The sequence below is a fragment of the Leptodactylus fuscus genome, chromosome 2 (genome assembly GCF_031893055.1).
Source record: "Leptodactylus fuscus isolate aLepFus1 chromosome 2, aLepFus1.hap2, whole genome shotgun sequence".
Classification (NCBI taxonomy): domain Eukaryota; kingdom Metazoa; phylum Chordata; class Amphibia; order Anura; family Leptodactylidae; genus Leptodactylus; species Leptodactylus fuscus.
Window position 1 is genome coordinate 155,959,775 of NC_134266.1, and position 144,179 is coordinate 156,103,953.

At 41.4% G+C, this 144,179-nt stretch overlaps 1 protein-coding gene across 1 annotated transcript; it reads left to right on the plus strand.

Moving 5' to 3' along the window:
• Positions 1 to 21,068: 21,068 nt before the first annotated feature.
• On the plus strand, positions 21,069 to 109,983 carry ZZEF1 (zinc finger ZZ-type and EF-hand domain containing 1). The gene is made up of 55 exons (XM_075264845.1): positions 21,069 to 21,523; positions 29,561 to 29,705; positions 30,909 to 31,103; positions 33,254 to 33,425; positions 34,680 to 34,879; positions 35,908 to 36,118; positions 41,511 to 41,627; positions 41,720 to 41,898; positions 42,684 to 42,782; positions 43,001 to 43,092; positions 46,323 to 46,468; positions 47,136 to 47,247; positions 48,769 to 48,984; positions 49,479 to 49,573; positions 50,536 to 50,678; positions 51,619 to 51,752; positions 51,929 to 51,999; positions 53,408 to 53,522; positions 53,705 to 53,864; positions 55,542 to 55,663; positions 55,742 to 55,864; positions 56,518 to 56,687; positions 57,067 to 57,148; positions 58,109 to 58,310; positions 58,441 to 58,586; positions 61,067 to 61,307; positions 65,728 to 65,807; positions 66,942 to 67,026; positions 68,331 to 68,814; positions 69,155 to 69,319; positions 70,699 to 70,818; positions 72,425 to 72,586; positions 76,106 to 76,235; positions 76,357 to 76,495; positions 76,577 to 76,742; positions 77,614 to 77,876; positions 78,116 to 78,279; positions 78,378 to 78,516; positions 78,640 to 78,770; positions 79,070 to 79,347; positions 80,766 to 80,940; positions 81,801 to 81,933; positions 82,729 to 82,925; positions 92,660 to 92,779; positions 95,573 to 95,752; positions 96,859 to 96,959; positions 97,179 to 97,314; positions 97,706 to 98,065; positions 102,882 to 103,025; positions 103,430 to 103,598; positions 104,096 to 104,194; positions 104,551 to 104,716; positions 105,990 to 106,140; positions 106,636 to 106,707; positions 107,393 to 109,983. The coding sequence occupies exons 1-55, from the start codon at positions 21,143 to 21,145 to the stop codon at positions 107,465 to 107,467; spliced, it is 8,853 nt and encodes a 2,950-aa protein (XP_075120946.1). The 5' UTR covers positions 21,069 to 21,142; the 3' UTR covers positions 107,468 to 109,983.
• Positions 109,984 to 144,179: the final 34,196 nt, after the last annotated feature.

Consider the following 144,179-nt stretch of genomic DNA (forward strand, 5'->3'; position numbering starts at 1 on the left):
CATATGGGAGTTAGTATAGCAAGCTCTGCATAAGGACAAGTGTAAAAAATACTGTGGATGCTGGAAAACAGTGAAGTAAATGACATCAGATCATGAAGGATAGTACATATCGTGTTCTTATCGTGGTATGTACTATCCCTCATGATCTGACTTCATTTACTTCACTGTTTTCCAGCATCCACAGTATTTTTTACACTTGTCCTTATGCAGAGCTTGCTATACTAACTCCCATATGAAAGCTGTCACTATGACTTCACTACATATAAACACTCACTTATGTTGATTTCTCTGCTAAAGGCTATCATTTATCACCATACTTTATTGCTGGACTACATTTTTGTCATATATTTACACATTTTTTCAACTACCACGTATGTTCTTTGACAGGTAGCATTGGTCCCCTTATATGTATATGTTTATGTCTTTTGTATTGTGTTGTATCAATGTTTTTTAATATTTTCAAATAAATCATTCTCAGCTACTGCAGGGTCACATATCAAATGGTTGTGATGTCACTGCCTGAGAAGAGGAACTGGAGCTCAATATCATATACCTGGACTTAATAAGTTATATAGGTGAGGTAGCATTCATCTTAAAGGGGTTGTCCAGGACTAGGATAGTAAGCTTCACTTCCTCTTCTCAGGCAATGACATCACGTCTGTTGGTCATACGACAATGCTGCAGCTGAGCTCTATTCATTTGAATGGGACTGAGCTATAGCAGTAGTGTGTGCAATTTTGTGGTGGTTTTAGATGCGCGTTCACATGACAAGTTATTTATTGATGCTACTCCACGTATATTTATGCTTATAATGACTGTTTTAATTCATTGAAGATTTGCGTTACCTGTGTATGTATTCTAAGCGGCTGTTCACACAAGGCATTGCATGCCGAGGACACTCGGTATTTGTTCACACCATGCGTCATGTACTCATGTCATTGTACGTATATCCATGCTGTTCTGTTTTACCGAAATCAAGCAGTAAGTGCATGCAATATAGTGGAGGATACTAAGTGCCTGTTCACATGATGCATCACTCACTGATACTGACTGTATGGTTATGCTTATAGTGACTGGTTTATATGACTGAAATTTCAGCTGTCTGCACATGCAACTTAATAGGAATGTTAGATGTCTGTTCACATTTTAAAGTGGTTAACCAGGTATATGATACTGAGCCCCACTTCCTCTTCTCGGGAATTGACATCATGTCCTTTGGTCACATGGCCAAGCTGCAGCTCAGTCCCATTCAAATGAATGTGGCTTAGCTGCTGCAGGGTCACGTATCAAATGGTTATGATGTCACTGCCTGAGAAGAGGAACTGGAGCTCAATATCATATACCTGGACTTAATAAGTTATATAGGTGAGGTAGCATTCATCTTAAAGGGGTTGTCCAGGACTAGGATAGTGATCTTCACTTCCTCTTCTCAGGCAATTACATCACGTCTGTTGGTCATATGACAATGCTGCAGCTGAGCTCTATTCATTTGAATGGGACTGAGCTATATCAGGAGTGTGATGTCACTTCCTGAAAAGATGAAGTGGAGCTCACTATCATAGGCCTGGACATCCCCTTCAAGGTGCATGTTACCCCACCCATATAACTTATTAAGACAAATAAGTGTCTAAAAGGGGTTGTCCAGGACTAGGATACTGATCTCCACTTCCTCTTCTTAGGCAGTGGTATCATATCTGTTGGTCACATAACCATGCTACTGCTGAGCCCTACTCATTTGAATGGGACTGAGCTGCAGCATAGATATGATGTCACTTTCTGAGAAGAGGAAGTGAAGCTCAATATCATAGGCCTAGAAACCCCTTTATGTTGGAAACTTTAGCCCCTCCCCCTGGTCCAACCACAAATCAACTGACAACACCTTTACACACCCAGGAATGCCCACCAACTATGCCCCCTTGTGTCTGATCATGCCCGTCTCCTGGGTGGATTGGCAACTATAGTTTAAACAACCCTCTTGTTAACTTCATGTTCACTTACAAGCCTCCTATGAGTGTACGGCCCTTTAAATCAGTCATAGTCTCAGTCATGACCCACCAGACACATCATGTGACCTCTGGTATCCAGTTAGTGCTGTCCAGGTATGTGACAGGCGAATAGTAATTTGAGGAGCAGAACATCCACAATATATCACTACAACACCTCACCATGTCTGTAGCCTAACAGCTCCACAATCTCCTCCATGTCTCCTCTATGGATGCTTTGCTTTTTTTTATTTCTAATAGTAAACTTTATTGACAAAATGACAATATCATCTAGTAACAGTTGTCAGGGTTTTTTTGTTAAAGGGATTCTACCACTAAAACACATTTTTTTCTAGTTACCACGTCGGAATAGCCTTTAAAAAGGCTATTCGTCTCTTACCTGTGGAAGTGCTCTCCGCCGCGCTGTTCGTTCAAAATACCGGTTTGTACCGGTATGCTAATTAGTTCTCTCGCAGTGATGGGGGCGTCCCCATTGCAGCTCGAAAACCGACCGCAGCGCCGCCTCTCTGGTCTTCGGTGTCCTCCCCTTGCTTCTTCAGCGTACTGTCGGACGCCTGCGCAGTACGCTCCGTTCGGCAAAGATTGCCGAACGTACTGCACATGCGCAAAATTGCGGTCCCAGCCATAGTGCGGGCACCGCACTTTCGCGCATGCGCAGTACGTTCGGCAATCTTCGCCGAACAGAGAGCATACTGCGCAGGCGTCCGACAGACGCTGAAGAGGCAAGGGGAGGACACCGAAGACCAGAGAGGCGGCGCTGCGGTCAGTTTTCGAGCTGCAATGGGGACGCCCCCATCACTGCGAGAGAACTAATTAGCATACCGGTACAAACCGGTATTTTGAACGAACGGCGCGGCGGAGAGCACTTCCACAGGTAAGAGACGAATAGCCTTTTTAAAGGCTATTCCGACGTGGTAACTAGAAAAAAAAGTGTTTTAGTGGTAGAATCCCTTTAACTTTTATTTAAAATATCACTTACACACAGTAATATTATGTATGTAAATAAAACCCACAGTTGTTTGATAATAGGTAACAATACTGCTTAATGAATGAGAAGAGTCACATAAAGATTTGCCTGTATGTATATGTGGCTGTGTGTGTGTGTGTGTGTGTACATGTGTGCATTTGTGTGTATTTGTATATGTGTCTCTATGTATAATTGTGTATATGTATATATCTGTGTGTATAGGTGTATCTGCTTTCCATAGGAGAGAGCATAAACTGTTGATCACTGCAGTCAGAAACCCCCCCCCCAATGCTAAAAAAGGGGGTTGTTTCACTCCCATCGAGCATATACATGAGTCCCCCTTTGACAACAATAACAAAGGATTATGTCCCGCCCTTCCTATTTCCGGTCGAAGATCTCTTTCCGGTTTTGAGAGTTTGCCATGTCTAGCAGGGGTATAGGCATACTGTTTCGTGGTTACGACGAGCCTGCTGCAGAACCTCATTTTCTGAATGCTATACAGTATATATATTCATTTGCCGAATGCTATATATATGTATAGCATTCGGCAAATGAACACTGATTCTGCAGCAGGCACGTCCTTGCCACGGGCAGGCAAGAGTTTTTCTCATTGGAATGAATAGTCCGATGTTAGACTCCGCCTCCTCAGACGAGCCTCTGGCAGAACCAGCGTTGATTGGCCAAATCACTGGCCACTGGCCAATCAACGCTGGTCTATTCATTTCAATGAGAAAAAGTCAACTGGTAACAGCATATTTACCTGCTCGTAGCAAGGACGAGCCTGCTACACAATCAGCCTTCATTTGCCGAATGCTATACACTGTATAGCATTCAGAAAATGAGGTTCTGTAGCAGGCTCGTCGTAACTCGAGGACCATACATACCCAGCCCTGGTTAAATCACTAAGAAACCGGAAATTTTCTTGCCGCCCTTCCTTTGCGCATGCGTCAACCGGATGTTCGCAGGGGGACTCATGTATAGCATTACATGCAGACTCACCCGCACTCCATTCATTTCAGTAGGAATTCTGGAAATACAGCACTTAGCTATCACCAGCACTCTTTTTTGAAATGACTGTAGTAGGGAATGTGTCTGCCTTCACTGTTATTCTCGATGGATTTAACCCCCTTGTTCTAAAAACGGACTAGGTAGCTGCTATGGGGCATGTGTTTGACACATGGCACAGGCCACCTTCTCCAGCTTCCCAACAGAATGAAATTGTTTTCCAGTAGCCACCAGGAGAGGGAGCTCACGGCACAGAAATTTTACACTTTCTATAGAGCTCTATGACAGCTGTATTAAATCCTATGGACTGAGCTCCCTCTAGTGGTGGCTTCAGGTATACAGTGCTTTTTTCAGTGATGAAGTGAATTTTCCAAGCTAAAAATGGTGTTTTGGTACAAGGAGGGAGGACAGCGTTGTGGTACATGGAGGGAGGACAGTGGTGTAGTATATGGAGGGAGCACTATGGTGTGGTACAGAGAGGGAAGACAGTGGTGTAATACATGGAATGAGGACTGTGGTGTCGTACATGTTGGGAGGACAGCGGTGTGGTACATGGAAGGAGGACAGTGATATAGTAGAAAGAGAAAAGTGAGTAGTGTGGTACAAGGAGGGAAGGCAGTGGTGTGGTACATGGAAGGAGGACAGCGATTTGGTTCATGGAGGGAGGACTATGGTGTGGTACATGGAAAGAAGAAAGTGGTGTGGTACACAGAGGGAGGATAGCGATGTGGTACATGGAGGGGGGGCAGCGGTGTGGTACATGGAGGGAGGACAGTGGTGTAGTACATGGAGGTAGGATAATGCGCATGGAGAGTAAAATAGTGCCATACCTTTGATCAAGCTAATACTCCCTTATAGTACAAAAATGTCCTTACCTCCAGGTTTTGAGGACACAGATACAGTTAAAAATGACATTTGTCTGGTTATGTGGAGTTGTAGGTCAAAAGACTGGCGGTTCCAATCCCCATGGGCCCATCTGCATTAACAGTTTAGTATTGTCAATGTAACAGAGTGCTTCTCTGTATAATCCCCAGGTTTTGATATCAAAATAAGATGGTTCCACTAATATTATTAACAGAGATATAAATAGAGAATTTCTATTGCCATGTTTTAATTGTCTTCTTATTTTTCCTATTATTTTCCCCTTTAACAGAGGACAGCGGCGTCCGGCCAACCTGCTCTAGAAGTGCAATCTCCGGCAACATCAGAGACAGATTGATATTCCACCGTATACTCGGGCAAGGAAGTTTTGGAAAAGTCGTTCTGGCTGAGGATGCTTCGAACCAACACATGTATGCTGTGAAGATCATCAGCAAAAGATCCCTCCTGTCTTCTAGCAACGAGGAGGATTTGTGGGTTGAACATAGAGTCCTACGGCTGGCAGCTGGGAGCCCCTTCCTCATCCATCCGGCCTTTGCATTTCAGACGAAGATGCTTATTCTACTAGGCCTGGAGTATATGAGCTGCGGAGACTTCGATCAACTCCTGCAGCTGAAGGGGCGGCTTGACATCCCCAGTGCAAGATTCTACGCTGCCGAGCTCGTCTGTGGAATCCAATTTCTACATCACAAAGGCGTCATCCACAGAGACCTCAAGCCCGAGAACATCTTGGTGGCTGAGTCGGGCCACATAAAGATCACGGATTTCGGTCTCGCATTGGAGAACATGTTTGAAGACTGCACAGCCACCGAACTTGCTGGAACTGAAGGCTTCATCGCTCCCGAGATGCTCGCAGAGGAGAAATATGGCGCCGGAGTGGACTGGTATTCATTTGGCATCATCCTAAATATGATGCTTACCAGTGAGTGTACGTACCATCCCACACAGTACACCTCAATGCCCTCCGGCGCTGAAGACATCATTACACAGGTCAGTATGCCACCACTGTATTATGGAAAAATATTATCACACTGGTCATCATACCATCATTGTATTAATAATGAGATTGTATTTTTTGTGTGTGTGCAAGATATTTGTAGATATTCTTAATATTATTTCTCATTTTCAGCTCCTCCTGAAAGATCCTGCAAGGCGCTTAGGAGTGAATGGCAACATCCGAAGCCATCAGTTCTTCGAGGATATTCATTGGGCCTCTGTGGAAGCGCTCCGGATGTCCCCACCATACATCCCAGAGCCAACAGTACCTCGTGGCGACGCCAAAAGCTTCAACTTGGCCAAAATGGAGAAAGCAGAGGCTAAGAAAAGACGAATACCAGCAAAAGATCAAGCCAAATTCAGAGGATTCTCATTCATCACCTGATGAATCCTCTGCAAGACACCGGCTCTAGTGTCACCAGAGCAAATTTCCCCTGAGCTCCTGGCAGAAGACGGACAGACAGACCGAAGACAGGAATCTTCTTCAAAAATACCGAAGACTGGCACTGGACTGAAGAGAATCATCTTCAAGGAAGAGGACACAGCTAAGGAAGACACCACTGGACATCGCTAATGGACCCAGCTAGTAGAAGACCTGCACAGCTGACGGTGGTAAGTAGGAGCAGTAGTAGGACCTGTCTAATCATGGGCATGTGTACTACACCGGTAAGTGGATTTCCTCAAATTTATGATAGCGCCTTATGATGCTGTCATGAGTTGGAAGAAGTCAGATGATCACATGCCTATGGTATTTTTAATACTGTATACAGAGTTATACTCTCTATACAGTCATTAAAGAAAAAATCTTGCCGGTATTAGGATTTCCTCTTGTCCATTACAGAACTGTCATGGGTGAGAGGAAAAGGTGCGAGTTGGCCGGCTATTAAGGGGTGGAGGAGGCCGGATTTTTTTTTTTTTTTTTACTGACATTTAATTCTTGGCGGTGCAGTAACAGCAAAACCCCAGCCAGGAATTAATGGGTGTCATACTTACACGAAAGTGACTGGTCACTGGTGCCCAGGAACTGGATTTGGCTATAATTGCATCTGGTTACAGTGTCACCACCCAATAGAATCACACTAAGGCTGAGGCACCACATTGCAAAAATGCAGCTTTTTTGTTGCAGATTTAGCTGCGTTTTTTTTTTTCCGTCAAAGCCAAGAATGGCTACAAAAGGAATCCTACTAATATTATAAATGTGAAAGTTTGTGTGTTTGGATGTTTGGATGTTTGTGAGTTTGGATGTTTGCTCCTCAATCACGCTAAAACGCCTGGACGGATTTGCATGCAATTTTCCACAAACATAGTTTTCCCTTAGGATTGAGTCACAGGCTACTTTTTGTGCCATTAAACAACATGGCTTCCTAGCAGGAGACTCACAAAAGCAGGACTCCTAGCCCCAGCTATAGACTCACACACACTGCCTGGCATTTCCTGCCTTAACCTGCCTGCACACTCCTTACTGTCACCTCAGGAGTAGCTCTCACTCTACTCACTCACATTTACATATAGCTTTCCACTATATAACACATCACATTGTCTGTATCACGACATACACAATACAACACATCACATTGTAATTACATGTATCTCCTATCACTGCTATATACAGCGCCTGATACATATATACTCCTGTACACAGGCTGCATATACTATATAATTACATGTATCTCCTATCACTGCTATATACAGTGCCTGATACATATATACTCCTGTACACAGGCTGTATATACTATATAATTACATGTATCTCCTATCACTGCTATATACAGTGCCTGATACATATATACTCCTGTACACAGGCTGTATATACTATATAATTACATGTATCTCCTATCACTGCTATATACAGAGCCTGATACATATATACTCCTGTACACAGGCTGTATATACTATATAATTACATGTATCTCCTATCACTGCTATATACAGAGCCTGATACATATATACTCCTGTACACAGGCTGTATATATTATATATTACATGTATTACCAATCACTGCTATATACAGTACCTGATACATATATACTCCTGTACACAGGCTGTATATACTATATAATTACATGTATTACCTATCACTGCTATATACAGTACCTGATACATATATACTCCTGTACACAGGCTGTATAACACATCACATTGTCTGTATCACAACATACACAATATAACACATCAAATCACGTTTGCTAGCCCACCAAACTTTTTAAAGCACTTTTACAGTTTCACACGTCTGTGTCCGCCCAATACTCAAATCACCGCAGACGAAGTCGCGGGTAAAAGCTAGTGGTAAATATATAGGAAGTTTCTTATATGTCTCCCTTCTGATCAATCCACTCCTGTCTTCGGCTGGAAAAACACAGCAAAATCTGCAACGAAAAAAGCTGTTTCTGCAATGTGGGTCTTTAGCCTAAGGCTGAGGCCCCCACATTGTGGAAACACAGCTTTTTTTGTTGCGTTTTTCTGAGCTTAAGTTAGGAGTACATTGAGCAGAAGGTAGACGTATAAGAAGCTTCCTATATATTTCCCATTCCTTCTGTAGCCATTTTTAGCTTTCGTTGAAATAAACCTCATCAAAATAAATTGACAGGGCCACAAATACAGACAGATATAGGGTATGTATAGGACAGATATAGGACCTGCTCCATAATTTTCAGCTCTTCAATTTGGCCCAGATACACAACCACAAAAAAATGGCTGTATATATGGGTCAATTGAAATGTATAGGTCTGTACTTTTATCCACAGTTGTGGATAAAAATCGTGGTCATGTGCATTACAGGTTAGCAACTCCATGTGCCTCATATTAATAGCAGTTAACCCCATCATGTCCCTCACATTAACCCATGTGCTTTACATATGGGATACTGATATGTGAGACATATGGAAGCAATAATTAAGTAAATATTTTAATAGGTCGTTTATTAGTACCTCCATATGTCTCACATATCAGTAACACTTATGTGAGCCACACAGGGATTAATGTGAGGGACATGATGGAGTTAATTGCTATTAATGTGAGACATATGGAGTTACTAAAACTAAATTAATAACCCCAAATGCCTGACATTAATAAGAATAGTTAGTAACCCCAGCATGTACCTGTTGTTGTTTTTACCATTGTTTCCGTAGGAATAATTGACATGCTCCAATTTACAAAAACAAGGCGGTTTCTGTCCGCATCAGATATATTTATTCTACAGGGGGCCCCGGGCCTAAAGTTATTTCTCTCCAATTTTACAAAAGTTACATTCATAACAAGGATATATTGTTTCTCACTGTATTGTACTCTGTAACAGTGGTGACAGCTGAATACACTTGTGGAAGTGGTAGGCTCCCTTTAATGAATAACACCAGTTGAACGCTTAGGGTATGTTAACATAGCAAAAACCAAATTCCGTCGCGTGAATTCTGCACGGCTAGCCACGACGGGATGCCGATGCCTTGCACCAGCATTCAGTCGCAGCATTCCGCTCATGATTAGGCCCGCTAGCGGAAACAAAACGCTAGCAGGGAAAAAACAATGTCCCATTCAAATGAATGGGAGCCTTTTTTTGCAGGTGGATTTTGAGTCGGATTCCACGTAAAATCTGCCTGCAAAAAACTCCGTGTGAAGAAGCCCTTTTGGTGCATTCACACGGAGGAAAATGGTGCTGAATTTGGTGTGGAATCCCCATCAGATTCAGCGCTGAAAAAAAAAGCCTCCCATTGACTTCAATGGGTTCCCTTTTCTGCTAGGAACCCATTGAAATCAATAGGAGGCTTTTTTTCAGCGCTGAATCTGACCCAAATTCCACACCAAATTCAGCACCATTTCCCTCCATGTGAATGTACCCTTACTGTACAGGGCATTTACCTGAAAAATTGTTATCACAAAGTCAGGTTCTGGTATAAATCTCACTACTCATTCATACTACAGAAAAGAGGTTAACTAAGTACACTGGGTCCTGTATTAAAGTGTTCAGAGCAAAACCTCATGTAAACGTCTTTGTGGAACTTACTAGTTCTCACCTCTGAAAGTCACATGCCATTTTACTAATTCGCAGGGGCGACTTTCGTCATTAGGGATTTGTATAGGATATGAGTCATATTTTTAAGTGTGAGTACAACTCCGAGCTTGGCACCTAAGCATTTGCAGTGTCTGAAATGTTGTACAGTCCATTCAATTCTCAGAAGCAGAATAAGAAAAGCAATATTATATGTCACTGCATATGATGACATAATGTATCGAAGAGTTTTACAAATCATCAAAAATTGTGACCATATAAAAGCTCATCAGTCAAATGGTTTTACACAATGCATAGTTTGCTGGTACATTATTTTTTTCTAGAAGAGGATAGGGAGCCTCATAACACTGATCATGTTAGTATTGTAAGTGTACAGTATAATGTTACTGGAATACCTTGCAGAGCATTTTTGTATGGATAGTTTCTTGTTGGTCTTCCAGTACGCAACGTGAAGCTGCTCCATCTCTATCTTCGGTATAATGCTTGTTATAATGCTTGATCTCAAATAAACAATAGATTGATTAGTAAGACATGAAACAACTTATCAGGATGCCCGTACACACTATGGCAGTATGTGGTTACCACTAATCCCATATACCAGAGCAGTCTGACAGTTCACAGCAATCACATGCAGTCGGGTTTACCAGTGTATCCAGTGTATACTTTCACTGTAGTTTGTTTCTCTTCTGTTGTCATTTTTCTGATATTGGCATATTATATAATTTAGGTAGTCTCCTTTATTATAAGTGCAACAATGGTTTACTTTGATTCCACAGTAACCTCATTATCCCCTACTTGCTAAATGACAAATATATTCATCATGAGGAATGGCAGTAGATGCTCCATGACATATATACTGTATATTCTTCAATGGTGATCTTACAGACACTGTCAGTGTATCTGCACAATCCCCATCAGGAGTCCGTCTGACATAGCCAGGTCCCTGCTGAAAGTGTCAGGGATGGATAACTCTGATAGTCAATAATGTCTATGGCATGTAAGGGGGGATTCACACGGAGTAAAGTGGCGCTGATTCTGCCACGATAACTCGCGGCAAAATCAGCACTGATAAAAAGACACCCATTGACTTCAAAGGGATCCGTTTAACGCTTTTTAACCATTGATTTCAATGTGTTCCGCGCGTTAAATGGAACCCATTGAAGGCAATAGGAGTCTTTTTATCAGCACTGATTTTGCCACAAGTTATCGTGGCAGAATCAGCGCCACTTTACTCCGTGTGAATGCCCCCTAAAGATGTTAGACAAAGGCTATGCTAACCTGCTGTTAGCAATGGGGATCACTGTATACACCTTACGTGTTTCCAAGTTATGATTGCTATAACTGTTCATCAGAGGTGAGTAATTCTATTTGTCTAGTATTCATTCTATCTATCTAAGAAGAGCTGTAACTGTTCATCAGAGGCCGCAGATTAGTGCTGAAAGGGGAGCAGGGGCATTACAGCTCTTGTTAGATAGATAGAATGAATACTAGACAGACAGAAGTACTCCCCTCTTATGAACAGTTATAGCAATAATAACTTGGAAATGCGTAAGGTATATACAGCGGTCCCCAATGCTAACAGCAGGTCTCTCTTTTACACTAAGTCAAAGATAGACAACCAACCAAAAATAAGCAACCTAAAGTATATGCGTAAATGCATGGGTTCCTTTAAACTATACCAAGCCCTAAAGAAATCTGTGTCCTCACCATACACATAAATATCCACAAAAAAAGCAATCGTGAGTATGGCACTTAGTATAAAAGGAATATACTACACATCCAGTTTAGGTCAATAAACTTGTCATAATTTTATTTATTACATCATACACATATATAAAAGATGGACATTAGAAGGGGAATCTACAAATACAAACTGACTGGGTAAAAGTGAAGTGCAACAGATGGTATGTGGTCCCTTTAAGTATTTACATACAATGGAATGCACATGGATTAAGCTAATGCCACTCCACTATGTCACTATAGAGAGATCTGTTTAATATAGTGTGAGGACCAGCAGCTATTTGTCAGTGCCTTTACTGATACTATGTTTGGGTTAGGTGATTGATACGATTGCACTAAAAGCTGATCTGTGACGTTATCTTGTGCAGGGTTAGCTTTTGTATAGGTTTTTAGACACACTCAAATGTGGCAGGGGGTTAACAGTGACCACAGTGTTGTTCTAAAATAATTTTTGTTGTGTAGCCCCACCCCCCCTTTCAACTTTGGCTTTCACTAGAGACTCCTAGGACATTATAGTTATATCAAATTATTGATTTTAACGCCTGCAAGCCACTAGATCTACTAGGGGTGAGGGGGTTAATGACATATCGACCACACCTAATCTTGTCTCAAGCTCACTGCTATTGAATTTAGGCAGGACCCGCTTACCATCTATCAGTAATCTGCAGTGTTTTTTGTTTAGGTGTGGACAGTGCTTTAAAGGGGTATTCTTCTTTCTTCTATAAATCTTCTTTCTTCCTGGTTTCTTGCATCATTTGGTGGGCGTGGTTTCACATGCAACCTGCCGTTTAGCTCCGCCCCCAAATTCCCGTGTAGCTCCGCCCACCCATATTGGACTATGAAGTACAGGCAGCAGCAACTCCATTCTGTGTTACATACAGAGACTGCCTGTCTCTGCCATAATGAACACAATTGAATTAGCTAGCCTGATAACTGGGAGAACAGAAGAAATGAAAGCAGCTCCTCTCCCCTATCTGAGAGCAGGACCTAGGTCACATGGTGTAGACACAGGAATAGCTAGAAACACAGGCTCGCTCCCGTGCACTTAGCCCCTCCTCCCTCCCCCCTCAGAGCAGCAGATACATCACTTGACTCATGAGCAGATAAGTCAGGGCTGTGGCCACAAAGAATTGAATAAAGTAAGATAGTGGACAAACAAAGCAGTTTTGCTGAAGCAGTGTATTTAGGAAAAGTCTTACATCTACATTAGCAAGCAGTATAGATAGGATCCTTGTGATGGGACAACCCCTTTAAGGCTATTCTGATGTGCTATTACCTGAAAAAGGAATTCTAATGATAGAACTTCTTTAACCCCTTAACGACCGGCCCATAGGGAATCTACGTTGGCACTGACAGGTCCTTCCTGACTGCCCTATAGGAAAACTACGTCGGGCAGTCAGGGAAGGATTCCCTGTCAGTGCCCACGTAATTGGAGCAAGTCTTAGCTGTATCTTACAGCTAAGACCCTGCTCCATAACCCCCCATCGAAGGGGTCTCCGATGTTTTTTTTTTCACCCCTTCAGTTCCGTGATCAAACATGATCACAGAACTGAAGCGGTTCCGTGATGGTGCCAGTCAGCACGCGGCGAGATCGGGGGGTGCCGATATACAAAACATGCAGTCTGGGGTCTGGCCAGTGACCCCAGACTGCCTGAGCCCCCCCGTTACCTGGTTGATCCTGTCCCAAACTCAGGAAGCCAAGCGATGCGTCTACATCGCTTGGCTTCCTGTTACAGACTGGAGACACGTGCAGCCTGTGTCTCCAGCCTGTAATACTGATTCAGCAATGAAATCATTGCTGAATCAAGTGTCCTAAGAGGGACACATAAAAAAGTGAAATAAAAAGAGAAAAATAAATAAATAAAGCTTTTGAAAAAAATGAATAAAGTTATAAAGCCCCAAAATCTCCTTTTTTCTATAGAAAATGAGTTATGTAAAAAAAAAACCCTAAAAATTAATAAAAACAATACATATTTGGTATTGCCGTGTCCGTAACAATCTGTACAATAAAACTGAAATAATATTTAATGTATACGGTAAACTTCGGGGAAAAAAAACGGAAAAAACCCACCGGAAGTAGTGATTTTTCACCATCTCACCTTAGAAAATATGCTATAAAAAGTGATCAAAAAGTCATATACACCCCACAATAGTACCAATAAAAAGCACAGGTTGTCCCGCAAAAAATAAGCCCCCAACCAACACTGTCAACCAAAAAATAAAAATGTTACGCCTCTCAGAAGATGGCGATGCAAAAATCACTGATTTATGTCCCCAAATGTGTTTTTGTTCTGCAGAATTAGTATTGCATAAAAAAAATGCTATAAATGAGGTATCGCCGTAACCGTACCGACCCGCAGAATAAAGGACACATGTTACTTATACTGTACGCTGCATGGCGAAAAATTTAAAAGGGAAAACTTAATGCCAAAATTGATTTTATTTTTTTAAATCGAGCAAAAAAAGAGTTAATAAAATGTACTCAATAGATTGTAGGCACCCAAAAATAGTGTCATTACAAAATACACCTCATCCCGCAAACAACAAGTCCTTATATGGCCACGTCACCAGAAAAATAAAGAAAATATAGCATCCAGCAATGTGAAGACAAAAACCCGCATAAATCGCCAAATCATTAGAACACAACTGGCTGCCGCAGGAAGGGAATATATAAGCTGTGTGAGCGGATATCAGGGGACACCCCATATTTACACCTTATGAGGGAACGGACACCAGAAATGACCCCCAAAGTGACCCCCAAAGTGACTCAACCAATCATAGGAGTTACTGGAACATAGTAGGGAATTTGGTGTTTGCAATGTTCTCCGCACTGCTTATATATTTCCTCTTCGCCATCCGCTGTGCAGTCACGTCTGGGATACTAATACTAACTACACCCCCCGATAAATTCTTTGAGGGGTGCAGTTTTCAAAATGGGGTCATTCCTTTGGGGAATCCACTTTTCTGGTACCTTACAGGCTCTACAAACATGACATGGCGTCCAGATACCAAACATCTGAATCTGTACTCCAAAAGCCTCATCGCACTCCTTCCCTTCTGCGCCCTGCAGTGTGCCCAAACTGTAGTTTATGCCACATGTATGACACATGTATGACACTGGTGTACCCGGGATAATGTACGTAATGTCATATGTGGGTATAAACTGATATTAGGGCACAGCCGGACTCAGAAGGGAAGAAGGGTTATTGGGTTTTTGGAGCGCAGACGGTTTGGTTTTTGGATGCCATGACACTTTTGCAGAGCTGAAACGACAGTAAAGTGGAATCCCCTGATATGTGACCTTATTTTGGAAACTACACCCCTGAAGGATTTATCCAGGGGTACAGAGAGCATTTTTAACCCCCAAGTGTTGCTATAACTTATTATCCATAAATGAATACGAAGCTGATTGTGAGAAGTGAAAATACCAATTTTTCCAGGAATTTCAGTGCCTAATATGTTGTGCCCTCCTTGTATCAGAGATGAACGCTCTGAAAGCTGTTGTGCCCGGGATACCCGCTTAACAATTTTTGGAGTGTGTATCTCTGCTGACATAAGTTGGGCACAACATATCGGGCACTAAAATGGCGAATCTCTGGAAAAATTTCATTTTTAACTTCTCATTGTCAGTTGCGATTTCATTTCTGGAAACTAAATAAATGCAACCCTCAAGGGTTAAAAATGCTCGCTACGCCACTTGATAAATCCCATCAGTGGGCTAGTGTCCAAAATGGGGTGACATGTCTGCGGATTCCACTTTATTGGCAATTCAGGGTCTTTGCAAAAGTGACGTCCAAAAACCAAACTGTGCTCCAAAAACCAAAATAGCGCTCCTTCCCTTCTGTGCCCGGCTGTGCCCAGCCATTTCTACCCACATATGGCATTAAGTACGTTATCCGGAGTACACCAGTGTCATACATGTCGGCATACACTGCCATTTGGGTACACAGCAGGGCGCAGATGTGAAGGAGTGATATGTGCTTTTGGAGTGCAGATTTAGATTCTTCGTTTTTGGACACCATGTCACATTTGCAGAGACCTTAAAATTGCCCCTACAAAATGGGGTCACTTCTTAGGGAATTCCAGTTTACTGGAACCTCCAGGGCTCTGCAAAAACATCATGGTGCCCAGAGGGTCCCTCTAAATCTGTACCCCAAAAGCTAAAAAGCGCACTGCTCCTTCCCTTCTGAGCCCTGCTGTGTTCCCAAGCAGCAGTTTACACCCACATATATATAATTTTTTGACCCTCGGGATGGCCCCTTAATAGTTTTAGGAGTGCAGGTCTCTGACAACACAAAGTGGGTGCAATGTATGGGGCACCGAAATGGCAGATTTCTTTCAAAATTTCAATTTTCATTTTGTACATTAATTTTTGGGAAGCATTTTTAGGCTCAGAGTGATAATATGCCTTGATACATTCTTTGATGGGTGTAGTTTTTAAAATGGGGTCACTTTTGAGGGGTTTCCATTGTATTGATACTTTAGGGGCTCTGCAAATGCGACATGGCACCTGAAAACTATTCCAGGAAAATCTGCCCTTCAAAAGCCAAATAGCGCTCTTTCCATTCTGAGCCCCACCATGTACCCATACAGCAGATTATGGCCACATATGGGGTATTGCCGTGTTCAGGAGAATTTGTGTAACAAACTGTGGGTTTTTTTTTTCTCTTTTAACCCCTTGTGAAAATGAAAACTTTGGGGATAAAGGGACATTTTAGTAATTTTTAACCTACACATCCCAAGGTTAGTAAAATCTGTGAAAAGGCTATAGGGTCAAACTACTCACTATTACCCCTCAATGAATACCTTAAGGGGTCTAGTTTATAAAATGGGGTCATTTATGGGGGTTTTCAATTGTTTTGGTAACGTAAATCTTGTTTGAATGTGCAATGGGCCTGAAATATCTGCAAGCAAAATTTGTGTCTTGAAATCCAGTTGGTGCTCCCTTCTTTTTGGGCCCTACCGTGCATCCGCATATAGGAGTAAGGCCACAAAGTGTACATTTTTGAATAAGGGATAAATGGGGTCATCTATTTTGGGGAGTTTTTCTTTATTTTCATGTCTTGTGTGCAAAAAAAAACTGCCTTTAACCTTTTTGCTGCCAAGGGTCTCTGGAAATCTTGCACCTCCAGTAGCCAGAGCAATTTTCACAGTTTTGAGATGGACAAATCAAACCTAAATTGCAACGTTAAAAAAGCATCCAACCCCCCCATACCTATATATTTTCTTAAAGTAGACACCTGCAGCATTGTCAGAATGCCACTTGGTACTGTATACGAACAAGCACCTTCATGCAATTTTGATTTAAAGTGAATGTTTTATGAAAAAATGCAAATAAATGTATATTAGTTGTTAAAAGCGGAAACCAAACAAAAAATTAAATGCACCAAACCTCCTAAAAATAAGAGTTCAACATGTGCAGAGTTCATACATATCACTATGGCCTGAACCCGCATGCACGTGTCTTCAGAAAATCGCTAGAACTGGAAGGAACAAAATTCTGCTTTGAAGCTGGAAATGTTAAAAAAGTATCATCCTATAAAATGTAGGGATTACACACCATGAAAAGTAAGTGAACCCCTAAACTCTATATATTTTTTGAAAGTAGACAACCTGAAGATTACAAATGTCTTAATGGGTCATCGATAGCCACATCCACCTTCATGCAACTTTGCAACCAACACAAATCATTTTTTGAAAAAATACGCTAAAACACATATTTGCACCTAAAACTCATGTTCAATCTCACATTCATATACAAAATACTTTTAAAATAATAGCTTATGGTGTATACAATGTGTAAATATACTATATGTACCGCAAACATCAACTACAACAAGAGCTCGGACTCCCAAAAACACGAATACAGAAGACAAGCAGGATTTTGCTGTTGTTCACTAATATGATAAAAAGCTATACTGCACCTACCAAACTGTGACTGTGATACCAAAATCTAACTTTTTTCAGAGTACACAGCATACCGTATATAAAAACACAATTTAATAGTTTATATATACAACCACCTTCATTCAACTTTGCCGCAAACAGAGATTGCTTGCAAAAATTGCGCAAAAATTAAAATTTACCACTAAAGTGCGGCTCAAGAAATCCCTTTCTGCAAACATCATGTACTGTCCATAAAACTGCAATATGTGAGGAGTTCATACATACCACACATGTATATATTTACAGGGGCGGGTGTTAAAGAATCGCCAAAATCGCAGAAATGCGCCATCCCATTTTGTGCATGCAAATTAAATAGGACTTTACAAAAAAATGTTATTTTCCATCCCCCTATAATAATTTTAGCAATCTATACGTTCATCTCTAGTGATAATCGTTATTACTATTATTTTAGTGTGTAACGGACATCACTAGAGACGTATTTTACTGTAGAAAGCTCAGGTATAGACAGGACAGGGATTGGGTGAAATGTAAACTTTATTTGCGACTTTATGTATATGTTGTGTAAGTGTTTGGTACGACTTTTTTTTTTTGGCTTGCGACCTGGACAATGGTAAACGTCTGGGTCACAGTGCCAACAAACTTCCTGGTTATGTTCAGGAGGTATAAAATAAGAATACCCCACTAGAAAAGCTCAGGGGGGAATTACATTATAACTGTATGTGACAATCAGAGACAAATAAGTATACACGACTAAATATAGGGCAAAAATTGGCAAAGCAATGTAAATAGAACACTATGCTAAAAAAGTGCACTGCCACAGAAAATGTTTAGCAAAAAATATATAAAGCTTTATTTAAATACATTTTAAAACATATATAAGACAGAAATAATGAATGGGGTGATACAACCAAACAGAACAATGAAGGCCCAAGATGGAATACTAATGGTTGATGATGAATAAATGACACTTACATTACATATATATAAGGATATGTAAAACATCCATAGTTTCTAAAGTGCATATATAACATACATAGTTTTTTAAAGTGCAAATATTCTGTGAAATAACATGATACCAAGTAATGAATTACCTATGGGTGGACCTTCATGTAGTGAACGCGCCCCGACGCGCGTTTCGCCACTACCGTGGCTTCGTCAGGGGGGAAAAAGATGATCATCTTTGATGCTTTCAATTGCATTTTAAAGAGGAGAATCTCATCTTTAAAATATCAAGAACTCGATGATTGGATGTACAGTTTTGGAGAAATTCACTGTTGAAACGCTGTCGGGAATTGCGATCTGCAGTTGGATCTCAATGCCAAATAGTGTTTTCAACAGTGAATGGCTCCAAGACTGTAAGTAAAATCATCAAGTCCCTGGTATCATTTTAAAGATGAGAGTCTCTTCTTTAAAATGCATTTTAAAGCATCAAGATATGTTGATGCAGTCCAGAGATATCGGCATTAGTAGGGAGGACATACTAAGTACGTCCTCCGCTACTGAAGTGCCACCTTGGGAGCACGTACAGTGTACGTGCCTGGCAGCAAAAGGGTTAAAATGACTCTTTTGTGTAAAGAATATGACAATTTTTTGTTTGACACAAATTCTTTTAAAACCTATGGGGTCAAAATACTCACTATACCCCTCAATGAATACCTCAAGGGGTCTAGTTTATAAAATGGTGTCATTTATTGGGGTTTTAAATTGTTTTGGTAACTCAAATCTTGCTTGAATGCGCAATGGGCCTGAAACATTTGGAAGCAAAAATTGTGTCTTGAAATCCAGTTTGTGCTCCCTTCTTTTTGGGCCCTACCGGGCGTCTGTACATAGAGTTAAGGCCACAAAGTGTACATTTTTGAACACAGGAGAAATGGAGTCATTTATTTTGGGGTGTTTTTCTTCATTTTCATGTGTTAAGTGCAAAAAACCTGCCTATAAAATGACACTTTTGTGTAACAAAATGACATTTTTTTGTTTGACGCAAATTTTCTAAAAACTTATGGGGTCAAAGTACTCACTATACCCCTCAATGAATACCTTAAGGGGTCTAGTTTATAAAATGGGGTCATTTATGGGGGTTTTCAATTGCTTCGGTAACTGAAATCTTGTTCAAATGTGCAATGGGCCTAAAATATCTGCAAGCAAAATTTGTGTTTTGAAATCCATTTGGCCCTTCCTACCTCTTAGGCCCTACTGTACGTGCGTATATAGGACTAAGGCCACAAAGTGTACATTTTTTAACACGGGAGAAGTGGGGTGATATATTTTGGGGTGTGTTTCTTCTTTTTGATGTGTTGTGTGCAAAAAAACTGGCTTTAAAATGACACATATTTGAAAAAAATAAAAATGTAATTTTTTTCATCATTTGTAATAATTCTTGCAAAACAATATTTGTTTGTTCAAAATGCTCATTATACCCCTCAAATAATACCTGAAGGGGGCGAGTTTTACAAATTGGGTCAGGTAATGGGAAGCTCTATCATTATGCCACCAATTCCTGTCTGCAAACATAGCTTGGTACAGGAAAAAATCACAAACTCAAAATCTCCAAAATTTGCTTATAAACTTGATAAACTTCTAAATTGTCTAAATTACTCAAATATGCTAAAATTATTTCAAATATGCTTGAAACACAAAAAGGAACATTTAGAAATATATAACTACTAACTTTTTTGCCCTGTATTATTGTGCATATGTGAGATATCGCAGCTGAAAATGGAAAACATTGAAAAAATTTATTTTAATAAATTTACACAAGTTATATCAGTCTAATTTTACCTTCTCAGTAAAGTACAACATGTCACGAAAAAACAATATCAGAATCGCTTGGATGCGCTATACTGTTACAGAATTATTCACTGATAAAGTCACACAGGGCAAATTTCCAAAATGTGGCTTGGTCATTAAGGTCTAAAATAGGCTGGTCACTAAGGGGTTAATAGCTCTCCTTGTGAGTAATGGTGACACGGCTAAAGTAGTCAAAACCACTAAACTATGGCTGATCTACAGAAGGCCCAACAATTGACACCTGCCAATGTTATGGATAGGACAACAATTCTGAGGCAGCAGATAACCCTTTTAAGGGCTAGTTCACACGGGGCTAGTGACCACGTATTTTGGTCCTGATAGACCTCTATTGTGAGGGGGCGAATTTTGAGGTTGATTCAGCGTCAGAATCCGCCCCCTCTTGCCCAGTGTGAACGAGCCCTAAGATAATCATAAGCGATTACACAGAATCTGTAGGGTGAATTCACACACAGCAGTACTGCATATGGGGCAGAGGGTGTGATCAGGTAGGGCAGTGGGGAAGAAGTTCTAGCACTACAGGTAATAAGAGAAGGCCAGCTGGATTTGGGGCATGGCCTATGTAAATAAGGTAAATGCTGCCTCTCCTTGCTGTACCCGGTGAATGTACTACATGAAGCTGCACCACACAGCACCCCCGGTATTGCCGCCACTGACCCGGCTGCTACTCTTCTGTAGGAAAGGTGGCAGCCATAGCCAGGCTGCTGGTGACAGGTGTCAGGACTGAGCTGTCAGTGCTGGGCGGGCTGCGGGGCGGGACCAGGCCCGGGAAGACGGGGCTGGCTCGGGCCTCACAGGCCCTCCGGACACTCAGAACTGCTCGGCGCCGCCATCATCATGGGGAATGTGGTGAGCGGCGGGAGCGGAGACGAAGATGAGCCCGGAATGGAGCAGGAAGAGAACGGAACAGCCGCAGGGGACACGGCGACAGTTGGATCGGGCAGCCAGCAGGGTCCGGCTCAGTTGGGGATCCCAGGGCCGGCTTCCCCGCCGCTGCTGCCGCCCTCCCCCGATGTATTACTGGAGCAGGCCCGGCTGAGGGAGGCAGCGGCCCGGCTGAGGGAGGTGGGGGCTCCGGAGTCGGTGGTGTCCCGGCACCAGAGCGCCCTGCTCCGCTGGTTGGAGGAGAGACTAAGCCGAGGGGAAGAAGCGCTGAGCCGGGAGCAGTTCATAGAGATGCTGGAGAGCAGAGCGAGCGGCCGGGAGGAGTGTGAGGAGGTAACGCTGACAGTCACTACTATATACATGGCCGGGAGTGACAGCAGCAGCACCTGTGTGCTAGGCCTGGGAGTGTGTGCTAGTGACAGGAGGAGCCGCCGTCACACTATACCCAGCCTGTGCTACTATAGCTTGGCATGTGTGTGTGTAGTGCTGGCATTCAGGCAGGGCATACACTGAGAGCCCGGCCTGTCACAGGGAGCCTCCATATCTCACGGACAGGACCACAGTTACATTTGGAGAATATTTCACAGTTGTTTTTTATGTGACTGTAAATAAATAAATGAGCAGAGTTTTAATGATTCTCTCTAACCATGTCAGTGAGGACAGCCTTGTGTCTTGGATATGCAATAATGCAGGAACTTTCTATGTCCTGGCACTTGGCAGAAGCGCAGCCATGATTTCCTTATTGTGGACATCTCTTCTACCAGAAGACAACCTGGCCACAATAAGGAAGTCCTGGCTGGGTGTCTGAACAGTGCCAGATCATGAAAACTTCCTGTGTGCAAGGTTGTAGCCATAGGTTGTAGCCTATCCAGCCCCCAAAAAAGTCACCACTAAGATGAGACGGGTAATTCTTTAAAAGTCTGTAAAATTTTTATTTATATTTGCAAAATATTTAAATCTTAACTATATTTAAATTTGTAGACAATTCTGTTTATTGGAAAAACCCTTTAACTTCTATGGGAAGAAAAGCAAAGTCACAAAACTTGCCGTTCAGGTGTAAGGCTATATGCATATGATTCATGTGAATGAAGCCTTAGGGCTAGTTCACACGTAGTTATTTGGTCCGTATTTTGACGTGGAATCCGCGTCAAAATCCAGGTTAAAAAACCGCCCTATCTTGACACGGAAACCGCTGCAGCACCTGCATTAAGACAATCCCTCTGGACTAGGACAATTCATTTGGGCCTAGTCTAGAGCGGAAAGCCGCTACAGGTGCATTTTGGTACGGATTCTGACGTGGCATCCCACATCAAAATCCAGAAATTAACTACGTGTGAACTAGCCTTTATGCTAGCTATACACATTAGAGCTGTCAGTGGGCTATTGTCTCCTCTATAAACATGTATATGTAGCCGAAAGTATATGCACGTCGCAAAAACGCATACAAACATTGACAGGCACTTCTGATGGCACTTATCTACCAGCACAACAAAAAGATTGGGCATGTCGAGATCCAGTATCTGCCATCAGGATACGCCAGTCTTAATAAAGGGCTGAACTGGTGCAGGGGCCAAGAGATTTATGAAAAGGCTGTGGCAAATTGGTCAGCTGTCCCTGCGCCAGAATGGAAATCTACGCCAGCTAGGGACTGACATAGATTTCCAGCGCTCACACAAGAAGAGTTACACAATGTGGCAGGCGACGCGTGGATCAGAGCTTGTGGCACACATTTCTCATAAGAAAGGGCCTTGCAACAAACAACGTAAACTAACAGTATCATCATATGATGAATTCCATTCAATGTGTATAGACAGATATGTTCTACCTTTAAAACATGCATTCAGAATCTGCATAGAATGTTGTAAGACGCTTCCCGGTCTGATTCTGGTGTCTATACCTCCTGCTGCAGATGTCATTCCAAAATGGATATGTGCTGCAACCGATCACTGGCTATAGCTCCGACCTGTCCACATCACTGAGGTTACAATTGGCTGCAGTGGTCTAATGTTCATGGCGGGATGTCCTTAAAAAGGTTGTCAAGGCTGAAATTTTATTTTTTAATAAGGTTGTGGGATACAAAAAGAAACATACTAGCCTGTTCCCAGTGCTCCGGTGTCCTCCGAGGGCGGTCTGATCCTGCTGTTCAGCTGTCTTCTTTTACGGAAGTCCTCGCCGGCTGTAATGTCCTGTGTCCCTTCCACTAAGGCTGCTGATTGCCCTCAGCGACCATGTGACAACTGAGGCCAATCAGCAGCCTAACTAAGGGACCTGGGGTGTCACAGGTAATGACACCCCATTTCCTTTGCTGAGGCTGCTGATTGGCCAGAGTGGTCCTATGCACGGGGACTCTTCTGGAGGAAAACAATGGCGTTCAGGATTGGACTGCGCTGAAAGGCATCGGGGAGAGGTGTGTGGGGTTTCTGTTTTTATTTTTTTTCTCCTCCCTCGGCCTAATTAAAAAATAAATTTTTAGCCTGGACAACCCCTTTAATGAAGTAGGAAGTATAGAATATAGATCAGAACGGAAGGGTCAGGTGACTGAAGAATCAATACCCTATTATGGTCTTGGGTCAAAATAGTGGCATTTTCCCATTTTTCTGATTTAAGCTGTACTGTTTTAAGAGTATGTTTTGTGTCCTCTAACAATGATGGTGTTATATACCTCTGGAAAGCTGACAGTGTGCTGAGTTCAGCTTTGCTGGTATGTGCCCCATTTGCAGACACATCTGTAACATGATGCCAGCAGAGCACCAAACAGGAGGTGCTAAGCAAATTGATGGGTAGTTTTGTGGGTAAACATTCAGGTCAACTTTTATTTATTCCTTTGTTCTTTTTATGTTTAGGAGTAATAGAGTCCAGTGTGCGGTCCTAGCAGTGAATATACATACAGACAGCTGTCACTGTTAGGATCGCCCACTGTGCTCAACTTGTCCTTCGGAGGACTCGTTCACATCTGCGTCGCCCTCTCCGTACTGCAGGTTTCCGTTTCCTGCCTAAAACAGAGGCAGGAGACGGAAAGCTGCAGGAGTCTCTCTCACCCATTCATTTGAATGGGTGAGAGAGATGTCCGGCCGTGAGTGGCGGTGAGCGTTTTATGCTCTCCGCCGCAAAACTGGGTTTTATAATCCGGACACAGAGTCGGACATGCAGTACTCTGTGTCCGGATAAAAAAATCCGGTTTCGCGGCGGAGAGCATAAAACGCTCACCGCCGCTCACGGCCGGACCCGGTCTGTGCTTTCCATCTTCTGGCATGCAGAAGACGGAAAGCACAGAACGAAAAGAAGAACGCAGGTGTGAACCTAGCGTAAGCATAAAAGGATAGCGTTATAAATGGATAAACGGCAACTTAGGGGTGGTTCTTACTTGTCCAGTTGAGCAGTCCGTTGGGTTTCCAGCTTCAGCACCGGCGAAACTGGACAGGGGATGGAAACCCGGCGGTCAATTTCAAAACCCATTCACTTGAATGAATTTGTAAAGGTGACCACCCGTATCTGCCTGCTGCCTGTCCGCGGGGAAACCGTTTTTTTTAGTCGAACATGCAAGATTTTGTGTCTGGCTAAAGAAAACGGTTTCCCCGTGGACAGGCTGCAGCCGGACATGGGCAGTCACCTTTACAAATTCATTAAAGTGAATGGGCTTTTAAACTGACCGCTGGGTTTCCATCTGCTGTCCAGTTTTGCTGGTGCTGAAGACAGAAACCCAGCGGAATGCACAAACCGGAGACCGAGAACAAGTGTGAAAGCCCCCTAACATGCTGCCTGCAGGTTACACAACATTTTCATGGTGACAAGTTCCCTTTAAGAGTGGGTTTTACATACAGTGGGACAAATTTAAAATTTCATCTACACTAGAAAACTGGCATAGATGCTGAATATCTTTGGCACAAGGCCTTTATTTGCACCAAAGATGTACCACTTTATCAATTCTAACTCCTAAGTGTGGGTTTTTTTTATTGTGAAATTTGGAAAGCGTGGGCAAGGAAAAAGGTGAGTCCATCTGGTTTAAGGTGCATTCACACAACCGAGCCCCGTCCGTGTGCTGGACGTAGTAACCGTACTTAACCACGTGCATAGGAGCCACTGTCATTGCTGTAATGATGCAGTGAGCTTCAAAACAGCCCAATCGCTACAGTAATGACCCGAAATAATGCTATCAGTCATTACTGTAGCGATTGGGCATGAAAACTGGCATGAGGTAGACATGGAATCTATGCCAAATCCTAACTGGCATACATTTATATTCTGGTTCATGGGACTTCCCATGTTGGCTGACCCCTTAATAATTCTGGTGCATCTGCTATCAGCACACTCTATAATAATATAGGTTTTTTTGACAGTTTTTCATAAGAAAGGGGTTCAAAAGGAAAGGAAAATGTCAAGAAAGGATCTATACTTTGTATTCTTGCTGCATCTAGTTATGGTTGCAGTGGTGGATTTGCAAAAAAAATGCAGTGTGCGAAACCAGGCTGAGTCTCAGTGTCCCCACGATTTTCATTCGCTGCTGTGGCTAATCCACAGCAATTACTAAAACAATCCACTGCAAAAACCTCTCTATTTTGGATGCCTTTTGATACGGCAGATTTGTGGCAATTTGTACACTAAAGGGGAGCTGTCAACATTGTCTCTGAAGAGCTTTCATGTGCTGCCGCTGTAAGATACATGTCATTTATTTCCCATTGTGCACCTGTATCCTAGGTGTAAGTGTATTGATATGTTTGTGGATAATGTTTACTCGGGGCTGCCATATTTGCTTGGACAATAATAATTTTGCATGTTGTTACTGTTATACTGTCAAATATTTAATTGGTTTGGTTAATCCGTGGTCAGGTCTCTTTGCTTTAGGAGGTCTATAGTGATTCTCAACTAGTGGATATTATGGAACCCATTAAAAATGTTACAGGTTCATGTCTCACCTGTAATTACTTTGGGCACAATAGGCTCATGGAAAAATTGCAGCAGTGTGGGGTAAAAACACCCATGTTTTTGTCTATGTGGCATGCTACTGAAGCATATCTGAATGCACCCCAAGGGTAATTTTTGCATATGTGAATTAGTACGTTGAACGCTTCAGTATTTCCTAAATATGTCATATGATGATTTCTAAATCTTACGTGTTAGCGTAGCTTATATAAGAACATTATTCAGCTGATTTTGCTTTAGCGCTCATCTCCATGACCATATTACTGCATTGTTTTGTACAGAGTTGTAATAGTTCTACTCCTGATATCTTATAGGATCCTCTTGGGTTCCATATGTATCCAGGCTTGCACCAATAGTTTACTAGAAGCCTGTGTATGAACAATATAGAGTTCTAGTGTGTGCATGATCCCATTGGTGGCCAGGACCTTGTCTGTTGACTAGTAAGACGTCTGCTCTATACTTATGTTTGCTTTTAGGCCTTTAACAACTGAAACACTTCTGAAGAGAAGCAACAAACCATATATTCTGCTGCTAGGTTACAGGGGTATATACATAAACTTCACCTAGTGCACTTGTGAGGAGTGGGGAAGGATAAGGGGATTGTAGTGGAAGGCTAGGGGAATTGTGAATGAAGTGTAATATATTTTTATCATGGTGAAAAACAATATGAGTGGGTAGTGTGATTCACAGGTTGCTGGAAACCTGACAAAATACATGACTCCTAACTGTACGGTAGTGTATCACCCTGGAGGTTCCCATTTTCAGTATCTATGTAATGAAATCCATTTTTTTCTGTTTTGTCATATGACTGACACCAATGGAGCCAGCCAGACGTTCACTTAAAATAGGATCCATCAGGTTCTTTCAGTGTCCATGCTTTTACTGGAAATAATAGTACTACATGCAAGTCTATTTTTGGAATCTACTGCAATGTAGTTCTCTGACAGTCATAAATGAAAGTGTGAACACGGCCTAATGACTAACAAATATATTTAAAACGCTTGACAAATCCAAGTAGTATGTCTAAGATTTGTCTAACCTTTACACCACAAATGTACTTTATAAACTAACAGAACTACTTTCCCAGCTATGTTGCTGCCTTATGTGTTTAATATTACTTAAAGTTACACTTCTGGAAAAATGAAAAAAAACCTAGGCCTCAGTGGATGGGAAGCAATGGAAAAGTGAAAATGGCTGTGTCAGAAAGGGGTTCCTCTACAGGCTATACATCAAAATTGAGGTATAAAGTAGAAAATTAAATGTTGGTATTTCCTGCCAAAATATTTCACTTTACAGAAAGAGAACAGACAAAAGGAACTGAGGTTGTGAGACTGGTCGCATCTTTAGAGAAGTCGGTCAGGGCTTCTGAGTCGTGCTATGAGATGAGTGGTGAACACTTAGCTTTACACTGGTGTGCAGTCATAATGTTTCCTATGAATATTTTATGACACTGAGTGTATGTGGGCACGAATTGTGTACAGGACCCTGCCCTGTACTTTAACCTTTGTGTTTGGCATGCTAACCAGTTTTGGTAGAGCTAATACATTCTGTAGATTGTCATTTCCGTACAGGTGAACCTTGATGTCACCTGGCACGATGCCACTTGTATCCAGGTGGATTGTAGCTGCTTGTCTTAGTGCTGTTGTTGTGGCCGCGCTCCAAATGATATCACCTATAAGTGCAGAGGAAGGAATAGTACACAGTCATGGCATATAGGACTTTACATATCAGGGCCCGAAAACATTTCTCAGGTAAATATTACCTCAGACAAGTAACAACTCAAGACAAATTGCAACGTCATTATTAATTTAACAAAAGGGAAGCCAAAATGGAAAGGCCATGAGTGAAATACGACGTACACCACATGAAACATTACCTTGCAGAACTGCTAATAGCAGCACTAGCATAAAGTAATGGTTTTCTGTATGACTTGATCAGTCTCTCATCATTCTGAGGTACTATGGCCCACTCTGCTTTAATAGTTCCTATATTTTATTTAACCCCTCTCACTAGAGTATAGTGCAACACTATATGTCCTGTATATCTCTCTACCTATGTCAGGATGAGCTGCTGCTTTGGACACCAGCTACAATGTAAATTTTACCGGCCGCACAACTTAGGCCATTTTGTCTACCATTTTTACAATGGAAGTCATTAGTAGACATGTAATACTTGTCAGGGTCTGGGGTTGCTAGGTGGGGTGGCATAGAAACAAAAGTCCAGATTCTTTAGTCCAAAACAAAGGTAGAGTTTATTTTCACTCAAAAAGCTAGTGCAGCAACAAAAGGAAACAAAAATAAATACCTGCCCAGCTAGGCTCTAACTAAACATAGAATAGGTTACCTCACCTAGAATAACAGAAATCCAAAAGCCAGTAGAATCATTCAGGAAACAGCTCCAAAAATATGACCTCTCTTTGGCTCTCCAGCCAAGCTCTGCCAAAGTGTTGCTGATGGAGCTGGCTTCTTAAGCCTCCTTGACAAGGAGACTCTCAACAGCTGAGTCGCTGCCGGAACATCCCCAAAGTGTGGACTGGAGGGGGGTGGAATGACAGGTCCCACCACCAACCTACCTGTCATTCCTAAAAATCCAGCCCAGTAACCGGAACTCTGAAATAACCCTCAGCAAACAATAGTTATCTGCTAAGAAACTTTCTTTCTGGAGGTCCCCAGTAACCCCAAATGACTATATATGGGGGAATTGTGCAACAGCGCCTTATTTGATGTAAATAGCGACTGTTTTGTTCACACTTTCAAAATATGAATGGCCAGGTTTGATAGATTAAACTGGATATTCAATAGGGTCCATATTAAATAAATGATACTGAGATACTGCTCACCCCTATATTTGGGTGTTTTGTCCCAATTGGGGCTACCTGTAATGCACACCAAGTCGGGTTGAAATGACTGATCCGTAATGTTAAAATTATACTTTATGCGCATCCGGCCCAACGGTATAGAACCATTACACCTGAGGAAGGGCATGTTTTGCCCGAAACGCGTTGTTTGAGTTGATGTCTTGACAATAAAGCCGTTCTTCTGAAATCTACGGTGGGAGCACAGTTCCTTTGTATCAGATCCTTATTGGGAGTCTGTTTGCTGGTCTTTTTCGTCTATTCACTTAAATAAGGTAACTAAATGTAATCTTGTAAAAACAAAAAATTAAAAAGATAACATATTTTAATTACCGTATGTATATTTACATAGTTAATCACTTTGTATGTGTCTACAGATAATATTTCTAGAATACAAATTTTTAGCTATTTCTTTATATTGCCTAGAAGTGACTGAAGTATAGGCCGGTGTGTGTGGTCAGAAATGACTCATAAACATATTAAAATACAGCAGTGTAAATCAGTAAACATTCTTCTCCATGATCAGCATATTTCTTTTTCTAGTGTTTTACCAAGAACACTTTCCATGTGGGATTAACCATGGGCATCTCTTTCAGGCGTTTGCACAGTTTGATGCTGAAGGCGATGAGGTGGTAGACTTGGAGAGCATGCTAGAAGCCATCAAGGCCTCCAGTGGTGCTAATCTTCAAGGGGAACTGAGTCATGTTATCCGACAGCTGCAAGCTTGCTCTCTCACGCCAGGTAATATTGATACTTTTTATTTTTACACTCTGTTGCAAGTACGGAAACATTAATACATACACATAGTATTTTCATTCCTTTCTTTTCAGTTGTACTGTAAACAACATGACTGAGGATGTGTTAAAAGGCTCATGTTTTCTGTGCAGATTAAGCCCAAACCAGATGTGGATTTTTTTTTTTGCCTTTTTAGTTCATTTATGGTTGTAGCTTCAAAAAACAGCGTTAAAATAAATACATCAAAAACAATTCAACAAATAAAGCCAACCACAGATATTGGATTAATGCCAGTTGAGGCCTCCAGTTTCAGTCCAGCCAATGATAGGCTGCCTAGCAGTCTCACAACATCTGCCATGGAGTGAAAGGATTTAAAGGGATGTTCCCTAGTAACACTTACGGTATCTCCTATGATCACCCTGTGGTCTGTAACACTCTCAAATGGAGCAGTAGAGTAACCAGTCAGTAGAACGTGATTGGTCTGGTCTGCTTAATCCATGTCCAGAAAACATGTTTCCATATGTGTGTTCTGATACAGTGACTGCTGTACATGTAGTCTGCGTTACTGTAGTACTATGTTTGTAAATGAATATTGCCAAGCGGACATAGCCTGGCATCACGTTTACCTATGTGCTGTTACTGCTGTAGGTTCTGAGTTGCCCTGTACTATGTGGGTGCAGTCCTGTACATTTTAGTGTAAAAGGGACTCCCTTAACAGAGGTGCATGCGACTGATTAAAACATATGTTTTACTGTGATTACAGAATGTTCTTACTTTACCTAGCAGCCATAGTTCACTTAGACAAAAAAGGGTTGCAAAATTCTGATGCCTGCCTTTTCCCATCTTCCAATGAATTATTATATTGATGACCACAGAGATGATCAGTAGTTATTCTGTTCAGCACATGTTTTAGAACAAAGGCTTGCAAGATGAAGGCTGGGCATTTTATAAGCTTGGAAGTCGGGGTCTGAATATTTGATCAGATAATAACAGACTAGATTTAGGCTCCAAAATACAGCTACTAGATTTAGGTAATATTTCTCAACTAGCTAGGCAAGGGGGCTTGCCTTCGGTGAAAATGGCTTAAAATTTTGATACTGATACTAAGGTGTCATTGCCGAAGGAACATAGCTTTCGTATACAAGACAAGTTTTCAAGAGAACATACTGGTTCATACTGTATCTTTCTCTATATTTCCTTGTTTTTCAGGCTTTATTGACATATTCTCCAAATCAAAAGATCGTCTTAGTTTACATTCTTCAAAGACTCTGCGGTTTTTACATCGGAACCGTATTTCCAGTACTGTGATCCCTTATCCTATGTTAGAGTGCTGCAATAATATATGTACAATGAGGTCATCTGTACTGAAGGACTACCTAGAAAGACTTCTTAAAAAAGAAAAGGGTAAGATTATTTTTTATTGTGCTACTTGAATGTAGAGTCTATATGAGGTAGTCTAAGAGGTCACACAGGGGTCTTTCACATTACCGCTGGTGACCATCAGTAGTGTCTGTTGCTATTGTCCGTTTCAAGATTTTATCAATAGACACTAGAAGAATCATCACATATCCTTTAACAATTCTGTCTGGTGTCCGTTAGTGTCTGTTTACACCAAATCCGTGACCTGTCCGTTATTTTTTCGCGAACAAAAAATCCTGCATGCAGGATTTCATCAAGCGTCTATTATTTTTTTTTAACTTTTAAAGTCTATGGGTAATGGACATTATCGGACGGGTGTCTGTTATACTGTCATTACTGTAAAAAAAAAAAAAAGGGCAGTATAAAAACTGACACTAATGTCAACTTTTTTCTTTTTTTTTTAAACGGACTCCAACATCAGGTGGTCTCAGTTAATGTCTATTAAGACATTAGGACATGTTTTTGTTTTTTTTAACTGACACTATCAGAACGAACATCCAACTTTTAGAACAGCAAATTTTCGAACATCAAAGAACACCACAAATAAATGCTAAAACCCCCTTAATCTAACCTGTTACCAGTCCTTTCCACTGTACAGCAGGACTAGACTGTTCCTGTGTGACCCTTTTGATATTACTAGGCTAGATATTTCTATAGTCAGAATATCAGGAGTGATCATCATGTGGTCATTTTAGTCACTAATGAATGGCTTGAGAGGGACTTGACTAATGAGATTTTCCTGTCAGTTTGTAGTTTTATTGGACTGTCATGCTCTTCTATATGAACAATTCTCAGAGTGCACAATAACATCCGAATAGAAAAATATAGTCTCATCACCCTGCCTTTGCTGCAGTGACATTGCCTCCATAGTAATGTCATTTGGCCAAGTTACCTAATGCTTGTGGGTTTGATAATTCAACTATAGGAGCCATTGCCTGCAGAAAGTGAAGTACCCCCTAGTGAAAAAATGTCCCAAGCAGTACTCCTAAAGTAGCGATCGCATATAAATGATAATAAAATAAGGCTTTGTTTGGAGGCTTTGATAACAATTGTTTAATTGCCCCCCCTCAGTGCTCCCACACTCAGTAGAATGTCCACATCAGTGCCCTCATACTCAGTATAATGACTCTGTGCGTGCACCCACATGTAGTATAATGGCCCTCTCACTTCAGTATCCCACATGTAATACAATATAATGGGCTCCACTTGTAAAATAATGACCCCCACATCAAATAAAATGACCCCCATACTCATTGATGTTTAAGAAGTGAGTGATAAGCTGCATTCATTCCTTACAAATGGGGCAGATTATGGGATCCATGGGCCTCGGGCTGTAAAAAAAAAAAAAAAAATAACACACCTTCCCCATTCGTGCCAAATATTCCTGTGACAGAATAAACATAATAATGTTCAATAGAGGACCCCAAGCAGTAGAATGTTCCATGTTGTCTCTCCACAAAGTATAGTGTCCCATAATAGCCCCTCCATACAGTATAATGTCCCATAGTGGCCCTCCATACTGTATAATGATCCAAAGTGGACCCTACATTAATAAAATTTAATAACTCCTCCATAAATGGGGATTTTCTAACAATTTCGGGTTATACTCTAAGGTCTCTCCTGACCATTAAATTGTGATCAGTGGAGGCTCAGGGGTGGTGAATAACAACAATAAACATTGTTAATCCCCTCTCTTGGGTTTCGGTGTCGCTTCCTGTTCTCTTCTGGCTTTCAGCATTGTCGTCCGGGATCAATGAGGCCTATGATTGGGTCACATGGTGTGTACCCTTGGGATAGTGGGACGTACCTCCAAGGGTATACGTACTGTACCTTAAGACCTACTGCCGTACAGTAACAGCCATTGTATAATGTGGCCTAGTTGTCTCCCTAGACTGGAGTCAAGGATATAAGGATTTTGGAGAGTAGAAATATACAGGGAAGAATTGGAGATTAATGACAAATGAAGTGCAGCCAAATATAAAGTATATGACCATAACTATGAATTCCTTTGTTTTTTTTAATTATATTCTGGTTCCGTAGGGAGCATCGTTCTGAAAATAAGTGAACATCCTATCAAATTGCTAATTCTAAATGCACACACTATTAAATCAGTTTCTTGTTTTCCTATTTTACAGAATCCTCATGTGTTCTGAGCGGCAGTGATGAATCTCTGAAATATAAAACAGTAACAAAATGTTACAACAGCATTGAAACCTCATCTAACTCCTCAGATATAGACAAGATGACTAATGGGGAGACCACTTCATATTGGCAGTCAGATGGCAGCGCTCGCTCTCACTGGATACGGTATACACTCTATAATGTTTGATTTAACTCTGTCAGTCTTGTATAACCTGTAAAATAAGGAAGGAAAATGAAGCCCGCTCCTGATGAGTAAACACAATGCATTGATAGGCCAGTGAATGTTGCTTTTCAGGTATGGCGTGTTTTCAGAAGTTAGTGACAGTTTCAAAGTCACAGGGTAGTGACAATGGTGGAGATCTGTCATAATTCAGTAATGGTTAATGCTACATGAAATGTGTCTACATATGACGTGTGGAGAAAGTTTCTGGAAATCTCTTAATCACAGTCAATAAAAGACAACACCATATTGCACACAGCTACTAACTCTATTATTGCTGGTGGATATTTGTTTTAGCGAGAAATATGTAGTATACATTGGGTCCAGTAAAATGAATGCTGGACCATGTAAAACATGGTGTTGTCAGGCTCTCTGAAAAAGAAGCTTCTCCTTGTATCAGCTTTCATTGTGAGATGGGGTCCTAAGTGTGGGGGGGCTTCCTTAGTGACATTCATATGCCTAAATTGGGTATATAGATCAGGTTAATGTAGTCAGAACATCAGCTTTATGATATTGTCTGAAGTCAAAGGTCTGTCAAGAGGGGCCCCCCCATATATGCTAGGTAGTGATTATGCACCAAAGTCATAATCATACCTATAACAAATTTACATGCAAGTCTGCAACAATTTCATAAAATAGTCATATATCCAGAACATTTTCCATATTTTTTTACTTGCCAAAATCTATGCAAAGGGCCACACGGTGGCTCAGTGGTTAGCACTGCAGCTTTGCAGCTCTGGAATCCTGGATTCGAATCCTGCCAGGAACAACATCTGCAAGGAGTTTGTATGTTCTCCCTGTGTTTGCGTGGATTTCCTCCCACACTCCAAAGACATATTGATAGGGAAAAATGTAGATTGTGAGCCCTATATGGGGTTCACAGTCTACATAAAAAAAAAAAAATCTGTGCAAAAAGATGTTTTTGTCTGAAGTGGAATTTGTATTATCCGCTAATTATCTTAAGGATTTAATTATCTTGTATTTTACACTGTTAGGCACAAGTGTTCTGTATCAAAGATCCCTTTACAGAGGAATTCTACTCTGGTCATGTAATGATTGATGTTTTCTATTTGTACACTAAATTCATACAAATATATCGATACGGTCCACAGATTTTTGGTTGTACCATGCCTCTGTATATTTTTATCACTTCCCTATTTTTCACTTTTTTATGCTGATAATGACTCAATTTCTTCCAGGTTGCGAATGAAGCCTGACGTAGTATTGAGACACCTATCTATTGCTGTGAGTGCTGCAGACCAGAGTTACATGCCCCAGCAAGTGGCTGTTGCAGTGGGACGGAACCCCAGCAATCTACAGGAGGTTCGAGAGGTCCACATACCCAGCCATATTACAGGCTATGTGACATTGCTGGAAAATGCTAACATAAGTCAGATGTGTGAGTCAGCCCAGTAAATCAACTGCTTTTTCTCTTGTCTTTATTTGCCATTTCCAGAAACACGAGTGAGTAATTTATTTCGGGCTTTTGGCCATGTGTACACATATCCTATTTCTTGTGGGTTTGCGCACTTTTGCAACACCAGTTGTGTAGATTTCAATCACTGCAGAGATTTTACACACATAAATTGACATTTACAGCATGTCAATTTTTGCTGATTTTAAGGGGGACTCCTCACAGATCACCTCTTCTGGGCCAGGTAGTGCAGCAACGTCCCATTGAATTATAGGGAACAGTGCTGCAGTACTTAACCCTGCTGATTTACACAGCAACTCCACTCGCAGCATGTAAACCTCACTGGGAGCCTTGCTGCCTGGAAGCAACTGATCTGCAGGGGTCATGGGTGTAAGAACATCACAGATATAATATTGTTGGCACCCTCTAGCCCAGCTTCTTTTTATTCTGTACTCCCTGTCATATGTCAGAAATGGTGAGAATTTCTAATGCCAATAGAGAAGCAGGGGACAGAAATTGATTTTCAGCATAAGATTTTAGAGAAAGGAGCCCAAATCAAAAGTTGGAAAGTTTAGATACATTATACACAAGAAATAAAAAAAAACCTGTGAAAAACAGCCCCTTAAGGGCTAGTTCACACAGGGTTCAGCGTGAACACATTCCGTTCTGGCTTTCCGCTCTGGATTAGACCCAAATGAATTGACCTAGTCTGGAGGGTGGTGTCACGAGGCAGATGCCACGGCTGAATCAGCCGCGGAATCCGCCTCAAGTAAGGGCAGCTTGCTTTGCTTCTTTTTTCCGCGAGCGGAAACAAAGCGGGAAATGACTAGCTCCCATTGATTTCAATGGTAGGCGTTTCTTTGAGCATGATTTTGACAGAGATATCTGTAGCACAGCTTACCAAAACCTTATATAGGTACTGGATGTAAGGATTGAGGTAGAGCTGTGTATATTGTGGCAAACACTTGTATACCTCACATAAATTAACATAACTTTACTTTGCTGTTGTACAGATGTACAGATAAATATTAAGCGATGTTTGAGTGATGGCTGCGATACGAGAATTCATGGTCTGCGAGCAGTTGGCTACCAAAAGATTAAAAAGTCTGCAGTGTCTATATCTGATGCATCGGCAATTTGGTATCTTTCTCTGTTGACATCACTCGTAACAACTTCTATGGAAACAAACCCAGCTCTTGCACAAGCGGTCCAGCAGCACACAAAGTATGTAAAGTTTCATTCTTTTTTTATTTTAGATGTAATGTAGTGGTTCTTCATTACTGTGATTTCATGTATTTGATCTGTGATCAAGCAGTGTAATGCTTCATGTACGTGACAGTAGTAATGTGTGGATCCGTGAATAACTGAACAAGTGACACACTGATGGCTTCCATGTGCAGTCCATGTTTTCCAGGGACTTTATCAGTAGAATAGATGAGTCTGAGCCTTCAAAATTGTCAGGACTTGCTCCATATTTTGCTACACTTTTCTATGGCCCAGACACTGATCCGTAAAAAAATAAATAAATGGTTCTATGAGCCTGTTGATGTATTCATAGAAATAAAGGAGTTTGTATGTTATTCATAATCATGGATCTGCAATTAAGGAATATACATATGAAAAAGCTTCGGACATGTGCATTAATATCCCCAACTGTTTATGATGCATGTGAAATGAAAGGGATTTATTAAAGCATAATTTTTCTTTACCATATGCCTTACTAGGTGTCTTGAGTCCCAGTTCTATTAGCTGGGGGGCTTATACACTGCATTTCTTCTTCTATGACGTTCACCAGTTGAGGAAATATTCTTTTTATGTAAAATTTGACAAGTGAACTTGTTCCTTTGATTTACCATTTTTATTTAAAGGGAGTCTCCACCACTAAACTCACTTTACTTAAGACTAAATAAAGTGATTATGCTCTCCTAAAAATAACCCTTGCCTGATAGTTTGAGGCTATATATGAGGGTTCAGTATCACAGCAATTAAAAGGTGAGGATTTGGTTTAATCCAGAGACTGGTTCATGATATTCTTCAGGTTGTTGAAAGACCGTTTCCACTCAGTTTTTTTTTATCTGTGTTGATCTACCCACAATAAAAATGTTTTATCTAGGTTGATTAGCAGATGCATTCATTTTGTGACACATGGGTAGAGGACAATATGTGAGATGTTCCACTTTTTACATATACCCTTCTTTTTATTGCAACTACTAAATAAAGTTATGTTTTGCCTTTTGTTCTAATAATTTCTTTCACTGAAAATACTGTTAAAGGGAGTCTATCATTTTATTTAGGCAAACTTCACTAATGACCTGTTGGAATAGACTCTCCTTCAACAGCGTTTTTGAATAAAACACTATTTTCTTATATGCAAATGCTGTGCACGGAGCACAGAGGGCGTTCCTCCTATGCCCCAAACACAGTACTGTCATCTCCAGTATTCTGCCTCCTCCTGGTTTGTTACATGCTACTTCTTTGCTATGGCATCCTCCTCTTATCTCCGCTGCATTACCAGCAGCACTCTTCTGATGCACAATGCAAATTCGCACATGTGCTATACGCTAGGCCCGGGTTTGCATTGCACATCAGAGGATTATTGCTGGTGATGCAGCGGGGATAGGAAGAGGAGGATGCCTTAGCAAAGAAGGTGCTTGTAACAATGAAGGAAGGAGGTGGAATACTCTGGGATAACTGTGCTGAGCTCAGAGTACAGATGGTGCTCCAGTAGTTATGGCCCCCACTCTGTGCACAAACAGCTCATTTGCACATGGAAAAGAAAAAGTTGAATTTCTCAGCAGTAGGATTTTACTTTGACACAAACAAGGTATGTTCACAGTGCCACTGCCCAGCCCTCCAACAACAGTTTAACTTCAGTTTCGGTGGTGGTCGACTCTCTTTTAAAAAGCTGTCCAAGTCACTGAAAATGATGCACTTAGCCAAAAATTGTGGTAAATAACAAATGAAACTAGTGTGGTCCATTTCTTCTCCCACCACTTCAGTGCCAAAGCTATGGTTCTCCCTCACAGACTTTGTTCACTTGGCTTCAGCTGTAAAATATGCATGGTGAGCATGTCACCACTGTAGTGAAGTAAAGAAAGCCCAGCAAGGAGGACTGGGGCGGTGGTACCAAAGCAGAAGGGGATAAAATGTGTGAACATTATTACTTTTTGTTATTTCAGACTGTTAAGATATTTATGTATTCTATGCATTAGTACACCCTTTGACTTTACAAACGATTTTTTCAGTTAGGCTATGCTTATGCCTATTTACGGGATCCTAGACACGTGTAAAATCTGATCTAGTCTACTGTGATGTTTTTGTTTTTTTGTTTTTTTCCTCATTTTTTATTTTTTTGTTAATGGATAGAATTGTGCAGTACTTGGTACTGCAGCAATTAAAAACTGTTATGTATAGAGTCGATCAAACACTGTGCCAGAGAACAGGTTTGTCTAGCTTTTAGAAAGGGTTCATCCAATGAGCTTTACAAGCACCTGTATTTGTTTGCATTAAGCTTTAGTTAGCTTATTTTCATTTTATGCAAAGCAGACATGGCCTTTTAAAAGAAAATCTGGTTCTCTCTATTGTAGCACAAGATTATTTAAAGGTGAAGCCTCACAATAGATGCATTTAAAAACACCGCCTAAATCCAGATTGGATGCAAAAGGCACCTTGAACTCTGTGTAGTCATGGGGTAACTCCCTGCATGTGGAGGCAGTTTTCAAAACCCTATGCATGGAGAGTTGTGTAATTTTATTATTTTTTTCTGCTTACTATATTGGGGATACGGCACCGTGAGCATAGATCTGGCCACTAGGAGGCTGACACTAGGAATGGGAAAAGATCTTGGATCCGTCTCTGGGATATACCTTTTTCAAAGACACTATGTTAACCAGTTTTAGCCTAAGGTCCATCAGAGGCAGACGCAACCTGACTCAGGTCTTCTGTCTTGCATTGTTTTTTTGTTTTTTTTTTGCTTTTGTTTTTTTCTTCCAGGTGAAGGGGAGACTTCAGTGTTTATGCCACACTAATCACGCCCCCTTGCAGGCGCTGCGTTCTTTCAAAGAACACCTCGCCGCTCACCTAGTCTCCACTAATACATTCGCAGCTGGAATGTTGGTGACCTCACTCTAACGTGTGATGTACACCGAGGAAGTGATCCCACGGTGCCTGAAGACTGCGGATTGGGTAAGTACACCAGACACATTCTCTTGGTGGTGTGGTAGGTTAATCCTCTGGGTTATTCTACCAGACCAATTTTTTTTTACGTGCACGCACTGTAATAAAAGTCACTGCTTAAGCCAACTTGGGATTCTCCCATCCCCTCTGGTGGATTCTCCCATCCCCTCTGGTGGATTCTCCCTCAGACTAGGTGGCTTCCTTTACCAGAGCTATAGACGACTTGGCCAGACTTAACCAGTCTGTGGTAGAAACTTTGCAACGGCTGCCTTCCCAGATCACCACTCTCTTGAGGACTTCTTGCAAGAGGACCAGGAAATCATCCTGCAGGTCACTGTCCTCTTCCCTGCATAGAACCACAGTTCACGGTTCCCTCCGATAGAGGGAACCTAGCCTCCCCCTGCACAGTCCTTTTCTCCCAGGTACGCTTCTGACTCCAACTTGGAGTATAAGCTAGGCACAGCTATACAGGAGGTCTTCTGTGCGGTCAGAGAGAACCTACAGATCTCAGAGGACCTGGAACCTACTTCTCAAAATGACATCTCCTTGCACCCACAGTCACTGCCCTTCTTTCACAAAAGACTGGAGAAGCTCATCTTTGAGTTTACAGGCATTTAGAGGCATTCTAAGCGCCATCCTCCCTCCTCCAGCTGTTCTCAGGGTTTTTGTTCATTTCATTGCCTTACTACTTGCTCCAGAAGATAGTCTTGCGACTGCTGTTCAAAGAATCCCCTTTTTTAAGTGAGTGGCCTCCGCCCCTGGTGTTTAACCAAGGTGATGGCATGGCTTTTCTCTGTTCAGGGGAGTCACTGTGATTACATACTTGGTCAATCTGCCGGTGAAAGCTCCCACCAAGATGGACCAACAGACCTGCTTACAGATCAACTTGGACCTCCTTTGCCGGTTTGGATGGCTCATCAACAAGGAAAAGTACTGTCTTGTTCCTTCTCAGTACATGGAATTTGTGGGCATGATCTTTGATACGCACCAGTCCAAGACCCATGCCCACTGATCCGGTATGTCCCGTCTTCAGAGGAACTCTCCCTGTGTTCTCTTCGGTTCTGCACGCTGACCCTGGGCTCAATTGTTTCAACCTTCAATCCCTTATGCTCAATTCCACTCGCACCCTCTGCGATTGCCGATTCTGGCCCGCTGGTACAAGTCTTGTTCTGCTTTGACCGCCTGATCCTCCTTCCTCCCTAAGTTTGCAGAGAGATTCTTTGGTGGCTGTCTTCCCTAGGACCCTCCCAAGGGATGTCTTTTATTCCCCTCCCTTGGCTGAACATTTCCACCAATGAAGATCTACCTGGCTGGGGAGCAGTCTTCGGTGCATTGATTGTTCAGACCTGTGGCTTTTCTCTAGATCAACCTGCTGGACCTGAGGGTCTTCTTCTTAGCCCTGTCTCATTGGACCTTTCTCCTCCGAGGGTGTCTGGTCAGAGTCCAGACCAACAACCGCGATCACCTACTTGAACCTTCAATGAGGCACCAGGAGCCAAGTGGCCATGCCAGAAACCTCTCGTTCTCTTCCTTGGATGGAATATTGTGTTCCGACCCTGTCAACAGTCCATATTCCAGATGTGGACAATTGGGTGGCAGACTACCTAAGCCAAGCAATGCTCGACCTGGCTTCACCAGCTGATCTTTCTCCAGTTGTGCTCCTGGTGGGGAACACCAGACAGGCTATGTGCTAGGTTGCTTGAATTGTCATGTATTTACCACCCTATGGGACTGCTTTAGGACATTCCATATTCCTGTGAAATAAGCATGAAAAATGGATTCTTGTGCTTACTGAAAAATCCTTTTCTCATATTCTTTGGGGGACACAGATCCCACCCTTGTTTTCTTGCTGTTCTTGACCGGGGAAGTTTTGGTTCGTTTTTGGGTTCAGGACAATGGTGGTGTAGTTGGTTCTGTGTTGTTCTTGGCTAATTTGTCTCTCTCTCCTACTTCTGTGGTACAAACTGGCTAGCATGGTGTCTGTGAAGAGAGTAACATTAGTCCAGAGGTGGAGATGACTTATTTTGCTGTTCTTAGTGTTGGCCTCTTATACCCATGGTGCTGTGTCACCCATTGAATACAACAAGAGAAAGATTTTACAGGGAGTACAAAAATACATTTATTTTTTTACTGATTGTGAATGTTTGCATTAAAATTCCACACTCCCTCTTGTGGTGACTATCATCAGATACATATCTACATGCTAAAAAACACTGTGTAGTAAAATACTGCAGTCACATACCCTCTAGTATTGGGCTCCCAAGCCTTGCTAACCTACCTGTAGTATGACTGTAGGACCAGACTACACAGAGTTTGTTCATAACTATTTCCATTGATGCACATAATACTAGGTTGTTTTCATTTTAAATGCATTGGCTATGAAAACCTTCAATACAGAAATGTTATAAATAATGCTTCATAAGCTTGTTTTATTTTATAGGAAGGCTCTGCAGCACATGACACCTCTTTCCTTAACACAAGGTACTGCAGAGTTCCCAAATTTTTTATCGCCAAATGTTCTTGAAGAGGTAAACAGCTTCCTTATGAGGACCGCAAGGTAATGATAACGTGCTAGTTCTTATAATCTGTTATAGACTATTGAGGATAATTTCTTCTAGCATTAACCCTTCTTGTTTTGTTCCTTTAAAGCTGCTGCCCTACACCAGAAGTGGATTTAAATCTGCTTGCGTTTGCATTGGCAAGAGGGAACATAGCTAAAGTGATCACCTCTCTCTGTACTATCATGGATCACATTGATGAAGAATACAAGGCCTCTTCTCTTATCGCTTCCATGGAATCTGTTAGAATTAGTCTACTTTATAAATATGGTATATTGTAGCTCTATTTGGCTTTTTTTCCCCCAACACCCTCCTCTTTTGACTTGAGTTAGAAGTTTAGCTTGCTTGCTGTGTATAGAAATGCAAGATCTCAGAATAAGCCTTCATACCAATGATATTGGATTATTGCAGGAATGATAGAGATTTAACAGCTAAAATAAAGTTACATCTCTCATGATATAAACAGTCTATCAGCTCACATAATCTATGCAATAGCAACAGCTGCATATATCAGTAGCTGATATAGGTCACTAAGTGATTCAGATGTCTCTCCTAGATGACAAACCCCAAAATTAACAGCAAACGTAATTCAGATGTCAAACTCTAAAGAAATTTCAGAAATCTCAGCATCTGAATTATCTCTGGGGTGTTTTTTCAGTATGACAGCTTCTCATTTCCATTCTCACTTGGTATACCCTACTGCTGACCTGGCATGAAGCAGTGTAGTCTAGTCTAGGACATTGTTGGAGGGCAGAGCTGTAGGACTCCAAGGCAGATGGGGACGGCAGTGCAGCAAAATTGAGTGGCTTCTTTGCCCTGTGTACGTATAGTAAAATAATGTTCCAGGATCACAGCCTAACTGTTATGGTCCCCAACTATACATTGCTTGAAAGCAGATTGGGTTTCTGTTTTTCGGATCCCCAAGCAGGCCTGAAGAACAGAAACCTGAGCACAAATGTGAACCTAGAGTAAGAATTGCTTAGTTTTTTAAGAGAAGTGTTCTTTGTGTTCCTAATCTGTTTTGTTTGATTACTTTATCTTACTTTTTATTGCAGGAAGACCATTGCAGTTTACCTTGCTTGCTTGTGATGTCAAAGGGAAAGAGGACAAATCGGGACCAGAAAATTTGTTGGTCGAACCATGGACAGGAGATGGTGTGTAATTTTAAGAGATATTTTATACCATTAACCTAAGATCAAGAATATATATATATATATATATATATATATATATATATATATATTTGGGGGTATGGTTTCATTTTCAGTATTATAGATGTCTAGAATTTTGTATGTTTTAGAAGTATATTAAATGCTTGTTCTGATTCTCCACACTTATCACGTTTTTTTTTTGGTTTTTTTTCATTCCTAAGGATTTCTTACGGAGACTGGAAAAACAAGGGCTAGCATTATCCTTTCTTCTGCATCCGAATCAGCTTTTCAGGTTACACAGATGAGGATTAGGGTAAGCTTTTTATCGGGAAAAAACCTTATAAAATAATGTAACACATACATTATTATGAAGTCTAACACATAAGTGATGCATCAGTCATATTGTTTAAGACTTGTTTGATTTAGGCTTGGGCTGAATGATGACTCCTAGTAATTTATTTTTATTTTTAAGATGTTATTGCGTTTTGTATTCATTTTAAAATAGCAAAACAGATAATATATTTAAAGAAAGTGACACTGGTATCATCAGAGTTTACTGGAACAGTGTCACAGCATGGTAGTACAATGAGAGATAACAATTGGAAAAGGAGACCCCAGTGGCTGCATATGTTGCAAGCAGGGTATTTGAATAATAAAATATTATATAGTGGACCAGATTAATGTTATGAAACGTTATGATTATAGGACAAATGGATGCACTCATTTGCTGGACATAAGTTTGGGGATTGGGGAGTGTATTGTAATATGGTGGGAGAGAGAGAGTTGCTATACAGGTGTACCAGTTTCTACTTTGTTTTCCCAGCTGCAGAGTTCCTTAAACTACAGATTTGGTTGACCTTGTCACCATTTCTGGAGTGAGGGAGGCCATTTTCACCACTGTTTAATGGTATAAGCAGTTTATCTGTTCGGATAAACTGTATGCACAGACAATGTCTTTGTAGGTTGAAGTTATCGGATGGCAGCCAGAGGAAAGCGGTTTCTGGTTTTAGTGAAATACTGTTTTGGCAAATCTTTTTATTTCCCCCCTCTACTGCCTCCCAGTAAATGTACAAATGACCATATGTGTAACAGAGACTTTTCAGATTCCCCACATCTCTGCCAGTGGTCAGTTTGTGAGGATGATTCTTTTCAAGAAGGTTGGGGTTTTATACCAGCAGGTCAACAGCTTAAAGACAGTCTTATCACCCGCCCTGCCATATTGAGCTGCTACCACCATGTTACATAGCTCATCATAGTGATAAACCACATATCTTTATGTATGTCACTCTTGTAGATTTGGCGAAAAAAACTATGTTGAAAATACAGAACATGACTGAAGAAGTCAGCCATGTGAATTGGCTCTTATTTTATGTGATTTAAAAAGTCACAAATGATGGAATTATGTTTTTTTTCAATATTTATTGTTAACCACATTTTTATTCTTTGTCACACTAGTTATTGTTGTCTTAAGCATCAATACAATTGACTGTGGTCAGTAGTCAGAGTTCCATGATTTGAGATTATACAAGTAAGATTACATTGCTATAGGTCTGCAGGGCTCTTTCTGCCCTCCTTCACCTTGACTTTTGATACATCAGAAACCGTTAATACTAGGGGTTGAAGTTTATAGTATTTGGGTGATAGTCAGCTTAAATATTGTAGTGGAGAGAAACAACTACACTTGCTGAGGAAACAGTACTAAACCCATAAAGTATCATGGATGGGTCCTGTTACTTAGAGTATGGCCTTTGCACAATACTTGATAAGCACTATTTGGTTCCGTTTGCAAACTTACCTCCTGGTCAGCATCTCTCCATGCCTGATGTTGAATCAGACAGGAGAGTTGCCCTTGAGGTACAACTTAAAAGACTGACAGCTGTGGATTTTGTTAAGTGAGTAAAACATGTACGGTATGTTGTCATAATCGCTCCGGTAAACACCTTCATTTTTCTTAGGGGAGATTAGCTCACTGACATTTTCCGAGTTCTATCAAATGTTTGATAGTGAGTGATTTTATCTTATCGGACATGTTCTTAAATTCCTCCTCAGTCCTTTGGTTTATAATCTGATTAGTTGAAATACACGTCAGTATGCGACTAGTTTTACACATTAGTTGTGATCACATGCTACACAGGGTTTCACAAGTTTAACACTGTTTATCTGTGAGCTCAGGGCTTTATTTAACTTGGCAAAAAAGATTGCCTTTCTTTGGAAGGCTTAGTGAAACCTCACCCTGTCCTTATATAGTTTCTTCCATTTAAGGCTAGTTCATAATCCGTGAAAGTGCCAAATTCAATTTAATAACATCAGGATTGTGTTATGTGAGTCGTCTGCCACAACAGTCCAATTGACTTATGTGAATATGTCTAGTCTTAATGGTAATGCTGTATCTTACTATTAGCAACGGAGCGATATGGGATGCCACTGTGTATTTACTCAAAGCATAGTTCCCAAGTAACTAGCCATTGTGTCTCGGTATATTAGTAGCAATTACTCCATAATATAGTTCTCATTGGTGGCTCAATTGTTTATAGTGCATACTACCAATGTCACACTATGTTCCGGAGGTGGGGCCTCCTGTAGCTCTCTGGAAAAGAGGGCAGATTGTTACAGAAAGTAAAATTGTTATCATTTCTTTACTTAAAGAAGTTATTCCACAAAATATATTTAGCACTTATCCATAGGGAAGATGAGTCTAACTAATGGAGCATCATTGTGAGACCCCTAGCGGGTACAGCGCTTCTTCTACTTTGTACTATTATTTATTCCCACTTTTTAATGAGAACAGGACACTCAGCAGAGTTGGTCTCTTGAACACAGCCTTACATGTAGTTATGTTCTCTAGCTTGTAAATCAGGCCATCAGCCACCACTGAACATCATACTTACTAGCCTAGGACTTCAATCGAGATTCTGTCTTAAATTGTTGAATTTACCTACGGCGAGTCTTTTCACAAACTACGAAGGCAACAAAGCTGCAGAAGGTTGAGCTTCAGTAAATATACTGTAGCGCTGATAAGTAGCTAATATGGCAAACAAAACATTGACTTACCCAGCAAAGCAGCGTATTCATCAAGGGTAGTAAGAAACTGTGGCATACATAGCAGTAGTTGGTCTGTGGTCCAACTTTAGCCCATGTGCTATGTATCCATACAGCAAAGTCTTCATTGCCTATAGGGATTATGCAGGCATGCTGGACATCAATATTAGGTAAGTTGGATTCCAACTCTTGGCACTCTTGTTAATTTAAGTGAATGGGACAAAGCTCTAATGCCAACCAGAGTCATTCGAAAAATATGGCGTTGTGTAGTACAGATCATTGTAAACCATTGTCTAAGTGCTGCAGCTTACTCAAACCAATGGGATGCCAAGAGTTAGACCCCAATAGTCTAATACTATAAAAACCTGGGTAACATCAATTTCATTTACAATGACTACTTATGATTTGTTTGCAGTGTTGTTGTTTCTACCACTACGTATTTTATATCACTGTCAAGTTTTATGCTTATGCTAATTTACTGAACTCCTGTCTCTTGTCTGTTAGGTCCGAAGAGGTGCCATTGGTGCCAAGTGTGGCCTTGTATTTGCTTACAGCTCTTCAGAAAAATTCCACGCTGAAGAGCATTTCAAGAAATTTGAAAAATTTGATACGTGGAAGTTATCAGACTTCAGGCATTTTGTGAAAGAGAGGTAATTCCTGTATAGAATACCTTGTTTTATTATTAAGGATACTTTGGCGATTGTTATATCTACACATGTGGTGTTTGTTACGTGTGAAGAGACTAATCCGTGCATTCCGTGTATCCGTGAATCTGTAGTGTTCATGATCTTTAAAAGCAATGATTCTCTCAAATGAACAACTGCAGAAATGATGTCTGTAAAGGAGAAATCCAGGATTATATATCAAGGCTGCTTTGTTCTTCTCAGGATGTGGCATGACATTCGATAGTCACATAGCCATGCTGCAGCTCAGTCCCATTCAACGGAATGAAACTGAGCTGCAATATGGCCATGTAACCAAGGGGTGTGATGTCACTTCCTGAGAAGAATATTAATTTCTCCAGCAGAGATGTGAGGCGCCTGGAAACATATGGCACAATTGGTCAGGACTGGGGTACAAACAGTAGAACCTTCAGAATTGTTTCACAGTGATTACTGCATTTTAAGCTTTTGGTGATTACATTTTTTGATCATCTTTGGTGCTGATATGGAAGAGGTTTTTAAGATACATTGGATGGCAGATTTGGACACTTCTACACACCTCTTATTTGCTCCATCTTGTTTTATCACACCATTCTTAATGTGACATTATGTTCCTCTGTGTTGTAATTGCCTAGTCTTTTTTTTTTTTACACAGGAGTAGTAAGCAGTTAACAGAGGGCAGTGAGTGTGATCCTGTTGCCTGGTTTGAACTTGAAGAAGAATGGGATGAAGTGGACATCAGAATGCAGCAATGTAAAATTGCAAAGGTAACCGAGAATGCAAATGATTATGTATTCTCTGTGGCATGTTGTGACAGTAAAATAAAATAAAACCTGCACCTTTTGCCTACAAGTAGTGCTGAAAGAATACATGGCTCATAGCTTATGTGAAAGTGACTGGCAGACTTCTGGGTGTGTACAGCCATATACAGCAGCCTGTCAGTCACTGCAGAAAGGGTGGAGAGAAGTAGGGGAGCACCCTCTTCATGAATATCCTGGACTCATAACCAACTGTGTGTAGTGCATTCTTTCACTTCTATTAGTCAAATGGTACAAAATGATTTGTGCTGTTTTGGCTACTAGTAGTATGGACCTGTTGTAGTATGCTGCCCACATACTTCCACTTTGTTTTTTTTGTTTTTTTTTAAGAGAACCTTTCATGTCCTCTAACATCAGTTATTAGTTCTCTTAGGGTATGTTTACACAAAATTTTTGCAGACTGATTTTGAGGTTCCCTATGTGTGAACATACCCTTACATTTGTTATAGATCACTAGAAAGCGGACAGTGCACTGAATTCAGCGCATTATCAGCTTTGCCAATATGTTCCCCGGTTGCAGAGATATTAGTACAGTTAGTTTTCACGTCCCCCCCCCTTCCTGATGGTACCCTTCAGTAGGCTTGTACTGTCAGGGTGGCGTTCTTAAGGGGTGTTCACACTACCGTTGGTGTCCGATTGCAGTGTCCGTTACTACTGTCCGTTCAAGATTTTAGCAACGGACACTAGCTGTGTCCGTTACAATTTCCATTCATTTCAATGGGATTTCATCTGTTGTCCGTTTGTGTCCTTAAGGGTCCGTTAACAACCATGTCCGTTTTTTCAAGCGGACAGAGAAATCACACATGCGGGATTTTTTTGTCCATTTGAAAAAAACGGACAGAAAGTGTCCGTTTTTTTTAACATTGAGGTCTATGGGCAACGGACATATAACGGACAGTAACTGATAGCCATCAGTTACAGTCCGTTATTTTCTGTCCGTTTATTTTCTGCACACGCTCAGAAAGCATAAACAGCAAAAAAGAAAAAATGGACAGTATAAAAAACGGACACTAACTGATGCTAACTGATACTAATGTGTCCGTTTTTTTTTAACTGATCCATTAAATGGATCAGTTAAAAAAACGGACGCATTAATATCAGTTAGCATCAGTTAGTGTCAGTTAATGTCCGTTATGATAGGTGTCCGGTTTTTTTCTTTTAAACGGACACCTTCATAACGGACACCAACGGTAGTGTGAACGCCCCCTTAAACGATGATCCTGAGCTGTAAGTCCAGCTCCTCTGGCAGTGATATCAGAAGCTGAAGCTAACAACCTCTATATCTGTCAGCTTTCCAGCAGTATATAACTGCACCATCCAGTGTTAGAGGACATGAAAGGTCCTCTTTAAAGTGTATTTTTATTCAGTTCATCACACTGATAAATGTTTGCTCTGTGACAGTTTCATGACATGTCCTTATGAAGTAAATTACATTTCTGCTATTCTTTATTTCCACAACCACCTTTCTAGTACTGGATGGTAAAATTCCTGTGCACGCGAGAAGATACAGCAGAGCGTCTGGGTGTTCAGGGGATCAGCGCTTTTGGTTACCGAAGGCCACTGGAAGCAAAAATTGATATGAATGTCACGTGTCTCAAGTGTAAAGATTTAGCAGCTGACAATGCATGTGGAATGACACTGATTTTTAAAACATTGCTGTTTGTTCAACAGCTGGCTCATGATATGGTGAGTTATAGCAACTGATACTTCTATATCCAAATATATCCCTGACATTTTGTAATACTTCCTTGTTCAAAATCTCATGATTGTTCAGTTTGTTTTATTTTTAAGGTGGCCATATACTTTTGAATTGCAGTTGTTAGCCAACAATTGTTTCTTTTGAACACCCCTACATATGCATGCATGTATGTTTGGCTTGGCAAAATACTTTTTTGCTTCATGTCCCTGCTACATGCCAAGGTAAACCAAATGAGTAAAAATACTAAAGGCTTTGTCCCTCAATAAGTATTTGTCACCTATCTACAATACTTTGATAAATAAGTGATCACTGCTGGGATCTCATTCACTCACTAGGGTGAGGGTCCCAAGTGTGACAGCAGTGAGAAGAGTATGAATGAAACTACAGTTGTGTAGTAAACCATAGTATGTGTGTGTTTTGTTTTTGTTTGTTTTTTTAAATGTTTTTTTTTTTTTTTTAATTTTTTTTTTTTTTTCTTCAGGAAAAAGACAATCGATCACGACACAAATCACTTCTTGACCTATCAGGCCTAGATTTGGAGCTCCTCTGGAAGTTTTATAAAAAATTACAGGACAGGTATTTTATTTTATTTTTTTTAATGAGAAAATTTAACGATTTTTCAATGTTTTCACACTTTTGGTATCCAACTGTGCCTAAAATCATTTGTTCTTTGACAGAAGATATTACACTTTGGTTACATTAGTAGTCAGTAAGGGTATTTCCTAATTGTACAATTGGAATACAACTCTGAACAAACATTTCAAAGTAAACTGATAAGGATGATTTCATATCTTCGCCGGATATCCATTTGCAACAGACTGTCAGAAATCTCAACTTTTTCATCTAGAAATCTAAGGGGAAAAGGTTAATGCTAGGGTCCCTCAGGATACGTTTGTGTCAGTTGTTAGACGGACCATTTTTCTGTTATTTCTGGTCCTGTGATGCAGATGTGAAAGTAGTGTAAGTATGCTTAAACATGGTGCTGTAATGAAAATCATATTTAAATCCCTATTAGTCATTTAAAGAATTCATCAGCATCACCTGAATCTCTGTAGTTTACTACTGGTACCATGAAAAATTAACATGTAACTAGAATGTGCCATCACTGTCTAATAATTCGGGTTTCGTTGCCAGATTCACCAGCGACAGACCTACACTAGTTGAATAGGCACTGTTATTTAATAAAACATTGCATAAATGAATAGTGCAGGCAGTTAGGAGAAATTGATAAATATATCTTATCAGAGAGAAATGCCTCCTTGTGCTTTAATCTGGCATTTTCTTTGTTTTCAAACTTATAAACTGAGTGTCACTCTGAAAATTCTGCTGTACATGTTTTGAGGCGGATTGCAGGTCACATAACTCACATTAGACCAACATGAAATAAGAAAATGCTTTCTATCGCAAACAATGCACTTTACTCACATCAGTCCATGCCGGGGCTTCTCTATATTTCTTGTTTATATCAATGGGCGGGGGGAATAATGGAGATAATGGATAAAGGTATATTTTATTTTATGTTGTGTTTTTGTTTACAGCCCCAGAGAAGAATGTATTTCTGCTCAGACTATTCTATTGCAGCTACTTCAGAGCTGCTCTGGTGTACTTACCGCAGGAACTTCTACCCCTAATTCTACCCAAGTACAGTATGCTCAGGAACTATACACTCACTTATGTAACGGTAGGTTTTTTTAAATTTATTTATTTATTTGGGGGGGGGAGTGTCATATTTTTCAATATTCCATTAATAAGTCCTTGATCTGTTTGTACTTTTTTTTTTTTTGCATATTAATATTTGTTTTCATCTGTACTTATTGACATGCTTCCATTTCATTTCTAACTTTTAGGATGAATTCTGTTAGTAACTGATATAATTGTAGTTCGCACTACCTTCTAACTAGTTACTAGTTACTGTAACTAGGTTAGATTTGTGGTTGTGCATCATTAAGTTTTGTTGATTCAACTATTTTCTGACTGGTGTGCTTAACCTTATTCCCATGGTTGTGTTTCTCTTTCTGTGGCACTGTATGCTTAGGCTTAGTTCACACATAAATTACGTGTGGCTTATTTTGGCACCGGAAAAAAACACTTCCTAATTAGGAAGCATTTTTTGGACCTTGCCCTGCTTTTTGTGGAGCGTTTTTTGTAAAAATCGCTTCCAAATGGTTCCCGGCGGTTTTCCCATCCTTGAAGAGAACGGGCTGCAAAAAACGCGTCACGTTTTTTTACTGCGCGTTTTTTTTCAAAATAAAATGCGCTGTAAAAACCGCACGTTTTGCGCTTCCCATTGACGTCTATTGCTTTCTTCAGGCGGAAAACTCGGCCTCTTTGTTTCTCTAATATATCAGAAGTTGTTAGGATCTGCACACTGCTTCAACTCCAGCACTTAATTCATGTAGACAGCTCCGATTACATGAATATTTGTTTAGAGTGCTTTATTAGTTATAACACCCTGCTTACTGTTGAGATAAAATGGGATTGATGGGCATTTTACATTGGAATTCCTTTATGTCACGGTAAATCATCACGTATCAGTGTTCTACTAAAATGAAGTTATTTTTCTGGAGATCTGTTAGTGGCACAGTTTCCTTAATATATGTTACATTACGGTCTCGTTTCAGCTATGGACAACATGGACATTTCCTCTTTGTCTTCCCAAGCTCTCAAACATGAAATTACTAACACTTTACTGAATGGAGCTGCAATTTTTTTTCCTGATCGTCTGACAAGACGAGATCGACTGTTCTCTTTAATGGTAAGGATAATATTAAAAGCCCAGAATCAAAATACACTGTAGGAAACCTGTATTAGTGTAAAGACACTGTTATGTCATATATTTATTTTGAGACAGAAATGCAAAAAAGTGATCAACCAAGTTGAAAATTATACAGTTACCATCTAAATTTTTTTTATTTTTTTTTTTAACTATAGAAGAGAATTACTGAAGAAAAGCAGCCACAATCTGCTCAGATCACTTTCCAATCTCTGTGTACTTACTTCAGGTAACAACTTTCTTGCCTATCTTCGAGTTAATTGGGTATTGTCATGTAAAAGTAGTCAATGGAATACAATTATCTAACCCTAACAAAATCTGAAAAACTTTAAAGTGTAGCTCCACACAGGTCTGTGAAATCAGTCAGGGCGACTGTAAAACTTTTAATGGTATGGATAAAAGTTTTCCATTGTACTACGAGCATATCGTGCTCTACTTCTGAGAGAGAGCGTGTGCATCCTGGCAATTTTGGGGAATTTGTTCTCTAATATTCTCTTTGAATGTACAGTATAAGCCTCACTTACAAAAAAAATAAAATAAAGTTACATTTTAAAAAAACATATTATAAATAAAAAAATTGACGCCCATATTATCAATCCTCGCCCTGCCTGCGTGTCACTTACATGCAAATACCAGAACGGAGCGGAAAAATTATTTTTAAAAGTTTTTCACAAAATGTGAAAACAGACATGTTCCTTTCTTTTGTTTATTAAAAAAAGAAAGAAGAAATGCAAGAATAAAATAACATAAAAATAAAGCACTTTGTAGCACTGAAAAAAGGTGCGCAGATTTAATAATAATCCTATTGGAAAAAAAAATATATATATATCCCTCAAAAGCACAAGTATCAAAAAAGACAAAAATGTGTCCAGTTCTACACTAGGGAAAATTCCTAACAGTCCCTTAGAACAAGCAGGTAAACATTTCAAATATCAACATGGACACCTTATCTCCCTCTGAATATATTGTTCAATTTGGTAACAATAAAAAATTACAGCTTGCTTTGCAGCAAATGAGCCTTCAAACAACTAAACTGACGCTAGGTTCACACCTGCGTTCGGGTCTCCGTTCTGTGGTTTCCGTCTTCTGCATGCAAGAAGATGGAAATCACAGACTGGGTCCGGCGGTGAGCGTTTTATGCTCTCCGCCGCAAAACCGTTTTTTTAAAATCCGGACACAGAGTACTGCATGTCCGACTCTGTGTCTGGATTAAAAAACCCGGTTTCACGGCGGAGAGCATAAAACGCTCACCGCCGCTCACGGCCGAACAGCTTTCTCACCCATTCAAATGAATGGGTGAGAGAGAGTCCTGCAGGTTTCCATATCCTGCCTCTGTTTTGTGCAGGAAACGGAAACCTGCAGAACGGAGACCGGGCGCAGATGTGAACGAGCCCTGACAAGTATAAAAAATAAAAAAAAATCTGGTACACAAAGCAAACTTTTTACTTATAAAGTCTTTCATTTTTAAACCGAGTAATAAACCATAAAAACAATATACATTTGGCATCACTGAAAATAAGCAGACCTGCCCCTATATTACCTATATAGGTGTAGATAATTTTTACCACACAGTAAAAGGCATACAGATTTATTCTCTGATTACTTGGCATAGCAGTTTTTATCTTCTTTTCTTTCAGTGAACAAGATCCAACTGGACTGCTACTGTTGCCAGATACAGAAGTTTCTCCAGATTTTGACATCAGTCAAGTGCTTTCTGTCATGGATAAATTTTTGGTGATGTCTGCACGAGAGGTAATTCCCGAGTTATAATTCGTATGAAAACCATACCCTTTAAGATATTTTTGGGTATCTCAACAGAGAAGAGTCAGCCTTTTTGCCAGATACTTTTGTTAAGTGTAAAACCTTGTTTCTGTTGTAGAAGGGCTCCACAATCGATGATACATTTCTAAAGAGTTCTGTTTTTCTGTTTACAGAGTAAGACATTAGTTCTGCATGATTCCCAGGGAGAATGCGGCACAAATCTACATTCCTTGTTCTGGGCAGTCCAGGGTAGTCTTTTGTCATGGTGTTTTTGCCAGCTAAAAGGAGAAGATCCAGTGTCCCAGCTTATGGCTAGAGAGTTACTTGTCAAGTGTAAGTTGTGGTCTTCTTCAAGCTTTTGAGTTAAAATTTGTACAAAAGTAAGATATTTTTGCAAATATAAGTAATTACAGTGTAACTCCCATTTTATCTTATTTTTGTTATTGTGTCGGGGGAGGGAAGAGGTGAACATTTTCGTAATATATTCTACTAATCTAACTTCATTTTAATCGCAAACGGGCTGTAAAGTTCTCACTAGCAATGATTAGAGATGAACGAGTAGTATTCAATCGAATACTACGGTATTCGAAATACTCGTACTCGGTCGAATTCCATGTGGTAAACGCAATAAAAATTTGATTCCCCTCCCACCTTCCCTGGCATTTTTTTTACACCAATAACTATGCAGGGGAGGTGGGACAGGATCTAGGACAACGTAGGCATTGGAAGAAAAATGTATACAGTCATTGGCTAGCTAAATCAGCAGCAATAATAATAATCATACTGGGACTTAGGTGTGTTAGATGCTCCCAGGCATGCTTCCCCTGCTGTCCCAGTTGCACTCCAGAGGTGTTGGCATCTTTTCCTGAGGTGTCATTGTGGACTTGGTGACTCCAGTTGGTCGAATTTTGGTTTCCCTGAAACGAGCATGTTTTTCCCCATAGACTATAATGGAATTCGATATTCGAATGAATAGTCGAATATTGAGGTCTATTTGAATTTGAATTTCGAATTTTCGAATATTTCACTACTCGCTCATCTCTAGCAATGATATAACTAAGAATTGCCAATGAGAGTCTTTATGTATATATGTACTCCATGCAGTATGTAGGCCCAAATGGGGATGCTCAAATTTCTGGGTTTTTTTCTTTTGAAATCTCAGGTTGTTTTAGAGCTAGCTGTATTCTTGGAAGCATATGAAAGCCGAGAATCTTAGCATTCATGTAATACCAAAAGCATTTTTATAGCTGGTAGAGCCACTTGACATTGCCATCCCTGCGTTTGGCATATGCTACATCTTCAGATTTTCTTACCTTGGTAATGACCATCTGGTGTCTTGATCGGATGCTAAGGGATACGACCATAAATGCAAGAACCTTCTATGGTCTGGCACTTGTCAGAAACCTAGGCATGATTTCCTTATTGTGGTCAGGTGATTATTTTGTGCATGTAGTGTTCCTATCTGATAACCCTACCACAATGAGGAGATTATTGCTGCATTTCCAACAAGTGTTAGACCTTCATAATCTAATTATTTTTTGCATTTGCACAAATGCATTGCATTTTGTGCATTGCTGTACAGCACAGTGGGTTATATTGATATAAATCTGTCAAACGGATACCAAATAGTCTCTTGGCATACTTTTATCTCATAGCAACATATGGAGAAATTATCTATACAAGTATGCTTATATTAATAAGTTCAATTGCCAGTGATCACATAAACTATACTGATACCCAATTGATGCAGCCTGCGAAAAAAAAAAAATGAAGACAATTTTTCCAAATAGTTTTTTCTTCTAGTTCATTAATTATATATACTGCAGTGTCATTATTACTGTTTTATAGCTGTTTGTTTGGTCCTTTTATTTTTGTTTTTTGAAATGTTCATGATACTCTTCAGAACATCTATATCTTATGCATTATTAATTCTTAATCATCATTATTAGTTTTGTGCCCATTCTCTACCAAAATCAATGAATTTATTATTTTATTTATGCTATTTTCAAGATGTTGACCTTTTCTTAACAAACTCCAAAAACATATTGGAAACCTTGTTGAACGAAAGCAGTGGGAAGGTGATCATTGAAAAATTGAGCAATTCTGTCTTTGCCATCTCGACACGCCAGCTTGTGAGTAAAAGCTTCATAAGCTTGAATATTTCACACTTGCATTGCTTTATTTGCTAACGTAGTGTTGTATTTTGACAGATGACCTACATGTTGGAGTTTTGCTCTCTAGATATTCCACACTGTTCATTACTTCATAGTTTCAGTAACTTAACAAAGTTACTGAAGAAGCTTTGCGGTGATCCTGGTGAAAGTGCCAATAAGGTATTTTTCTTGTAGTCGTTAAGTTATGCAAGTTAGTTAAACTCTGCTATTGCTGATCCTCTTGATGTCACCTATGTCTAGTACATGCACTGATATCTAGATTCTGTTACTGCAAAATATAGCAGATTTAATAGTAAACAAAGACCTTAGACTTCCCGTGAGAGTGATGTCACCAAAGGTCCTTGCGAAGATGCACCAACTTCTCCAGAAAACACTGGGGAAGATGATGGGGCATGGTGACTTGTCTGTGAGAGGGGGAATACAGTATGTGAGAGGGGGGCTTTAAAGAGCAGATTATGTGAGATGCAGAGGAGAGAAGCAAGGAGGCAGGATTGTAGAAGAGGAAGAGAAAAGAACGGGTTGTGGAGCTTTGAGGAATCTGAGGCCACATGGTAGCTCTCAATAGTATTGTCAGGCAACAAAAAACCCATGCTGGAAAGAGAGGTCATACTGTGATCATGTGACGTATTGAAGAAGGTGAAAGCAGATTAAATAAAAGCACAGTGATTAGACCACTGTGAGTATTCAGGGAATGGTCTTACTGAGTTAAGAAAACAATCACACAAGTGTCCCTTTTAAAAAATGATGATATCTTCATCGGAATATACTTCTTGTATACAAGGAAAAATCGTTTTTTCCATTTTCATTGATAGATTGAAATGGAAAGTTGGAATCAGGTTCAACAACCAGTGGTTCTGCAGACCTGGAACATGGAGTCCCCCCACAACTATGAAAACAATTGTCGGGATACAACAGTCTTCCTTTGCCCTGGGGCAACTTATTTTGAGGTTGAATTTGATGACAAGTGTGAAACTGAAAGAAGGTAATTCTGTATATATATTTCTTGCATAAAATTTACAATCTATAGCTGTATTTATACCCCGCAGCTTATAACAGCATAGGCAAATAACCAGTGGTTTGAAAAATTACTATGCATATTGAGTAGACACTTTTATATTTACTATACATCTGCTTCCATTTTGATTCTAGCAGCAATGTACGTGGAAAGTCTGGCAGTGAAAACTTAGTTAACCTCACTGTACTGTGACACTGTAATGTGTCATTTTAATCAATAACAGCTGATGGTTTTATTGCTGATTATTTGGTATTTATACATGGAGAAGTAATTGTAGCAATCAAATTATATCAATGTTTGATATGTGTAAATGACCTTAATAAACAAATTTTATATTTCATTGCAGATATGACTATTTGGAGTTTACAGATGCCAGGGGTGGCAAAGTTCGCTATGATCACAAAGTTGGTACTGACAAGTGGCCAAAAGTAAGTGATAGAAGCCAAACGGTGCAGATTTACTATTAACGTTGCAACTTGACCTTGTTTTATAACATGCCAAAATCTGGCACATTTGGTGTATCTAGTTTTAGACCATGTTTTACTGGTTCACAGAAAATGTGCTTGATTTTTTTTAGGGAAAGGAACTTTGTTTAAAGAGGACCTGTCACCAAGTACAACATACTAAATGACATACATATCATTTGATTCTCACTGTGTCCCTGATCAGTTGGGTGGTGGTCTTTACTAAAAAGGTTATATATGGACAGCGCCTTTCACAGAAAGTTTGCAGAGTTTTCCTCTATGGACTCTCTATCCATCACTATGGATCATGGCACCTTAAGGGTTAAACAGCGGGGGTCGGTGCAATCACCGTCCCTGCTGCTACAGGGGAAGCCTGGCTGTCAGATACAGCCGGCCTCCCGTGGAGATCGCACGGGCTCTGCTTCTGAGCCCGTGCAATCTCAATCACGTACAGGTACGTGGGAATGCGGGAACTAACCACATTCCCTGAAGTACAGGTATGTGATTTAGCGTTAAGGGGTTAAAGGGGTATTTCACGTGAGACGGGATAACTTTGTGATCTGTGAGGGTTTGACCACTGAGACCCACACTGATCAGCAGCTTCTGCATCCCTTGCCCTTCTTTGATAAGGGGGGTAACTTGAATTAATTGAAATATCCCTATAAGGAGAATCCATAACCATCCACAGCTACTCTGAATCAAGAGCTGCTTTTTCTGCCCCTCATTTTTGCATTTTGAGGGTGTTGATGTTATACAGTAACCCTCCAAGTATTACTTTATTATGACAATACACTGATGTTTTCATAGTAAGACTTCTATCATAAATTGTTCCATAACTGTGGGTAGATAAGGAGAAGAGAGCTTTTTTGGCATGTTCAAAGCATTTATCTATTGTAATATTTGACCTTGTTTCTAACTTTTCAGAAAGTGACCTTCAAGGCTGGTCCACAACTTCAGTTTCTGTTCTTCTCGGACAGTAGCAATAATGAGTGGGGGTTTAAGTTTACGGTGACTGCTTATGGCTTGCCAGATATTGCCCTTTCTTGGAGTTCAGATTTACAGCTGCTTGTTGCACGCTTATTGGGCCGCCTGGCATCTCGGTCTATGGCCATGAAGTCCACATGCGGTAAGACGTTCCTATTTTTCCTAGTTACAGTCCTCACAGCAAGTTGTATCATAATTATAATACATCACTGTTATTACTTAGTGTTTCCTTATTATGAAAGCTTTTAATTTGTATGATTTTATTTGTTTAGAATTGGGACCTGTTGCAGACTTGCCATCCACAAAGATAACCTCAGTTGTTAGTTCCCCACTATGGAAATCTGTATTTAGTCATCAGATATGCACGGAGAACAATTTGGTAATAAAACCAAGTATCCAAGAGCAAGGATATAATGAGGTATCTTAATTTTATTTTTTGAGTATATTATTCTGTGCAAAGCTGACAAAGTAATTCACATACAGATCAGCATTAAATGTAATGGCTCTATATTGTTTTCTTTTTTTTTCTTGAACTCTAAACCATATTTGTTAAAGATCTGTATGCTCACTTTTGATATAATACTCTGTGTGGTTTTATAGAAATAATATTAAGGGAGCCTTCACACAGAGTAAACGCGCGTGTATTTTTGTAAAATACACGTATAAAAATTACACGTGTAAAAATAAGACTCCCATGGACTTCAATGATATTTTTTACACGTGTAAAAATACGCCTGTAAAATGTCATTGAAGTCAATGGGAGTCTTATTTTTACATGTGTATTTTGCAAAAATACACACGTGTTTACTCCGTGTGAAGGCTCCCTAGGGTGTCTTTTGAGAACAATATATGGATAACCTGTCCTTAGTGTAGGCTCTCACTATCAGAATGGTGAGTGACTGACACTATGCAATCACTGATAATGGTTTCAAAAGTCTTCAGAGTTTTGGTGAGAGCTGCAGCTTCTTCACTACTCACTGACCACATTGCCATACATTTTATAGATACTGTTTTTGGTATTACAACTGAGCCCCACTCCCAAGAATAGGGCTAAGCAGCACAAAGGGCACTAATGAATGTGACATCACTGGCCTATGAAGTGGAAGGGGCACTAGCAGGAGCACTCATGCAGATTAGCTGATCTGCTGGGGTCCTGGATGTTCTATTCTTTTTAATGGGATATTGATGGCTTATCATAAATCTAGGTTATCAGTGTTATAAAACCTGGAAAACCCCTTTAATTACCATAGAAATAAAAAGTCATACTAGTTTCCAATACATCTTTTGCCACAGTCACCATTTTCAAGATATTTGTTCATTTGTTTGCGGTCAGTGAGAGATGGCATCTTTTTATTTTTATTTTTTTACTTTTTAAAATCAGCAAACCTGTACTCTAGCTAGTTGTACTCTTGCCTAGCAGTTGATACTGTTGCATCTAGTCTAAGCAGTGCTCACAGAGCTTTCTCTAGACTGGATACAGTTGTATTGATTTTTCACCCGAGCGCAGGACTGGGCAGGTTTGCTGCCTCCGAATAGAAAAAAGAATTTTTGAAGCACATCACACCTATTGTATGCTTCAGTTACACTAGGTTCTCACTTATGCCTGGCATCCGTCCGCAAAAAACATAAAAACACATTTGGTCTAAAAAGGATTACAAACTGTTGCACAGCAGATACCCGAATCCAACTTTTTAGACAGATTAGAGGTCCATTTTTGAGAAATCTGTTTTTTGGGGGGCTTCTTCCCCCTCCATTATGAGTATTCTCATAGGGAAAAATTGATTGCAAGACCGACAAAAATAGATTACTGTCTGTAATTTGTTTGTGTCCACCTTCCTTAGCCATTGACCTCAATGTTAAAAATGCAGATTGACTGCTGTATCCTTAAAGTTACACCTTTGGATGAGTTTACAACCCATTGAAATCGGTGGGTTCTAAAATGAACCGTTCAAAATCAGTTTTTGAGATGGTTTCAAAAACTGTTTTCGCACAGAGAGTCAAACTCGTATGTGAACCCAGCCTTAGTCACGTTTACTAGATTGTATTTTAAAGAGAACTTGCCAGGAGCTTTTGGGACACTAAACCACTAGTATTTCCTGATGGACTGGTGGTCTAGTGTGTAAACCTGCCTATCATAAGCATACACAATAAAGTGTACTGCTACAGTTTCACTAGAGAAATTCATGTGTCCCAGCAGCTGATCTCTCTTGGTCTGGGTCAGACTCGCTTGCCTTGGCAGGTTTGGAATGAAAAACCTCTGATCTCTAAGGACACACTAGTGGTCTAGTATCACAAAAAATCTCCAGACAGGTTCCTTTTTTGCTTTTGAATAGGACCCATAAAAGTCACTTTTGTAGTGGCTGGTTATCTTGTAAATGTGTTATCTGTAACAAGTGTAATGTTTTTTGTTAATGTGCATTTCCTACTTTTAAATAGAATGTCCAAGACTTACTTGTTTTTAGCCTTTGCTGTAAATGGCCATGCTACTAAAACAAAATAGGTTTCTATTTATTTGTTTTAAAAATTCCTGTCCATTTATTCTGTGGTTGGTAACAGTGCTTCAACTTGGCCTATATATGCCCTCCTTCCCCTACAAACTATGTGACTACAAATCTTACTAGACCTGCCGGGGAAGGTCCACTACCACTCCAATGCTTGTATGCAATTGTAGATGGCAAGAAAACTTCCCTAAAGTAGAAAAAAAAGTGAATTTTAATTGATATAAATTTGAGAGTTGATTTATTTTTAGAAAGACGGCCAGTTATGCCTAAAGCTAAAAAGAAAAGTAGTTAATTCTAAACAAGATACTTATCAAATAGAGCAAAATTGCAAGCAATAGTGTTGAGTTGTACCTTTATATTATGTAAATGCTCTTTTACATTATTATTTTATTTCCAGACTAAGAACTCTCATACAGATGACTGTCGTAACTTTCTCCTTGACTTTGCCAACTCAGATCCTACCCAGGATTTCTGTGGCCCTAATTCTGAACTTTTCAAAGGACTGGTGCAAGCCATTAGAAAACAGCTGGCAAAGAATGATATAGTGGCGGGTTCTGCGGTTGATCAAGCTGTGAACTGCACCTTTGCTGCACTAGTGTATCTTACGCCACAATTGTATGGGAAACTGCAAAAATATGGTAAATACATTGTGTATTAATATGCCAAGATGGATCCTCTGCATTCTAAATTGTGAACTCTTCTAGCACTGAGATATTTGTAACTCTGCTATGCATGTGATGTTCTCTAACTGGCCTGCAAACCAAAGTTAGGTTACTGTACAGTATGTATATGTTATATGGTTTATAAGGTAAAAGAGAACCTGGTGGGTACATTGATCCTCTAGGCAATGCTATGGGTTTTCACTTTCAATGTTTGTATAGGCAACATTTCAGCCTGCTAAATCTTTCCTGCTGCAAATATAAACAATGTTTGAAAGAGTCCATTCTTGAGAGCATGAGCCAATGCTTTAACATGTCATAGGTTTTAGTCAGTCGCACACAACCCACAAAACACTTCTTAAGCTAAAAGATATTTCACTTTTTTCTGGCTATACGATTTAGATTGCTGTAGAGTTTTATATCCTAGCCTTCTTCCCATTATATACATGTATGCTTAACTTGGTCAGTTCAGCTAGAAATGCTGTATCTAGCTCTAGATTTCCACTTGTAATATAAAATAATAAAAGGCGAACTTTATTATTTTCTACAGAAGGGTTTCTCAAGTTTATTTTTTTTTTTAATTTGACCTCACCAGCGAAGAAATGCGGGGTGCCTAACAAATGCCGCTGTGCTGTGCACATAATGCTCTCACCAGTGGTATCCAAATTTTGTAGTATAGCATACGTAATACTCATTGAAATACCAAATGCCACATTGCTGCCCAAAATACCTCCTCTGCAGTGGCAAAAGCCAGTGTCTAGCATAAGAAGAGCCAAATGCCACAGCGCAGCACAAATTCCTTCTTCAGTCATGCTTATCACCACAGTACAGCACATCTCACCCTAACAGTGACAAAATACCACTGTGCATCACAAAATACCCAAGCACACGTGTCAAACACCACTGTGCTCCATCGTTGGTAACAGCATTGCTGCCCAATCTTCCCCTCTCCTAGTGGCAGGTACTTTCTTCCCCCTATCCATCAGTAGCCCAGGACCAATGTATGAAAATCACCAACACAAAAAGATCCAGCAAGGTCCGTGGTGGAATAAAAAATTCTTCTTCTTTATTGATTACATAGTTGTCATAAAAACGCAATGGTATACATAATGCAAATGCGTCAGATTGACGCGTTTCGGATTTACTCCTTCTTCCGAGTCTGACTCGGAAGAAGGAGTAAATCCGAAACACGTGACAACTATGTAATCAATAAAGAAGAAGAATTATTTTTTTTTATTCCACGGACCTTACTGGATCTTTTTGTGTCGAGGATTTTCATATATATCGCTCCGAGCCGAGGGAGCAGTTTTCCGGGCAGAGTCAAGTCGGTTATACACGGGTGGTCATCAATTAGCCGCAAGGAATCACGAGTCATATTTGGGCTGAGTATTATCTTTAGTTCTCTTCTATTTTTTCAGTCGATTTATTTACAGGACCAATGTAAACTTGGACTAGACAGTTTTAAAATGCGCCCGATTTATCTAAGGGGTTGATGTGGGATGATAAACATGGCTTATTTTAGACTGTCTAACCTATTGTTACATTACCTAGTTGTTGGCTTACTTTATGCCAAAAAATTCACTAAAAATTTTACACATTTTATGGGTCAGGATTTTATGTGTTTACCCGCGCCCCTCATTTTTAGGGCTTATTCACACTAATGATTCACATACCCCTTTGCGGACAGCATAAATTTTCATCGTATTTAATATTTCTACTCATATGCTCATTTTTTTCACAAACTGTAGGAGACAGAGAGACTGTAGGAAAAATAGACATGCTGTATAATGGTCAACAATGACAAAAAAACCAACTATAGCAATCAAAACAGTGACAGCACTGAAAAACTATGTGAAAAAAAGATGTGTGAATGAGCCCTACGTAACACTCTTCCCACTAAACCATGCCTTCTTGTGAGACAAGATACAGATGGTGTCTGAAATTAAAAAAAAAAATAAAAATGGTGGTGCTCAGCACATTTGCCAGTTTTTTGCCACATATTTGCCCAGAATTCTGGCACAACTTTTTAGTAAATAGAACCAATTAATATAACCACAAATGGAAAAGAAGTTTAAATGATTCCCACAAACCTAACATAGCATAACTCCAAAAAGAAAAAAAGGAACCAAGAATAAAATACATAAATACATTTTATTAATTAACCACAAATAATAAACATAAAATAACACATGGAGACAAACAAAGGAGGGTCCACTAACAATTAGCAGACAAATATCGCCAACTATTAGCAGACAAATACCGCAACCCCCCAAAAGACAAGTAGCCAGTAGACATGAGCGAGTACTGTTCGGATCAGCCGATCCAAACAGCACGCTCCATAGAAATGAATGGATGCACCTGGTACTTCCGCTTTGACGGCGGCCGGCCGCTTAACCCCCCGCGTGCCGGCTACGTCCATTCATTTCTATGCGAGCGTGCTGTTCGGATCGGCTGATCCGAACAGTACTCGCTCATCTCTAGTAGCCAGGGATGCCCCCCCAAAAAGATCATGAAAAGTCCCAAAAAGTAGGAGTACAAAATATAGTCTAATAATCTAATAATGAAAAGCTGACCCAATATGTATACACTGGTATAATAATCAGATAATAGTGATCATAGAGTATATACTTTCAATACACATAGTAAGAATCCGCCATTAAACAGTACATGAGACAGTACATATCTACAGACATGGTTAGAGTAAAATAACCCTTATAGGGGGAACCGCTACCATCACAGGGATGAAAGCCTTAAAGGGGTATTCCCACGTCACATACTCAGCAGTCTTCACTGCTGTAAAATCTTCTTTCTTCCTGGTTTCTTGCATCATTTGGTGGGCGGGGTTTCACATGCAACCTCCCGTTTAGCTCCGCCTTAAAATTTGTGTAGCTCCGCCCACCCATATTGGACTATGAAGTACAGGCAGCAGCAACTGCATTCTGTGTTACATACAGAGACTGCCTGTCTCTGCCATAATGAACACAAATGAGTTAGCTAGCCTGATAACTGGGAGAACAGAAGACAGTTTAGAAATGAAAGCAGCTCCTCTCCCCTATCTGAGTGCAGGACCTAGGTCACGTGGTGTAGACACAGGAATAGCTAGATACACAGGCTCGCTCCTGTGCACTTAGCCCCTCCTCCCTCCCCCTGAGAGCAGCAGATACATCACTTGACTCATGAGCAGCTAAGTCAAGGGCTGTGGCCACAAAGAATTGAATAAAGTGAGATAGTGGCCAAACAAAGCAGTTTTGCTGAAGCAGTGTATTTAGGAAAAGTCTTACATCCACATTAACAAGCAGTATAGATAGGATCCTTGTGATGGGACAACCCCTTTAACTGCCTAGTGATGGATTATCAGATTAGTAGGTCCCACTCTCTGTACTGCTGCAGATCAGTTGATTGAAAAGGCAATGGTGCTTCGAGTAAGTGCTGCAGCCTCATCATCTGCTTTCAGCTACTGCTTATACCCAGATAAATGGCCTAATGATCTAAGATTCTCAAGCCGCAGGCTCCATGGCTGAATCAACTGTGAAATCCGTGACAAGATTGCATAGGATGCTTATTTTTTCAGTGAAGATAATGAAAATTGTTGAATCAGGGTAAAATCCTTGTCATATTCTGCTGCGTGAACAGGGTGGAATCTACTATGATTATGGTCACAGCTGTAATTAAAAATAAATATATAAATTCCAAGCAATTCAAGCATACAACTTAGCAATCTAATATTCAGACTTATTAGAAATTGGGCATCATCCATTCAATATGAAAGTTTCCCATTTAAGGATGGTCATGGTTGAGTGAAGAAATAATATTGTCTTGAGTTTGGTAGAAGTGACTAATCATATTTATCTTAAATATTTAGTGGAAGTCATGGTAATAAATTGATTAAATTTACTGAGGGAAACTTTGCAAAACTGCTGGTATTTTAGCTCTTGACTGTAGTTAAATGTATTGCATATGAGCAGGCTTTTGCTTAAAGAGGGTGTGTTCTATTTTATACAGAGAAAAATATTAATTGAAATATGGTGGTAATAGGTTTTGCTTAATATTCATATTTTATTCTTCTATAAACACTACATGCAGAGATAGATACTAGTTAGGACAGCCTCCCTGAACCAGTTATAAGTTCTAAGCGTAGAATAAGCAAATATGTAAATTAATAAAAGACAGGCTCTACTGAAACTTTTCCCACAAGTATAGCAAGATCTAGATCTGCCCAGGTCCTCCTCCTGCTATTTGACTATATTGCATTTTAATAACAGGTTCCTTTTAATAGTGGTCACTTTGGTTTCTGACATCTGACCGTAGCACTGAAATTATTGCATTGAGAAAGCAACAAATATTGTAAAGTGGTGCTCTATAAAAGAAATAATCACTATTTTATTTGCATTCTTTACAGTTCTCAGCAGTGGCAGCCTTGGTCTAAGTGAAGAATTTTCACAGGTGTATGCTCTAGCAGATGGCATTAGAATATGGATGGTAAGAATTTGTATTTGTTTTCTTAGGAGTTATTGGGGTAAATTTAGTAACGAAAATGTAGCAGAATTCTGACATGCAAAGTTACTACACATGTAGCATAGTTCAAAATTACAGGTTACCTGAGTTTTCCATAATATTGCACCTCCCTACATTTCCTCCCTCATCTCTGTCTATCGCCCAATCCGTGCTCTCCGTTCACTCACTTACCCAAGACTAACATCCTCTATTACCAGAACCTCCCACGCTCGTATACAAGACTTCTCCCAACTTGCACCACTTCTCTGGAACGCCCTATCCCAGACAATCAGATTAACTCACAATTTCTACAGTTTTAAGCGCAAACTAAAGACACATCTTTTCAGACAGGCCTATCACAATACCTAATGTAAACCCTTCCATACCGTAATTAGAAACCCTAAAACAAACCCTCCTCTGTTCCAGCTCCCACATTACCCCACATGATATGATGCCATTTCAGGCTAACTTTATATGTCCAAGCACCATCTGCATGTTAAAGGACATGACTGGTGACTGCCCATACAGTTTTGTTTGTGTAATGACAGTCACTTCTATTACAAAATTGTCTGACCTCTGTATAAGCAATGCCGCCCCTGCTACCTCTTGTGTCACACCCTCTACTTCATAGATTGTAAGCTCTTGTGAGCAGGGCCCTCAGTCCCATTGTGTGAAGTGACTATTTCTTTGTAATGTATCTTTTTGTCTGTACTTGAACCCTACAAATTGTACAGCACTGCGGAATATGTTGGCGCTATATAAAATTTATTATTAAATTATTATTTTCATCAAAAATTGAAATATCTGCAGGGTTTTGCTTGGGCAGTCTGACTTATTAGCCTTCATTCATGATGTCCTATCAGCTGCCAATTATTCCTCCCCATTCACCTTGATCACATCTTTATTTTAAAGGTTACTAAGGATGGAACTTCCTACGTAACAGGGAATAAATTGCAAATGGTGATAAATCTGGCACTTTTAATACTTTGTAGTCTGTTTGCACTGTCTAATAGTGGTGGTAAATTAACCCAATGCGTTATGTCATGTCCTCCACAGTGATGAGATAAAATGTTTTAATGGTGTTTGATTTCATATGGGGATATTTTATTTCATGTACAGCTAGAAATGAAGCAGAAATCACTTCATATTGGTGGAAATGACAAACTTGTTGTTGATGGAGCAGAGATTAACCCAGATACCTTAGGTAAGGCTCATATACTGTATCATAATATTTCAATTAGATATTCTGAATCTGCCTATCTATTTCTTGTGGACACAATTCAACTGCTGTATGTTGTACAACAGAGTAAATTTAGGATGGATTCACACTAGCTTTGTAAATGTCCATTGCTGTAGTCCGTCTTAGGATGAATTCAATGGACATTAACTGTGGCGGAGTAATGGACACAGACTGACTTAATGTCCGTTCCCATTGACTATAATGTAGACACCATGGCGGATGCTGTTTTCTGTTATATTTATTTACTTTTGTAACAGAATTAAAAATCCTGCATGCACAACTTTTTCTTCCATTACAAGAGAAAACCCTCTAAAAGTGTGATCTCTGGAAATACACTAGTAACATGTTGCTAGATCTATTTCCAGATACTGTTTTATTGTTGACTTTCTGGCAAATCCAAATGAACAGAACACAAAGTGTATTTTTCATAGTTGTTGACTGGTTACAGTTGTATTGCAGTCTATGGGACTTGCCATCAAAGCATTGCAGGTTAAAGTTCCCCCATGGTGGGTGGGCTAATATAATGGTTATAAATATATATAAAATTATTTTCCCCATATCGTGAAGCTCATAGCACCAAAGCACACTTTAGAATGTTGCCAAAATGGTATCACTAAAAGGTAGATCTGGCCTTGCAAGACTCCTGCAGTGTCAAGAATTAAGCGACTCCAATAATTTTTTTATGTGTAAATTTACAGGTGACCTGTCATTTTCGGCTGCACACTGAATGCCTTAAAGGCTATAAGAGTCTCACAAATGCAATTTTTCTCCAGTTCCACTCCATTCTGAATTTTTTTTTTCCAGCTTTCCAATACATTGTTTGGAATATTAAATGATACCATTACAAAGTACAATTTCTCGTTTACATTAAGCTCTCATATGGGTCTTTTAACGGAAAAATAGCAAAGTTATGGGGTTTTGAAAGGCAGGGAATCAAAAAAAACAAAAATTGAAAAATGCCAGCGGAAGGAAGGGGTTAATTTGCTTAAATATATGTGGGGCTGTTAGATGATGGTTTTTCACTAGTGGTTAACTTTCTTGTATTGTATAAACGTTGCGACTTTTTCTGTCATTAAAATGCGTAAATGTATTTGCTTTCTTTTCTGAAAGTGATTGTTAGCCTCGAGGGCTTATGAAATATACATTTGTTCTCATTTTACACTCTTTTAAACTGACTTTAACATTAAACTGTCTCTGACATTGATTTGATTTCCACTTTCCCGATTGAAGATGTTTGTATGTATTTGATATATGGTTTTTTCTTACAGCAAAACAGTGCATTGAGAAGTGTCTTTTACTCCTACGTTTTATACCTACATCACGGCCCCAGTTAGATACCTGTATTTCAGCAGATGAGGATTTCTTATTAAACAGTCAGAGAAAAGGTTCGATTGTGGAGGCAGATTTTCAAGCTTCAAGTGCCTCACCTATTAATGCCTCTCCTGAAGCTGCTCACCCTGGTCTCATTGGAAAGTTTCAAGTGCCTGACCAGGACTCTCAAAAAAAACAAGAATCAGAACTCTTTAAATATGAGACCCCGATAGGTTCTCAGATGAAAGCAGAAAAATCAGAAGAACCTGCCTCTCCTCCCCCTACTCCTACTCGTAAGACCACATTTAGTCGGGCAAGACTACGGCTGCTCTCATTTCGCTCCATGGAAGAAGCAAAGGTGTTACCCTCTGTGAAGGAAAAGTATCCCATTGTGAAGAATATATTAGATTTTGTAAAAGATCCAACAATTTCCCATGAAAGGTAAAGACTCAAAACGTTCCTTCCCTTTTGTTATTTTTAGACCTTAAGGCTTTTAGCAGAAGGTATTATGAAAAATGCCATCGTAAAGTGATCAAAGCAGATCAGTCATCTGTATAAATGTCTTCTAATTATCCTTTTATGAGGAAAGAATTTCTAATATGGCAGCGCCTACAATATTCAGAAGTGAAGCTAATGTGGGTGTTTGAGAGTGCAGCGAGTAGAGCTTGGAATAATTAAAAAGTTTGGCTACTTATTTCATCTTCAAAAAATAGGCTTTGTTAGAAAAATGGCTTCATTTTAAGTAAAAGTTCCATTTATTTTTTTTGTTTCCTTCTACAAGTGTTCTGCAGGTCCTTTCGCTCAGAAGGGCACAGGCTGAAAGCATTCTTAAGGTGCTCAAAATAATTCAGGAATGTCTAGATACTCTGGGCCAGCCTCATTTCTTTCAGCCCCCCTGTGTACTCTTCTTATTGGAGCTGCTTGCTTGCCAGAACGACTTCACCAAGTAAGTATTGTTCTGGGTGTCATGATACCCTACATCAGGGTTTCCCAACCAGGGTTCTGTGAAATCTGCCAGTATTATGATTGTGTGTTGGCGGTGCTTTGTTCAGATAATGATATCCCTGTCATATTAAAAATGTATTCTGATCTATAAGAAGCATGTTAGGGTTAGTGCACATGAAGATTTTTTGCAGATTTTTACACGGAATCCGCCTCAAAATCCACCTGTAAAAACGGCTCCCATTGACTTCAGTGGGAGACGCTCATTTTTTTTCTTTCTGCTAAATAGTAGTGGAAAAAAGAAGCTAGATGCCCTATCTTGCTGTGGATTCCGCGGCTGATTCAGCCGTGGTGTCCGCGGCTCGAAACACACTCCTGTTTAGGCCCATTCATTCGGGCTTAAACGGAAATGGAATGCTAATGCTGCATCGGCATCCCATTGTGGCTAGCCGCGCAGAATGTTTACACGGCGGAAAAGGTTTCCGCGACCTTTTCCTTCTTGTGAACATACCCTTATAGAGCAGGAGGATCTGAGCAGATTGAAATCTAGTTTGGAGGAAAGGGTTCATTACAAGTTTTAATTTCTTTTTTTGTTTCTCTGCACATTCGTTACTTAAAGGGGCTCTATCACTGGGAAAAGTCATTTTGAACTAATCACATCCTTGCATAGCCTTTAGAAATGCTACTTCACACCTACCTTTTGTATGTAAATTGCCTCAGTGGTTTCTGAATAAGTCAGCTTTTATTCATATGCTAATGAGCTTCCAGCCAGCACAGGAAGTTCCCAGCAGCACTCGTCTCTGTTATTATCTCCTATGTGTGTGAGGCAAACAGGAAGCTGAGTCATCAGCAGCAGCAGCCTGTGCTGTATACTCCCATAGGAAACAATAAAGGGGTGCACGATGCATCGTGCATCAGTCTAATTACCATATGAATAAAAACAGACTTATTCAGAAACCACTGAGGCAATCTACATACTAAAGGTAGGTGTGGAATAGCCTTTCTAAAGGCTATGCAAGGATGTGATTAGTTAAAAATGACTTTTCCCAATGATAGAGCCCCTTTAAGAGTTCAGTAGGTGGTCCTATTCACTGGTTGTCATTGACCCTAAATATGCCTACAGATTAGTTTTATTTTTTAAATAAATACATTACAAGTCATAGTAAATTCTTTCCCAAAAAGCTATATGTAACTGCTTAGCTCCTCCTGCTCGATAACATGCTGTCTGTAGCTTGCACTACATTTTAAGTGTGACAGGTTTCCTTTAAACAGTATCTGTTATGTATTATTGTTGAATGATTGTACAAGTTTGATGCCTTACAACCATTCAAAAGTAACACAGAAAGCTACAAAATTAACTATTCTCCCTTATTTGCTTTTAAGCTATTTTGGTCATTTGGAAGGCTGTGGAGCTGAACTGCATAGAGAAGTCAGAGAGTCATACTACAGACTGGTTGTGCTTTTGGTTAATGCTGTAAAGGGTTTTAACAGCCTTAATGACAGGTACGTTTAAGTTCTTAATAATATTTATTTTGTCAAATCCCTGTATATTTGCATATATTGATTTGCCATTATGCTAAAATGGCGCCTGTGGATAAGTAGAAAATAGGAGACCGCAAGGTACAGGCAGTTCTTGAAGGTGCTAGAAACGAAAAAAATGGACTAGTTAAGGGTGTGAGTGACTTTGATAATAACCAGATTGTAGTGGCTAGATAATCTGCGTCAGAGCATCTCCAAATGGCAGGTTTTGTGTTTCTGGTATATACAGATTAGTACCTACCAAAAATAGTCCAAGGAATGATAACTGGTGAACTGGAAACAGGGCCAAACAGTGCTCAAGGCTCAATGATGTTTGTAGGAAGTGAGGTCTTGCCTGTTTTGGTCTGATTGGGAAGAACAACACAAATTACTGTAATAATTAATTCACTTGCTGTCTATGGGGCAGCACATGTCCACCACCAAATATTTGCTTACTTATATAGCCCAATTATATTCTGCAGCGCCTTAGAGTTATTGTCAGCACTGTCCCGAGTAGGGCTTACAATCTAAATTCCCTGTCTGTATATCTTTGGCGTGTGAGAGGAAAATTGGCTACCCAGATGTAAACCACACAAACAGTGAACATACAAACTTCTTGCAGATGTTGTCCTAGGTTTGAACAGAGGGCTCAGCACTGCAAGGCAACAGTACTAACTAACCACTGAGCCACCCTGCTGCCCAAAAATTCTTACCTATGGAGGGCCCCACCTTGTGTCTGAGAGAAATTAAAGTATCTTTTTTATGCTGGATACCTTCAGTGATCTGGAGTTCATGCCTTGAAGGGTCAGAGCTAGCACAAGAGGGATCACAATACACAATGTTAATCAAGTGATTTATAATGTTATGTTTAATAGGTGTGAAAGAAATGATTACATTTTATTCTCTTGATCTTCTGTTCTCATTGGTGTGATGTGATAACAGCTGTAAGCGCTAGGAAAACGTTTTAAATGAAATAATTCTGTAAATGTACATATATTGCGATAGACTGGGAACCTCAGCAAGATGCATGAACCGCCTGTTTGTTTATTAGGACGCCTGGTTGTATAGCTAGAAGTATAACCAATGGTAAAAAGAGACCTTGTGATTCTGATACAGAGTACTAGTGGCATACTTTGTCCGGTTCTAGAAAGCCCACCTACAAAAATACATAGATAAAATATAACCGGTGTAAAGACAGGCTACGAAAAAGCACACTATATATCAGGAGAGGCTTACAGAATATCATGTGTATAGCCTTGAGGAAAGGAGAGACATTACTGAAATCTTTACATATGTTCAAGGTATAAATAAGGTTCAGGACAGAAGGCCATAGACTCTTTTCTATCCTGAGATAAAATGGGAAGAACATGCAAATCTGTCTCCCATGTTGTAATTAGGAAGACAGTGCCTCAGTCATGCAGCCCAATGAGATAAAATGGTAATAAAAGAAGCGCAGATTAGATGGAGTTGAATGTTATCCATGTAAACATGCCAAACTGGAAAAGCAGCTCTTGAGTTATCAGTGATATACCTGCTTGTGTTCTATTCATGATGGCTGTGTAAAACCTTGTCTTTCTCTTTGTTTGCTCAGGTCACTTCTTCCAGCCTTATCATGTGTGCAGACAACACTCCTGCACATGCTAGACATGAGCTGGGAGCCACAAGATCTGTCATTCTTTCAGAGTATTGATCTTCCAGAACTACTTCTATCAATGTCTCAGGAGAACATAAGTACCCATGATAGTGTTGTGAGGTGAGAAGTGTCTATGTACCTCAGGTTACCTGACTCTCGGCCCAGATAGTGATCACTTGAATGACTGCAAACCTGAAAATATAAATGGATACAGATGCTGTTAACTTTTCTCTTAAATAGTGAGGTATTATGTGCTCAATACATATCTGGGCTCTTTGCTCATTAGAAATGGTTTGATAAGAATATAAAAACTTGGGGCAACCTTTTTTTCATAGTAGATTTTATTGATATATGGTATATAGCAAAGACAATACAAGATCTTTGCTTCTGTGTGTGCATATTTCTCCCGCACACTAATCCATTCAAAGAAATTGACCCTATTATGTGCTTGTGTGTGTCTGAGCTTGGGATTTTATTAGTGGACCCATTTGAGACTAGGCTAATACCTGGTTTGCCAGTTTCCATGAAAATAGACCTGTCGGGTAATTCCTGTTACCCTGTCAGAGAGCACCAGATCATATACGATTTGCAGGATACCTAGGAGACGGTGAGAGTCCTACTTTTTCTGCCCATACATGGTGATTTGGCATCCTTTTCTGTACACACACTGATACAAGCAGAAGTTGCAGGTCATCATTTGTGGCAGGAAGTCCTGTTATGTTTACACTGCTTTTTACATAGAAATCTTTCCTCGAATCATGTAAACCTATATAGTGTATATATGATGGATCTCAGCTTTTATTATATTCTGCTCTTAGATAGGGAAGTAGAAATCACTGGACAGATTCACTTTAAGTTCTTTTGAATATGTTGGTGCTATGTAAGCAATAGAAAATAAAGTATGTATGAATAATATGAAAATACAAGGTATGTCTTGCAAAATGTCTTACAGTTTGTTTTTTTTTAAACTGTGTTGAGAAACATCCAAAACAATCTAAACTGTAACTTTTGAATGAATGTCTCTCTATTATAAAAATTAATTTCTGTCTGTCTGTCTGTTCTCTATGCGCGACCAAATGACTGAACTAATCTTCACCAAATTTGGAAGGTTTAAGACGAGACTCCAACTTGCTCGGACATACCGTTGCTGAGATACAGCATTCCCAACACAATGCCCCCCCTCCCCTCTTAGCCAATACAAACCTGCAAGTCTTTCACTCATATTCCAATTGTAATACACACGGTCACTCCACATGCACAATCCAACACTGATATCCAAACTGAGATACACGCATCAGAGGATTGGATACACAGATCAGCACACAGTATCACACGAAGGAGGATTATATATGTGCGTCTGCACACAGTCCCACACACCAGAGGATTAAATACGCTCTTCTGCACACAGTTCCACACACTGAAGGATTAGATACGTGTGTCTTCACACAGTTCCACATGCCGAAGGATTAGATACACGGGTCTGCACACCGTACCACACGCCGGAGGATTAGATACGCATGTCCACACACAGTACCATACGACCAAGGATTAGATATGCGCGTCTACACGCAGTTCCACACGCTGAAGGATTAGATACGCGTGTCTGCACACAGTACCACACACCGGAGGAATAGATACGTGCGTCTGCACACAGTTCCACATGGGGAAGGATTGGATACGCGCATCTACACACAGCACCACACACCAGAGAATTAGATACGCACGTCTGCACACAGTACCACATGCCGTAGGATTAGATACGAGCATCTGCACACAGTTCCACACGGGGGAGGATTAGATACATGCCTCTGCACACAATACCACATGCCGGAGAATTAGATACGCATCTCAGCACACAGTACCACACGCCAGAGGATTAGATACGCACATCTGCACACAGTACCACACATCAGGATTAGATACGCGCGTCGGCAAACATTACCACACGCCGGGGGATTGGATACATGCATCTTCACACAATACCACACGGGGGAGGATTAGATATGTGCCTCTGCACACAATACCACACACCAGAGAATTAGATATGCATCTCAGCACACAGTACCATACGCCAGATGATTAGATACGTGCGTTTGCACACAGTTCCACACGCCAGAGGATTAAATACGTTCGTCTGCACACAGTTTCACTTGCCGTAGGATTAAATACGTGCCTCTTCACACAATACCACACTGGGGAAGATTAGATACGCGCATCTGCACACAGTACCACACCAACAAGGATTAGATACTTGCGTCTACACACAATACCACACACCGGAGGATTAGATACAGGCCACTGCACACAATACCACACGGGGGAGGATTAGATACACACATCTTCACACAATACCACACACCGGAGGATTAGATACACGGGGGAGAATTAGATACACGCCACTGCACACAATATCACACGGGGGAGGATTAGATACATGCCTCTGCACACAGTACCACATGCCAGAGGATTAGATACGTGCGTCTACACACAGTATAGACTATAGATTAGTGGATGGGAGTGGATTAGATACGCCGATCTGCATGCAGTTCCACACGCCACAGGATTAGATATGCGCCTCTTCACACAATACCACACGGAGGATTAGATACGTGCCTTTGCACACAGTACCACAAGCCGTAGGATTAGATACATGCCTCAGCACACAGTAGCACACGCCAGAGGATTAGATACACGGCTCTGCACAGAGTACCAAACATTAGAGTTTTACTCCAGGTTAGAAGCAGGGCACTGTGGATGCCACTGGTACACAAGGTCACATTCACACAACTGATCACAGGTTTTTCACTGATATCCAATATGAGATACACATAATCACATGATGCTTATGGACACACACACAAACAACATACAAAATACACCAGTGCAAAATTGGACAATTCTTTTTTTTTTTAATGTAGATTGTGAGCCCACATAGAGCTCACAATGTACATTTTTCCCTAGCAGTATGTCTTTTTGGAATATGGGATGGAAATCTATGCAAACACAGGGAGAACATACAAACTCCTTGCAGATGTTTTTTTGCCCTTGGTGGGAATTGAACACCAGGACCCCAGCACTGCAAGGCTGCAATGCTAACCACTAAGCCACCGTGTGGCCCCAAAATTGGACAATTCTTATGGGGCCACTACACAAACAAAATATGTAATATACCCGTGCGAAGCCAGGTCCTCCTGCTAGTATCCAATAAAAGCCTTCTTGGCAAGGTCTAATAGTTGCAGCCTCATACAAATGGCAGCAACATCAGGGGTTAGAATACTACTTTGTGGCAAATCCCATCCATATGCCATAGACTGCTTTATTTACAGGTTGCTCTAAGTTGTTTCCACTGAAACAGGAATGCTCAAGATTTCGTGCAAATTTGCACTGTGCTTGGTATTAAGTTTTTACTTCTATAATAAGGCTAGAAACTGTTTCCTAACCTGAATTGGTTCTATTAATGACAGATTGTAAATTAATGTGTGATTGTGCCCTCTTATTATTTCCCATCCTCCCGTACTCTGCCTTGTGATATGGTTACTGAATCTTCCTACAAGATTCCAGCTAAGACCACCAAAAAAAACCAATAAAAATTATATAATCATATATTTATATTGTCATGTTTAAAATGTCCATTCACAGTCCATGGGAGGAGGAAGATGAGAGAGCAGATTACAGACAGAACCTTTTGTGGTTGGAAGAGTGCAAAGACGGGATGTTTGAAACCTGGTATGAAAAGATAAGTCAGGCTGAACCAGATGTGAGGAGGAAGGTAAGAGATTATTTCTTGAAATAAAATCTAAGGCTTCATTGTGCAGTCCCTGTAAATACATGAAGTGATGTAAATTGCATAAATAATGTGCTTAACCTGAGCTTGCTTTCACTGGTTATAGATGCACATGTTTATCGCAAGATACTGTGACCTGCTCAATGTGGAAATATCCTGTGATGGTTGTGATAAAATTGCTCCATGGCATCGATACAGATGTTTGCAATGTAATGACATGGACTTATGCAAAACGTGCTTTCTCGGTAAGGAACACAGAATATTTAACTGCTTGGGTATGTTTTTAAAGTTATGCTAATGTCCTAATACTATGTTGTTTATAATAGGTGGTGTAAAGCCTGAGGGACATGAAGATGATCATGAAATGGTTGATATGGAATATGCATGTGATCATTGCCAAGGACTTATTATTGGTCATAGAATCAACTGCAATGTATGCGATGACTTTGATCTGTGCTATGGATGTTATGCTGCCATGAGATACTCTGAAGGGTACTTGTAATTTGTACTTCTGTTAATATAAGTTTTAATGGCCTTTTGTGGTTATGTAAATGACGGTTAACTATTGTATAATGAAAAGTTTGGGAGCCCTTTATGATCTGTTTCAGCTTCTTACAATTTTCAAAATTTTTTTGCTTCAGTGAATGGAATGTTTCTTGTTTCCGTCTAGAGTCTGAAAACCATAGAGACTTGATCACACAACTGAATGACTTATTAAAGCTGTCGTCCAGGCTCCCCCTTACTGAGGCTCATTTGTCTCAGTATTTGTGTGACCATTTTCACATGTACTTTATAACCATTTTGCCCTTGCTAAAACAGAAATAGTCTCTCCGTTCCGTTACTTCCTGTCGAGCACCCGATTGACTTCTGTTTATGTAAAACAACCAATCACAGGAGGCAGAGCTGCAGTAGGAGGGAGAAGAACAATAGCCTGCACCATGATTAGACTGGAGGTGTCTTGAGCTACTTTAAATGTGGTTAAGTTGTAGCCCACATGGAATAAAGGTAAATAGCTGTAAAGGTGTGGGATCAGATAAAATAAATAGCAGAAAATCATCCCCCGTAGCTACGGACTTAGATATCATTTATGTTTTTAAGAGGTTTTTTTTAATGAGCCATTCATTGGTGTGATCAGGACAGGCTTTCAGCTTCTAAATGCAAACAAGAGAGTTCTATTCCATTATAACTTGCAAGAAATATTTGTAGGAAAATTGATATAATGACTATATTTAAAAATGCAAGCCCCACAGGGGTTAATTAATATCTGCCCCAAGTTTAAAAAAAAAAAAGAACTTAATTATGTATTTGTGTAATATTTTACTAATATTAAACTATAATGCTGTTCTTTTGTTTCCATTTGCAGCCATTTGCCTAGCCATAGTATCACTATCTATCCAACAGTCACTAATAAAATCAGCAATCGGCAGCGACTGATCCAGCCGTACATACACAACTACTCGTGGTTACTCTTCACTGCCTTAGCTCTCTACTCATCAGACCTTGCCAGTGAAGAAGTAAATGATGGAGAGAAGCTTGACTCCACTGTTGTTTCCAGTGCCCAGAGTTTGCAGGCTAACTGCACAGATTTAGTTGCAAGTTGTCTTTTGAAAGCACAGAAAGGAAAGGGTGAGATTTCTAAGTACTTGACTAAAAGGATAATTCATTGCTTATTAGTTGGTTATGTTCACGGATTTTGGTTTTCCGTATGTTAGCAATTCATGACCTATCCTTGGTAATAAATTGAAGAGGAGCAGGGGGTATACTAAAATAAGGGTGGTAATGAAAAGAGAACATTCACTTTGAATAACCACCACTTGGTGAAATTTCAGTATCTCATAATAAATATATATTTTGTGATTCTTTAGGTGTCAGAGTATCTTCATTACTCTCCATGTGGACCAGTAATGAACATGAGTCACCTTCTCGCGAGTCTTCCAGTGGTGAGGTTACTGATGGTGATAAAGCTAGTCTGTTACCCAAAACTACTCAGGCTCCAGATATCACAGTAAAACCTACTGTGCCAAAAAAGGTATTTCTTGTAATATACTATAGCTATTTCTACAGTAATACATTTTTTATTTTTAAGTATGAATGATGACTTTTTATTTTTGCGTTTTCTTTCTGCAGAGTAAAGGGGATACAGATACAAATATACCTATCCTCAACAAAACACGCAGTCTGGGGGGCCAGCAAGAAAAGGACCAGCCGTCCAAAGAATCCAAATCTGAAGATGATGATGGAGAGCAACCTAAAGAGCAATATCTCTGTAAGTAATTTCATTCTACTCACTGGCAGGGGTAGTAATATATAGTAAATAGCATACTAGTCAATCTGCATTCACATTTTGGTGTAAAAGTAATGCATACACTTATATTTCCATACTGTGTAGTTGGTGGAGACTTGTCCAAGAAGAATATTGTTGACAAGGCTATTATCCCAAGCCCTGATCAAGTCTTTGCGGAATGCTCTCAGGAACGTATTTTGGGACTGATAGCTGCCATGTTGCCTCCTCTGAAATGGGTAAGGCCTTATTTTCGTAGTTTTCATGCACATATACAGTACATTTAAAGAGGCTACATATGATTAGGAAAAAAAGCCTCTGATATTTGTTCAAACAGCACCCCTCTTGTCCTTGGGTGGTGTCTGAAATTGCGGTTTAGTCTAATTCTCTAGAATGGTTCCAGAAAGATACAATAAACTCAAATGCTTTTACTATATGAGAAATTTCTTGCATCCAAGTTAACAAAGTATTTCATTCCATTATAGTGATTCCTTTTGTGAACCAGTGTAACTAGAAACTTACATTTTTCTTATTACAGGATACAGCAAGCTCCATAGTGAACCTTCAGCAAGTGTTGCCGCTAATGTTTCAAGTAGTTATATCCAATGCTGGCCATTTAAATGAATCGTATCATTTAACCTTGGGCCTCCTGGGACAGTTAATCCTTAGGCTAAACCCTTGTGAGGTAGATAATGCAGTAAAGAAGGTTCTGTCTTCGAAGCACAATGTACAATCTGCAGCTGACGGGAGTTCTGTTCCAGATGGGTGGATAACTACTCAACTGCTTTTCAGCCTTGGAGCATTATGTCTAGACAGGTTGGTTTCTAACATTTTCTGATAGATGTGCATTTTAACTTATAATGTGGCATACATTTATAAATACAAATATTTGTGAGCAGCGCTGCAAAGTATGCGTGGAGAGCATGGAGATTGTCTTTTGCCATTCTTGCCTCCTTGATCACTTTATACACATTGGTCAATGAACATTGTGTATGTAGGATGTGACCCTGACACTCCCTGCTGCTGTCCCAGTGATTGCTTGTTGACTTAGCAGACCCAGATCAGCTCAGCAGTGAGGCTCAGAAGGTTGCATTGCCCCTATAACCGTGGCTAATGTGTCAACCCAGTTACAGGGGGGAAATCAAAAGTTAAAAAGAAATAATATATGGTCAAATGCCCCCAATGGTATTTTATGAATTTCTAGGGAACACCATGTATAAGGTGTATGCTTGTAGCGCCGCAAGACAAAACCATGTGTTCTCCATATAAAAATTACCATAATGGAGGGATGAAACCAATTTTAGACTAAGGGAGCGTTCACACTACCATCAGTGTCCGACAGGTAGTGTCCACTGCTAATGTCCATTCAAAATCTTGCACGGACATTAGCAGCAGACACTAGCTGTGTCCGTGACATTCTGCATTCATTTAAATGGACATCGGGTGCGTTGTTTTACACTCCGTGCCTGTCCTTAAGTGTCCGTTCCTAAAGATGTCCAACTTTTCAAGCGGACAACAAAACCAGACATGTAGGTTTCTTCTGTCCGCTTGAAAAGTCAGACATCTTTAGGAACGGACACTTAAGGACAGGCACGGAGTGTAAAACAACGCACCCAATCTTCATTTAAATGAATGCAGAATGTCACGGACACAGCTAGTGTCCGCTGTTAATGTCCACACAAGATTTTGAACGGACAGTAGCAGCGGACACTACCTGTCTGACACTGACAGTAGTGTGAACGCTCCCTTAGGCCCCACATTGTGGCAAGACAGCTTTTTGGGTTGCAGATTTTGCTTTGGTTTTTTGAGCCATAGCCAGGGATGAATTGATCAGTGGAGCAATAAGTATTTCTTATATATTTCCCATTCCATTTGTAACAATTCTTGGTTTTAGCTCAAAAACCACAGCAACATCTGCAACAACAAAAGCTGCTTTTTTGCAACTTGCAACCTTAATCTTAAGAAGTCTTGTATTGGCATTTTGTGCTATTATTATTATTTATTTATTTTTTAACTTCCCAGATATTTAAAATTAAAAAAGTATAAAGTATGACATAAAAATTTTTAAAAAAGGGGCGTAAAAAAATGCTATTACTTTCAAAAACGCATGTACTAAATAATATGACATGGTGTCTAATGATGAATGGAAAAAATCATCTGATTTTTATGTGGGTAAATTGGTTTTACGGAGCAATTTCAGTTTATATTAAATTATTTTTCCTGTTTTTGTTTAGCAAAGTTGGTCTTGACTGGGCGTGCACGATGTCTGATATCCTGAGAGCGTTAAACAACTCTCCAAAATGGCACAAAGTAATGACCTCTTTCACAGATCACTGTATGGAACAGTTGCCTCACCAGCTACAAAATACAAATATCTTTACATTATTAGTCTTGGTTGGATTCCCAGAGGTAAGACACCACTATAAGCATTATTTATAAAAAGTTATTTTACGCTTTGGAGGTATGTAGGTGTTCTAACCACTAACTATGCCCATGTATACACTATTACAGTTTGGATCTGCAGTAGTATAGAACTGTTTCAAAATGTATAATATTTTTCATATATATAACAGTCAGAAGGCGTCCTATTCCTAAAGACCACTGAATGAAATGGCGTGCAAACCTTTAAAAAATTTCATTTTGTAGTCTGTAACATGTAGACACCTAGATCTGTGTAGAAGCGGTGTACACAAACTGGCAGAAAATCTGCTTATTTTTTATAGTTAATGCAGTAGAGCAATAACAAGAGGTTGTGAAGTTATACAGTTATATTTTAGTGGCTATCCAGTTTTGGTACCTACAATTATATGTATGTTTGTCGGTGTTTTTTCTTACTGTATTCTCTTTTCTCTTGACCATTTTGAATATTTTTTCACTCTTCAGCTTTAGGCATAAATGCTTCAGTTACAGCAGCAATAGAAATATTATCAAATATAAACAACTTAAAAAAGGTATTCAACATTGGTTTTAAATAGTTTGTGCTGCGGTGGGACCCATAAACATAAAAAAAAATCCCAAAAAACTTTCTCTTCTCTCCCTGTGCCTCCGTTTCCAGTAGTTGGTAGGTCCAGTAATCTGTATATAGGTCCGTGCCAAGTGACCACTGCAGCCAATCACAGGCCCCAGGGAAGCAGCCACCACTGAGGCCCTCGGCTGCAGCTTCCATCATCTTTATCTGCCCTTCCTCTAAATACTGCAACACACTTGCTGCCACTTCGCTGTGAAGCAATTTGTTTACATGCCTTATCTCTGTATGTCTTTCACTATAGGTACTGTGCATGGGAACACGATCTGTATATATAGATAATGCCAAAGAGCCCCATGATGTGATTATATTAAAGCATTTCACTGAGAAAAACAGAGCTGTAGTTGTTGACATCAAAACAAGAAAGCGCAAAACCGGTAAGTATGATATATGTCTGTGATTACCAAATACGTTAGTTTGTCATGTACAAAAAAGATGCCAGCTCACCAAGCCCCTACATATGGTAGTAGCATGTTTTCAAAAGTCCATGCACTGAATAATGCTACGGCTGGCTCCATGTGCAATATAGCTGAAAAAGTGAATGTTCCAGCATCCAGACAAGTTATAATCAAAGATTAATTTTATTCAAATCCAGTAAAAACATCCGCTGTGTACGGCATAAGACAGCACAATGTGACTTCTGGACAAAAAATCCTCCCATAGTTTTAGATAGCCTGGTTGCTGGTCATGTGACAGCTAAGGACCAAAAGGGTGGATAAATGGCCACCAGCCTTAGACAGTATTGGTGAATCTGTCCCTGTGAAAGTCGAAGACTCTTTTCCCTGGGTAAATGCTGGATCCTAGTGGGATGAGGGACCCTTAATGATGATCATGGCCATGTGATTCGCCTCCTGTGGGAGATGGTTCTTGACTTCATCTAACATTTACACATGGTGGTTTTGTCTTGGACATTTGGAACATATTGTACATAGTCTAAAACTGAGATGGGACATGTAAACCAGACTCTGGAATGGACAGACCACAGCAGCATTTTTCAGAAGGAGGGCACCAAGTTTTTTTTTACTGTACTTTTGCATGTATATTCAAATTTTTACTTTAGACAGGGAAGGTCACATAAACTATTTTGAACAGTTAGATAGGAAATAGTTAGTGCTTGTGATTGTAGTTATGTCGAAGTAGTTTTCATAATTATTGTCCATCTCTCATCCCAGTGAAAGATTATCAACTTGTGCATAATACTGACTGTGATGGACAGTTTACACAAGGATATCTTAAGAAATATCTTCAACACTTTGCCTCCATTTCCCGCCACCTCCTACAGTCAAACTTGGACAACAGCTGTGCAGAAGCCGTTGAAGCAACGTGGGTCCTGTCACTTGCTTTAAAGGGGTTATATAAAAGTCTTAAGGTAAATTTTGCTATTTTAATACATGGACGCTAACTAATTGAGGACATTCCAAGTGAAGTATGTGTTTGGGAAAAAAAAATCCTTTTCTGAGAGCTTTGGTAAATAGGAGACTTCTTGGAATTAGTACATTGGTATAGTGAAGTATCTGGTCGGTGCTAGGGGCAATTACTTCAATTTCCTTTTAAACTCGTTTTATTGAAAAAGATATAACAATAGACACAATACAGTCTGGAGTATGCATATGTACAAGGTACATAATAAGGTACAGCAAAAAGGCTTAAACAAATAACGAAAGATCTACCACAGCACCATCCCGACCAGGCGAAGCCTGCTCCATAAACAGAAGGATAGAACAAAGAACAAAGTAGCCCGATGTCATCATTCATACATTATACAAGCACAAGTGGGATCACAGCTCCATCCGATGGTAATCATTCTCAACCCGTAAAGGCATCAAGCGCTGAGCGCAGTGAGGGGGCAGAGTATTGGGTAATTGAAGAACTACACCATGCTCCCCAAACCTTAAAGGGGCTTTATCAGCAAAATCATGCTGATAGAGCCCCACATATGCGTGTATAGCCTTTAAAAAGGCTATTCAGGCACCGGTAAAGTTATATTAAACTACCCCCCCCCCGTTTTAAAATAATAACCTAAAAAAGAATGTGCTCTACTTACCGAACGTGCACGCTGGGCGGGCATTCAGGGTGTCTCTTCATCTTCTTCCCCGCCTCTTCTTCCTCCGATGTCCTCCGGTCCCGTCCTCCTCCGGTGCTTGCTCGCGGACACTGATAAAAAAAAAAAAAATAGCCTGGGCGCATGCGCAGTAGCCGTAGTAGAAGCCACGTGCTACTGCGCATGCGCCCAGGCTATTTTTTTTATCAGTGTCCGCGAGCAAGCGCCGGAGGAGGACGGGACCGGAGGACATCGGAGGAAAAAGAGGCGGAGAAGAAGATGAAGACACACCCTGAATGCCCGCCCAGCGTGCACGATCCGTAAGTAGAGCACATTCTTTTTTAGGTTATTATTTTAAAACGGGGGGGGGGGGGGGGTTAGTTTAATGTAACTTTACCGGTGCCTGAATAGCCTTTTTAAAGGCTATGCACGCATATATGGGGCTCTATCAGCATTATTTTGCTGATAGAGCCCCTTTAATAAATTTCTGAGGGCAGCCCCTACCTTTATAAATGATTTGGTTAACCACATGAGGACCGCCGTACGTAAATTTACGGCCTCATGTGCTGGTACCTAAAGACCGGACTATTGCCGAAATACGTCCGGCCTTTAGGTACCTTTCTGGCGGGGGGAGGGGTGCGGGGGGGACAGGGGTTAGGTGTTACTAACACCTAACCCCTTCCTCCATAACGTCCAGTCGGAACTGAGTCCGACTGGAAGTTTTAACCCTTTCGATCGCGCCGTGAAACATCACGGCGCGATCGAAAGGCATCCGCCGACAATTGAAGCTGATCGGCACCCCCCGCGGCGAGATCGGAGGGTGCCGATAGCAGTAAAAGGTAGTCTGGGGTCTGGCCAGTGACCCCAGACTGCCCGGAGCCCCCACATACCTGGTGATCCTGCCAGGACCTTCTGATGTCAGGCTGTGCGTCTACACAGCCTGACATCCTGCTACGGAATGCCATGTGGGACACCTGCAGGCTGTGTCTCACATGGCATTCTATATCAGCAAAGTATTGCTGATTGAAGTGTCCTAAATGGACACATGAAAAAGTAAAAAAAAATGTAAAAAAAATAAAATGAAGTGTATGAAAAAAAATTAATAAAGTTATAAAGCCCAAAAATCCCTTTTTCTCAATAGAAAATGAATTATATAAAAAAAGAACTCAAAAGTAATAAAAACAATGCATATTTGGTATTGTCGCGTCCGTAACAATCTGTACAATAAAACGGAAATAATATTTAATGTACACGGCGAACGCCGGAAAAAAAAAAACGGAAAAAACTCGCCGGAAGTAATGATTTTTCGCCATCTCACCATACAAAATATGCTATAAAAAGTGATCAAAAAGTCATATGCATCCGACAACAGTACCAATAAAAAGCGCAGGTTGTCCCGCAAAAAATAAACCCTCAACCAACTCTGTCAACCGAAAAATAAAAATGTTACGCCTCTTAGAAGATGCGATGCAAAAAACATTGATTTATGTCCCCAAATGTGTTTTTCCTCTGCAGAACTAGTAACACATAAAAAAATACTATAAATGAGGTATCGCCGTAACCGTACCGACCCGCAGAATAAAGGGAACATGTTACTTATACTGTACGCTGCATGGCGCAAAATTAAAAAAGTAAAACTCAATGCCAGGATTGATTTTTTTTTTTTTAAATCCTGCAAAAAAGGGTTAATAAAATGTATTCAATAAGATGTAGACACCCAAAAATGGTGTCATTACGAAATGCATCTCATCCCGCAAAGAATAAGCCCTTATATGGCCGCGTCACCAGAAACATAAAGAAAATATAGCATCTCACAATGTGAAGACAAAAACCCTCAAAAATCGCCAAATTATTAGAACACAACTGGGTGCGTCATGTAGGGAATATATAAGCTGTGTGAGCGGATATCAGGGGACACCCCAGATTTACAGCTTATGAGGGAACAGACACCAGAAGTGACCCCCAGAGTGACTCCCCCAATCATAGGAGCTACTGGGACATAGTAGGGAATTTGGTGTTTGCAATGTCCTCCGCACAGCTTATACATTCCCTCTTCGCCATCCGCTGTGCAGTCACGTCCGGGATACTAATACTCACTACACCCCCTGATAAATTCTTTGAGGGGTGCAGTTTTCAAAATGGGGTCACTCCTGGTACCCCATGGAATCCACTTTTCTGGTACCTTACAGGCTCTACAAACATGACATGGCGTCCAGATACCAAACATCTGAATCTGTACTCCAAAAGCCGCATAGCGCTCCTTCCCTTCTGCACCCTGCTGTACGTCCAAACTGCAGTTTATGACACATGTATGACACATGTATGACACTGGTGTACCCCCGGATAACGGACATAATGTCATATGTGGGTATAAACTGATACTAGGGCACAGCCGGACACAGAAGGGAAGAAGGGTCATTTGGTTTTTGGAGCACAGACGGTTTGGTTTTTGGATGCCATGACACTTTTGTAGAGCTGAAACGCCAGTAATTTGGAATCCCCTGATAAATTACCTTATTTTGGAAACTACACCCCTGAAGGATTTATCCAGGGGTACAGAGAGCATTTTTAACCCCCAAGTGTTGCTATAACTTTATATATATAACTATAACTGTAGTGGATTGTGAGAGGTGAAAATGACCATTTTTCCAGGAATACGTCCTTTCAGTGCGTAATATGTTGTGCCCACCTTGTATCAGAGATGAACGCTCTAAAAGCTGTTGTGCCCGGGATACCCGTTTAACAGTTTTTGGAGGGTCTCTGCTGACATAAGTCGGGCACAACATGTTGCACACTGAAATGGCAAATCTGTAAAATTTTCATTTTTAACTTCTCTATCAGTTGCGATTTCATTTCTGGAAACTAAATAAATGCAACACTCAAGGGTTAAAAATTCTCGCTACACCACTTGATAAATCCCATCAGTGGGGTAGTGTCCAAAATAGGGTGACATGTCTGCGGATTCCACTTTATTGGCAATTCAGGGGCTTTGCAAAAGTGGCAAAAAAAACCAAACTGTGCTCCAAAAACCAAAATAGCGCTCCTTCCCTTCTGTCCCCGGTTGTGCCCAAACAGCCATTTCTACCCACATATGGCATTAAGTACGTTATCCGGGGTACACCAGTGTCATACATGTGGGCATACACTGCTATTTGGGTACCCAGCAGGGTGCAGATGTGAAGGAGCAATATGTGCTTTTGGAGTGCAGATTTAGATTCTTCGTTTTTGGACACCACGTCACATTTGCAGAGACCCTAAAATTGCCCCTACAAAATGGGGTCACTTCTTGGTGAATTCCAGTTTACTGGAACCTCCAGGGCTCTGCAAAAACATCATGGCGCCCAGAGGGTCCCTCTAAATCTGTATCCCAAAAGCTAAAACGCACAGTGGTCCTTCCCTTCTGAGCCCTGCTGTGTGCCCAAGCAGCAGTTTACACCCACATATATAATTTTTTGACCCCCGGGATGGCCCACTTAATAGTTTTAGGAGTGCAGGTCTCTGACAACACAAAGTGGGTGCAACGTATTGGGCACCGAAATGGCATATTTTTAAAAATTTCAATTTTCATTTTGTACATTAATTTTTGGGAAGCATTTTAGGCTCAAAATGATAATACCCCTTGATACATTCCTTGACAGGTGTAGTTTCTAAAATGGGGTCACTTTTGAGGGGTTTCCATTGTATTGATACTTTAGGGGCTCTGCAAATGCGACATGGCACCTCAAAACTATTCCAGCAATATATGCCCTCCAAAATCCAAATAGCGCTCTTTCCATTCTGAGCCCCAGCATGTACCCATACAGCAGATTTTGGCCACATATGGGGTATTGCCGTGTTCAGAAGAAATTGTGTAACAAACTGTGGGGGGCTTTTAATTCTTAAACTATTTGCAAAATTAAAACTATGGCGCTAAATGGACGATTTATTGGGAAAAAAAGTAATTTTTCATTTTCACGTCCCAATGTTAATAAAATCTGTGAAACACCTGTGAGGCCAAAATACTCACTCTACCCCTAGACAAATTCTGTGAGGGGTGTAGTTTCCAAAATGGGGTCACTTATAGGGGGTTTCCACTGTATTGGTACTTTAGGGGCTCTGCAAATGCGACATGGGACCTGAAAAATATTCCAGCAAAATCTGCCCTCCAAAAGCCAAATAGCCCTCTTTCCATTCTGAGCCCCACCATGTACCCATACAGCAGATTATGACCACATATGGGGCATTTCTGTGTTCAGCAGAATTTGTGTAACGAACTTTATGGAGCTTTTTCTCCTTTATCCTCTTGTGAAAATTAAAAATTTGGGGCTAAATTGACAGTTTGTTGGAAAAAAAAGTAATTTTTCATTTTCATGGCCCAATGTTAATAAAATCTGTGAAACAGCTGTAGGGTCAAAATGCTCACTCTACCCTTTAATATGTTCTGTGGGGGGTATAGTTTCCCAAATGGGGTCACTTTTAGGGGGTTTCCACTGTATTGGTACTCTAGGGGCTCTGCTAATGCGACATGGCACCTAAAATTATTCCAGCAAAATCTGCCATCCAAAAGCCAAATAGCGCTCCTTCCATTCTGAGCCCCGCCATGTTCCCATACAGCAGATTATAGCCACATATGGGGTATTGCCGTGTTCAGGAGAAATTGTTTAACAAACTGTGGGGGGCTTTTACTCCTTTAACCCCTTGTGAAAATGAAAACTTTGGAGATAAAGTGACATTTTAGTAATTTTTCATTTACACATCCCAATGTTAGTAAAATCTGTGAAACAACTGTAGGGTCTAAATGCTGACTATACCCCTTGATGAATTCTGTGAGGCGTGTGGATTCTAAAATGGGGTCACTTTTGGGGGGTTTCCATTGTTTTGGTACTCTAGGGTCTCTGCAAATAAGGCATGGCGCTGAAAATTATTCCAGCAAAATCTGCTGTTCAAACACCCAGTGTCGCTCCTTCCCTTCCATGCACTGCCGTGTGCCCAAAAATCAGTTTACACCCACATGTGGGGTATTTCTGTGCACGGGAGAAATTGCACAATAAACTGTCAGATGCATTTTCTCCTTCAACCCTTTGTGAATGTGTTAATTTTGGGTCTAAATGAATGTATTAGTGAAAAAAAATGAAATGTCTAAATTTCACTGCCATATTATTTTTATTCTTATGAAATGCTTAAAGGGTTAACAAACATCCCAAATGCTGTTTTGAATAATTTGAGGGGTGCAGTTTTGAAAATGGGGTAATTTATGGGGGTTTCTATTATACAGGCCTTTATAATTACTTTCAGAACTGAAGTGGTCCCTAAAAAATTGGTTTGGAGAATTTTCTTGTAAATCTGGAAAATTGCTGTTACACTTGTAAGCCTTGTGACGTCCAAAATAAATTAAAAGACAATCAAAATATGATGCCAATATAAAGCAGAGATATGGGAGATAATATTTATTCATGTATTTGGATGGTATGACTATCTGCCTGAAAAGCAGATAATTTCACATTTTGAAAATTGCAATTTTTTTCAAATTTCCATCAAATTTCCTAGTTTTTTTATAAATAAATGCAAAAATATTGATTAGTGTTTACCACTAACATGAAGTATAATGTGTTACAAGAAAACAATCTCAAATTCATTTGTGTAAGTTAAAGTGTCTCAAAGTTATTGCCATTTAAAGTGACACATGTCAGTTTTGAAAAAAGAGGCCTGGTCTTTAACATACTTTTGGGCCTGGTCCTTAACCGGTTAAATGGGAGAATGGAGTTAACCAGTTTCTGCCATTGAGACACCGACAGGGGACGTGGGGCCATCCACCGCAAGGCGGTGGCCTTCATGGCATAGAATAAACATTCCCGAAGAGAAATCCGGGTGTGATGTGGCCATAACTCCTCATTCAATACACCGAATAGACAAACTTCAGGAGAAAACGGGACAGGGCGGTCAAGAACATCTATCAGTAGATCAACCACCCCCCTCCAGAAGGTCTGTATAATCGGACAAGACCACATCATGTGCCAGAAGTCTGCATGAGGATGCGGACATCGGAGGCAGCCCGGGCCTGGCAAGCGACCCATCTTATGAAGGCGGGTTGGAGTCAGGTAGCACTGATGTAAAATAAAGATTTGGATCAGCTTATTATTGGCCGAGGGCGAAACATACAGAGGAGACTCCAAAACATCCTGAAACGTCTCATCCGTTAGTTCGGGAATATTGGTGCGCCAACGCGTCAGGGCCGGGGCCTCTGTCAGGGACACCTTCACGTGAATCAAATGGTCATAAAGAACAGAGATCAGGCCTCCTGGACCCTGAGAACGCAGCACACCAATCAGTGGGTATTCAGAGATAGCACTAGGCTGGGTGGGGAATAGAGAGGAGAGGGCATGGCGTATTTGAAGGAAGCAGAAGAATTGATGGCGGGGAATCCCACGGGAGGAGTGCAGAGAGTCAAACGTGACGAAGACTCCCTGCACGTATAAGTCCGACAAGGACACCCCATAACGAGACCAGGACTGAGCTTCAATTTCCTTTTAAAGTATAACCTTTGTTTAAATTCTGACTTGTTTTCCATGTAATACCAAGCATTCAGCATGCACTGGGAGGACATAGGATTTTATTTTGTTTAGAATATTATTATTATTATCCTAACCTGCAAATAAATTGGTTACAAGACAAGAATAGTATTTTCCTCAATATCATATACCTTTCTGATATTAGCTTGCACTATTAAAGAATAGTCCCAGAAACTTAAAATATTTTATAGAGCTGTAAAAATTTTCTCTAAGCATCTTAGTGGAGACAGTCTGTTGTTTCGACTGGTTGCCAATATAACCATGAATGCAAGAACTTTCTATGTTCGGAAACCCAGTCATGATTTCCTTACGGAGGCTGGATTATCTTCTCATATATGTACCGTATTTTCCAGACTATAAGGCGCACATAAAATCCTACGATTTCCTCAGAAATCGTAAGTGCGCCTTATATATGGAAGCGGCGGCACACGAGGAGTTAAGCGGCGGCCGCCGGCAAAGTCTGCCTGCCGCTTCCATGCATTGCAATGGGAGCGCGCTATTCAAATAGTATTCGTTCATCTCTAACTTCAATTGTAACTTCTTACAATTGAAGTTAGAGATGCGCGAATACTATTTGAATAGCGCGCTCCCATTGCAATGTATGGAAGCGACCGCCGCCGGCAAAGTCTGCCTGCCGCTTCAAACGATTCTACCATTAAAATAAGTTCTTTCCTCTGACCACGTCGGAATAGCCTTAAAGGCTATTCGTCTCCTACCTAGCTGCGTCCTCCCCTTCTGTGTCGTCTTCTATGGGCCTCATGGATGACACATGCGCAGTCGGCTCTGGCTGCGAGAGCCTGTTAGAGCCGACTGCGCATGCGTCATCCATGAGGCCCAAAGAAAACAACACAGAAGGGGCGGACGCAGCTGAGGAAGAAGGCGGCGCTGGCTAAAGGTAGGAGACGAATAGCCTTTAAGGCTATTCCGACGTGGTTAAGAGGACAGAACTTTTTAATGGTAGAATCCCTTTAACTCCTCGCGTGCCGAGCGCTTCCATTCATTTCAATGGAAGCGTGCCACTGAAATGAATAGAAGCGGCTGGCACGTGGGGGGTTAAGCGGCCAACGGCAAAATCGGCGTGCCGCCGCTTTCCATCACATATAAGGCGCACCGGACAGCGCTGCGCCTTATAGTCCGGTGCGCCTTATAGTCCGGTGCGCCTTATAGTCTGGTGCGCCTTATATATGGACCTAGGCAGGACTATAAGGCACTCATGGGCAATGCGCCTTATAGTCCGGTGCGCCTTATAGTCCGCAAAATACGGTAGTGTCCCTGTCTGATAAGCTGTCCACAATAAGGAAATCATAGCTGGGTTTCTATTCCAGACCATATCCATTGGTGACCGATCAAAACAACAGACTTGTCACCAATAACATGATTACAGACATTGATACTCTCTTTAATATTCTCTAAAGTACTTTATAAATTATAATTGCAGAAACATTTAGATTTTAATTGTCTACAAATTGAAATATGTTGGTTTGTAGATAAACCTATCTGTAGACATGTTAAAGGGATTCTACCACTAAAACACATTTTTTTCTAGTTACCATGTCGGAATAGCCTTTAAAAAGGCTATTCGTCTCCTACCTGTGGAAGTGCTCTCTGCCGCGCCGTTCGTTCAAAATACCGGTTTGTACCGGTATGCTAATTAGTTCTCTCGCAGCGATGGGGGCGTCCCCATCGCAGGAGCAGCGATGGGGGCGTCCCCATTGCAGCTCGAAAACCGACTGCAGCGCCGCCTCTCTGGTCTTCTGTATCCTCCCCTTGCTTCTTCAGCGTCTGTCGGACGCCTGCGCAGTACGCTCTGTTCGGCGAAGATTGCCGAACGTACTGCACATGCGCGAAATTGCGGTGCCCGCACTATGGCTGGGACCGCAATTTCGCGAATGCGCAGTACATGCAGCAATCTTCGCCGAACAGAGCGTACTGCGCAGGCGTCCGACAGACGCTGAAGAAGCAAGGGGAGGACACCGAAGACCAGAGAGGTGGCGCTGCGGTCGGTTTTCGAGCTGCAATGGGGACGCCCCCATCGCTGCGAGAGAACTAATTAGCATACCGGTACAAACCGGTATTTTGAACGAACGGCGCGGCGGAGAGCACTTCCACAGGTAGGAGACGAATAGCCTTTTTAAAGGCTATTCCGACGTGGTAACTAGAAAAAAATGTGTTTTAGTGGTAGAATCCCTTTAAATAAAATAAAGGATTTCTTTTTAAATTCCTTTTAATAAAGGTTTCCCATTGTGTCATTAGGATTTTGGATACCATCTTGTAGCTAAGGTAGCCATGTGCTTTGTGTGTCGGTTGAACGTTAATTTAACTCTTATTCCCCCATTTTGTCCATGTGTTCTCAGTAAGGGTGAGCATGAGCTATGTATTTCACCTCATTGTATATGTAGTTTTGTAGATCTCACAAGATCCCAAGTTTTTTAACCATACAGATCTGACTTATTTGACCTGTACACAGCTATGTTCATCCGCTTTTTGACTCATTTTATCATTTTAATTTTGCAGAATCATGATTTTGAAGAAATTCAGTCTGCATTTATTCAATCTGGGCTATTAAAGTTACTGGTGAGAAAATGTAGCAAAGGAACTGGTTTCAGTAAAACATGGCTTCTTCGTGATTTAGAGGTATAACTTGTTCTGTGTACACAAGAAACTTTCTACAATGTTTATGTGCATATTCTATAATTCATGTGTATTCACTAGATACATGTAATTATAACTTTTTTCTGATTATGATTTGTCCATAACCAAGGATGTGACGTGTGTGTGTGTGTTTTTTTTTTTTTTTTTATGATATGACACCCCAATCCTTCTAGCATTTGTCCACAGGACAGTCAGGCTAGTCCCACGCACATTATTAAGCACATATCTTCTATGTATTACTGCAATCACAGTATCACAACAGCTCTTTACATACTACTTCAATCAAAGCAGATCTACTTACTTCAAGCGCCATCCACAGGCTTTACATTAAGAAATTGGTGGGGCATGGGGTATCTAAAGCTTGCAGAGTCAAGACTGACCTATGGATTATAGAGCAGACTATAATAAAGGCTGTTACACAGAATTAGAATAACCGGTGTCATGTTAGGGATGGGTGACTATGACCTAAATAAACATCCTGCTTAAAGAGGACCCGTCATGTCCTCGGGCACACGCGGTTATATATATCACTAGAAAGCCGACAGTGCGCTGAATTCAGCGCACTTTCAGCTTTCCTGTTATGTGCCCCGGGAGAAGACTTATGGTGCTGTTACTGATAGCTCTTCAGTGTCAGAAGGATTTTTTGACAGTCTGTGAGGAACGCCCCTCCTGACAGTGGAGTCCATAGTGCTATACTGTCAGAGGTGGCTTATCTTACTGCCCAGCGATGACGCTGAGTCGTGAGGAACACCCCTCCAGTATTAGTCCATGGATGAGTACTGTCAGCAAGGGGAGGGAGAATTCCTCCCCGCTCAGCGTCATTCCTGGGCAGTGAGGAACGCCCTATCTGACAGTACAGCACTATGGACTCTATTGTCAGGAGGAGCGTTCCTAACAGACTGTCAGAAATGCCCTTCTGACACTGAAGAGCTATCAGTAACGGCACCGGTAGCTCTTCCCCTGGGGCACATAACTGGAAAGCCGGCAGTGCACTGAATTCAGCGCACTGTCGTCTTTCTAGCGGTATATAAAACCACATGTGTCAGAGGACATGAAAGGTCCTCTTTAATTAAACTAGGCAACTGACACTAGGAATAGCACGGTGGCTCAGTGGTTAGCACTGCAGCCTTGCAATGCTGGAGTCCTGGGTGCAAATCCTGCCATGGACAGCATCTGCAAGGAGCTGCTATGTTCTCCCCATGTTTGCGTGGACTTCTTCCAGGTACTTCGGTTTCCTCCCACAGTGCAAAGATGTACTGATAGGAAATGTAGATTGTGAGCCCTATATAGGACAGTGATTGACAGTTTTTTAAAGCGCTGCGAATTATGATGGCGTTATATAGGTAAGCATAATAAATAAATAGCAAAAAGAATTTTGCTCCACCGTCGGGCTATACTCTCTCCACAGACACTGTGCTTCGTCAGCTTTAACCTAGCGTCCATAGGAGGCAGACACGACCTGACGCCGGTCTTTCTGTCTTACCGTTTTTGGGGTTTTTTTTCTCCGCTTGAGCAATATCTTCCTTTTTTGGTCTGTGCAATCCGGGTCTGTTTGTCTCAATGACCCTTTCCATTGTTCGGACACGTTGTCATTGTCCCAGAGGGCCCTAGCTTGGGCCTGGCTGTTTCCAAGGTTTCAGTCTGCTATCAGGGATCATCTGCCACCTATACATGTGACGGCTCTTCCTTGAGACCTGTAGGCGCCTCCTCAGAGTTTTGTCATCAGGTTTATGCCACCCAGGTCTGCAACGCTGCCATCTGGGCCTCTCAACACTTTTTCCAGGTTCTACCAGATCCATTCTGTGGCCTCTTTCAATACCACCTTGGGTTGTAGATTCTGCTGCAGATGTGTAATTCCCACCCTCTGAGACTGTTTTAGGACATCCCATGGTGCTGTTCCCCAATGCAATAGGCAAGGAAACTGGATTTTTGTACTCGCCATAAAATCCTTTTCTCATTGTCTTCATTGGGGGACACAGATCCCACCTTTGTTTTCTTGTTGCCCTGCCTCTGGGCCTTTTTTGGTTATTTGTGTCTCTCCTACTGCTGCAATAAAAACTGACTAAGCACAGTGTCTTTATAGAGGGTTTGGCCTGGAGGTGGAGTCGACTTCTTTTGCTATTCATAGTTTCAGCCTCTTAGTTGGCCAGGTCTATACCTATGGTGCTTTGTCCACCAATGAATACAGTGAGAAAAGGATTTTACGGTGAGTACAAAAATCCATTTTCCTCACTTATTTCATTGGGGAACACAGCACCATTGATTCTTATTGCCATCTGATAAGTTGATAGGTTATCAGCAGACAATGTGATCTCTTTATGATGATTGTGGCGCCGTAGGAGTTGACCTTTTGAAGGGTTGTTAAGCTGATTCAGTGTTACTTCCCCTTTTACCTCAAAGTGATGGTCCACACCACCTGGCAGGCAACCGCATTCACTTGAATGGAGCTGTGCTGCAGTTCACATAAGCAGTGTTTGGCCAGGGAAAGAAGAAGAGAAGTATTAATGTGAAGAAGCTGCATCTATGAATCAGCCTCACTTCATTGTCAGTATTGGTGGCAGCCCTAGAGGCTGGACCTCAACCAGTTATACAGTTTTTGCATATAGCACTAATTACAACTATGTTTAAGTAGGGGTTATATACAAACTGTAAAAACCATATATTTTAATTACTTTAATTATTATGTTGGCTCTTGAGCATAAGATTAGAAGTTTAGCAGTATTTTTAGAAAAGTTACTGGTGTATGGACTTTTAAATGTTTTTGTGATTTTACAGATTCTCTCTATAATGCTGTATTCATCAAAGAAAGAAACAAATTCTTTGTCTGAAAAAGAGCTTTCACATTCTGAGAAGCAGGCCCAGGACAAGGATTTGGATTCGCCCTCTGTTGATACAACACAGCAGAAAACTGATCCATTTGAAGATCTTGATGAAGCTACAAGAATATGTTTTCAGGTAAGACCGTGTAAGCCAAACCCAAAGTAATTATAAAAGTTCCTGGCGCCAATTTGTCAATGAAATCTGTTTTATAATGCAAAAGCACATTATACTATCTTTGGAATCCACCGATTAAGCTTTTTGGGGCTTATAACCTCAATACAACAATTTGCAAAAGGCCACTCCTAACATTCTCTTAAAGCATACCTCCAGTTGTGAAACAACTGTTTATAAGTGCATAGTACAAGTTAAGGAGTTGTCCAGAATAATTAGCTTTTTTATTATGATTTCCAAATTATGTATCTCCTCGTTAACCCATAGTTCATACTACAACCCCAGGCTTAATTTTTATTTTTTTTAAATTTCCACTGACGTTACAGGGACTCAGTGTAATCCATATCTGAACCAAGGTGACCGCCCAATCATATTTACCAGGTCATGCTTTAAGATCCAGACCTGGGATGCCGCTTCTGGAACCAACTGCACAGCACCTCCTCATCATTACATGTGTCGGTCGCCCATGCATGTGCAATACTGCCGTCACGCTGAGATGTGCAGTACAGCACATACGGTGTTCCTGTTCTATTGCGCATGCATGGATGGCAAACATGTTGCAAAAAGGAAGTCTGGCACATGGAGGTGCCCACGCATGCATATTACAGCCGGCAAGTACAGTAGAGTAGGCACACGGCTGAGGAATAAAGCCGGCATGTAACTAAACTGTGCATGCGCAAACTATACTATACTATACTGGGCAAATTATATGTGTGTGTGTGTCTGTGTGTGAGTATACACTGCAATTGTATCTCTGTTTCATTTCTAATCCGGTGTGGTGGAATGCAGAGCCCAAAACATGAAGGATGTGTCACTGGCCAAATAAATGTATTACTGGCCTCAGCGGTCAAAGGAAAGGATCTGTTGATGTGAGTTGCATACATCATTAGTTCCTTTCATTAGGTCTAATGCAGTTACAACTTCCAGGGGCAGACGAATATGATTTATTTATTTAATGTTTCACCTTCCCTGGCCTCTTGCCTAAGTACTGTAATTCTTGGATAACACCTTTAAGTGTGGAGGATCATTCTCGGCCTGTTTAGTAGACCACTTGTTTTCTATGGTTTCAGGTAATTCACGAGTCTCACAATGTACCTTTACATATACTTCGTGCCATATATGAGATGGAAATGAAGAATACAGACTCTTTCCTTGAAAAAGTTCATAAAAGGTAACATATGAGAGAACTATTTTACGTACAGAATGTCTTCTCATCATGTATGACCTCATATTTTCTAAATTAAAGACGTTTATTTTTATTTTTTTATATTTTGTTTATTGTGTGTTTATAACTTGGAAATTATATATCAACATATATTAGCAAAAATAATAGTCAACAAAGTAAATTGTTCCATTAAAACAAGCTCTGATTGTTTTCTATTTCTCAAAGATTTGATGGAAAAACTGTTGTGGTTGACGAAAAAGTCAAAAAGATGGCACGGAAATGGCAGCCCCCTAAATCTGAAAAATTAGAGGAGCAGCTCTCGAATGTGACAGACACAGATATGGTTATTCCACCTTGCCTGGTATGTTTATTGGGTTTGGCTTTACTTAATATTGTACGTATGACTTTTATCCTATGTATATTAAAAAAAAAAAACCTGCTAATTAATAGTAATGAATGTTATGGGGTTTGTGAAAATCCTCAAAACCCAAACATATTCACACCCAAGCACCATTAATTTCACTCTGATGCTTGTCTTTATAGCTTAGATTTTTGTGTAGTTTATTTATCTAGCTGAAAAATGCTCATGAATTATTTTATGTAACTAAAATAACCAGGCAGTGTCAATTAAATGTCTTGCATGGAGATACAATGTATAAAAAGCTTTGCTTCCCACACCTGCAATTTAAGGCACCTACTCATCCCTGAAATGGAAAACAAGACAACTCTGCCTGAAACTCTCTCTCTTACAGCTGAAACCAATGCAGTGTGAGAAGGCCACAGAGGAATCCAACCCAGTCACTCAAAAACTCATTGTAACCAGTGAAAGTGAACTTCAGCTCAGCTATGCCAAGCAAAGGCGCACAAAAAGCTCTGTCCTGCTCCGCAAAGAGCTTGACTCCCGCAGCAAAATAGCAATCCGAGATTACTTGTATCATGTAAATGAGGCTACTGCTGTCGTATATGCCCGCCATGTCCTGGCATCCCTGTTGGCAGAATGGCCTGATGGTGTTCCATTGAATGAAGACATCCTTGAGCTGAGTGGACCTGCACATATCACCTACATCCTAAACATGCTAATGCACCTAGAGGAAAAGCAGCTGTGGGAAAAGGTAACACCATTTCACACAGATTTTGTTTTGTTTTGCTTTTGTTTTTTAAATACTGTTTTAACTGTTAGGGTCAATGCACACAGAGTTTTTTGGCGAGGATTTTGATGCTGAACCCGCGTCAGAATCCGCCTCCAAAAAAACGCCTCACCATAGAGTTCTATGTATTCTGCTAGCTTTTTTTTTTTTTTTCTCTTAGTGAAAAAAAAAAAGCAACATGACCTTTCTTCCGGCAGATTCCACCTGCAAAAATCAGGAGTCGATGGGAGGTGGAAAAACCGCTAGCGGTATTTGCCTTTTTTTTTTTTTTTTTTCAAAGACCGCTTCAAAAACTGCTAGCATTTTTTTTTTTCAAGGTCCATACAGTGCTGGAGTTAAAAAAAAAAAAAAAAAAATCAAACACTAAAAGTGCCTCAAAAAATGCTCCAAAAACTGCTTCAAAAAAACCATTTCCTAATTCCTGAAGCAGATTTTTTCCTCTCCAAAATCCTCGCTAAAAAACTCAGTGTGCATTGACCCTTAAATCATTTTGACAAGAAATTGTCTTTCCTGTTCAGTTTATAAAATGGAAAAAATTTAAACTGATTGTTATTGAATTTGTTTAGTATGATTACAATATTTTTTCCTTGTACTTAATACCTGTGTTTTATACCCATAAATCTCACAGTTTATGGAAGTGCTGTGTTGACTGATGAAACCTAGTTTAAGAAGTGTTACCAGCCTGTTGTCAAAAGGGAGCCATGTTGTTGTGCAGTCAGACACATTTTTTCCATAGATTTCATTATAAGAACAAAAATGCTGTGTGAACAAAAAATGTCAAAAAGAATTAAGTTATGGGGATATTGTCACTCCTTGAGGCGAGACCACCTAGTCAGGTGGTCTCGCCTCAAGGAGTGACAATATCCCCATAATCTGGTCTAGAAGCCTCTCGCCTCTGCCAAGTCAGTTCTCCCTAGGCTGTGCTGATGAGATCCAATCAGATGGAAACAGCGCTGTCCACAGCTGGGATACTGACTTGGTAAAATCCTGCATCATTGCAGCAAAGGCTTGTGGGAAAGTTGGGCATGATGTTTAAGGGAGCTTCCCCTAGAGGGCAGCATAAATAGGCACTGTTTCCCTATTTACATCTTGGGAAACAGATGTGCATATTCTTTTCCAAAGAATTAAGTGTAAAGGAGGCCTAAGCCTAACTAATATTGTCAGCAGTGGCGTAACTACAGCCGTAGCAGCAGAGGCAGCTGCCACAGGGCCCGGGACTTTAGGGGCCCGGTGAGAGCCACTACTGCTGCTATCATTATACTCGGGGGTCTTTTTGGACCCCCCCGAGTATGATGATCAGCGGACTGGGAGAGGTAAGAAACATAAAAAACACTGTTACTTACCTCTCCACGATCCGGCCAGGCTTCGGCCTAGTCGCCTGATGTCTCATGACCCCGGCCTGCATCCCGGGTCATGTGACGTCTGACGTAATTGAAGATGGACTACTTCGGAGGCCGACAGTGCGATAGTTGAGTAACAGAGGATTTTTTAAATGTTTTTCTCCCCCTGGGTCTCCGATTATTATACTCTGGGGTCTGAAAAGACCCCAGAATATAATAATTGTTTATGGGTGTCCACAGTGGGACATAATACTGTGTGCAGGGGCCACTATGGGAGATAATACTGTGTGCAGGGGCCACTATGGGAGATAATACTGTGTGCAGGGGCCACTATGGGAGATAATACTGTGTGCAGGGGCCACTATGGGAGATAATACTGTGTGCAGGGGCCACTATGGGTGATAATACTGTGTGTAGGGGCCACTATGGGGGATAATACTTTGTGTAGGGGCCTCTATGGGGGATAATACTGTGTGGAGGGCCACTATGGGGGATAATACTGTGTACAGGGGCCACTATGGGGTATAATACTGTGTGGAGGGGCCACCATGAGGGATAATACTGTGTGCAGGGGCCACTATGGGAGATAATACTGTGTGCAGGGGCCACTATGGGAGATAATACTGTGTGGAGGGGCCACTATGAGGGATAATACTGTGTGGAGGGCCACTATGGGAGATAATACTGTGTGCAGGGGCCACTATGGGAGATAATACTGTGTGGAGGGGCCACTATGAGGGATAATACTGTGTGTAGGGTCTACTATGGGGGATAATACTGTGTGTAGGGGCCACTATGGGGGATAATACTGTGTGGAGGGCCACTATGGGGGATAATACTGTGTACAGGGGCCACTATGGGGTATAATACTGTGTGTAGGGTCTACTATGGGGTATAATACTGTGTGGAGGGGCCACTATGAGGGATAATACTGTGTGGAGGGCCACTATGGGGGATAATACTGTGTACAGGGGCCACTATGGGGTATAATACTGTGTGGAGGGGCCACTATGAGGGATAATACTGTGTGGAGGGGCCACTGAGGGACATAATACTGTGTGGAGGAGCCACTATGAGGGATAATACTGTGTGGAGGGGCCACTATGGGGGATAATGCTGTGTACAGGGGCCACTGAGGGACATAATAGTATATCCTAGTATATCTTCTCTTCTCAGCTTATCTGTGTCTACGTCTGTAACATATTACTCTGTATTATCCTGTATCTGTATTACTATGCTGCTGTAACACGCTGAAATTTCCCCAAGGTGGGACTATTAAAGGATTATCTTATCTTATCTTATCTTAATACTGTGTGCAGGGGCCACTATGGAGCATAATAGAGCGCGCAGGAATGCATAGGAGGGAGTTGGTCGAGGTCTTCGGCGTCAGTGTCGGTCGGGAGGGGGGGGGGCATGTCAAGAGTTCGCCACGGGGCCCCGCCATTCCTAGTTACGCCACTGATTGTCAGACAAAATTCATATACTGCAGCTCTTAGTAAAATAGTTCCACTTAACATTATATATATTTGTACCAGTAATATGATCACTTCTGCTGTGCACTAACCAATGCAGCAAATGCAACTCAGTCTGTGAACCTTGGGTTATCTATGATCATAGAAACATATAGTCAAATGAACTTATTTCATAATGGGTACAATGGTGTGTTTTATCTAGTGGCACTGTAAAGCCTGAATCTTCATTACCTGCTGTTTAATTGACTTTTTACCAGTATTATTATTATGCCATGATGTACTTAGTCTGTTTTTCATCTCACAGAACTTTTCCCAGAATTATTAGGTTGGCCTCTTACACCTTGAATTTTATACTCAAACACCCACTTTAACCTTCACAGAATTTGATTCCTATTTTATCATTAAGGCTCTTGTGTTAAGGTGCTAACAATATAGCTCAAGTACCCAGTAGGTGTTAAAAGCTTTATAGCACTGTGTAACAACTTATATAACCTACAGTAAAGGATTTTACAGTTTTCAGAATTTTTTTTTCTCTGCCAACGTGGAGTCTAATTTTCTCCAGTCTTCCTCCATGACAGTTCCTCAGATTATATAAGGATGTAATCACATGGAGGATTCCTAGGAACCTTATAATTAGTAAGAACTAATACTGTTTTTCTAATAAACCATATGACTAATTTGTAACAGAAGACAGTGGGGAAATTATTATTCCCTTTTAAATCATTGGTATGCTTTTTTTTTCCACTTAAAGGGGCTCTATCAGCAAAATTTTACTCTATGAGCCCCACATATGTGTGAATAGCCTTTAAAAAGGCTATTCACGCACTGCTAATCTTATTTTAGACCCCCGTCCCGTTTTAAAATAGAACTATAAAAACATATATGTAAATCATACCTGAACCTGACCGTGCGCCATCAGACGTCATCTTCTGGCACACCTACCTCTTCTTTCTTCTTGCAGCAACGCCCTCTGGTCCTGGCTATTCCACGCCTTCAGCGTCCTCTTCTTCCGGTGTGATGGCTTCAAATCCCGCGCTTGCATAGTAGTGCTTCCCTCTGGAGTGCTACTGCACAGGCTTCGGCGCCATTTTTGGCGATGGCAGTTCGCGAGTGTACTGCGCATGTACAGTACGCTTGTGAAGTTGAAAGGGGAACTGAGCATCCTGAGCATGCTCAGTAGCTCATTTCCCCCCCTCCCCGTACACCTGGAAGTGAAGTTCACAGAGCTACCTTCCCCACAACCCTGATAGAAAGTCCCTAGAGAGGTCTCTGACCTGCGTGACAGCAGTTGCCAACAGCCTCAGTATAGTAGGAGTTGCAGTAGTCCATATATTCTGAAACATTCAATGCTTTGTGAGATTTCTTGCAGCTGTTTGGCTCTATGGATACGACTGTATGCTTTGGCAGTGTGCTAGCAGAATTTTTCTGCTAACGCACTGACCAATTCTTCATTATTGCTTCAAATACATACCCATTTATGATCACAGAACCATGTATGCAGCAGTGAGCCTAGCATAAAACTCTTGACAGGACCTATGCTATCCATTTTGTGGCCAAGGCACACTAGATGATGTGAATGGATCCATGTAGTCACAGGTGTCCAAAAGATGTTATTCATGTGCCATCCAGGCCGTTTTACCACGGGCCAGGCACATGCACATGGTTAGGTAGAGGTTTATGCTGTAGCTGTGAACAGTAATAAGATTGTAAGGTTATTCAGCTCTTGGATGAAAGCAAGAGTGCTACTATTCACTGCAAATGTAGGCTGAAAGACGTGAGGGGAGGGCAGTATATTAGAGCCTTTCCTTTTTATCATCAAACCATAATCCCAGTTAAGATAATAATCCTATTCACACGGGTGTACCACCTCCCAGTAACAATAATCTGAGCTGTCACACAGTCTTGGTTGCTTGTGATTTGGACATTTTATCTAGTGACTTCTAAAGTGTACTTTTCTTTTTCCTCTAGATCTTGCAGAAGGTGCTAGGCGGCTGCAGTGAGATTATGCTTGGCACAGTCGCACTTACAGCTTGTCAGTTCATGGAAGAGCCTGGAACTGCAGTGCAAGTCCGAGAATCCAAACACCCTTACAACAATAATACTATTTTTGAGGTACAAAGTCAATTTTTTTTTCTAGTTTTTTGTGGTCCTTAAGCCAGGCATATAAAAACTATCTGCATGTATACATAGTTTCACCCATGTGATCTTCTAATGTGTATATGACTTGTATCTTTTACCTTGACTTCTGCCTTTGTCCCTGTCTGTGTTTTTCTCCTAACACTACACACATCCTGTGTTATATCTTTGATACAACAATGTAATAGAAAGTTAGGAGCAACGGATTTTGAGATTTAGTGGTAGATGTCTGTCTGAAAAGCACTTTGCAAAAAAAAAAGCTCTGCAATGGTAAATTTACACAGCTTTTAGTAAAGAAGCATCTATGTTTTTAGGTTTGTGACTACAGTAATTTCACAATACAGGAGTAGGATCTAGTTAATCGCGGTTCTTATTTTCAGGACAAAGTTCACATCCCTGGTGCAATTTATCTATCCATCAAGTTTGACCCATTGTGTAACACAGAAGAAGGTTGTGATGAATTGGTCATTTCAAGCTCCTCCGACTTCAGACAAGATCTGCACAGATTTAGTGGGCCGTCTAAAAAGTGGACAGACTTTGAACTACCTGGTGAGTAATATATCTCATTACAGAATATACGTTATAGAGCTGTGATCCTGTGTATTTTTGATGAATAATTGGTGTCAAACTTTACCTAGCATATTTGTGAAAGCAATGTCTGTGTCTGCACCCACAACACTATAAGGTATGGTATTGAAGGATCAAGTGCTTATGTTTTCCTTACATATTTCACCCCAAGTGTGAGAAGCAGCGCTATCGCAAGTCCTTCCTTCCATCCACGATCAGGCTGTATAATCTACATCAGACCAAGCGAAGATCACTCTGCACAGAGAACTAATGATTATGACTATGAAGTCTTCCTTCTTTCTCTTCCGTTCCTTAGCTGCTATGGACTCCTAGTATATCTTCTCTTCTCAGCATATGTGTGTCTACATCTGTAATATATTACTGTGTATTATCCCTGTATCTGTATTACTATGCTGCTGTAACATGCTGAAATTTCCCCACTGTGGGACTATTAAAGGATTATCTTTATCTTATTTTAGGAGATACATTGTTCTACCGATTTACATCTGACATGAGCTGTACAGAATGGGGATACAAGTTTACAGTGGCTGCTGGACATAGAGGACGATTTCAGACAGGTTACCACAATTCATATTCACTTATGATTCCATATTTTGGCTTATTGAAGCATACATATTATCTTATTCATGTGAAATTGCATTGGGACAGTTTGTTAACTGTTAAAGTGTTTCCGTTGGTTAGAATATAGCCAATATAACGCCATTCTAAAGCATCTTGTCTTGGAAATCTATATTGTACTGTTGCTATGTTATTCCTCCCAAAAGTGTTTGTTTGAGTAAATGGACAACTGGATCTTACCGGCTGGGAGGGGGATACCTACACACCTCTGCAGTTTGAGTCATTTACTATTAACTGTATAGTGTTCGTGGAGTTTTTTCGGGCAAATAAGGGTTTACTTAATGTCCTTTTTTAGGATTTGAAATTTTAAAGCAGATGTTGTCCGACCAAAGAGTTATCCCTCATCTTCCTCTGTCCAGTATATGGGAATGGCAGGTTGACGTGGCATGCCGGCAGACTGGCCACCAGCGATTAAAAGCAATCCATTTATTATTGAAGATGTTACATCTTAGTCATGTCAGGTGAGGAAATTAACTAAATACAAATGTGTATTAACAAGGATTTCCATCTTTTTGCTATTGATGACCTGTCTTTAGGACAAATCACCAATATCGAATTGGTGAAGGTCCTACACCAGAACTACACAGTGCATGGCGGCCAAAGCAGATGACACCATACATTGTATAGTAGCCAAGCCCAGTTGCTACAGCTCAACTCCCATTCAGGTATCCTACAGATTTGATATTGATGACTTATCCGGAGGATAGGTGTTATTAAAGGGGTATTCCCAACTCGTTTGTTCACCACCATGCATGCTGTATGCTTTGTTCACTTCCTGGTTTTCTCGGTAAATTGATGGGCGGGATTTCACTTGCTGTCTCACAGACAAAGCCAGCTCTGCTATCTCTCTTCATAGCAGTAAATGTTTGTAGTCAGTAATGATGGATGGTTGTAAATAAAGTAGCACAGTATCACTGGAAGATGCACAATATGAAGCTGATGTAGCAGAGCTAGATTTATTAGGTGATGAGAATCCCAAACTTACATGCTACAGGATCACGAGTCAGCTTGCAAAATACTCACTTTTAGTTCTGTGTTTAATGGACTCCCTGTCTCAGCTCTTATCAGCAAAATTAAATTAGCCGACTGATAACTGGAAGAGCCGGAGATAAACAGCTCAGAAATACAAGCTCACTCCGAGCGCTCAGCTCCCTCGCCCCTCCTGAGAGCAGGGAGTTACGCCACTTGTCCTGGGCGGAGAGATAAAAAGCTCAGAAATGCAAGCACCGAGCATTCAGCTCCCCCTCCCTGAGAGCAGGGAGCTACGTCACTTGTCCTGGGCGGAGAGATAAGACAATCCCCAGGTCTGTGGTTATGGAAACACAGTGTAAACAATGAAGTGAATAATCTCAGATAGCAGCCAAACAAAGTAGTTTTGCTTAAGCAATGTATATAGGTAAAGTCTTAAATCCACATAAGTTAGTAGTATAGATAGGATCCTTGAGCTGGGACAACCCCTTTAATATAAAAACAAAAAATGAACAACCTCTTTAATCATTCACATATGATATCCGATGTATGGCTCAGTACATTTCTGCTTCTGAATCATATACACCTTATGCAGTAGAATTATTTAGATCATATATGACCTGGTGGGTGGATGATTGAAGTCAACTGAAATTTTTACTGGAAGTGTTTCAGTACTGCAAATTATGCCAGTTAAATAATCACTTACTTACTTGCTTTTCTTTTCTTTGTTTTTTTTTTGTTTTTTTTTTTTGTTGGTTTGGTTAGAGATTGTGACCTCACACTGTTGAGGCCATTATGGCCAGTTTTCACATCCATGGAAAATGTAGCATGTCAAGATGGCACTAGCTCTGGAGTTCTTCTTCCGCTACACAGAGCTCTCACTGAATTGTTCTTCCTTGCAGAGAATTGTGCAAATGTAAGTATTTTCTGAATAAAACCAGGAGTGTTAAAGGCAAACTTGTTAAGAATCTTTGTTCATATTTCAGTGCAGTTCAAACAAGAAATTTTGAATATAAAAAGTATACATACATTGGAGACAAAGAGTTCCGAGTAGCAGAAGGAAAGGTGGGGGTGTAAGTGTACATGGCATCTAACTCAAAATTACATTTGAGAGGGGCATTGTCAGCTGGTAGATGCCATGACAACAAGTCCAGCCTTTTTTGGTTGTCAATTTTGAACTAGCAACTGGTACTGTAGTAAATGGCAACTTGCTATTGACAGAAAATGCTCCCATGTATGTGAGAATTCATGTAACAGATTTGGTTCCACAAATCGTGTATGATATATAACACCACTGTCAGAGCACAGGGCAGTATTTGCCGTTTTTATATGACTTCATTGTAAAGTAATGGACATTTATGTGATGCCTATGGTCGCCTATAGAATTTTTATTCTTTGTTTGTCACTACAGGACCTGGGCTGCTTACAGGATTATCTCATTAGTTTTACTACAGATGATCAAATCACCTTTTACACAGAACAGGTATGTCTATTGGCACTTTATTCTATGTGTAGTGCTCATTCTGGGGCGGCCAGTGAAGAAAACTACATTTATTTCTGAAATAGAATATAGAACCTTCAGGTCCTGTCACAGGCAGTTTACTCATCCTGAATAACAACTAGGTGATGCAACATACAGTAAGTGACCATTAACAAGGATGTCTAATATTTTGTATGTTCTTGTTTAGAACATTAGTTGCCAGGTTTGAATGGCAGAGAACTATGAACCACCCACCATCAGGCTTCAATCACATCTGTGCCAGTCTCCTCCAAAAATCTGGTGAAGGAAAAAGTCCTTGTGCAAGACTTTTTCTCCAATGTTTGGTTAAAAACACAAACCCCATTGTAGTCAACGGGGTCCATCAGGCTCCATATGTAACCGATGTTTCATCGGTCCGCGGCTCCATTGTTCGGGTTCCCAGACAGAATGACATTGCTAGTGTCAACTTAGCGTAACCAGTAGTAGCTAATTTATTGCTATGTTGGGATCTACTTTTGAGCAACCACATCAAGGTGATCTATTGGAATTTAAGGACAGGCACATATAGAGTTGCATTCTACACTGACTCCAGTTCAGCATTCATTACAAAAAAAAAAAAGATCTCTTTAAAGCTGAGTAACTTAGAACAAGCGGAGTAACTGTCTTGATATTGTTTTTGTACTTGCAGGCACTGAAAAACATTGCTGCTATAAGCTTTGCGATCAACTACCCAAACAAATCAACAAGTGTATGGACTGAATAAGAGTACAGTAGCATATCCTGTGAAATTTCCACTGGGTACTTTTGAAGATCGCCACATAAGAAATGTGTATTGAAGACAATACATGCACCTGCCTATTAACATTTGCACTTAAAACACTTTTTTTTTTCTTTTTTTTTCTTTCTACACCACTGTTGTAAATGTGCAACTTTAGGTCTTAAATGGTAAAAGTTTTTTTTTTTTTTTGTGTCCGGCGAAACGAGTATGAGAAGATATTGTGATTATTATAGAGAAAAAAGCACTTTTATTGAAGATGATGAAAGTTTTTAGTACTATTGGATAGAACATTATAAAACCAGTGAGAATGGGTTCAGAGAGAAACAGCGGGATTGCCCATAGTAACTTATCATGTGTTCTCTTAGATATCTCAAAGCTTTCTTTGGCTACAATATATTTTGCACTAGTTTTGTTAATGATGCATAACCAATATCAGTTTAACCTCCCAGTCTGGTCCTCAGACTTCATTTACATCTGATTGTTATTAATTTAATGACTAGTGATTAGATTTACAATGAATGATCGCAGATAATACAGGTATGCCTTGCTTTCCTGGTAAAAAGGGATAATCAACATTTTCTGTGTTTTTCTACAGAATGTTGTATTTATAGGAACTGCATGCCAATACCTAGAATAATACTAATTCTACATTCACGTAACAAGGGGACTTTGGTACTTCCATGTATTGCCTACATCATATTGCGTAAGAAAACCTACAACATAATTCACAGAGAGCATTGTGATATGTTGGAGAGCACCTGTATTTAGCATGCACCACTGCTGAACGCAGGCTCCACTAGTGATTCTCCACTAGCTCACATTCACATGTACAGAATAGCGGCACTTTGTGTCACTCCAAAATAAATACTTGAATTTTTCATTACACGGAATCTTATTTATTTAATTTTTTTTTTTTTTACATTTCAGCTGATCTAGAGTTTTAAATAATGTGGGGTTTCATCTAACCCTGAACAATTCAAGGTAACCATAGTATGGAAGGAGGATTCCATATGATTTTAGTCAGTTTAGCTTCCGTGTGTCATGCCAATAATCTAGGTTTTTACAGTAAGTAAATCTGATTGTTCATCCCTATGGTGAAGCAGAAGGCTTGATGTGGGCATGGTAGCTGGTATATTTTGTGGCATATGTGTCACTTATTTACCCCCATGTGTCTTTCACGCTCTTGTCTCCCAGCAGCTGCTTTATCTGCTTAGCCTAGAGTTTGATCATTCCCATTATGCAGAATTGTATGAATTCCATTCATGGCCAGCTTCTAGTAGTGCAGACTAATCCTTTCAATTTTTGCACTAAACCATTTTTTTCCCATAAATTGGATCCATGGAAGCCTAATGTATTAGACAGTTCCTTTTTTTAATATTTTGTGATGGCACTACGGTTTGTTCTCAGGCTTTAAGGGAATCTGTCACATTAAAAATGCAGTCTAATCTGCGAGCAGCGTGTTATAGAGCAGGACAACCTGAGCAGATTGATACACAGATTTTCTATAAAGTCTGTAGAACTAGGTACTTTTTTATTTAAACCTCTGCTCTTTTTGACCTTAGGGGTCCAGTGATTGGTCCTAGTTGGTCAACGCACTCACTCATACGGGAATGGCTGTCTGTTACTGAGTAGGACGGGCTACTGGACCCTTAAGTCTAGAATGAGCAGAGGTTTAAATCAATATGGTACAAGTTATCCTTTTTTTTTACCCACAAGACTATATATTAGTTGCCCACCTTGGCCTGCAATACATCTTGCGACCTGGAGGCTGGACTGCATTTTCAATATGGCTGTTTCCCTTTAGCATTATATAGTTTTCAATTCTAGATTTATACTCAGTTTACATGTAGAACCCTTAAACTGTGGATGTCATGCATCCTACAACTTATTTATCATCTTTGGTTTGTAATTCTTTGTAGTATATAGGTAAAGGATGATTTAGTTTTTATAATATAGACCTATCTGCTGTATACAGCACAAGTGTGTGAATTTGGGTTGATGCAATACTCAACCTTTCAGTTCACTAGTAACTAGCTAGACATCAGAGACCTAACAGATAGTCGATAGGTAGGTGATGCTTACATGCTTTTTTTTTTTTTTTTACCCATGTCTCTGTTTATTGGTGTATAACACCATATTTTTTTTACTTTGCCTGTACTGCAAGAAGGTATTCTTAAACCACATTTCCACTGGTTTCTCTCTGACTTCTCTATGAACTGTACATGATCAGTTTATTTTGCTTAGAAATATTTTACAAAGAGAGATCTATTTTGCATCTTGGAGACTACAAACAGGCTCTATAGTTGGTATTGCTGGGCTATACCAGAGCTGGCCAGTGCATGGTGTCCTGTCTGTAGTGAAGAAGCATGGTTTGCACTTACCTGATAGTAATGTATGTTCTGCCCTACCCCAACATTCAATTTTTGGGAGGCGTTCACACTTTGGCTCCCAGCACATAATGCAAAATGAGATGACTGTTCAACAATGCTTAAAAAAAAACATCAATTGTTCTGATGTGGCTTTTACCATTTCCGAAAACATTGCTGGCTTTATGGTATGATAACAAAATGTGCCTAAGATATACAATTTAATATGTAGACACACAAATACACACTGTATTTAAGATTTGTTTCTGAAACTCTTATTTTAAAAACAATTTTATTATGTTTTGTTTGTTCTTTCTTTTTTAAGGGTTTGAGAGATTTTTTGTTATTTGGTTGTAAAGAAAAATATACTATATAGTAAATTTCTCATGTAAAAAGTTATACATATGATCTCAATATACTGGGAATATATTGTAAAAAAAAATCACTAATAAAATATAGTGAATGCAACTGTTTGATATTTTATTATATATGTATATGTAAAGAGGGGTGCGACGATATGCTTTCCACATTATATGTCATCTTGTAAAACAATAAAAGTACACCCTGTAAGTAAATATTGTATGTTCCAATAAATTGCATGTTATTTCTCAGCAAAGCCACATGTTATAAAGATGGTTCTGAACAGTGGCGGATCATGCCCACCTTTCCTTTATAGGAATCCATACACTATTTTTATCGCTTATTTCATTGGGGGGATACAGCACGATGGGTATAGACCTGGATACTAGGAGGCTGACATTAAGTATAGCAAAAGGTGTCAGCTCCATCCCCAAGCTATACCGCTCTCCATGGACGCTGATTGTCAGTTTTAACTTAGTGTCTTTATGAGGCAGACACAACCTAACAGTCTTTCTGTCTTACATTACTTTACGTCCCTCATGCCCCACACAAACTTTTTCTCCCTTGGTTAGGGGACCCTTGTTCTTCTCCACCTTTTTCAGGCCTCACTCAGGCCTTCCAGAGCCCCCCAGCTGGAGTGCCCCACCGAGGATGCCTAGCCACAGGCCGCAATTCTGCTCTAGTCCCTAGTCTCACCAGAAACTAGGCCTGTCGCTCACTCCCTTCCCCATTGGCCCAGGGGAGGTTCCATCAAGAGCAATTCCCTGGCTGCTTTTACTGGCAGGAATTTCTGTGAGTGTTTTTTTTTTTTTTTTCCTCAGAAATATTCTAAGGTTGCTTTTTTTTTTTTTTTTTTTTTTTTTTTTTCTGGGCTAGCTGGCTTTCAACAGCCCTGCTGGCTACTACAGCTCTTTTCCAGTTTCTGGCAGGGCACAGCACGTGAGAATTGTCTCCGTGCATCCCCTGCAGCAGTCAGCGGTTGCACTTCTCTCCGGATATCTGGTAGTCTCTCTTTCCTGATTTACCTCTTAGGACCTTTTCTGCCATGTCTTCCTGTGACAAGCCAACTCGCCCCTTGAGCCCTCCTGGTGCCAGAAATGTTTTAACATGCGCCCAATGTAATAAAAAAACTACCCTGCAACTTCTCACTTCCACTAGGTGCTTGATAGCCCCTTCGGCACTTGAAGTTGTACTCTATGGTTAGGGACACGCGGTCACTGGAGTATTTGACAGCTTTGCTTAATAATGTAGAGAAGTTTCATACTATTTGGGACTTGTGGGATGTGTTTTGGGCTACTCCAGCCTCTCTGACTTGATAACATCTGCACCTCCCCCTCTCATGTTGGTGTTTTCCATTGATTTCTCTGCCCTTTTGTTCTCCTGTCATGTCATACCCTTTCTTGTCATCGATTGTTTTGTCTATGTGAATTATTTTTTGGCTTTTATTGCTTGATATTACTCTCTGTGTATTATACCACTTTTCCTCTTGTATAATTTGTGGATCGGTATCGGTTTATTATTGTTTTTCTTTATTGATTTTTTTTTTTTTTTTTTAAATAAACAGTTAACAAAAAGAAACTACCATGCAGTTAACAGAAGCCCTTCTGCTGTCCCTGCCAAAGACAGTTCAAGACCCTCCCGACCCCTGTCTGGCAGACCCTCCCTCGGATTGAGTGACTTCCCATACCAGGGCCATAGGCGACCTTGCCAGACTTAACCAGTCTGTGGTGGAATGTTTGAAATGACTACTTACCCAGATTATCACTCAGTCGGCATCTTTAGGCCCCTCCCCAGGCACCCTCATCGCTCTAGAAGCCGTCCCCACAAAGGACTAGGAAATCTTCCTACAGGTCAACATCTTCCTCCCCTTCCTCTGAGCCCTCCCCGAATAGGGTCACAGCTCATGGCTCCACTCCAACAGGCGGAAACTTGCCTCCCCCTGCACAGTCGGTCTGTTTGTCCTAGTGACACCTACTCATAGCATCAGCTAGACACGTCTACATCCGCTGCTACACAGGAGCTCATCCATGCAGTAATAGATACTCTACATATCTCAGAGAACCTGAATCATGTTTGTCAAGAGGTCATCCCTTTCTGCCACAGTCATAGTTCTCCTCTGGTCTTCCCCAACATGGGGCATTTGACCATATCTTAAGGGAACAATGGCTTCACCTGGACTACATCCTGCCTTCCACGGCAGTCGGGTGTCCTTTTACCTTCCAGACCAGTGTGTCTCCAAGTGGTCGGATCCTCCGGCGAAATCCGTGATAGCTAGGCTCTCCACACTTCCACGGCAGGGCATCATTGTTCCAGTCCGCACTTCAGAGTGTATTCCAGGGCTCTTATTCCAAAATGTTCACTGTTCCCAAGAAGGATGGCTCTTATCACCCCATCCTGGTTCTGAAGGAGCTCTACAGGTTTGTCCATGTCCCCAGGTTCTGCATGCAGCTCCTGTGGTCAGTGGTGGTATCCCTGGAGTCCGGTGATTCTTCGTTTTGCGGATGGAATGCATAATTTCTAGTTTGTAGCTCTCACCTTCGATATGGCCTCTGTCCCCCCAAGTATTTACCAAAGTGATGGTGTCTTTCATGGTTATCCTCCATTCCAGAGGCATTGCCGTGTTTCCATACTTGGACGACCGCCTGGTGACAGCTCCCTCCAAGACTGACAATCAGATCAGCTTGTGGATCACTTGGCCCTCCTTGAAAAGTCATGTGCCCTCTCAGCACATGGAATTCCTGGGCAAGATCCTTCTTCCAGAGTCCAGGCGGGGATAGTTGTGTAGCAGACTACCTAAGCCAAGGAAAGTTCGACTCAAGCAGGAGATGTTTCTCCATTTGTGCTCCTGGCGGCGCATTCCCTACATAGTCATCTTTGTCTCCTGCCTGAATCACATGCTCCCCCGCTATGTGGCCAAGTCCCTGAACCCTCGAGCCAATGCTCTTGTTGGTCAGAATTGTAATCTCTGTACTTGTTCCCTCCCCTGCCTCTTCTCCGTTGGTTTCTTAAGAAACTGAAGACCAAGGCTAGAGGGCCACGCGCGTCATGGCAAATTTAGCTCCACCCACTTATCCGCTGACTCCGCCCATTCTCAATCATTTTTCTATGTGCCCCACAAAGTAAAATGCTCCTACAGTCACCCTAACATTATACCCCCCCTCTCCCCCACATTATAACGTTTCCCTCCAAATGTCCCACAGTATTAAGTCCCTCTCCTGGTGCCCCAGTATAAACTAGCAGAAACTAGAGGGGACATTAAACTGGGGCAACTAGAGGCAGACATGTCCCCCTCCAGCTACCCCCCGTTGGTTTAATATCCTCCTCCAGCTGCTCCAATTTAATGTCCCCCTCCATTTGCCCCCTAGTTTAATGTCCCCCCCCTACATGTGCATTGTTTAACTGCCCCCTATATCTGCCCCTAGTCCCCCCTCTTGCTCGCACATGCTGTCTCTTCTCTCTTTATCATCCAGCAGCCTCCATTGCCAGCAGCTTGCAGAAAGCACACAGTCCACTAACGAGTCATAGCCTATCCTGGTGATAGGCTGTGATGACACTGCACAGCACTGTGTCTGTAGAGAGGGCATAGCCTGTGGGAAGAGTCGACATCTTTTGCTGTTCCTAGTGTCAGCCTCCTAGTGACCAGGTCTATACCCATGGTTCTGTGTAGCCCAATGAATACCATAAGAAACGGATTATATGGGAAGTACAACAATCCATTCCCCCCCCCCCCCCCTCCCCTACTTATGACCTAAATTTTGGCCTAATTCACATGGTTGGTATAAAGAAATTCCTGACTGTTCTTTGACAATATTAGGCAATGATGTTTATCAATACACTTTGTTGTACAGTACAGGATGTAGAACAATGGCAGTACTTTATAAAGAAATATTTATAAGGTTTTCCCTTTTTGAATCGTATTTCAACAAATTTTTTGCAGACTTGCTAGAACATGAAAAATAACAGTCCTTCCAATGGAAAAACATGATTACATTTAGGACTGTCAAAAAACATAACTTCATAACTTAAACATAACATCATGGCTTCCATTCTATTTTCAAACCAATAAAGCTTAAAGGGGTTGTCCCACGAAGGTGAGAACTGCAGGATCTTTCTCCTGCTCGACATTTCCATGTTCAGGTTGATTGTGGAGCAGGAGAAAGGTCCTTCACTTCATGGGACAACCTCTTAAACAAGTCACATGTGACGAGGGCAAAGAGTTCCCATCACCACTTAATGTTACAATCTCATAGATGAGTTGTCACTGTGGTCTAGTTGTTGCTGTATATTGTAGGGGACCGGCAATAAATGTTGTTAGTATTTTACAGCCTTTTCTCTTCCTGTTTCAGGTTGCCAGGCTTGTTATAGGAACCTAGAATAATGGTAATTCTACAATCATGTAACACGGGGAGTTTGGTACTCATTTACATGTATGGCCTACATCATATAACATAACAAAACCTACAACATTATTCACAAGGAGCATCTGTTTTTAGCTTGCACCACTGCTGAATGTATGCTCCTTTTTTTTTTTTTCCTTCTCACTGCCCCCAGCTTATTTAAATTTTAAAAGGGTTGTCCATTTTTGCCTGTACATCCCCTTTCACATTTGCACCTTCATGTCTGTTATGGTTCATTAGAGGACCACAACGAACAAATGGATCGCCAATACAAACTTTACTATAATGGGGTCGTTATTGTCCAATTTTTTATTTTTTTTTTTTATTTTTTTTTTAAACTGGAAACACTGGCCTTTCAGCATCAATTTTTAGTAGTCCCTGCAATAGAGTCTTCAAATGGAGACTTCAGTACAATTGTGAACTCAACCTCATGTTCTTCTGTCTGTTCCCAAGGAGCTGCCTTCAGGCTCAGACTGTAGGAATGTCTGTAGCTTGGTGTTCATCATATCTCCCTGCAAGAGACATTATCACCTAAACAGTGGCGTAACTACTGGGGAAGCAGCAGAGGCAGCTGCCACAGGGCCCGGGACATTAAAGGGCCCGGCGACAGCCACTACCGCTGCGTTGTTTATTTTTAATAGGCCGTTACCGGCTGGAGTTACTCCAGCCGGTAACAGGCCCTACTTACTTACCGATCCTGGCAGGGATCAGTAAGTGACACCTTGGGCCCTGCAAACATCATTATTATACTCAGGCGTCTTTTCAGACCCCCAAGAATAATGATCAGAGGCCAAGGAGAGGTAATGGAACATAACAAACAGTGTTACTTACCTCTCCACGCTCCGTGAAGGCTTCGGGGCCTACTTGTGTGACGTCTCAGACATCACATGACCCAGGGCCTGTGTCCTAATGCGTCGCAACGCAGGCCCCCGGTCAAATGACGTCCCTGACGTCATTGAAGATGGCCAACAGCGGGGAGTGCAGGTATAGGTAAGTAACAGTGTTTATGTTTGTATCCCCCTCTTGGTCTCTGATTATTATACTCTGGGGTCTGAAAAGCATAATACTCGGTGATGGGGCATAATACTGGGTGATGGGGCCACTATGGAGCATAATGCTGTGTGCAGGGGCAACTATGGGGCATAATACTGAGTGAAGGGGCCACTATGGGGTATAATGCTGTGTGCAGGGGCAACTGTGGAACATAATAGTGCACGCAGGAATGTGTGGGGGGGGGGGGGGGGGGGTTGGTCGGGGTCTTCGGCGTAAGTCGGGAAGGGGGGGGGGGCATGTCAAAGGTTCGCCACAGGGCCCCGCCATTCCTAGTTACGCCACTGTACCTAAAGCTTTAATAGCAGAGCACAGAACTGATAGCGCCATGTTCTACTGTTGTATTACACTATTTCTGTGTTCTTAGGGCACGCAGAGAATTTATATCACTACCTGCTACCCAGGACAGTACCTGAAATGTGGGGCTGTCCTACTTGATTGGGGTTGGCTGAGAAACGACCCCCTCCCCCCCCACCCCACTATCATATGGCCTGATGTGAATTTACTGTTTGCCCTATGGTTAAAGCTGCCCTGTGCTAAAGCCATTGTCACCACTCCTTTCTCAAGTATCACATGTGTGATGACACTGTGTCCCTCCTTGACAGTGGTGTCCATTACAGGGAGCTCTGACATTACTTCCCAGGGGAATATCAATCTCTGTTAAGGGGTTGTATGTGGCGTACAGAACAGAAAAAGGGTGCAGCAGCACAGCTGACACAATGCTAAGCTACTTGTGTGCTGACTTGGAAGGCAATAGACTCCCTTTAATTACACAGAGATTAAGGTTTATTTACATAAAACCCCTTTACTTTTTGACAGATGCCCAGACAATGGCATTGAGGTAAGCAGGAATATAAAGGATGCTTTGGGAGTGAGAGTTGCTCAGCAGCTAATCCTGGACAACTGCAATCTGACCGCACAGTAAGTCCAGTCCCGGAGTCACATAATGACCTTGCACTGGTCTTACTTACAATACTAGCAGTAGCCGTCTATACTGGAATTACTGGTTAATGTAATTATGACGAATGACCTTAAATCCAACAAGTATGTTAATCCATTTTAGCAAGAAAATAACTTTTCCATATCCTTGTTCTGAGGCTATAAAGGCTCATTATTTAACAGAACTAAATTTTCCTACCCCCACAACAATACCTCAGCAGTGAATTGTATTTCCACTCTAAAGTTTTGAAATACTATTATATTTATGAGAAATCTTTGGCATTCTTCTTCTTGGTTCTTTAAAAGCAATAGCAGCTGTTCTACTGAACACTGCTTAAGGGGATGTCTTGGGACTCCATGAATGATGACCTATCTTTAGACTGAGTCCTACCATCCCCACACTTATCAGCTGATTGCAGGACCTGGCCAGAAACGCGTGATGCACAGTCTGTAGTGGTAGTGACTGGTTACTGCATCCCTCACCCATTCAATAAAGGTAGGTAATCAACAGTGAAGCATATATTCATGTACAGTATATTGAAGTCCTATTCTTAGGATAGGTGATTAGTGCGGGTCCAGCTGATAAGGTCAAAGCCGTGTTTATGACTAATTGACCAATAATCTCGGGTAACTGTCATTGTCTTAATTGATATGAGCTAAGGGCTAGCGATGAGGTATTGATACCAGACGCGAAGGTTGGTATTAACTCCTCTCTTAGCAGAGGAATGTGTGCTGATGCACTGTATATTAAAAACACGGGAGTTAAATAGTAGCAGAGAAAGGAAGTGATAACAACAACGTACGTTTTCATATTAATTCCTGATTGATATGGTACATCTGAATCAAGCAGAAAAAGTTTAAGCAGTTCCATATATAGGCAGGTACTCCCAGTCCTGTGTAGTAACCTTGGGGCACTGTCTTCTGGCAACAAGCCAAGCATTTGTTTTTCTTGCACCCATCGTAGATACTAGCGCCATCTTATCATATAACATTATACCAGTTTCCAGTATAAGCAACTATATCTAGCATTCAGCTTTAAGGATAGCACTGTTTTTCATACTTTACATGATTATAAACTTCACACATCAACTTTGACCCCAGCAGATCAGCTGGTTGAAAAGGCAGCAGCATTCTGTTAGGGCATCTTCAATGACTACTAAACACACCACCATAAATTGTTTGATATTACAGCTCAACCTCATGCATTTGAATGGGACAGGGCTTCTGTAACATGTGCCCCAAGAAAGTGACATAATCGGCATAGGGAAGAGTCTACAGTGCTCTTTGGCATAGCAACCTCTTCAATACAACAGCTCAATTTTAAATTCCTGAAAACCCCTCCAGGCCTCACATTTCAGAAAAGCTACATTTTTATTGCAGGTTTTGCTCAGCTTTTTTGAGGCCTTCAGCTTAAAGGGGTTGACCATTTTATGTTTTCATATACTTATAGAATATAAAATTACTATATTTTAACTTGCATGTATTTAATATTTTGATATGATTGATTTATATATTTGCGCAATAGACCCATGTTTGGAAAAGATAAATTGTATAACCCACAGATTAGTTCATGGATATGTGTCTCATTGGCTAAATGAATGGCCTAAAGATTGTGTCAGTATTGTAGCCCAGCAGAGACATCATGTGACCCCTGGCATTCAGTTATCACTTTTCCGGTATCTCACAGGTGAATAGAAGTATACTAAGAAACATTATATATATATATATATATATATATATATATATATATATATATATATATATATATATATATATAACTATAACCCGTGACTTCGTCGTCGGCCCCCTGATGCCTGCGCAAACCACCTGCAGCGCGGCCCATGGGCCCCAACGCCCCTCTACTTGTGGCCAGAGCAGGCCTGCCCCCACTTCATGTGCCCCCAGTGTCTTGCACCCCCATCTCTGCCCCCCAGTCTCATGTTCCCCCATCCCTGCTCCCACCCCCTACATCGTCCCCCGTGTAGTATCTCTCACCTTTGTCTCTCTCCTCTGCTGGCTGCCTGAACACACTGCTCCTGCTGGTCCCTGTGGCGTTTATGTAGCAGAGCAGGCCGCTGTGCTTCATACAGGACACAGACAGTCAGCAGGAGAAGTGTGTGGAGCGGAGGAGACACAGGAGCAGAGGAGAGAGCCAAAGGTGAGAGCTACTACACGGGGGACGATGTAGGGGGGGGTAACTGAAGCTGGGGACACCTCCTCCCCCCCGGTACACCCCCTTACCCTGCTGCACTGACCTGTATGTGTAGTGTGGGGTGCAGCAGCCTTCTCCTCCGCGATGTGTGTAGGCAGCGTGGTATAGCTGCGGCTCCGGGACCCTGTGGGCGGCCGCCATCTTCCTCACTGTGTCCCTGGTGAATCGGCACGGCCACATTCAGCCCCCAACCTATGGTGCTTCAGCCCTGGCTCCATAGCCCGCCCACAGCCTGCCCTGCACCAATAGGAGGAGCGTGGACAGGCCAGTGCAGGCAGAATGTCAGCTTGTACAGCCGAGCCCGGAGGGGTGTTTGGAAAGTGACGGTGGCGATTTGGGGTGAGTGACCCATTAAAGTAGCCTATTGCACTTTCGTGGGAAATATGTAGGTGTGTGTGAAATTTCACCCAAATCCATTCAGCCGTTTGGCTGTGATTGACGAACAAACATACAAACATCCAAACACACAAACCCACAAACATTCACCTTTATAATACTAGCTGGTACCCGCGACTTCGTCTGCGGTGATTGTAAAAGTGGGTATATGCAGGCGCGGGTAAGGTTTTCGTACTGTGTATAAGGTATGGGATATGAAATGTAACTTTGTATCTTGTTTTTGCTATAATTCAGAGAATACGTGAGACTTTTGTGTTGAATGTAATTTGTATTTGAGCTGCTATACGGTGTTGTGAGAAACTGTACATAGTGTCTTTGGGACAGAGGTATTTGAAGTTAATATACCTCGATATACGACATTGTATGCTTTGTTATTTTCTGCCAGTAGTGTGTTGACATTTTTTTGTTTTTAAAAGTTGCCATATTCTGACAGCAGTCACTTTTTTATTTGTCTGTGTCGGGGGATGTGATTTTTGCGGGGCCGGGTGTAGTTTTTAGTTGTTGCATTTTCGGGAAATGCTATTGGTTTGATCACTTTTGATATTTGTATGATAATGAAAATAGTGAAAAACAGCGGTTTTGGACTTTTCAGTATGTTAGCTGCTACGGCGTTAAGCGTCCTTGCAAAATATTTGTATAGCTTTGTAGAGCGGGCGATTTCGGACACAGGGATACCTAACATGTATCTGTTTCACAGTATTTAATTACTTTTATATGTGTTCTACGGAAAGGGGGGTGATTTGAATTTGTAAACATTTTTTTTTTTTTTTCCCTTTTTTTTGTTTTTGCATTTATTAGACGGCCTAGGGGTATTGACATGGGTGGGCGGTGTCGTGGATTGTCTGAGCAGTGGGGGTCGGCAAACGTGGCTGCTCCGGAGCGTTAAAGAGAGCCTCCTGGAGTATCGTTAAGGTGAGGGGCAAAGTGGTAAAGTATATGTATATGTGATTGTGTGGGGTTAGGGGCTAAGCTGTAGAGGGTAATAGGAATTTTGGGGCTTGCTATGGTCCAAAGTGTGTGAGATTGCAGAGATGGTGATGTGAGTTTGGGTTTTGTGGGGGTCCTGGCACAAACGTAGGTGTGCTATTGAGACGAAAAGTAGCCTATTGTTTAATTGGGTGTATTAACTATGTTTGTGGAAACTTTCAGCCAAATTGGTCGAGCGGGTAGGATTAATAGGATATATACAAATATATATACACATACAGTATTACTAGAGTAATATCTCATCATGTTTGTTATTGGCTGTGTACAAGCAGAGTTTATTCTCCCAATTTCCTTTTTTTTTTTTTATAGCAAAATCATCTATTGACATTGTTTTTAATAATAAAAAAAAATGCTTTATTTATATAGCGCCGACATATTCCACAGCACTTAACAAATTCGGGTATATGAACAGACAGTGTTTGACATTACAAGGTGACAAAGACAGAATGTATCAAACAACAGAAGTGAGGGCCCTGCTTGTGAAGCTCAGAATCTATGAGGAAATAGGGAGATACAAAAGGTCAGAGGTCATTGTTAAGTACAATGGCCCAGCCATATTTAAATAAGTTCATATGTGAATATAATTTAGTAAGATGAGTTGCAACAGCTGGGGACAGAGAAAGGTGGAGGTGAGACAGGATGGGGTCACTTGGTCAAATAGTAGGGCAAGAGGAAGAAAGCTGGAAGAATTCTGTTACTGGCTTAAATAATAAGATTTCACAATGAGGAGCAAAGGAGGGAAGGAGACCGATACTACTTGGACATTGGATTATTTCCTAATGGAGGTTGTCTATTTTGTCTTTAACCTTTTAAGGACCCAGCCATTTTTCGGTTTCACATTTTAGTTTTTCCCTCCTCACATTTCAAGAGCCATAACTTTTTAGTTTTTCAGTTCATAGAGTCACATGATGGCTTATTGTTTGCAGGACAAATTGTACTTTGTAATGGCACCAATCAATATGCTGTGCAATGTACTGGGAAGCTGGAAAAAAATTCAGAATGAGGTGCAATTGGAGAAAAAATGCATTTGTGCCAATTTCATATGGGTTTAATTTTTACAGCATTCACTGTTTGGTAAAAATGGCATGTTACCTGTATTCTGCGTGTCAGTACAAACACAGCGATACCAAATTTATTTAGTACTAGCCTCTGCCCGCGACTTCGTCTGCGGGTTGTTGGCGTCGATGGTCCACCTATATTCAGCAAATTGCTGCCGTCGATGGTTTGCCTGCTCCAGCATTTTGGCAGCTTTCAAGCTGTTCTGCTGCTAAGCTTGTTCCTCACACCATGTCTGTGATTGTTCCGGCATCTCAGCAGCTCGCTGGGACGCCATATAATGAGTGTGTTGTTGTTTTTTTTCTTCTTTAACTGCCTCTGGAAGTGTTCAATAGAACCAATGTTATGAAAAGCCTGGGATCCTTCAATAGGCTTCTGGTTGTCATAGCAACCGATCGCGCCCTTCGGTGACATTCAGAAGGGCGGTGATTGGCAAATAAATGATGGCGCCTATGCCATTTAGACGCTGCAGTCCCGTTTGACCACAGCATCTAAAGGGTTAACAGCTGCGAATGGTACGGACGCTGACCGCTGCTGTTAGCGGTGGGTGCTGGCTGTATTATACAGTCAATATCCACCCTCTATGGAGAGAGCTCAGCTCCGGATCGCTCTCCATACACCCTCATGTGACTCAGGATGTAGTATTACGTCCTAGGTCGCTAAGGGGTTAAAGTATGTGGTCATGTCTTGAGCACTGTCTGTGGCAGGTACCTGCACCTTTGGTGTAAGGAGGGAGTGAAAAGTATCAAAGGGTCATTTAGGGTTATTGGAGAGAGAAGAGGTGAAAGAGGCGAAGTAAACTTGTTTGGTAAGGTGAAGTGGAAATCTGCAGACGTTCAGCACATCTTGAGCACCGCTGAAGAAAACATGTTTGAGGAGTGCGCCAAGGTTGCTGCTATCTGTGTTGGGAGTTTTAGATGGTCAAGAATGCTACTTTATATTAGGACATTATTGAGAGTCTTATAGAGTATTGCAGTGTTGGAGACCAGTTCAGGAGCCTTAGATAGAAAAGGAAAGAAGGCTGTGATTGGAAATTGGTAGGCGAGTGTTAGTAAAATCACATCAAAGCCATAAAAAGACCAGATCAACGATATTACCTTCTTTGAGTGTGGGAGAGGTAGTTGGTGAAAGAAGCTGCAAGGGTGTCAATGGGAATGATAAAATCACCCATGATGAGGGTAGGAATTTGATAGGATAGGACATTGGGAAGTCATGAAGTGAAGTAATCTAAGAACTGATAGGGTGAGCTGGGAGGGTAGAGTTGTATTTAAAAATAAATAAATAAAAATCACCTAGAGAGCGGCAGTAATATTATTTCACAGTGCAGCATTATTCACATTCAGTATACATATGGATGTCATATAATCCTGCTGCTGACCACCAGGGGTCACATGATGTGTGTGGGGAGAAATTTTAAATATGCTACATATAAGAGAGAAAATTATATGACTTCCCATTCTGCAAATGGATACATTAAAAAAAAAAAAAAAAAAAAAAAAATTAACTGGAGAATCCCTTCAATGAATTACATCAGGAGATTAGTTTCTCCATTGCCAAAAAAATAAAAAAGGAATGAGTTGTTAAAGAATTCATAGATGTATTAATTGTGTATTGTACTTAAGTTATCCGTAACATAGTAAGTTTTCTTGGGAATTCAACTTCTACATTGCTACTAAAATGAATGAATGAATGAGTCAAAATTATTGAAATTTGTTATGATACTTGTTTCTAAGTTTTGATCATTACCAGTCTTTACACTGGGGTTACGTCCTCCATTATTTTTTTTTACTTGCGCTAGGTTCAACTAGCGTTCAGCTTTCCATTCTTCGGGTCAACTTGGGGACCCGAAGAATGAAAACCTAATCCGCTTAAAAAGCTGTTACCCGCGCATATAGACTTTAATGGTGTCCGCTGTGTTTCCACCCACTTTGGGGATGGAAATCCTTAGTGCTCGTTCACCCGGGCATAGAGGGGGCGGATTATGGCGCGGAATCCATGTCATAATCCGCCCCCTCACAATGGTGGTCTATGGAGACCACTAGCAATCTTTTTTCGCCGCTCACAGAAAAAAGAAGCAAGATGCCCTTTCTTCAGGCGGATTCCATGGCTCATTAAGCTGCAGCGTCCGCCTGGCAGCAGCACCCTCCGGACTAGGCCCATTCATTTTGGGCCTACTCCAAAGCAGGAAGCCGCGACTGTCGGTCGCGGCAGACGTATTTTGATCCCGATTTTGACGCGGCTTCCCGTGTCAAAATCAGGACTAAAATACGCTATTCCGTGCCCATGTGAAATAAGCCTTCACGTGGTTTGAACGCTAGTGTGAACCTAGCCTTATTATATATATATATATATATATATATATATATATATATATATATATATATTTACTAACAATGACCAAACAACCTTCATTCCATGTGATTTTTTTGTTTGTTTTACATATATTGTACTATAAATAGTCACAGACCTTTGTTTTCAGAATTTGTAATATCTGAATTTACCCTAAGGTGAGGGCCTCAGATAATTCTACAGCATGTCTTCCTGCAAGTTTTCCCTGAACAAACCACATGAAACTGCAGGTTTCAGCTGTGTACTGCAAAAGTTAAAAGTCTGCTCATGCTTCATAATGTGCGGTTAACATACATGCATAGTGTTGTGAACTCATGGGAACTTTGGAGTAATGTGGTCAAGTAGGGGGTAAATGGTTTATACAGAGTCTATCAGCAAAGTCGCTGACATACCACTAGTGCACTATTTAGCTCATATACATAAAGAATAAAAGCCTGACTCATCACTGCTAATAGCCGGACATGGAGAAATCTCAACATAGACTTCATTTAACAATGTTATGGAAGAATGCAACGGGGAACTGCATATACAACTGATAGGCAAAAGGGTAACAATGTTTTGAACTTTCAACTCAGTCTCCATATCTCACCATCCCCCACAGTTTAAAACATGAGACTAACATCATTTTATACACAAACATGTTGGCTATCAAATACATAAATATGACTTGCGACTATTTAGCATATGATTAATTATGCAGATTATTGTTAGGTAATTGCGTTGTTACTGTTTTCTTCATAAAAATCGACATTTATTTTTTATTAATTAGTAAATCTACCTTTAGCTTTCAACACTGCCTGAAGCCTTCTGGGGATGCTCTTGATCAGATTAAATATGTCTCAACCAAAATCTGATCCCTTGAATACATGAATGCAGCTTCTTTTTCAACACTACCCATTAGTATTCAATTTGGTTGATGTTTGGGGGGACCAATTCATCAGCTCTACTTCATTGTCATTGAACCATTTCTTCCCTAATCTTGACGTACACTTCTGGTTGTTGTCCTTTTCGTACTCTTAGTATTCGAGTCTATTAAGTAACTCATTTTGTAGGATATTCACATATAGCTCAGCATTGAGACCACCATCAAGTATCCAATGCCTTAGGCTGTGAATCAACACCGTATCATTAGCTTCCCCCACAAGTCTTGACAGTTCCTTCAATTGCTCGATCCATTAGCCCCCTTTTCCCTTGCTTCTTCCAGACCCATTTGTACCCATCAGAGCCCAGTCTATTGACTTTCATCTCATTGCTCCAATTCAGCATTTTATGCTCTACTTTTCATACTTTTTTGCAAACCCAAACTGAGGCTTCTTCACCTTTTTTTTTTGCCACCTTTCCAGACTTGTGTAATGTGTGTCACACGGTGCTTGCATGGATGTCTGGGCTCTCACTATTACGAAACTTATAATCCACCTATACTGCCTTCTTTGTCACGGGAAAACTGATGGGCCTTATGATGAGCCGACTTGGATATTTCACCTGGATGTCCACCTCTTTTGAATGGTGGACGGATCTCATTTGTATACTTCCAATTGTCATGATGCAGTTTGGCGATTATCTTGGTCGAGAGATCACTATTGATGAGCTGGATGATACTATTTCTATTTTCTTGGGAACTCTTCTTCATGGCTAATCTTCAATTTGAACCAGTGACCTTTCACTTCGGAATTAACAAGTTGTAATTTGTAATATACAACAAGAAAAAGATTTTTCCACCACCAGGAGCAAAATAGTAACAATGCAGTTACATGACAAGAATCTGCATAACTAACCATATGCTAAATAGATAGCAAAAATGATTGTCTATAAAATGATGGCAGTCTCATGTTCTAAACTGTAGTGGATAGTGAGGTATACAGCGTGAATGTCAAAAGTTCAAAACATTGTTACCCTTTTGCTCAGCAGTGGGACATAAGCATATATAGATAGGTGTTCTGTCAAATTACAGGTACAGTTTTAAAAAAAAAGTGCATTTTAACTATCTTAATTTATCTTGTTTTTGCATACATGGATACTTGTCTTATAACATACACCCCTGTCTCAGTATTACATGAAATAGCACAGTGTATTACATACAGTATCACTACACACAAAGCATTAAATATAGTAATGAGTCATATCCTGCCTTTTTTCTGGGAGTGACAGGCCAGCCAGAGTGCAGATATGTAGATAAGACATAAACTGGGCAAATTTACTTTTATTAGTATGCTTAAATCAAACATGAGACAGTGCTCAAAGTAAAGTTGGACTTCTTCCAAATGGCTGGCTTGCAACTGCAGTGACAGGAGGATACTTAACAGGTAGTAACTATGAGCCTACATGATTTCATTACATGCACTGAGTTACCGGGCGTCTGCCGGATCCATCTGTGTTGAAATTCAGCTGAGAAATATCCATGTCCAGGGCTGGGAATGAACTTTCACAGCTGTCATAATGTGACATAATAGAGGGATTTGGAGAGTGTGGTTTGCTGATGGTGAGATGTGCATCACTGTTACTAAACTCAGAAAATCCCTTGTGCTTTCTAGTGGCTAGAGAGCACCCACCTAGAATAGAAACCCCTGGAGTGTATTCACAGCCTATCAATATATTTACCAATTTGATGACCGCTCAATTGTTGTAACCTCAGAGCACAAGAGGGGATTCCAAGCAGACAAACAGCTGGGGTATGTGTAGATCTCAAACTATAGACCTTATGAAGTCTGTTCTATAAACAAGGGAGAGTGAATCAGGCACAAAACCAGCAGATGAGCCTTTAGTTTCATACACAAAAGCAATTCAATCGGAACTGATGTCACTACAGACTGTTAAACAGAAACCCATCTCCTAAAACATGTTTCCTATGTAAAGTAACTAACTGAGCCAACCATGCAGCTTAAAGAGGACCTTTCACCACTTTTGGGCACATGCAGTGTTATATACTGCCAGAAAGCCGACAGTGCGCTGAGTTCAGTGCACTGTCGGCTTTCCCGATCTGTGCCCGGTGTAAAGAGCTTACGGTGCCGGTACCGTAGTGCTCTATGGTCAGAAGGGCGTTTCTGACCATTAGCTAGGAACGTCCTTCTGCCTCGCGGCGCCAATCGCGCTGTGCTGTGGAGCGGGGAGGAACTCCCCCCTCCCGCTCCTGATAATACTCGTCTATGGACGAGCACTGTGAGCAGAGGGAGGGGGCGTTCCTCCCGGCTCTCTCAGTACAGCGCGATTGGCGCCGCGAGACAGAAGGACGTCTCTGGCTAACTGTCAGAAACGCCCTTCTGACCATAGAGCACTACGGTACCAGCACCGTAAGCTCTTTACACCGGGCACAGATCGGGAAAGCCGACAGTGCGCTGAACTCAGCGCACTGTCGGCTTTCTGGCAGTATATAACACTGCATGTGCCCAAAAGTGGTGAAAGGTCCTCTTTAAGAGTGAAATTTACTAACTGAAATGGCTTCTTCTGTTGCTAATTGGGATAGAATATAGAAAAGCAGGACACAAACAGTTAATTCACCCGCCCACCTCCACCAGGTTCTGATGTAAAATAAGAAGCTGAGCACTGCAATCTCATGGAAGGGAAAATATTGGAACCGCCTCAAGAGCTAAAGGAAATTTCAGGCAAGTTAATTTTACTGTTCATCCTGAGCAGCTCCCAAAAGAAGCAAAAGAAAGGGGGTGAAGTTCATCCCTCTGTTTCTTTTCGTACCAAACTTGTTCAGATACAAATGGAAGTTCTATTGTTATAATTTAAGATGTCTCTAGGCCTCATAGTAAAAGTGGAGACCCAGGGTAGGTAAGTAAAAAAGAGCAAACACTTCTACTCACCTTGCCTCACCTCTCCAAGTCATGTTTGCCATGTCTGGTGGTCTCCAACATCCTCTTCAGGCATCTTCCAGTTTTTCTCTCATGCCACATGTCCCTGGGGTCACCCCCAAGGCCTGTGATTGGGCCTCAGTGTTCACAAGGGGTTCGCTAGTTGATCACATCTAGGATGCAGAGCCAGTTTTAGACAAATTAAAAGTGGTGCCCCAAATGTTGATAGCACCGTCACATTACCAGTGACAGCTCCTTTAATAATATCCCCTTTCTGCCCCCAAAAGAATAAAAACCACCTCCCATTATGCACTCACACAACTCAAATAACCATCATTGTACCACCTAATGGATTTTTGCACCCTTTCATCAGTTATTACAGTCTCTATTTATAAATAACCCCTGCTTATGAATAGTGTCCATATCAATAATAGTTCCCCCTTATCATTAATAGACCCCTTATAAATAATAGTGCTCCCTTCTAAATAGTCCTCCCTTGTTAACTAATAGCCCTATTATAAATAATAGCCCAAATTATCAGTGTTAGCCCTCTTATAAATAATAGTTCCCTTTATAAATAATAGTCCACATTATAGCCCTCTTATAAATAGTAACCCTCTTAACAATAACACCCTTATAAAGTTTCCCTCTTATAATAGTTCATCTCTTATAATAACCTACTTATAAATAATAGTTTCCCAATAATAGTTCACCTTTCAATAGACCCCTTATATTTAATAGTTCTCCCACTATAAATAATGGTTTGCCCCCTTGTCAGATCCCCTTTCCAAAAAGCAATAAATCTTTTCTCACTATACCGTGCTCCCACAATGAATGGGCAACTGAAGTCTCTCTCTATAGGACTGGCCCAGGTGGTACAATGCAGTTACATCATCACACCTGTGCCTCAGTCACGTGAGTTACTGTCAGTACTCTATGGCAGACCAGACCTCTGCACTGTTATAGGATTAAACAGTATACAGCTGTGGGGCTCCCCGGAATCAACTCATCAGGCTGAAAGCATGATCCCAGGGCCCTTGGGAAATTGTCCTGTCTGCCCCACCTAAGGGAGACCCTAGGATCTAGAGCATCTGGCGGAAAGTTTGATCCCAGGGAGCCTGAGCAGTTATCCTGTCTGCCCCACCTAAAGGGCTTTCAGCCTGATGAGTTGAATCCAGGGAGCCTCACAGCTGTATACTGTATACCGTGAGTAAAAGATTTATTGTTTTCTGTAAAGAGAAAGGGGATCTCAAACACTGGCCCTACTAGGACGTGCCCTGAGGGAGAAACTACTACCACCATTGGGTACACTGGTGGCCCTTCAGCATCTGCCCTGGAGGAGAGCTGGAGGAATTGGTACAGTTCATAGTCAGTGTGCAAGTTCAAGTACTATTACTCCTAGTCTCTGGGTTTCCTCAACACATTCAGGGCCCCTTACCAAAAGCTGGAAGTAAATAACAAAGGAGATTTCCCTTCAGCCAAAGCTTTCAACTCAATGCACTTTCTTATACAGTGATCACGATTCAGGAAGCCAAAGATGTCCTCCATTAGGAAGGTACTCCTTATGATCCTGCTCCTCCTCTGCAACAGTGTTCTATTCTACCACCAAGGATTTGGAATACCACTAGATATCCTTCAATCAAAACTGCTCATGCCTGGCCCACAACATGAATACAACTGACGCTGGGTTCACACCTGCGTCTGGGGTCTCCGTTCTATGGTTTCCGTCTTCTGCATGCCAGAAGACGGAAACCATAGACCGGGTCCGGCCGTGCGCGGCGGTGAGCGTTTTGCACTCTCCGCCGCGAAACCGGATTTTTTTATCCGGACACAGAGTAGTGCATGTCCGACTCTGTGTCCGGATTATAAAACCCGGTTTCGCGGCGGAGAGCGCAAAACGCTCACCGCCGCGCACGGCCGGACAGCTTTCTCACCCATTCAAATGAATGGGTGAGAAAGTCTCCTGCAGGTTTCCGTATCCTGCCTGTGTTTTAGGCAGGAAACGGAAACCTAAGTACGGAGACCGGGCCGCAGATGTGAACGAGCCCTGACATATTTGCCCTACCCAGGCTTTGTTTTGGACTTTCTGTAAGTTGATGGAACTGTTTACCTAATCCTCTTGGTTTCTTCTCCTGCACCCGCAGGGGTCATATCTTTTCACCCATAGGGGCGCTATCACCCACCTGTTGCCCATTGCTATTATATTTGATATTCACACTTTATACCTCAAAACTAAGCTGTGTTTTAGAGGTACATGGGTTAGGGCCAGAGTAATGACTTCAGTCAGTTTGGGGATGAGATGTGACTGGATCGGGTCAAGCACACAGAAAGTGAAGTGGGATTTGGAGATTAGGGTGGAGAGCTTTTCATCAGTGATGGTGGAGAAACAGGTTAAAGATGAAGAGCACCAAACAGTTGGGTAGAGGGGGTGTAGGGTGAGACTGTTTCTGATGGTGTCAATTTTACTTTTGAAATAAGAGGCAAAGTTGTCAGCTGAAATAAGTGACATCGGAGGGGGCACAGGGGGACGGAGGAGGGAGTTGAAGGTAGTCAATAGCTGTTTGGGGTTGTGGGATAGTGCAGATATGAGTGTGGTAAAGCAGACCTGCTTTGCAGAGGTGAGTGCGTTCTTGAATGTGAGTACTGCCTCTCTATACCTGGTGAAGTCTTCCTGGGGGTGGCTTTTCTTCCAGAGGAGTTCTGCAACCCGTGAGGAATGTCTGTTTTGTTTTGTTTTTTGTCTGATTGGTGTGCCAGGATTGCCTATTGATCAGTCAGGCTCTGGTGTTTGTGAAGCCCAATTTCTGCCCGTGTGCTGGTAGGGCAGACGGAATTTTTAATCAGCAATTAATTAATATGCATGACTAGGCCCTATAAGAGGGCACAGGAACCTCCCCCCCCCCGCGTGTTTTTTTTCTGTCCTATGATGGTGGGACAGGTGGTCGAGGCCTCTGTGGCCTCCTGTATGGTTTGGAAGAAGGTGTTTGCAAACCTTCTTCTTCTTTCCTTTTTCTTTCTTTCTGAAGAAATTGCAGTCATATTTTTAGCTGCTGCAGTTTGATTCATTGCCCAGCAGTAAGGTAAGCTGAATCCTCTTTCAGCTTTTCCTTTTTCTATGGGCAGTCTGTCAACTCCTGTTATGTTGTGTTTGTCAGCGCCTGTGCACACTTACCTGAGCTGCAGTTGCAGCTGTGGACATTGTGGGCAGCTTTCAGCTGTTCTCTGTGTTTAGTGCAGAAACTAAAGCACTAATGTCTATTGCTATGGGAAGTCTATTAACTCCCATTCTGTGGTGTTTGTCAGTGCCTGTGTGCGCTTACCCAGGCTGCAGCCACAGCTGGGGTTGAGGGGAGTTTCTCTTCCTTCATCAAGCTCTGTCTCGCTCGGCTGTTAGGCGGAGCCTCTGCCACTGCCTTAAATCGCAGCTAATGTGAACAGCAGCCAATCTTATGACTTCCAGCAACTCTCACAGCCCCAGGCGAGGTATGCTGAAGGTGCTCAAAGAAAGACCACTCTTGATAGTGAGTATGTCTCTTTAAAAAAATAAATAAATAAAAAAGCCTCTGTAAGCTCCCTTAGAGTCAAGCGGTGTTTTTTTGTTTTGTTTTTTTTAAAAAAAAACACCATTATTAAAACCCTCTGGGGAGGGTTTGTTTTTAAGTTTGAGGACCTGATGCAGTGGCAGGCCACACCCCCTCCGGCCCTGGACCTATTTAAAGGGCAGTTTGCGCTGGAGCACTGCCTTACTAGTTTCTGGTGGGGCTACTTAGTTTTTTTTTCTAGGGTGGGGTACCTGTAGCTGGCTGTGGCTTACAGACATATCTGGAAAATTACATTTGTAACCACCCCAGGTGGTGAGAATTGGTTCCTGTGTATTCTTACAGAAGTGTGTTAGCGCTGAAGTGCCTCAGTTCCATAAGTATAGAAGGTCTTGGTTTACCTGTGGTCCGGTGGTTAAAAGTCTTTTTTCCAGAGTTGAGTGGGCTAGTGGCTCCATGTAGGTCGTCTACCCCTCCTCCGGGTGACCACAGAAGATGGGAGTCTTCCTCCAAGAGGAGGCATATGGCTGTGCTGTCTGCGAAGTACCTCTTCCTGACGGTAGGATGAGTTCACTTTAGCCTGATATTCAGGAGAAAGGAAAAGAAAAACGTATGGGGTTTTTATATCTGCATTGATCCCGCTGTCGCTCCTGCAGAGGCCCTCCTCCTGAGGTAAAAGAATTTATGGAGGATTCTCAAGGATATAGTAAAAAGATAAAATAGGAGAGACACCGAGCACCAATATAGTGTAGTAATTATAAACACTCTTGGTGATGATATGTAGTTAGTCTCTTACCTATTGGTGTTGTGAAATAGTCACAACTCCATATGAGCATATAAAAGGTGTTAAAGCACACAGCCCTTTTCTATACTACTGAGCACCCACAATTCTATACCTCTCCACCTTTAAGGACAGACTCTGGCCTTGCTGCTTGCCTCTGGGTGCCTGCCTGCTGGACGTTTCTCCCTCCTTTATTGACTGTTTGTGGCTGCCCTGAGGCATTCCCCTGCATGTTTTACACTGATGGCTACCATGTATACATAGACTTTATACCCTGTCCCTCCCTGCCTGTGCCTACATTATTGTGAAACCGGACAAACCCTATGGGGAGGAAACTCGTCATTAAGAAGCCCTCTGCTACTGTGGGGAGCAGTAAATCCCCCTCCTCAATTGATTCTTTCCTGCAGCGCCGGTCCCAAACTCCTGCGCTGACCCCAACAACCAGAGGATCCGTTCGCTCTCTTTCCCACCCCTCCCCGGGTGAGGACAGTAACTCCTTTCTCAACAGTTCCTTACTGGACGCTTCTTCCTCTGAATGCCCTATGTACTCTGGTGATATCCGGGCTACTGCCCCCTCCTGTTGGAATGCTCCTTCCGCCTTTCCTCAGCAGAATGCTCCTCCGCTGACACAGTCTCCTTTGCCTTTGACCTCTGGGGTGGTGGGGGTTCTGGCAGAGGTGGAGAACCCCAGGGATACGCAACCATCAGGTCCCGTGCCAGCCCCCCACTCCCCTCCCCGATCCTCCCAGGACCCCCCTATAGATTGGCGCTCTCTTCTTCAACAGTTTCCTACCAGGCAAGATTTCCAACAGGAATTCAAGCTCCTAATTGATGAAGTTAAAACAACTTTCAAACAGGAACTGGCAGGGGTCCGCGCTGACTTGCGTCAATTATCTGTTCGTGTGGACTCTCTGGAATCCTCGCATGATGACACCCGTACTTATGTTTCCCAGGTCCAGGAAGTGGTCTCGACCCACTCTGAGATCCTCAAAACTACGACTAGACACCTCGAGGACCTGGACAACCGTCCAGGACAACATGTCCTTTTCGGATTGTATGGATCATCATTCCTTATCCGGATCTTCTCGTCGTCTTACCCGGCGGAGACTTTCGGCCCAATTTTGCCGTATTATCCGGCGGTATACCTTGTACGATCTCTGGAGGATTAATTACCCGTCTGCTCGTTCGTTCACTTTTTATTCGGCCCCACATAAGTCTCACTCCAGGATTGACTATTTTTTTGGCAATGCCTTGGCTCTACGCCTCCTTAGGGACGCTTCGATTGGCTCTATTACCTGGTCGGACCACGCGCCAGTCTCCATAGAGCTACGCACAGGTCCTGTCCCCACCCGGATTTGCCATTGGCGGCTTAATGAGAGTCTCCTTCAGAAGGTACAGACCCGTGAAGAGCTTCGCCAACACCTTAAAACTTTTTTTGATCTTAATGTGGGTTCGGTTTCTTCGATTGCGACGTTGTGGGAGGCTCATAAAGCCGTGACATTGCATTGCTGTAGGTACCCGACTTAAGAGAGATGCTAATGCCCGCCTCGAGGACTTACGGTCCCAGTTGCGTCGAGTGGAAGCTGACCTAGTGTCTCGCCCTTCTAGGGCTCTCCTTAGAACTTTGATTTGCGGGCTCAAATTCGGGAAGCGCTGTTGCAAAAAACTTCTAAATTGCTACTGTACACTAGGCAGCGTTACTATGACCGAGCTAATAAACCCCATACCCTTCTAGCTCACCAACTGCGTGATCAGCGGGAGGGGGGTTCGGCTTACGCTTTGCGACGCTCTGATGGCGCGGTGGCTTACGACCCGGAGGAGATAGCCCATCTCTTTCACGCTTATTACTCTGAACTATATTCTCTCCCTTTGGATCTTCCTGCAGACCCCTCGGAACGCTCTGCACTCCTCCAAGATTTTCTGTCCTCCTGTTGTCTCCCCACACTTTCTTCCGATGACCTGGCCTGCCTTAATATGCCTATCTCGACTGAGGAAGTCTCTCAGGTTCTCCAGGAGCTTCCTAATGGGAAATCTCCTGGCCCTGATGGGCTCACTTACCTGTATTACAAAGTGTTTGGGGCAGAGCTCCTCCCCCATCTTGTCTCGCTATTTTCAGCTTTTATGGCAGGTGAGGCCATCCCGGATTCTCTCTCCCACTCTTTCCTCACACTCATCCCGAAACCCAGTAAAGACCATCTTGATTGTCGTAATTACAGGCCTATCTCGCTTTTGAACGCAGATCTTAAACTGTTTACCAAGCTCCTAGCCTCTAGACTGAACATGTGTCTTTCCTCCTTGGTCCATAAGGATCAAGTTGGGTTTGTCCCCTGTCGTCAGGGTGGTGACAATACTAGGAGGGCTATTGATCTAATCGACGTTGCATCGCGCTCTAAGTCGGAGCTGTTGGTACTCAGTTTAGACGCGGAAAAGGCGTTTGATCGTCTGGGCTGGCCCTTTCTCTTTGAGACTCTTTCGTCTTATGGCTTTCGGGGACCCTTTTTGTCGGCCATTCGGAGCCTCTACTCATCCCTCTCTGCTACGATTAAGCTTCCTCATGCTTCCTCCCCTCCGTTTCGCCTGTATAACGGTACTAGACAGGGTTGCCCGCTATCACCTCTCCTCTTTGTCCTCTGCATTGAGCCCTTGGCGGCGGCCATTTGGCTGTGCCCTGATGTTTCTGGGGTTCGAATCCGTGACAGAGAGTTTAAGCTTTCTTTGTTTGCGGATGATATTCTCCTTACCCTTACTAATCTTCACGTTTCCCTTCCCAATCTTCATGCTATTCTTACCAAATTTGGCCGTTTATCTGGTTACAAGGTTAATACTTCTAAGACTGAGGCGCTCCCCGTCCGCGTTCACCCCTCTACCTTGGCTGGCCTTCAGGCCTCCTTTCCGTATACGTGGAGGTCCTCCTCCTTAAAATACTTAGGCATACATCTGACTGGGTCTGTCTCTCAATTGTATCAGGCGAATTTCCCTCCACTTTATAGGCATGTTCAGGCCCTTCTTACCAGGTGGCGAGGTCTGCCTTTGTCCCTCTTTGGTCGCATAGCTGCGGTTAAGATGACCGTGCTGCCTAAATTGCTATATTTGTTTGAGACCCTCCCGATTCCTGTTCCTCTTAAGGATCTTCAGGCGCTACAGGGCTCGCTTCTTCGGTTTGTGTGGGCCGGAGGGAGACATAGGCTTTCGCGACATCTGATGATGACTCCGAAGTCGAGGGGAGGGCTTTCTTTTCCTGACCTGGTGTTATATTATTGGGCTGCTCAGCTACGTAGGATTCCGGCCTGGTCTGCTCTTCATGCCTATTCTAAGTGGATGGAGATTGAGAAGCTGTGGTTGGCTCCGCATCATCCTGCTTCATTGATATGGTCTAATCCATATTCGCCCCCTAGAGCTAGCTTGTTGGGTCCCATGGCACTTACCAGGGATGTCTGGTGCTCCTGTTTGTCCCGTTTCCCTATTTCTTCCCCCAGCTCGTCTATGACGCCCTTCCTTCTGCACTCCCACTTTCCGCCTGGACTCACTGGGCCTGTGGTGGGCCCTTGGTTGAAGGCGGGCCTCTTTCGGCTCGCTGATATTATTGATCATAGGACTCGTTCTTTGCTGTCTTTTGCCGAATTGCGATCCCGCTTTGGCCTTCCTGGGTCCAGTGAGTTCACATATATTCAGATTTCCCACCTTGCTTCTTTTATCTTTCGGGGTCCTGTGGCACCTGTCCCTACGTCGTTTGAGTGAATTTGTAAAGCTAGCACTGGAACTAGAGGACTGGTTTCCGATATATATCGCTTTTTATCTGACCCCCTCACCTGATATCCCGCCTGCACACTCGTATATGACACGATGGGAGGTCTATCTGGGTCAACCTATCTCGACAGAAGAATGGTCCCTTATCTGGAGCAGGGGTTTCAGGACCTCGAATTGTGTGACTCATAAAGAAAACTTCTTTAAAATGTTGATGCATTGGTGCCACACGCCGGCTCTCCTCCATTCCTTTGATAGCTCTATTCCGGATTGCTGTTGGAGATGTGGTGCACGCCCTGCACACATCTTTCATCTGTTTTGGTCTTGTCCCTCCCTGCTCCCTTACTGGACTCAGGTTCAGGACCTTTTGTGCCGGGTTCTCGGCATTTGCCTCCCTCTATCCCCTAAAACCTATCTCCTTAATCTCCCTCCACTGAAACTGCGCAAGCCGGCCCTGCGACTTTTTCTGTTTCTTCTCACTTCTGCCCGGTGTTTGATTGCTAAATATTGGCGTCAGTCAGCACCCCCATCCCTGGAGGAGTTATACTGCAGGATCAGGAATGCGCGCTCCCTGGAATACCTAACAGCCGTGCTTAACGATGAGGAGGAGCGGTTTCACGCCGTTTGGGATCTGTGGGACTCGTTCTGGGCCACCCAGCCTCTGTAATTCCACCGCCTTCTGGAACTTCTGGTTTTTTCTCCCTCCCTTTCCCCAGCCTTGTCTTGTCTGGTTTGGGTTTGTCTTCCCTGTCTCCCCCTTTTTTTTTTTTGTTTCTACCTAGTTTACCATTTGTAATTTCGTCATTTTCTATTGTACTGTTCTTTGTGATCTCCTCTGGCTTGGTAGACATGTTGTGTTTCTTTTGTTTCTTTATTGTTACAAATTTTCATAAATAAACAATTTAAAAAAAAAAAAAAAAGGTGTTAAAGCAGCAGCTCTTTCCCTTACACTGTGAAACAGCGTGATACAATGATAGGTGATTCCTCAGGCAAGCCCGACAGGAGTGGAGGGGTAGGGAGTAAGCGCGCACACCAAAGTATGATCTTGAACAGTTTATTAAACACGACGCGTTTCGGGCACCTGCCCTTTCTCAAGTGTGATACAACCTGTGTAGTGGTGAATACCAATATGCTGCTTCGCATAGTAATAAACCTGGAATACTAGTTGTAATACTAATGTAATCCCTTCCATACCATCATTAGAATCCCCAAAATTTAACCCTCCTCTGTTCCAACTCCCACATTACCCCACATGATATGATGCCATTTCAGGCTAACTTTATATGTCCAAGCACCATCCACATGTTAAAGGACACGACTGGTGAAAGGCTCATAAAGTTTTATGTTTGTGTAATGACAGTAACCTCTATTACAAAATTGTCTGACCATTGTATAAGCAATGCCGCCCCTGCTACCTCTTGTGTCACCCCCTCTACCTCATAGATTGTAAGCTCTTGCGAGCAGGGCCCTCAGTCCCATTGTGTGAAATGACTTTCTTTGTAGTGTATCTTTCTGTCTGTATTTGAACCCTACTAATTGTACAGCGCTGTGGAATATGTTGGCGATATATAAATAAAAATTATTATTATTATCGATGGAAACGCTGGCGGTTTTCCTATAGATATAATTGTAACAGAAAGTCCACGGAGGAAAACTCCGTGAACTTTCTGTTGAAAGTGCTGTGGGAAGAACCGCAATGCATTCACACCGTGGTTGTTCCCACAGCACTTTAGCGCTGCGTTTCCGCCCAGTGGGGCCTTAGTCTAAAGGTAGTGCATAACAAAACAATGCTACACCCTTTGTTTGCGATATGATAATTATATGTGCCTAGTCTAGTCTCAGCCTAAGTACCATCACATAAGGCAAGCAGCCTTAGAAGTAAAATAATCAAGCCGCCAAGAACATAAGTAATTCCTAAATACCACCATGGTGGAGCATAGCACTGTGTAAACAAACTACAAAACTATGCATCACAGCATAAATCCTATAAATAAACTGCAATACCGACCAGTTATGATGAATGTGCCCCAATGCACGTATAGCCACAATGGATTTGTCAGGGTAAATGTTCAGAATGTGTTTGGGCTGTACATTTTACACAGGCCACGGGCTAATCGTAGAGCGCCCTTTTGGTCATCTGGTGTATCAGGGAAACCCTGCCTACTAAACAGGGGCCGATTTGGAATAACATCCAAAGACCAAGCTCAATACAAGAGCAGCACCTACTTGTATCAATGGCAGCATTCCTGGAATGCAAGTACATAGGAAACACGCAATCACAGAAAACAACATATGCGCATGTGTTGTACACAGACAGTAGGAAAAATTATAGATGGCAGGTACCTTCTGCTGAAGTGGCTGGTATCTACAAGGTGACTGGTTGGAGTATGGCTCCAGGATTTAGGAATTGTTGCATCCCAGGCCTATACTCCAGTCCTGGTTTTGTTGGGTGACCCAAGTGATCAGCTATTAAAGAGCTGAGACTACCCAAGGGAAATGGTTGTGGCCATCTCTTGTATGAGAAACCTGTTGTACACACTGCCCTGTGTGTCTGGAGGAGAAAGCCCAAAATCACCTGGTGTATTGGTGAGAAAACCTTGGGGAACTACCTTCTTTGTATCCTGAAATAAGGACTGTTTATGTTACTTTATTTTGTACCTTCCTGCTGAAAGCAAGCTATTTTGATTTATCTTTATGCTGACGCAAGCTATTTTGATTTATATACTGGTGGACTGTGTGAACTGCTACCAATAAAGCTACAACTGTGAGCTGATATCTCTGCCTCCATCTGCCTGATTTACCTAGTAACCAACCTACTCTGAAGGTCCCACATTTATAGTGTGTACACATCGCCCAAAGTCTGGCACGGAGCCCATATAACAAATACGTGGAAAATGCTGCTCAAGTACAATAGGTTTAAATCGGAATATGGGCAAAGTAAGAATATACCAAAAAGGCTCATATTGAGGGGCAGTAAATACTATAAATACTACTACTACTGATGCTAGGTATGGAATGAGCATCCCATCACATCCTATCCCTTACATGTACACATTCACGCATGCATAGAGGGTAAAAAGACTAAGAATAGGCACCTATGCTGTAGCAATACGGCGTATGCGCCTAGACAGGTATCATGTATGCTCCAATAGCAGAGCATCGAGCAGTACTAGTATAACATACCCAACCAGTTTTGTCAATCAGTACGAGCTTATGCAGAGAGATGATCAAGTTTGTAAGCAGGGGAAAAATTAAGGTGCAAGCTTACAATTTCTACTTAAGAATTAGTAAATGGTACATCCAACAAATTAATTCCCTGCAAGGTGTTGCCAGACTGGGAAGGGTCAGTCGTGGTCACTTTGTTTTCTTGAAAAAAATCACTAGGTTCCTGTTTCCTCTTGGATTGGCTTGTCTGATGACGCTCCCAAAATTTGTACGGACCTGTAGATTCCCCACTGCTCTTCAGTGCCTCCTGCTTCTTCCTGCAGGGAGACAGAGTGAGAGTGGGAAACAGACAGGTATGTAATGACCCAATACTGATGTTAAAAGGAACAGTGAATGGGCTACTGTACGGCCCATGCAGTGGACCCTTCACTATTTCCCCTATACCGTGGGCACTTCATTGGTTCCACCCATACTGTACGGGGAGCAGTGATGAGGCCACTATATTATATGGGGACAGAGATGAGGGCTAATATCCTGGGGGGAACACTAAAGTATGGAGAATTAAGGAGATATATTAAAGGGGTTGTCAGGATAGGCCATAAATATCTGATCAGTAGGGTGGCGACACACAGCATTTCTGGAAATCCTGTACCTAATTGGTCTTAGCAGTCACATGAGATGAAGGACTTCCAGCAAGAAGGTGCTGGCACAAAACTGAATGGACACCAGCAGCAGACATTGGTGACAGGACTTTTTTTTATTTTACACCTCCTATCTGCCACATGGGGTGCTCCAATTCCTGGACAACCTCTTTAAAGGGTTTAACCATTTTTCTAATATTGATGGTCTGTCCTTACACCAGCAGGGGTCCAACTGATATGGTCTGATTTTTATCCACTGGAAGTAAGAAGAATGAATGACAACAAGCAGGTACAACTGTGAGGAATTGATACATAAAGCATATTCGAAAAATTGTATAAGTTTTCATTATACAATTACATTTAATCGCTGAAACTGGACATTCCCTTTACATCACAAAGGCTAAAAATTGTGCCAGATGAGGCTGGCTCTCTAACCCACATGTACACACAGGCTATAATATAACCAAATTGTAGCGTCCATATTATGGCAGCTATACCTGGAGTCCATGGATCTACTAAATTGCGCTTAGATGGATCATCAAGGGATATAACTCTACTATATTAATGTATATGAAATCCTTTAACTCCTTTACTTAAATAATAAACTCTTACTTTCTCTTTAATTTAGGTACATTTAAAGCAAATGAAAGAGTCCTTAATAAAACAACTTACTGATCATTGAAGACGTGAGATCATGGTCTCATCACTATTTAAGGAGAATGTTTCACAGGCTAGAAGCCATTCCCACAGAATCCATAGTTGGCTGTTCTTACTGCTATGGCAAACTTAACAATAGAATCCTTCAATAATGAGCGCTCACATACACTGGACATTCCTCCTCTAATTAAAGCCGTGTCTCTAAGACTCTGATATTTAGAGCAGACTGGCAGATTCCTTAATATTGTCTAAACAAGGAGTGAAAGTGAACGCACACGTTCAGAAATGTACTCATAAATTAGGCTCAACTAGATCATTTGGCACACATACAGAAAAGAAGATAAAAGAAGCAGCATTTATTAGAAGTCCCAAAAAAGACAATTTTTTAAGTAGAAAGTGTTGAAGATCTGTAATATTTAACATTGAAGCTTCCATATATTTAGTGACAAAAGTATGAACTCTATCATAGAGAAAAAGAATCATCCTGTGATGCCATTATAGTCAAGTGGTTCATATCAAAGGAGGAGGCAGTCAGGCATAGTTCAGCAAGGTCTATAAATACTCTAGAATCGGAACGTCTGAGGAAAGTTTGTCTGAGGAAAGTTTGTCTGAAATAAGGTGGGGAGAGGGGTAACATCAGCACAGTTTCATTACAGATCTCCATGGTTGCCAAAATCATTGAAAATGATCCATAGTGAACATTCGAATCGAGTGGAGATTTTCATACAACAAAAATTACCATGAAACACGATAATCAGGATTTCGGCCATCTCGTGGCCATATATATCCTCATTGCTAAGAGGATATGAAGTATCAGTTTGAAACAACAGTTTGGCAGTCATGGTGGCTTATTACACAACAAAAAGTTTGTTGGGGTTTTAAGACACAGGTCAGCTCCTCGCTTCAGCCGCATATGTGTCAGCAAGAGAGGCGCGCAGAGAGCGAGGGAGCGGAGGAGAAGGTAAGTTTAATGTGGAGGTGGAACGTGAAACTGGGGGCAGATGAAGGAGGGAACGGCATGACACTGGGGGCAGATGAAGGAGGGGACGGCATGACACTGGGGGCAGATGAAGGAGGGGAGGGCATGACACTGGGGGCAGAGATGGAGAGGACGGCATGACACTGGGGGCAGATGAAGGAGGGGACGGCATGACACTGGGGGCAGAGATGGAGAGGACGGCATGACACTGGGGGCAGAGATGTGGGGACATGAATCTGGGGGCAGAGATGGAAGGGGGACATGAAACTGGGGGCAGATGAAGGATGTATATGAAACTGGGGGAGAGATAGAGAGGGGACATATAATTTACGGATGACAGTAGGAGGATTATACTGTGTGCGGGCACATGAAAAAATTAATGAGTGGGCGGAGTCAACACAAAAGTGGGTGGGGCTAAATTTTCCACGGCGCGCTATGCGCGCCACACATTTTGTCCCTCTTTCAGTTCTTCTAAAGTTGGGAGGTATGCCTTTAACCACTCCTCTGCATATCTCAGTTAACTAGTCACTAAAACATGGAGAAAAACATCCAGTTGTGAAGTATACTACATTACATCTATATCCCAGATTCTAATATAGCAGCAACTATAATAAGGAAATAACTACAAATATAATATGGTATGTAAGATATCCCTTTAATACAGAAATTGGAGAAAAAAAGTCACCTAATAGTATAGACTTCCTGGAATTTACGGATGGTTAGCAACCCTGACCCTTCACAGCTGCTATACCTGTTATTCTGGTAGCTATCCCATGATTTACATATGGAAAGATAACAACTGGCTTAGGTTGAGTACTTATGTTCGTATGTTTTATACTACAAATTCTAAATAGGACCTTGGAGTTCTATGTAGAAAATACACTAGAACTACTGGCCTGTGTCTGGAGCAATTAAATCTAAAGATGATTTCTAACGTATTCATACATTTCTCACAATAGTCACTAACACGGTGGGATATGCACAGCAGTTACTTCCAGGACATTTGTCAGATAAATACTACTGCTAAAATAATTTGGAGCTGAAAAACTGAAGACCCAAAGCTAAAAAAGCTCAGATGGCAGTTAGCAGTGCCACATACAGTGAACATCTGGAGGACTTACCATCCATTTTCATAGGATTTTCTGTTATGCATACAACCACATGTAGTCAGGGTAAACTCATTTTTGTGATGGGTAGTTCAACTTAGTGGCCAAATATCAAGGGAGAAGAAAGCAAATGTGTCTGTACATAATGAAGGAACAAAGGCCAAATAGAGGTCAAAGCAAGACCATGGTGCATCCTGGAAGCAGGAGACAATGAAGCTGATATGTGGTGGTATCAGGGCATGTTGGCATGGGTTTTCAAGATCATTATTCTCTACACATTTATTACAGGTAAAATGGCTTCATCATTTGAAAACTGCAAAGACTAGCAGTAAAATCGCACATTGGCCCTATTATTATGGCATCAGGTAGACACTTTGGACTCTCCTTCTATCCACATACCTCTAAAATAGTCCCTTACTTCACTGTCTATGCTACATTGATATCCAGTCCCCCAGACTTAGCTGGAGAGGCGATCATTTAACCACTTCTGGACCACCCATAGAGTATATACCGTATTTTTCGGACCATAAGACGCACTAAGGTTTTAGAGGAGGAAAATAGGGAAAAAAAAAATTTTAAGGAAAAAAAATTGGTGAAATATTTAATAACCTAATAATATAATATTTCACCAATGTAAATAGAACCGGGGGCTTTCGGACACAGGGATACCAAATGTGTATGTGTTTCACAGTAATGTTTTTGTTTTATATGTATTCTAGGGATATGGGGGTGATTTGAACATATATCTCTATCTATCTATCTATCTATCTATCTATCTATCTATCCGTCTATCTGTCTGTCTGTGTCTGTCTGTCTTTCTGTCTATCTATCTATCTATCTATCTATCTATCTATCTATATCTAATCTATCTCATCCATGGATGGAAAGAGACACCCTGCAGTGAAGCTATGCAAGAAGAGAAAAAGGGGCGGGCCAGACGGGTGAAGGAGGTGTGGTTTTCTAAGCAAACTTGAAAACATGCCTCTTTCACCTGTCTGGCTCGTCCCTCCTTCACTGCCTCTCACATCTTGCTCCGGCAATGATGCCACACAGGCAGGGAAGTAGGGGCGGGCCAGACGGGTGAAGGAGGCGTGGTTTCAAGCTTGCCGAGAAAACCACGCCTCCTCCTCCCGTTTGGCCCGCCCCTCCTTGCCTGTCTGTGTGGCATCATTGCAGGAGCCAGATCTGAGAGGCAGTGAAGGAGGGGCGGGCCAGACGGGAGAAGGAGGCGTGGTTTTCTCGGCAAGCTTGAAACCACGCTTCCTTCACCTGTCTGGCCTGCCCTTACTTCCCTGCCTCTCATATCTCGCTCCTGCAAACACGCAACACAGACAGGGAAGGAGGGGCAGAGCAGGCAGGCACCGTGCTGCTCTCCTTTTGATTCACACAGACGGGACACAGACGCTGCACACGCTGCATTCGGACTATAAGACGCACACACATTTTCCTCCCATATTGGAGTGCGTCTTATAGTCCGAAAAATACGGTATGTCCGGGAAGTGGTTTCCTTGTTCTGACAGGACGTACCGGTACATCCAGTCAGAACACAGCAGTTGCACGGAGATCGTGCAGCTGCTGAAGCTGGGAGCCGGCTGTAACTTCAGCCGGAGCTCCCAAAGAGATGGCAGGAAAGGTTTATTCCCTTCCCTGCCATCTCGATCGCTGTGTATACGGCCGCCCTCTGACCCGGCGGTCACGTGATCCACCAGGAGCAGCGTCTTGCAAGAGCTGCTGGGTCCTACAGGACCCAGGTCAGCTCTGTATACTGTGTATACAGTGTGCAGGAGGCTGGATTCCTCTTGCAACTGAGGCTAAATGTACCAGCCTCAGTTGCAGGGGAAATCAGCCTCCAATACAAAAAAAAAAGTGATCAGATGTCCCCAAAGGTCTCTTATCACCTTATGATCATTCACACATTGAACAAAACGGCAGTTTGTGGAAAAAGATGGTCCAACATCAAGAAAATCACTCTTTTTGAAATATGCTAATGAGGCTGCAAGCACTACTTCAGGCATTACACTGACTGTATTTTTCCAGCTCTCAGCACTAAATCGCCACTATCTAATAAATAAGTCACGGAAAGTGGAAAGCAAGGTGCAGATTGGGGATGCGTCGCACCTTTGGTGCAATAGGGTGCTTTGCGCGAAAGATGCAACACACTTTCACCGTTGCACCCCAA

Excerpts from the sequence above, each read along its gene's own strand:
- ZZEF1 (XM_075264845.1), top strand. The coding sequence starts at position 21,143 with ATGGGGAATGTGGTGAGCGGCGGGAGCGGAGACGAAGATGAGCCCGGA. Across the intron at positions 78,280-78,377 it reads AACCTACTGTGCCAAAAAAG|AGTAAAGGGGATACAGATAC; the intron begins GTATTTCTTGTA and ends TTCTTTCTGCAG. Across the intron at positions 106,141-106,635 it reads TTGCAGAGAATTGTGCAAAT|GACCTGGGCTGCTTACAGGA; the intron begins GTAAGTATTTTC and ends TTGTCACTACAG.